Genomic DNA, 144,179 nt, shown 5'->3' with positions numbered 1-144,179 from the left:
AAAGAAGTGAATTAAAAAGTTCCTTCTGTGGGCTTTGGATCGGGCCCCAGGCAGGCTAAAAGTACCCCGGGAAGAGTGTCAGAGGGGTCGCCATGTTAGTTTGTCTCTTTAAAAACGATGAGTGGTCTTGTGGCACTTTAGGGCACGTCTACACGACGGGTTTTTGGCTCTTGTCACGTGTCTGTACCGCACCTAGCACAGCAGGGCCTTGGGATTCAGAAAAGTCTTCTAGTCACGCCGGGAATAGAACGCTGAATAATCGCCTTCATTCCGAGACCTAGTATAGCCTGTCAGGCAGACAGAGAGACTTAGGGGTACAGAGCTGAAAAGGCCCCTGCAGAGTTCCTGGCTCTTTCCTCGACTCCTGCATGACCTTAGGCAATCCCTTAGGGTGCGTCTAGACGGCGGAGCTGTTTCGGGATATGTCCGGTATCCTCAAGTAGCTATCCCGCGTCCTTTAAGCAAGCCTGTTATGTCAAAATATAACGGGCACGCTAACCTCGTTCCACGAGGAGTAAGGGACGTTTTGCAATAGCGGTTCATTTTTAAATGTGGCGCTGGGTAGACCGCGCCAAATTTCGAAAGAAGGTGTTTCGAAATAAGCTACGCAATTTGCGTGGCTCAGGTTGTGTCGCTTATTTTGAGCTCAGGGGTGCAGTGTTGAACAGGGGCAGCCTGTGACTACAGGCCGACTTGGCCGTCGTCTAGGGTGTCGCCTTCAACGGGGTGCCCGAGGATCCTGATGATGACGTCACTCCGTTGACGGCTGTGCAGGTGGGGGCGCCGATCGCGTGTTCCGCCTGGGGTGCCAGCTGCCGCAGCCCGCCTCGGACTACTCCTGGTGTCGACGCACCCGCAGGCCTGCTTTGGAGCCTCAACGTCTCTGTGGGTTTGGGTCTCAGTCTCCCATCTGTAAAATGGGGGTAATAATAATACCTCTCTCCTCCTGTCTTGTAGATTTTGATGGTAAGATCCCTGGAGCAGGGACTGTCTCTTATGCCAGGTCTACACTATAGACTTCTGCCAGCTCCGAAGAGATGTGATTGCCGACTGACACAGCTGTACTGACCAAAACCCCTCAGGCAGACCTGCATATGCAGCCAAATAGCCTTTTAACTTGTATCGCTTGTTTCGCTCCAGGGGATGGGACCAGCCATATCCACAGAGTAGGAGAGCAAAGCCTTCCAAGTGTAGACGTACCCAAACTAGGAGTTAAAGCACGCCTGCCGTGTGAACATAGTTACACCAGCATCAACGTGTGTCTCCTGGAAAGAGCTTTACCGAAGCAAACTCTATCCCGAGCATCCCCTTATCCTGGTACAATTCCGTCCACACTCCAGAGCTTTGCACTGATTTCAGGAGATCAGTTTTGATCCTGATTTAAGTGGCTCAGTGCAAACACTGGGTGTAAACACACCGGAGAGTGCTTGTCCAGATTCCAGTACAATGGGGCCTCTGGAGCTATTATAACACAAAGGCTAACAGTAGCCTCGGCACAGACAGCACAGCGTGGCCATGGGGAGTAGACAGGGCTGATTTTCGTCCTCCCTGTACACCGCAGATGAATTCCGGACACGCTGCGTGGAAGGGGCGTCCACCCTCCTTTCCAGAGCCAGGGTTTTTCAATATCGAAAAACGGCTGCGATTTTGCCTTGCTCATTCAGCGACCCAGCGGCTGGCGGGAGGGTTAGGGCCACTCGGCGCGGCTCAGCATGTGGCTGGGCCAGCACGAGTCCAACAGCACCGCCCGGTGCCTGGCCGCGCAGTACAGGTGAGGGACCGCCAGGCCCTGCTCCCTGGGGGCTGAGGCCTGCTCCGGGACTCACCCCACAGAGCAGAGAGGGGTGGAGCCGGGCTGGGAGGGGGGATGGGCTGTGTTGGAGGGGCAGGGGCATGAGGGTCTGGGAGGTCAGGACAGGGTGTGAGGGGCGGGGGGCTCAGGGCAGTTACCAGGGGTGGGAGGCTCAGGGTGGATTACTGGGGCAGGGGGCCAAGGATTACCAGGGGCGGGGGGCCCAAAGCAGGTTACCAGGAGTGGGGGGCCTAAGATGGGCTACCAGAGGCAGGGGGCCCAGGGTGGGTTAGCAGGGATGGGGGTGCTCAGGGCAGTTACCAGGGGCAGGGAGCCCTGGGCGGGTTACCGGGGTGGGGGGCCCAGGGTGGGTAACTAGGGATGGAGGGGGGGCCCAGGGCAGGTTACCAGGGGTGGGGGGCCCAGGGTAAGCTAGCAGGGGCAGGGGGCCCAGGGCGGGTTGCCAGGGGCAGGGGCCCGGGGCGAGTTACCAGGGGCAGGGGGCCCAGGGCTGGTTGCCAGGGGCAGGGGGCCCGGGGCGGGTTGCCAGGGGCAGGGGGCCCAGGGCTGGTTACCAGGGGCAGGGGGCCCGGGGCGAGTTACCAGGGGCAGGGGGCCCGGGGCGAGTTACCAGGGGCAGGGGGCCCAGGGCAGGTTACCAGGGGTGGGGGGCCCAGGGCAGGTTAGCAGGGGCAGGGGGCCCAGGGCTGGTTGCCAGGGGCAGGGGGCCTGGGGCGGGTTGCCAGGGGCAGGGGCCCGGGGCGTGTTGCCAGGGGCAGGGGGCCCAGGGCTGGTTACCAGGGGCAGGGGGCCCAGGGCGAGTTACCAGGGGCAGGGGGCCCAGGGCTGGTTGCCAGGGGCAGGGGGCCCGGGGCGGGTTGCCAGGGGCAGGGGCCCGGGGCGTGTTGCCAGGGGCAGGGGGCCCGGGGTGGGTTGCCAGGGGCAGGGGCCCGGGGCGGGTTACCAGGGGCAGGGGGCCCAGGGCGAGTTACCAGGGGCAGGGGGCCTGGGGCGAGTTACCAGGGGCAGGGGGCCCAGGGCGAGTTACCAGGGGCAGGGGGCCCGGGGCGAGTTACCAGGGGCAGGGGGCCCGGGGCGAGTTGCCAGGGGCAGGGGGCCCGGCGTGTGTTAACAGAGGCAGGGGGCCCAGGACGGTTACTATCAGGAGCGTCCTCCTTTTTGAAAGTTCAAATATGGTAACCCCGGAAGAAGCCCCTGGGTTAATTATCGCTCAGGTGATCCCTGGCAAATGGCAAATTTCCCCCATGCCCTTGCGCCCGGGGGTGCTTTCTGCCTGGTCCCCTCCAGCAGGAGAAGGAGCCGGCCTTGCCTTTCCACTGTGTGTGGCTCTGCCAAGCTGGGCCCAAAGCCCAAAGCCCAAAGCCTTACGAACTCGCCTCCCGGGTGCAGGGGACAATTAACATGAGTGTGTGCAGCAGCCTGGGACTCCCCTGCTTCCTGACAGGAGCTGAATACGCATCGTTGCAAGGGGCCAGCTCCCCTCACAGGCCCTGTTTGCCCACCTGCATCCCACGCAGGCTCCCCAAGCCGGAGAAGGAAGAGAAGGCAGCTGCGCCCTTCTGGTCTCCACAGGGCCTCTCTGCATCACAAGGCCTGCCTCATTTCCTCAGGGAGGAAGGCTGTGTTTGTCAGGGACCCCAGGGAGCTGATGAGGTGCTAATGTCGGGCCTCTCCGCGGCTTTTCTGCCTCAGCTGTAAAATGCCAGGGGTTGTGAAGCTAGAATTAGGCTGGGTAAACACCGGGTGGATGCAAACCCCGCCGGGGTCAGGTGCTCCTGTCAGAACAGGCCGGGGGCCCATGGGGTGTCAGTCCCGAATTTGTTCTCCTGTCACACCGCCGGCTTGTAAACCGCACAAATTAGTGCTCCGCCGGCCGAGCTCGCCGCTGGCTGTGAGAAGGCAGCTGACAGGATGCATGGGGATTTCCGGGGGGAGAATGGGGGAAGTATCAAAATGCATGGCTAGGCAAACAGCAGGGCTGCTGGGGAATCTTTTGTGGGTTGGGGGACCCACAGAAAAATCAGTCAAGCGAGAAGCAAACAAAAAAACCAACCAATCCCGAAAACCAAACCTCACTGTCATGACCCCTGCCTGAGAAAGACACTCTCCACACTCCCCTCACACACCAGAGCCAAAGGGGGCCCAGGCCAGTAGATTTTGTGTGTTCCAGCCCCACAGTGATGCTGGGGGCCCTGGGCCTCAGGAACCGGATCCAGGAAAGCCAGGGGCCACACCCAGCCCCCGGGCCTGAGGTTCCCCACCCCTGGGTTATAGTGTGGGGCAGAAAGTGGGCTCATTACAAAGGCAATCAAGAAAGCCTCAGAGGGGTCGCCCTGTTAGTCTGTAACTTTGAAAACGAGTGTCCCGGAGGTACTTTAGACCGTGTCTACACTCGGAAACGATTTCGAAATAACAAAATTCGACTTCATAACTCCCGCTGTTGCAAAATCGAACGAGCGTGTCCCCGCCACGGGGAAACCTCAAGATGAGTTGCAGGCAGGCTCCGTGAAGGCAGATGCGCTCCCCCGACGTAGAGTCCTAGGAAGCGCTGGGGAGTCATTAGTCTGAATGACTCTGGGGAGTCGTTATTCCAAAAGAGCGCCACCGGCGCGTTCACACGATCATTATTTCGAAATAACTATTTCAAAACGAGCGTTATTCCCCGGGGAAAGCAGGAGTAGAGATTTTGAAATAAGTGGCCCGTTTTTTCAAAATAACGGGCTCGGTCATGTGGATGCTCTGCTTATAAATTCGACCTAAAGGGGGCGTTATTTTGAAATAATGCCCTAGTGTAGACATAACATAAGAATGGCCAGACTGGGTCAGACCAATGGTCTATCCTGTCTGCCCACAGTGGCCAATGCCAGATGCCTCAGAGGGAGGGAACAGAACGGGATCATTACGTGATCCGTCTCCCGTCACCCACTCGTGGCCCCTGACAAACAGAGGCTGGGGATACCATTCCTATCCATCCTGGCTAGTAGCCATTGATAGACCTAACCTCCACGAATCTCTCTAGCTCAAAGGGGTAAGAGACTAACAAGCCGATATCCAGAGTATCATGAGCCTTTGTGGGCAAAACCCACTTCTTCAAGGCGGAATAGTTAAGAGAAACTGAGGCCAGGGAGTGAAGACGTAGTAAATTCACAGTGCGGTGCAAAAGCTTCCTCCTAAGAGACTCTTTTGGGATGTACGTGGGCTGGCGAAGGCAAACCAAATGGCAGAGAACCCTGCGGATCTGAGCCGGCCCTTTCTTCAGCAGGAATGGGTAAGGAAGAAAAATGATGTCCCGCCGCGGCGCAATAAAGGAGCTGTTATGGTGCGGTGGTGTGGCGTTACGGGGGGTGATTAGTGAGCTGAGGGGTGGTGCATGAATTAGTGGGCACAGCCCCTGTTGGTGTGAACCACCTTCAAGGGCATTTAGAGACTATGAGCCAGGGACGGCCCATGAGTATAGGCCAACTTGGCCATCGCCTAGGGTGCTGCCTTCAACAGGGTGCCCGGGGCGCCCAATTATGACATCACGCCATTGAGGGCCGTGCAGGCAGGGGTGCCGATCGCGCATTCCACCTGGGGTGCCAGCTGGGGTCACTTGGGAGGCACAGAATAAATCCCGATACCAACAGGGCCTCTCTCCACTAGAACATGATTTTGAAATAACTAAATGCGAAAGAAGAACTCCCGAGATCACAACCCTGGAACAGTGTTATTCCCCGAGGAAAGCGGGAGAAGACATTTCAAAATAACCATCCCATTTTGAAATCACGGGCTTGGTCGTGAGTTTCAAATAAGGGGGGGTTATTTTGAAATAACTCCCTAGTGTAGCGCAGGGCTCAGTGAGGCCAACGCAAGGGCCTTCATGTGCAGGGGCTGTTGGCTCAGCTAGCCTCGCTTGGGGTCTCTGTGCTGAACTCAGTGGACACCCGCTGAGATCGGGACCTGGTCCAAAGCCGGTGGGAGTCAACGGCAGCCCAGGGAGCACCACGGAGGCGGTTTCTGGGTTGCAGCGTCCCTGGGGAACTCAGACTGGAACAAAACCAGGGGTGGCCCGTGCTCCCATCTGCTGACGCGGGGCCCTTACGATGCCGGGGGCTCAGGGGCAGAACCTCGGAGGATCTCGCTTTCCGGGCTTGAACGAGGCAGCTTCTTGGGGGCTACAGCGCCCGTCTGGTTCAGATTCCTGGGGCAGATTTCTGTTTGCTGGGGGGTCACAGCTGATTGGTGGTGGCCTTGGCGTAAGGAGCCGGTGGCATGTGCAGAGAGGTCAGCACGGAGCCTAAACTACTCACGCCTCCCTCTACATGAGAGGCACCTGGGTGAGATGGTATTTTTGCTGTGCCGGGCCAGGCCCATTGAAGGCTCCGATTGAGGGCAGCTGGGATGGGGCCGTCTCTCCATAAAGAGAGAACTTCTGTTGCCATGGCAGTGGGCCTGGCATTTCTCCCGAGCCCTTTAAAAGGAGGAAAAATGCCCCCTATTATCTGCCTGACTGTTTGGATGCTGTCACAGCCGATTCCTCCCTCTGCCCCTCACTCTCTGCATACAGGACGGAAATGCTCCGGAGCATCCCGGTCCCAGATGTCTCTGGAAATCAAAGTGGCACACACCGGGGCCCTCTCACGTGGCGGGAACTGTGCCCGGCTTTGTTAATTCACTCGCTGAGGGGAGCCTCGTTTAACTGTCCGCTCCCTTGAAAAGGAGCACACGGCCGCCGAGGGTGCGGGGCTGTTTGGGAAGCACATCCGTCGGGCGCGCCAAAAACCAAGCAGCTCGACTTCTCGTGAGGGTCGGCGCCGGATCTTGCACGCTCCCCGCTCCCATTTACACAAAGGGAGAAAAGGGCTGCAGGATGGGCACCTGGACCGTCACTGGGACGCACTCGCCCTATGGCTGAGAAGTGATCGTTGTGGTTTATTCCACAGCTCTTTACATAAGAGCAGCCATGCGGGGGCAGACCAAAGGGTGTCCATGCATGGCCTGTCTCCTATCTTCTGACAGTGCTGAATGCCAGGTGCTTTAGAGAGAATTAACAGACAGGTGATTGAAGTGATTAAAAGCCCCAGGTATGGATGGACTGGGTCCCTTTTGCACTAGGCAGTGGCGGATATACGGCAGGGCGAGCGGGACAGCTGCCCCGTGCCCCACGCTTCAATAAGCCCAGCACACGCGCCCCGTGCACACTACTTCTGGTCGGCTGCTGCCGAGGCGCATGTGCGAAATTGTGCCGCCCCGGACCTCGCGGCACTGCTGTGGGCCCCGCAAAATTATCATCCGCCCCTGGCACTAGGGGCTGGGCAGACACAGAATGAAAAAAGCATTCCTTCCCCAAAGAGTTTACTGGCTGACTAAAAATGTTGCCAGTGCGGGTTTCTTTCTTTCTTTCTTTCTTTCTTTCTTTCTTTCTTTCTTTCTTTCTTTCTTTCTTTCTTTCTAGACTACAGAGGTTTTTTTTTTGAAAAATGGCCTTTTGTCTGAAAAAACTTCAACTACATCCACACTGCAATTGTGTTCTTTGGAAAGAAAATCGAAAGAACGATTTTCCGATATTGGTAAACCTCATTCTATGAAGAACACCTTTTCTGAAAGAGCTCTTTTGGAAAAAGGCATGTGTGGACGCAGAAGAGGGAGTTTTTTCAAAAGAAGAGGCCATCAGGAAAAAGCACAGGTGCCCTGGTGGCCATTTCACCCATAGTAATCGCAGCTTACATGCGAGAGAGTGTCCAATGAGTGTGAATGCTCTCTTTCAAAAAAGCAGATCCCTTTTTCAATGTGCTTTTGAAGTGTGGACGCTCTCTTTTGGAAGACATTTTTTTCTGAAGATCTCTTCTGAAAAAGCTTCTTTTGAAAGAAGCCTGCAGTCTAGACATTCTTTCTTTCTTTCTTTCTTTCTTTCTTTCTTTCTTTCTTTCTTTCTTTCTTTCTTTCTTTCTTTCTTTCTTTCTTTCTTTCTTTCCAATTTCTAGTCAATTTCTTTCTTTTCTTATTGATTCTTATGCCAGTTTCACCACCATAGTGCATTAAGTGACATGACCAACTTTTGTTACATATGTTTTCTCATCCTCTCCTAGGGGTTTTGCTTTTATTCTCTCTCTGTCTTTGTCTCTTTCTCTCTCTCCCTCTTCACATGTTGCTCTGTGTATTTGCCAGAGAAAAGACACTCAAATCAGTGTCCGTTGCAGTTGAGACAGAAAGTGCAGAGTTTTGGCTTATAGTTCCTAGGAAACTTCAGGGGGTAGCCAAGTTAGTCTGTTACAGAAAAATAACAACAAATAGTCTGGTAGCACTTGTAGACTAACAAAACATATAGATGGGATCATGAGCTTTCGTGGGCACAGCCCACTTCTTCAGATGACCGGAATAGTGCTACCAGACCATTTGTTGTTTTCGTTCCTAGGAAAGTCTATTCCACAGTCACGGACAGGTCCCACGGATATCATCGACTCCTGCCTAGCCTACGCGAGTTGCTTGGTCTTTGTCATGGTCCCTTCAACTTCTGTGGAGCCAAGAGGTTCCCCACCTTAGGTTCCCCACCTGTGATGCAGCCTTCAAGGCCCTTTTCTGTGTGTGAGCGGTTAACGTCTGAGCCTGGGAGGACAGGGGAAGAATGAGAAAGCCTGGACCACCTTAAACTGTTTGCCTTGTTTATGGGAGACCCAAGCGAGATGCTTTTGTCTCTTTTCATTCCCAAAGCAACCCTGCCAGTGCAAAGACTTTTTTATTTGAAGAAATGCTTAGGCCTTCGGGAGGGGCTGTTTGCCCATGTGAATGGGAGCCAGCGGACGTGATGTCCAGGCCTTTGCTTTCAAATCGCTCCTCACTTGTTATCCCAACCCTTGGAACACAGCCCCTTTCAGATTCATGTGCAGGTAAACAGGCCGGGACAGGCCGTAGACCTCTAAGCAGCTGGCGTTGTCACAGCTGTGTTTCTGACGGGTGCCTCCAAACGCCCTGCCTGCTGAGGAATGTTTGCGGTCACCACCGGCTGTGGGCAGCAAATATTGTCCAGCGCGTCCCAAGTCAAAGGTCTCCTGGTATCGGCCGCACAGCTCACGGGCAGCCCGGGCTCTGTAGCCTTCTGGTGCCGATATGTGGGAGACGCCGATGCTGAAGAAGTGAGGAGGCAAGAGGGTTTTAACCCGCTCTGGCTCCTTTTGGTTCCACGTGGGCCAAGTGGCCGTGTTCAATGCGCCGTCCCATCGCAGGAGGGCAGCGCGTGCTCGTGTGTCTTGGTTTCCATGAGGGATGCTAAATCTCGGTTAATTGAATAGTCGACGAAGCTCGTGAATTCTTATTGGTTACTCGACTATTCTATAGTCCCTGGGGGCGGGGCCGGCAGCCAGTCCAATACGGTCCCACTTCTGAGGAACCTCTGGCCACTCCGCACTTCTGCCTCTGTATCAGAGGCAGCAGCGCAGGGTGCCAGGCGGGAGCTGGTCCACGAGGGGAGCCAGTTTAAAATCCAGCTCCCCTCACGGACCAGCTGCCTGTCACCTTGCTGCTGCCTCTGATAAAGAGGCAGTAGGGTGGAGTGGTAAAAGCCCTGTCCAGGGTCGGGGCTTAGCTCCTGGATCGGGCGTGAGCCTGAACTGAGCCAGGTTGCTTGCCAGCCTGATTCCTAATACGCTTTAAATGCAGAACCAGAGCAGGGGTAGGTCTTGGACCTGGCGCAAGCCAGGACAGAGCCGGGCTGCTGGCCAGCCTGCTAAAAAAATTTACTGGCAGGGGAGTGGGAGGGAAATGCGTGTAGTCTATCTCATTAGCCTATCAGCTTTTGCTTATCGGTTAATCGGTTACCCGACTAGTCTATTACATCCCTAGTTTCCATCCCGATCTGGCTCCACCATGCAGGAAGTGCCTGGACTAGCAAGATATTAGCGACCGCATAATACTCAGTCACTATTTATTGTGGGACTGAGGCTGCAGCCGGACACGTGCCTTCCAGTTGGCTCAGGCCACTCAAATTTGCTCTCAGGGGAGCCACAGTTCAGGACCCAGCGGGGTTGGGCGCAAACTGGCAAAATGGTAGTGACTTGGCGTGACCAGCTATCTCTGCACTGACTTACGCTGGGTTAATTCCGACGCCAAGGTTTTGTGATTGGAGGGTTGCAGCCTTCCACGAAAGCATCCTTAAAGAGGCCAATGTGAGTTACAGCTTCTACTTCAAACTCAGATGACAGTAATAACAACAATAATAATCATACATATAATTTACAGCCCGCCCATCCCTGCCCAGGAAAGGTGTCTAGGAGGTGTCTTGGGCACCTCTTTTGGGTGGGGGGCTGCCGACCCACAGAAAAATCATTTGGGGGCTGCACACAAGTGAGAAAAAATACTCCTCACTTATGTGGCCCCTGGCTGAGGAGAAAGACCCTCCCCACATTCCCCTCACACACCAGAGCCTGGGGGGGGGCAGGCTAGTAGATTTTCTGTGTTACTGGCCTGCAGTGGGGTAGTGTGTGTGTGGGGGAGGCTGGAGTACCAGCGTGGGCTTCCCAGTGCTGGTGGGGAAAGCCTTGAGCTCCGGGGGCTGGACCCAGGCAAGCCAGGGGCCGCATTCGTCCCCTGGCCCTCAGATTCCCCACCCCTGGAGTAGAGGAAGGGAATCTATATTTACTCCTCCGTAATTTGCTGTTCACCACAGGGCCCAATCCTCATCTGGTGTAAAGAATCTGTCTGAGAATCAGGCCCATTTAATCTCGTTCTCGGTTCAGAGGAAGGGTTAAATTCATCCCTCCCTTTGCCGCCACTGGTTGCAATGGAATCCCACGAAGCCGGCCCAAAAGGCATAACTCCAGAAAACGGGTTCTGATTCTCAAGGCGCTACCAGCTTCTGTTGACTTCACTGAGGATCGAGAAGGCAGAGTAGCTGGCACCTGGCAGGACTGGGAACGGCAATGGACCTCGCAAGAGCATCACAGAAACAACGGTTGTGAGTAGAGCTGGTTACAATGTTTCCATCGGCTCATTTGGTCACTGGAACGTGCCATGCTGTCGGCATCCAAACTGTCTGTGAGTCTGTGTCGCTCTCAGGGACGTTTTGTGTTGTAAAATATCAAGGGGAAGCCTCTTTTGGAAATGGCATTTAATCAGAATATATTCTAATCGAAACCTTTAAAAGTCAACGCTGGAGCAAAACATTTCGATTTGAACACAATGGAACATTTTGACTGACCTGATTTTTTTTTTCAATTTCTTTTTGAGGGAAGTTTCAAAATTTCAATTTGTCGTCCCACTTCAGGACAAAACACATTTTTTAAATCTAAGTCTTTTTCCTGGGATAAAAATCCTGTTTTCTGACCAGTTCTGCTTATGAACTTATTTAACATATATCACACATTAACAGCAGCACTCATATTTGTGCAGAGATGCACTTATTGGAGGATAGTGATTCTAAGCAGCAGATATCTAGGCTACGTCTTCACTATGGGAAGATCGGTAGCTTCCAGATTGATCTTCTAGAGTTTGATTTAGCGGGTCTAATAAAGACCTGCTAAATCGAACTCAGAGGGTGTCCCCACCGGCAGCTGGTAATCCTGCTCTTGCGAGGAGTAAGGGAATCTGACTTGAATTAAGGTACATTGACTCCAGCTATGTAATTAAAGTTGCTGCAGTTGCATATCTAAATTTGACCTTCCCCTTTAGTATAGACCTGGCTTTAGGGATTTATATCTGCTCTAAGAATCATTTTGGGAAGTTCTCTGGTTTGGGTTGTACTACAAGATCTCGTCTGGTCTTGAAATCCATGCCTCATCCAATGCCCATTTGACCTCAATGGAATTATGTAAAGACATCCTTTGGTCTTGCTCAGCACTGAAATACAGCTTTCTTGTGGTCACACCACTTCCAGTTTCTTCTCCTTTCCTCCTGGCTTCTCATTTTCTGTCTAGTAATTTCATTGTGCATATCACAGCATTTTTCAAATGACTCATTCACTATGTTTCTCTGAATCAAATGTGTTTCATCAGAAATATTTTCAGTCAATTCTTTATGATTTCCCCCCCCCCATCACTAATATTTTTACTGAGAAAATTCCTTTTCAAATGGGACAAACACTTTTGGGGAAAAAACTGTGTTGTTGAAATCTTCCCCTTTTTGGCAATCTGATTTGGGACTAAACATTTCGGCTACGTCTAGACTGGCCAGTTTTTCCGGAAAATCAGCCGCTTTTCCAGAAAAACTTGCCAGCGGTCTACACTGGCCGCTTGACTTTCTGCAAAAGCACTGACGATCTCATGTAAGATTGTCAGTGTTCTTTCGGAAATACTATGCTGCTCCCGTTTGAGTAAAAGTCCTTTTGCGCAAAACTTTTGCACAAAAGGGCCAGTGTAGACAGCCCAGATTTCTTTTCCACAAAAAAGCCCCGATCACGAAAATGGCGATCGGGGCTTTTTTGCGGAAAAGCGCGTCTAGAGTGGCACAGACGCTTTTCCGCAAAAAGTGCTTTTGCGCAAAAGCGTCCATGCCAATCTAGACGCTCTGTTCCGAAAATGCTTTTAACGGAAAACTTTTCCATTAAAAGCATTTCCGGAAAATCATGCCAGTCGAGATGTAGCCTTCATGTTTGGCTTGGAAGAGAGGGTATTCCTCCCAAAATCAAAATGTTCAATTCATTTGAAATGTACTGAGAGAAATCCCACTGGGAAACTTCCTACAGTAATGTGTTGTGGTAAAAATGGGTCCTGAAATCTTCCAAGTTTCACCTACATCCACCGATGCGGCGTGCTGTCCCTGGTGAGTGCCTGCTGGGATGCACAGTAGCTGCCACACTAATACCAACCCTGGTACCTTCCCTTGCAACAAACCCCGTTGCCAGCTTTGTCCACATATTCATTCTGCTGATACCATTATTGGACCTAACCAAGTGAGTTATAAGATCAAGAACACATATTCCTGCGCATCCAGAAATATAATCTATGCTATCATGTGCCAAAAGTGTCCGTCTGCTATGTACATTGGACAAACATCTCAGACACTTCGCCAAAGGATTAATGCCCACAAAACAGATATCAGACAAGATCACAAAGAGAAAACAGTTTCTTGCCACTTTAACCAGAAAGGACACTCTCTAAATGACTTAGCCACCTGCATTCTGCTACAAAGACCTTTTACATCTGCACTTGAAAGGGAATCCTCTGAACTGTCATTCATGTTAAAATTCGACACTTGCCAACAAGGACTTAACAAGAATTTGAACTTTCTCACCCATTACCAAGACAGTTTCCCCAATTATCACCTGTAATACCATTAACTCACAAACATCCCACTCTCCCTACCTTTAATATCAGCAATTCACAGACACTTAACTTCCTTCCTCCGCCCCCCGCCCCCCCGCATCCCCCTTCTGTTCTGCAATGTGATTTGTCCTTTTCATATTTGTTCATTTTTTTTAATTGTATCCTTTGGTATATATGGTTGTGACTACTTTCTTCCACTATTTGATCTGAGGATGTGGGTCTGGCCCACGAAAGCTCATCATCTAATAAACCATCTTGTTAGTCTTTAAAGTGCTACATTGTCCTGCATTTTGCTGAGTCTGCAGCATCCATGTCTAATAAAACTGGCTTGTTTAACTCAGGCGGCAGATCATGCTCCTCGTTATTTTCACGGAGTCATCCTACTACTGGCTTGATACTACCTGACTTGTGGCTGTGCCCTCTGCTAGCATCTGGGAAGGAGCATGGGATCTGGCAAATGGGAACCGGAAAGTGTTCACGAGAAAATCGTTGACTCAGGACATGGTTCACAACAAATGTTCTCCTTGGCCTCTGAGGATAGGACAAGAAGCAATGGGCTTAAACTGCAGCAAGGGTGGTTTAGGTTGGACATCAGAAAAAACTTCAGGGTGGTTAAACACTGGAATAAATTGCCCAGGGAGGTTGTGGAATCTCCATCGCTGGAGATATTTAAGAGCAATTTAGACAGACACCTGTCAGGGATGGCCTATGATGCTTGTTCCTGCCGGGAGGGCAGGGGACTGGATTCGATGACCTCTCGAGGTCCCTTCCAGTTCTAGTGTTGTAGGATTCTATGGACCAGTGTTAGAATTGCTGCTTCAGTGAACGGTAAAGAATATTCCCCTGGCTCCTGCTACGCCCCAGGGGAAGAGGAAGGTTTGTCAGAACTGGAGTGAGAGTAGGACCTCAGAGTTACAAACAAACCGGGGATGGAGGTGGTTCGAAACTCTGAAATGTTCCTAACTCTGAACAAATTGTTACGGTTGCTCTTTCAAAAGTTTGCACCTGAAAATTGACTTCATACAGTTTTGACACTTTACTGTGCAGAAGAAAAATGCTTCTTTCCTTTTTTTTAGTAGTTTACATTTAACACAATATTGGTGCGCATTTGCTTTTTCTGTTTGTTTTTTGGTTTTGTTTCTGCTACTGCCTGATTGTGGACTTCAGGGGTGGGCAAAAGAGCCTTCATGGGCCGAATCCGGCCCGCCAAGCGAGTTGCTCCAGTCTGCAGCCCCTGCTGCTCCCCCATCCCCAGGCCAATCAGGGCTTGGGGCGGGGGGAAGTGTGTGAAGTCTCCTCCTGCCCCCACCCTGCAAGGAGTGCATGGTGCTTAGAAGTGCCACATGCTCCTGGCAGGGTGGGAGGAGACTTCAAGCACTCCCCCGCCCCCAAACCCTGATTGGCCTGAGGGCGGGGGCGGGGGAAGCGTGGGAAGTCTCCTCCCACCTTGTGAGGGGTACACCGCTTCGAAAATCAGGCGTTTCAAAATTCAGGATCATGCTAAAAGAGTACAGCTCGTGTTCTGTATGGCTATGGGAGATCTGGCAGGCAGCAGGAACGCCACATCTCTTACAGAGATTAGATCCCCTTGCGCTCTTTGTTGGATATTTAAATTACAAAATATTTGCATACTCCGGATTCTTGCTTTCTCAGCCTTATGAATATTGTCATGAAGGAAGAAGCCCCATTAAATGTTGACTCTAATTAGGAGAGATTTGTCCATGAAGTTCTTCGAATAGTTAAGTAATACAAGCTAATTGTAGTAATTCTGGATATGTCTACACTAGCCCCCTAGTTCGAACTAGGGTGGCTAATGTAGGCATTCGAACTTGCAAATGAAGCCCGGGATTTAAATATCCCAGGCTTCATTTGCATGTTCCCGGGCGGGCGCCATTTTTAAATCCCCTTAGTTCGAACTGAGTGCCCACGGCTACACGTGGCAGTCAGAAGTTAATCCTAAGGGGATTTAAAAATGGCGCCCGCCTGGGAACATGCAAATGAAGCCCGGGATAGTTAAATCCTGGGCTTCATTTGCAAGTTCGAATGCCTACATTAGCCACCCTAGTTCGAACTAGGGGGCTAGTATAGACATACCCTCTCTTACGATGCCATTGTCCGGGGCCTTTCTTAGCATCCAGGCAATTCCACAGGCTTGGGAAAAACTTTACCCACCACAGAGTGGTGCTTGTTGAAAAAGTTTCCAGTTTGAATCGTTGAGAGCTGTAAGGGCCTGGTAAAGTTATGTTCTGATGTACCTCTTGGAAATAGTTCTGTATTTCTGAACAGATCTTTGAAAAACAGCCCTGAAATATGGTGTCGTCTATCAGAAACGAACATCACAATTGCGATGAAGGCACTGGGCTGTGAATTGGGAGACCTGCTTTACTTCCCTCTATGCCACAAACTTCCCACCTGGCCTTGGTCAAGTCATTTAGTCTCTCAGTTCCCTATCTATACTGTGGGGATGGTAATACCTTCTTTCTCTGTCTTGTCTATTGAGACTAGAAGTGCTCTGGGGGCGGGGATTATCTTTTACTATGTGTATGTTCAGTGCCTTGCACAATGGGACTCCCTCAGGATGGGCCTTTTTAGTATGATTGTAATTTGACTAACACGTCCTAAAAATAACAACAATATTAAGTGGTCGTGGAAGGTTGATGCATAATCCAAAATAGCTCCATTTCAGCTTTCGGGGTGAAACTCTGCCCTGATTTGCATGCTACGCATCACCACTGTAGCCAAATCTTCGTGTCGTAGCAACATAATCTACAGAGATGTACAAACCATTCTACCTTTCCCAGGAAACCAGCACCACTGGGTTTTTGCCAGCTAAAACCACCCACTTTTCCGTACCTAAAAATGCCAGGTATCTCTCAGCTCTGCTAGGCTAGGCATGGGGATGTTCTATCTTTGGGAACTGGGATTCGGACCCCTAATATACCCACAGTTCAACTAGTACAGCTCGGACTATAAACCAGGCCGGGCTACAATTCTGGCCCTATGCTGGGAACGAGGCTGGAGCGACAAAAAGAGGTGCTGAAAGTATCTGGCTGGGACAGAAATCTTCCAGGGCAGGCACTGAAGAAGACACTCACAGGCTGTCCCCTGAGCACCTTGTGCGCCGTGGAAAAAGCCAGGGGATTTCAAACTTGTTTTCTCAAGATGAAGAAAATAATTGATGCCCACAACCCCACATCATGTGACTGGAGTGTGGGCTGTGGGAAGGGGGGGGCTGAGGAGGAGAGCTATGGGATGTAGGAAGGGGCTCCAGCTTTAGGAAGGTCAGAGATGGGGCAGGAGGGGGTTACCTCCAGCAGGTGCTGGGCAGCAGTGCAGCAGGGGAGGCTAAGGCACCTTCCTGCCTCTCCTGGCCCTGCAGACCAGGCTGCACCCCAGAAGCAGCCGGCAGCAGGTTCCCAGCCAATGGGATTGCGGAGCTAGTGCTCGGGGCAGGGGGCGGAGCCCTGTGCGCTCTCCCCACCCCCACCTCCACCCCCACCTAGGAGCCGGGCCTGTTGCCGGCCGCTTCTGGGGCGCAGCACCATCTGCGGTGCCAGGACAGGCAGGGAGCTGCCTTAGCCCCGCCACTGCCCACCTGACCCTCTGCAGCACCGAGCCCCAGCGCCCGAAATTCCACCATCCAGCACTGGGTCGCTTCCCGTCCTTTGAAAACCCCTGGAACAGGGCAGGGCTGGGGATATTTATTTATGTATTTAAATATTTTTACCCCGCCTCTCTCTTTAAAATATTCGAGGCGGCTTACAAAAAGATGTTTACACACAATACAAACATATATAAAATATTTAAAATACGAGACCCCAGAGGGACGTAAAACCTACAAAAAACACATAGGCTGTGTCTAGACTGGCAAGTTTTTCCGCAAAATCATCTGATTTTGTGGAAAAGCTTGCCAGCTGTTTATACTGGCCGCTTGAATTTCCGCAAGAACACGGACGATCTCATGTAAGATTGTCAGTGTTCTTGCAGAAATACTGTGCTGCTCCCGTTCAGGCAAAAGCCCTCTTGCACAAATCATTTGCGCAAGAGGGCCAGTGTAAACAGCACAGTGCTGTTTTCCGCAATAAAGGCCCGATCGCGAAAATGGCGATCGGGGCTTTTTTGCGGAAAACTGCATCTAGATTGGCCACGAACGCTTTTCCGCAAAAAATGCTTTAGCGGAAAAGCGTCCTGCCAATCTAGACGCGATTTTTCCGAAAATGCTTTTAACAGAAAACTTTTCCATTAAAAGCATTTCCGGAAAATCATGGCAGTGTAGACGTAGCCATATAGAGAAGAGGAACACACACATACAGACTCCAACATTAATAAAAGCACGAGTAAAAAGGGTGGCTTTAGCCTGACGCCGAAACAACGCTAGCATTGGCCCCATGCAAATATCCCGAGGAAGAGAATTCCACAGCCTGGGAGCAAAAGCTGAGAATGCCCTGTTCCGCATAGATGTTAGTCTTATCTCCACAAGTCGGGGAACACAAAGCAAAGCTTCTTCAGCTGACCTCAAATGTGGATATGTGGAATATGTTCCTGTCGATCTATCATGGAGCTTAAATTCAGCTGGAGCTGTCCGGAATGGAGCTTTCAACCCTTTCTGAAGTCTCCGTACCATACTGGTGGTAATGGTACAAGTAAGGAATGCTGGGAAATACTCTATGAGAATTTAAGTCCTGTGGATACATGTCTATAGAAAGCCAGTGAAACAGTGTGCTGTTATATAAGAGGATGGCTTCTATTGTTAATCAGATTTATAACACTCCAGCTTGATTGCCTACTCATATCCCCAGATAAAGGCGATCCGTCCATAATTGTAACACATTATCAGATGAATGTCTCAATAGACCCTGACAATAATACACAGAAGAATACAATGCTGCCTCTTTCATCTGCTTAATGATGTTTCCTTTGTCCTAACAAGATCTCATTCCCTGCTTCCTTTCATTATTAAATACCATGCTACTTAGTGGCAAAAAATTTATTTCCATTGCTATGAAGAGATAGTAAATTCCTCAGTACAGAGAATATGTATTTTGAAATGATTCAATGCTAGTGCAACTGGGAGAGTTCGTTCTCTTGGGCTGATTATAATAATTAATGGCAGAAGGATGGTAGCTACTTTTTTATGTTGTGAAGAAAAAGGCAATGATTCGACCCCTCTAAAATAAACCTAAATGAATCAGATGTATTAGGCATAGCAATTGGACAAGTCCTATCACCATTTTATTTAGGAATGGGCATAACCTCTTGGATACGGTAAGAGATAACCCCAACACTACATCCACTATTAAAGCAAATTTTGTTGTAGAGTTTGGACAAAGTTATCTTAACTGAAAATATGATGTTTATAACAATATTCATTTCCACTCATGCCTTAGGTTATACAACAAAGACCACGACCCAGCAATGAATCACAATGAATAAACAAACAAAAACCCCATACTTTCCTGGGAAGATGGTGTGTAGAGGGTTAACTCTGTTTGGAGATCCCTGGTGCAATCCAAGATGTGTATCTCTCTCTCTCTCTCGCGCACACACACACACAGATGTAAGTGTATGATGCTAACAAGTTTTCTGCATCAAGTGTTACCAGCTAAGAGAAAACATGTTTTTTTTAAGAACGCTTTTTTAAAAAATATATTATTTCTATACCAGGCCTTCTTGTTACAGTAAGAATGGGCTCTCTAATAATGTCTTATAAAACAAATAAAAACTTCATTTTAAAATTAAATATAAATTAAATATTAGTTGAACATTCAAGAGGAGAAATCCTTTGTAACTGCGGACATATTTCTCAGCAACCAACCAAATTCATTTAAATAAACTAATGCCAGGTTGTGTTACAATATTTCTCTTTCATTGCTGTAAATTGTGTGTAATGATGTTTCTTCCAATGCAATAGATACAATACTTTTTTTAAAAAAACTGATATTAATTGAAACAGGTTTCTTTAAGCTGACCATATTAATGCGGCTCTTGTGGAATAAATTATAAGGAGGTGAAAGCCGTACAAAGAAATATGCTTCTCAAAGAAGCCAAAACACCCTTTGCTGCCCGAAGGAGCATCTGAAAAATTCAGAAGAGATTTGGTTTTCAGTTCCCAGGACTGATTTACCAATTGTCCTTTAAAGGACAATTTTTCTCCTCTTCAGGTGTGAAAAAAATCAGACGTCATAGAAGCTAGATTCTCCCAAACTTACACTGCGTAGTATCTTACTGTGTGAGTAGCTGTCCCAAAAGTCAGTAGGACTAATCAAGGAGTAAGGTTCTATTCCTTGAGAGTGTTGAAGAAATTAGCCCTATAAAACCAACCACATATGCTCAGCCACATTCAAACAGCCTCCATGTTTGTGTTCCCACTCTTATGCATTCACTCCACTGTGCTCCCAAAAGTGGCAAGGCACCTGTTTTGTGCGTGCATAGCCTGCATGTACAAACTCACATTGAAATACTGTTTCTATAGCAGCTCTTCTGTTGGACTCATCCTGGGTAGAATTTGAGTGGTTAATGACTGATAAAAACAGCAAGGAGTCTTGTGTCACCTTAAAGACTCACAGATTTATTTGAGCATCAGCTTTTGTGGGCAAAGACCCACTTGGACAGATGCATTTGCCCACGAAAGCTTTTGGCCAAACAAATCAGTGAGTCTTTAAGGTGACACAGGACTTCTTGTTTTTGTAGCTACAAACTAACATGATTCCCCCTCTGAGACCGAGCCATTGTCTACACTATACGTTATTTCAAAATAACCCCCCTTATTTTGAAATAATAAGTCGAGTGTCCACATGACCAAGCCTGTGATTTTGAAATAATGGGCTGGTTATTTCAAAATCGGTCCTCCTGCTCTCCTCGGGGAATAATGCTCATTTTGAAATAGTTATTTGGGGAGGTATTTCGAAATAATTTTTCTACTATACACATGCCCTTTCTGCCTGGTGTGTGTACACGGACAACCCTTTGTGTGTGCAAAGTGGGAAGGAGACCAGGTATATTTGCAAAACCAGTCGGATGTGCAATCGTGAGCACGAGGTAACAGAAACCGGGGCTGAAAGTGTGACCCCAAATGTGTCTCTGCAGGGACGTGAGCAGTTCCTACATCTTTCCCACCTCCACACACTCAGTATCTCACCTTTGGCGTAGACCAGTGGTCCCCAGCGTGGTGCCCGGGGGCGCCATGGCACCCGCCGGGCCATTCCTGTGGGCCCGCCGAGAGATCGGGACTGGCCCCGCCCCTGGGTGCATGGCACATGGGTGACCCCACCCCTGGGTGCGTGACGCATGGGCAGCGCCAGCCCCATGGCACGTGGCATATGGGCGGCCCTGTTCCTGGGTGCACAGCACATGGGCGGTACCAGCCCCAGGCGTGCGGTTCATGGGCGGTGCCAGCCCTGGGCGGGCGGCATGTGGGTGGCCCCACCCCCGGGCGCCCAGCAGCCCCAAAAAGTTGGGGAACACGGGAGTAAACAATATCTAATTGGCCCGTGTCTAGGGATCTCCTAGACCTGGAGAGAAATCCAGTCACATAACAGTGACGTTCTGTGACTTGAAATGTTACCCATCAGTAAAGAGTCACCTCCCCTGGAAGCCACCCAGTAGTAAAGAGACATCCATTCTCTCTTTTGTTTAACAGGAAACAAAGTCCACCTTTCATTCTACCTTTGGCTGCTTGTGATTAGGCTCTGGAAAATGCCGGGGCATGACATGAGACATTGTAGGTGTAGGCCCCAATCCTGCAAAGACTTAAACCAAGGTGGGGAACCTTTTTTGGGGATGGGGCTATTGACCCATGGAAAAATCAGTCTGGGGCCAGCATACAACAGAGAAGCTAACTAACTAACTATCCATCTATCTATCTAGCTAACAAACAACTCTCAGTAACCTGGACCCTGACTGAGAAGGAGAAATTTATTCCCCATATTCCCCACGCACACCAATTCCTGGGGGGGCCCAAGCTGGTAGATTTTGTGTGCTCCAGCCCCCTGGAGCGCCAATGCAGGTTGGGGGAGCCCTGAGGCTCCCGGCTGGATCCAGGCAAGCTGGGGGGCCACTTCTGACCCCCGGGCCTTAGATTCCCCACCCCGACTTAAGATATTGCAGGATCAGGGCGTCAGTTACCTCCCGTGCTGTGCGTGGGTTTCGCCGGCCTGCCTTGCGGTGCTAGGAGTGCACGCCCTGCGCTCCGCATGATGGAGAAATGAAAGGGAATTTCAGGCCAGCTCCTCAGAAGGGATGTAGACGCCGTGGGACTCTTTCAGGAGTGAGGCCTCAGTGTGTTCTGCTTATGAAGCACACGGGATCTTTTTCAGGGGAAAAGGCAAGACGCCGCGTTTATTGAGAGCACAGTGGAGAAAACCAGCTAGCATCTGCTTCCTAAAGAGCGTCCCTTCTCAGACAAGTCAGTTCCCATTGGAGTCTGCAGGGCTGCAGCGTCCGCCTGCCATCATGTATCCTTACAAGGTCACCTCCGGTTTCCAGTTAATCCTTGATGGTTCTTGTTAAGCTTCTCAGCTTTGGTTTGTGAAAGAAATCTGATGAGGTTCAGCAAGGACAAGTGTAGAGTCCTGCAGTTGGGACGGAAGAATCCCAAGCACTGGTACAGGCTGGGGACCGATTGGCTAAGCAGAAGTTCAGCAGAAAAGGCCCTGGGGATTCCAGTGGATGAGAAGCTGGAGATGAGTCAACAGGGCGCCCTTGTAGCCAAGAAGGCGAACGGCATATTAGGATGCATTAGTTGGAGCATTGCCAGCAGATCCAGAGAAGTGATTATTCCCCTTTATTCAGCTCTGGTGAGGCCACACCTGGGCTGTGTCTACACTGGCACCCCTTTCTGGAAAAGGGATGCTAATGAGACCAGTCGGAATTGCAAATGCCGCGGGGGATTTAAATATCCCCCGTGGCATTTGCATGAACACGGCTGCCGCTTTTTTCTGGCTCAGGGTTTTGCCGGAGAAAAGCGCCAGTCTAGACGGGATCTTGCGGAAAATAAGCCCTTTTCCGGAATATCCCTTATTCCTACTTGAAAGTAGGGGGAGGTCTAGGGTGGATATTAGGAAAAACTATTTCCCTAGGCGGGTGGGGAAGCGCTGGGATGGGTTCCCTAGGGAGGGGGTGGAATCTCCATCCCTAGAGGTTTTTAAGTCCCGGCTTGACAAAGCCCTGGCTGGGTTGATTGAGTTGGGTTGGTCCTGCTGTGGGCAGGGGGCTGGACTTGATGTCTCCTGAGGTCTCTGCCAGCCCTGGGGTTCTAGGATTCTATGACTGTCTCCCCTTAGGGCGTGGCTGCCTGGCTCCAGAGCTGGGCCATTCTGCTCAGTTCTTCAGCCAGCCTCAGGCACCAGGGATGTTCCCGCCTCATCTCCAAGTGTCTCAAGTCGTCAGGAGCCTTTGAACCTCCCGGAGGCCTTTCTCACCCGCTCTTCACTCATGCCAGGCAATGGACAGCACACACCAGACAGAGGAGGGCAGCGTTAGGCCAAGACCCAGCTGAGTTTGCAAAGCACGAGAAACAGGCGAGAGACACCTACAGAACTTACGAGCAAATCATCGTACATCAAGCATGGTGCATCATACGTACGTTTTTATAACCAATACTAAAATAGACATTTTGGCTACAAGTTTCAAACCATTCTTGGAGAGGAAGGTGGTGTTATCCCTTTCCTACATGAGAAATCCTTGCGGCCAGAGGTCAGTTTGCCCCGTCAGTGCCTCAGAGCCACACAGCTGTAGCTAATCCTAGAATCACAGATGACTAGAACTGGAAGGGACCTCAAGAGGTCATCGAGTCATTGAGAAATGAACAGACAGCAGGTTGCAAACAAACAAAAGGAAATTTTTCTTTGCCCAGCTCACAGGCAACCTGTGGAACTCCTTGCCAGAGGATGTGGTGACGATCAGGACTTTAACAGGGTTCAAAAAAGAACTAGATCCATTGATGGAGGTTAGGTCCATCAATAGCTTTTAGCCAGGATGAAGAGGGATGGTGTCTCTAGCCTCTATTTGTCAGAGGCTGGAAATGGGTGACAGGATAGGGATCACCTGATGATTCCCAGTTCTGTTTATTTCTCCTGGGGCATCTGGCCACTATCAGAAGACAGGACACTGCGCTCGATGGACCTGTAGTCTGACCCAATGTCACCGTTCTGATGTTCTTATGTTATGATATGTAGAGTTCCCTGCTACAGCACAAGATAAATGCCAATTCCTTGTGCAAAAGTTCTCAACTGAATATTGGCCTCACATCAGACCCTTATGTTTCCATTCTTTCCTCCACATGATCGGAGGCACTAGTCCGGGGCATTTCATGCACCGATTGTCCAAAGGAAATCATTTCCTCCTACCCTTTGGCATTTGAGGTGTCTCCGAAGCGAGAAGCACAACCCTTGTTTCAAATGTGTATTCATAACCAAAAAAATAGGATCAATCAGTCCCTGGATACCATTTATAGCATGGGCATGATGGGTTCATGTATTTCCCAAATGCCCCTCCCCCTCCACCCCACGGCCTGCATTCATGAGAAGCGGTGGATGCAAATCTCTGCATCACTGTATGCAGAAAGTGGAAAGAAAACAAAGATTAACACCTCCGTTGCTCCCTGTGGGTGCTGGAAGGGCAAGCTTCCTCCAGGAGAAAAGGGGCCTTGGTTTGAAATGTCCTGGTTACAGTAGTTTCCCTTCCGTAGTGCCTTCCCTTGGATTGGGAGAATGCGGTGTTTTAACAGGCTTTTAGGGGCCAGGTGCACAGACATCTGGAGGCTAGTGAGTTCTCACTCTTCTCCAGCGTGGAGAGAACTACCAGGGTGGAGTTTCAGCGGGTAGCCGAGTTAGTCTATTACAGAAAAAAACAGCAAATGATCTGGTAGCAATTTATAGACAAACAAAACATGTAGATGGGATCATGAGCTTCCGTGGGCACAGCCCACTTCTTTAGATGACTGAAACTTCTGAAACAGAACAGTTACTACTAAGTATCCATGTAGTAACAGGCAAGGGAATGACACCAGCTGATTGTCTGTCGACCAGCTGGGACTGAAAGATCCATCACACACTCTAAAAAGCATCGCAGCAGCGGGTCTAAAAGGTTCAGACTCTCCTGTCTTACTCCTGCTCTCCCAGATCCATTTTTAAAGGACCTTTGCAAATGCCCTGTGACATTCTCTGGTGGAAATGCAATTTACGCCTACTTTAAGGTGCAAATTACACTTTGACACTGGCACATTCCCGTCAAAAGCCTGGGTGTAAATGAGCAACAGAACTTGAGGATCTCAGGAGTGGTTCTGGTCATGGGACCAGACCTATGGAGAGTATATGCCATTCCAGGGACATCTGTAGTGCACCCGCCAGCCCTGCAAAATGTGAACACAGAGGGCATCTGGTTAACCGTAGAAATCCAACGGCATGACTGCAGGGGCAGACCTGGGGTCTTCTTCTGTAGTCGGGAAAGGCCCTCGAATTAGAATATTTGGGGCAGAAATCTCAGCATTAGTAAAAGAGAAAAGAGAAATCCCACAGGATCCTTTTGGAACCTCTCAGGTCTGGGGGAAGATCCTTGTTTCCATCTCTGTGACTAACGGACTTCCCGGAGAGGCGGTCGCTAGGTTGGATGAGAGAAAGACTTAGCTGCATCTGCAGTGGGAAGGGGCTGACATTTTTCACAGCTCTAAGTGGTGTAGTTAGAGCTGATCTCACTTTTAGGTGCAGGCCAGACCTAGGATAAATGTAGGCTCTGAGCCAGCAAAGCTTTATCGATGTGCTTAATTGTATGCGCTGTGAGGAACCCTGCCGAGATCAATAGCAAGTCTAACCGCGTGTTAAGCGCTGTGTAGGTGTAGGCTGGACAATCTGATTGGTGCTAGAAAATCCTCTTTAAGGACTTGCTCCTACTACTGTTGAACTCAGGGGAATTATTTTGCCCTTGACATCTGCTAGACGGTTAGAACACGATCACGTAATCATTCCTTGTGGCACTGTTGCCATTTGATTTCATACCTGGGGAAAAAAGTCACCTCCCATCAGAACCATGCCAAAAAAGATCTAACTTGTAAGTACTGATTTAACTTAATGTCAAGCACTAAACTAGAAATAGCTGATCTTTGGGTCATTCACCCTCAATTATTTATATGCAACATCCTCTTAATTGATTTTACTTAATCAGCTCCTTATATTTTCCCTTTCAAGCAATGCATTTTTCTGTTGTATTGCATATGGTTAAACTGAGCGGGAGAGGAGCGTGGAAGGAAACACTGAAGTACAAGCCACATGCACTGTTCTAATGTGATGCAGTGGATGACCAACAACAAAAAATAGTTGATCCATCCCTAAAATAGATCTTGCCCCAGTTTTGATAGGTGAGTGAAGAGCCCATCACCCACATCTTCCCTGGCCTCAGTTGCCCATCTGTAAAATGGACACAATATTCCTTCCTTTCTTCTCTCTGTTGCTGCAGTGTGCTCAGAATGTCCCTTCCTCCTCGAACCTCCCTACACCAAAGCCTGCAAGTGTGTCCTCAGAAGGTGGTTTCCCCCTGGAGGAATCCACTGTAGCCAGATCAGGTGGCTTTTAGGGACACTGGCAGCCATTTCAAGGGGCCCCAAAAAGAATTACACAGACTAAAGGGCTAGAATGAACCATTATGATAATTTAGTGTGACCTCTGACATCACACAGGGCCACAGAATTCTACCCAGTGATTTAATCAAACCAATAACTGCGCTCAGAAGATACGTGAAACCTCACAGGAACAAGCACATTTAGAATAGACAATTGTATTGTGTGTGTATGGAGTAGGGGTGGGTGTGGGGGGAGGGGAGGGGGAATGTTTAAATTGTCCAATTAACCTCTTTGCAATTATTCATTAATGATAGTTGGTTGTCTTGTGGGACTATGGCTGCTGTTTAATAGGAAGGATTCTTTAAAAGTGTAGTCATACTGAGAAGAAAAACAACCGCTTGATGTACCCTTCATCTGAGGCTCTAAAATCACATTTGGTTACAGTAGAAGGATCAGGCAGTATGCCACTGTGCAAAAGCTAAGCAGCAGGCTGCTTTGGACTCTAAAATGAAGGCTAACACATAGAGGCACTGGTTTTAGGGGCTAATCCACAACCCAGTGAAATCAATGGGAATCTTTCCATTTACTTCGATGGGCTTTGGATCAGGCCCCTCATCCTATTGAATATGGAGCGCCATTGAACCAACGACAGGGGGCGCTCTACCACTATATTTTAATCTGTAAGACCCTGAAAAGGTGCCAGAAAAACTGTCTGTTTCCATCAAGCAAGACACAGGAGAAGCGCCAGTTTATCTATTTTTTTAAAAGAGTGCTAATCAGATCTTGGCTTTCCACACTTATTCCCAAGGGACCCTGTAGCTTGGCTTCTGTATTGTCATCATTTAGTTGAAACAATAAATACGGACTCTTAAAAAGCCAGAAGAAAAGCCGCTAATTCTGCAGAATAAAAAAAGAGATTCATATTTTTATTAACAAAATATTCAGTTTCTCACAAAATCACGTTGGCTGATTTTTTTTGTTGGCGTCCTTTAACATTTCTGTTTAATCGACTGTTGGCTTCTTTAGACATGTCTGTACCCGTTATAAAATTATTCATTTTATGAGTGTCTGCGTGTAAATGAAAAACCTCTGGGGCGGTCTATATCAGCATTATATTATAATTATTATAAAACCTTCGTTCTTAGAGTTGGGAAGTGTTTGTCTTCTTTGAAAGAAAAGTTAGTGGGACATATTACGCCATTTATTGATAGTGATATCTTTTTAGGGAGAAGTTTTGTAAGACAGACAGATAGATGTGTATGGGGACGAGGGGGAGAGAGAGGTGTATGCCGATAAATAGCCAGATAGCTAGATAGCGGAGGTATATGGGGATAGATAGATAGATAGATAGATAGATAGATAGATAGATAGATAGAGGGGATGTATGGGGATAGATAGATAGAGGGGATGTATGGGGATAGATAGATAGATAGATAGATAGATAGATAGATAGATAGATAGATAGATAGAGGGGATGTATGGGGATAGATAGATAGATAGATAGATAGATAGATAGATAGATAGATAGATAGATAGATAGATAGATAGAGGGGATGTATGGGGATAGATAGATAGATAGATAGATAGATAGATAGATAGATAGATAGATAGGATGTATGGGGATAGATAGATAGATAGATAGATAGGATGTATGGGGATAGATAGATAGATAGATAGATAGATAGGGTGTCGATTTCAGTGGACAGTTGTACATGAAAATAATGGATGATGCCAGGACACCGTCCCCTGTTTTTTTTACGACAGAATTTTGTCAGACAAAACTAGAATCACTTGTTCTCTTTACAACCTTAACTTCAAAATTCGGAAGGAGTCCAGGTGTCTGCGGGGTATTGGCAACGAAATAGGATCACTCCCCTTCGCAGAATCGCTGTTTTCTATTCCTCGAGAAAGACCGTTTAATCTCTCATGAGCCGAAGCTGTTAAAGACACTTGACTTCGTTTAATGTCTCAAACAGCGGCTGAAGTATCCTCAGAAAATAAAGACAAGTTCCAGCCTTTGGTCGAACAACTGTGGCAAGAAGAGCAAGTAGTGTTCTCTCTGTCTGTCTGCCTGTCTCTCTCTCCATACACCATATCTATCTATCTATCTATCTATCTATCTATCTATCTATCTATCTATCTATCTATCTATCTATCTATCTATCTATCTATCTATCTATCTATCTATCTATCCCCATACACCTCCTCTGTCTGTCTGTCTGATTTCTTTCTTTCTTTCTTTCTTTCTTTCTTTCTTTCTTTCTTTCTTTCTTTCTTTCTTTCTTTCTTTCTTTCTTTCTTTCTTTCTTTCCCCATACACACTATCTCTCTCTCTCTCTCTCTCTCTCTCTCTCTCTCTCTCCATACACATCCATCCATCCATCCATCCATCTAAGAAAACAGGGACACGGGAAAAGAATCCCCCACTAGTTACAAAATGGACTCTCAATTAGCAGGCCCCGCGAGGAAGCTTGGCCGAGTGTGTCCCAGACCCATGACCCCGCGTCCCCTTCCCAGCGGGCTGCGTGGCGAGCTGGCCGGGGACGGGGCTAGTTCCCACGGCCAAGCGTTGGGATGCGGGGTCGTTCCCGCTGGGAAGGCGCTGTGGGTGAATTGGGACCTGGCCGGTAGTTCCTGGGGGCAGCCGCTGGCGCAGGAGACGCTGCTCCGGGCTGCGGGAGACAATCGCAGGTCCCGGGGCCCGGCTGTTGGCTCCCGCACCTTGCCCCTGTTTGTTTTAGTTACCTCGGCGGTGGCTGGGTAACCGCGGGCCAGGCTGCCCTGCCGCCGCCGAATGGGCGCTCCCCAGCCATTTCACCCCTTCCCAAGCCCCAGGCGGCGCGGGGGGAATGCGGCGTGATACCCCCGCCGCTGCTGCGGCTCGGTTCGGGAGCGGAGTGACGCCGGGTCGCGCGCGCCCGGAGCCGCGTCGGGAGGGCCGAAGGTGTGTAAACAGCCCGGATTCGAATTAGCGCCAGGCTCGGGCTGGGTGGCCGGCTAGCGAGCCCGGCAGGCCGAGCGAGCCCCGAGGGCCGTGCAGCCAGGCTCGCAAACCAGGAAGAGTCCAGAGCTGGGGAGGGAGCGAGGGAAGGGGAACTGCTGCGGTCCTCACTGCAGAGCACCCCACATGCCCTCCCCGCCCCCGGACAGAGGCCAAAACAGGGGCCCATCAAGGCCGGTCCAGCCGCAGCGCGCTCGCCCTGGGGCCCGATCCGGCCGCCCCCGCCGCGGGCAGGTGCCCTGTCGCTTAGGTGTGAGCTGATTATTCAAATCGGCTGCCTGGGAAGAAGGGATTGGAGGCCGGCCGGGGGGCCCCCCGGTGCTATATCTCCCAGGCCCCCACGTCACAGCAGCTGCATTCGTCCTGCGCCTCCTCCTTTCCCCAGCGCCTCCGGGCGAGTCTGGGCTGAAAAAAACCCCCCACCACTCACCCAAGCAGCGGCTGCAGGAGGAAAAAAAAAAAAAAAAAAAAAAAAAGCATCCACCCCAAGCTAGCAGCCTGCTCCCCTCCCCTCCCCTCGCAGGCAGGCAGCGCGGGAGTGAGTCTGGAGGGGAGGGAGGGAGGGCTGGGGGGGGTTGGTTTTTTTTTGGGTTGTTCTCTCTCCTGTCGTCGGTGGTGGCTGTTAAATTTTAAACGGCCATGCACTCCGCTTCCAGTATGCTGGGCGCCGTGAAAATGGAAGGACACGAACCCGCGGACTGGAGCAACTACTACGCCGAGCCCGAGGTAGGACGCCCGGCTGGCTCCTGGGGGGGAGGTGGGGGTGTGTGCCTGTCCCCCCCCCTCCCGAGCAGGGCGCGGGGCGGCTGCCGCGCCGGGTGAGCCGTGAGATAATATTAACTTTGTGCTCAAATATTGACTCGCGCCGCTTCCAAATCCTCTGCCCGGCCCGCGCTCTCCTCACAAAGTTGTGTTTGGCAGGGGAACCGCCGGGGGGGACCGGGGCGGGAGGGGGGCCAAGGCAGACCGGGGAGAAGTTTGTGGCTGGAGACGGGGTTTGGGGACGGAAGGGGGCAACGCGCAGGGGGCGATCCTGCGAGCCGAGCCAGCCGGCGGGTCCTGATCCTCGGATCCAGGGGGGTCGGGCGGCCAGCGGCTTGGGAGCGATTCCAGCCCGGCCAGCCCCCCCCCCCCCCCATCCCACTGCCCCAGCGCGGGGCGACCGCTCCCTCTCCCGGCGCTGCTTTTGCGGGGAGCCGCCGGCTGCGGTTCCGCCAGAGCGCAGCGCGCCCCGGGGCTTGGGGAGCGGGGGCAGGGGGGGGCGCGCTTGGGGGGCGCCCCAGCCCCCTCGCTCGGGCGGCCCGCACTGCCTGGCAGCGGCGTTAACCTCCCCCCTTCCCGCTCCTCTCCCCTCGCAGGGCTACTCCTCCGTGAGCGGCATGAACGCGGGCCTGGGCATGAACACCTACATGGGCATGTCGGCCATGAGCGGCGGCGGCGCGGCCAGCCTGGGCGGGCCCGGCTCCATGAACGTCTCCTACGGCGCCGGCATGAGCCCCTCTCTGGCCGGCATGTCCCCCGGGCCGGGGCCCATGGGCGGCGGCATGGGGGCCCACCTCAGCCCCAGCCTGAGCCCCATGGGCGCCCAGGGGGGCTCGCTGGCCCCCTACGGCAACATGACGCCCATGAGCCCCATGTACGGGCAGGGCAACCTGGCCGGCCGCGCGCGGGACCCCAAGAGCTACCGGCGCAGCTACACGCACGCCAAGCCGCCCTACTCCTACATCTCGCTCATCACCATGGCCATCCAGCAGTCGCCCAACAAGATGCTGACGCTGAGCGAGATCTACCAGTGGATCATGGACCTGTTCCCCTTCTACCGCCAGAACCAGCAGCGCTGGCAGAACAGCATCCGCCACTCGCTCTCCTTCAACGACTGCTTCCTCAAGGTGCCCCGCTCGCCCGACAAGCCGGGCAAGGGCTCCTTCTGGACCCTGCACCCCGACTCCGGCAACATGTTCGAGAACGGCTGCTACCTGCGCCGCCAGAAGCGCTTCAAGTGCGAGCGCAGCAAGGAGGCGGGCGGCGGGGGAGGAGCGGGGGCCGGGGGCGGCGGAGGAGGCGGCGGGGGCAAGAAGCAGCCGCCGCCGGCCCCCCAGGCGGCCCCCCAAGCCGGGGAAGGAGGCTCCGACAGCGCCGCCGAGTCCCCCCACCCCGGCGCCTCGCCCTGCCGCGAGCACAAGCGGGCCCTGGCCGAGCTCAAAGCGGGGACCCCCCCGCAGCAGGCCCCCTCGCCGGCCCAGCACCTGCTGGCCCCCCACCACCTGGCCCACCCGGCCCACCTCAAGCCCGAGCACCACTACGCCTTCAACCACCCCTTCTCCATCAACAACCTGATGTCCGAGCCGCCGCCGCCCCCCCACCCGCACCCCCACCCCCCCAAAATGGACCTCAAGGCCTACGAACAGGTGATGCACTATTCCGGCTACGGCTCCCCCATGCCCGGCAGCCTGGCCATGGGGCCCGTCACGAACAAAGGTGGCTTGGACCCCTCTGCGCTGGCCGGAGACGCCGCCTACTACCAAGGGGTGTACGCTCGGCCCATCATGAACTCGTCCTGAAAGGGCTCCCCGGCCCCACCCGCCTAGGGGACGGAGGTCGGCCCTCGCCGGCGTTCGTGGCTCCAGCTATTGTGTCTATTTTGTGTCCGGGACCGACCTCCGAGGACACGTTCCCAGCCCGGTCCAAAGGCCAACGGATCGGGCCCCGGATTGGCCCCGGAAGCCCCCGTTTCAATCGGAGACTTGGGGTGCTTTCTTGGGGGGGGAGGGGCGTTATTTGATGTCCTGGGCAGCGGAGGGTGGGGTCCTCTTTTTCGTTGCAGGGAGTTATAAATATATCTATTTTTTTTCCTGTGCGTGCGTGTGTGAAAGTGACGGAAAACTTAATTCGGTGTGAAACCAGGCTAGTTCGGAAAGGGAGGACCAAAAGTCTTGTCATGTTGTGTAAAAAGTGGGAGGGAAAAAAAACACCAAAAAAAGGTTAAAAAAAAAAGAGAGAAAAAAATCACAAAAAGAAAAAAAAAAGTCAGGCTAGATTGTTGTAATTGATACAAACGTTTGATGTTACCGGGCGAGTAAACTACTTGGATCTGATTAATTTATCGTTTCTGTATGCTTTATTTATGGCTTATAAATGTGTATTCTGGTCCCAAAGAGCCAGATTTTCACAAAAACTATATTAAAGTGTTATTGGCGTTTTTTCCCCCTGAATCTTTTTTTCCCGGATTTTCCCATTTGTTTCTGCCCCGCTGGAGGGGGGAAAAAAACGCTGACAAGGAAAACGAAAAACGAATGGATTCCCTTTTTATTTCAGATACTAATATATTTATTTTTTTTAAAATCTCTACCTAGGCTTGTATCTTTGTGTGTATTTATTCTTTCTGAATAGCATACATTCATATATGGAAAGAATGTAAAACTTTGTTTTATAAGATACAATATATTTGTATATATTATGAGATATATCTTTATTAATATATATTTAATAGATTATATAGCTTATATATAATACGTACTATATCTTATAAGATATATACACATATGAAAAATATAAACTGTCTAGGCACATCTATAAAAAGATACACTACATATCGATTAAAAGAATCGTATAAGCTACATACAGAAGACACACACATGAAAAGTAGATGACCGCTTAGATTTTGTTCACGGTTGTATGAAAAAGTTTGAAACAGTTACACGGATGCGCTCCGGGTTTCAGCGGCTCGGGATCTAAAGCAAAGGGAGCGCTTGAGAATTCACCACGTTTGGATATTTCACGTTTTAAGCCAAGCCGCGAACCAAACCAGACCAAGGACCAACCCGCCTTTATAGACCCGGGATTTTCATGTAATGACTGCCCTTGGACACAACCCCCTCCTCTCTCCCTCTTCTCTCCCCCCCCCCCCAGTTCAGACCGGGGAGTCCACCTGAAATCCAGGCGCTGTAAAACTCACTGGCGCCAGGTGACTCGCTGTCCTTGGAGTCATGAACTTTGGAGTTTGCACACAGCTTGAAAGGGGTCAGCGGGCGCAGGGCGGCGGGAGCTGTCGCGCACTATGGCTCCGAGACCAGGGGGGCGGCTGGGTGAAGGCGGAGAAGCCCAAGCTTTGGGGAAGAGGGGAGGTTTAGGGGACTGGGGCCTCGCCAAAGGCCATCGGCTCCTGCCCCTTGGAGCGCCCGCTGCCCGAAGTGCGAAGTGACCCCGAATGGAGCGGGCCTGCCCACACGCGAGTCTGCGCGACATATTTTCACGCCAATATGCACGCGGGGCGCCGGGATTTCGCTGGGAATTTTACCAGAGAACTTCAGGATCGGGCCCGTGTTTATTGGGGTCAAGTCCCAAGAACCTAAAATCGCAGTCGGGGAATGCGCGGCTGGCACCTTCCGCGCGTAAATCCGGAGCGGTGACCCAAAGCGAGGGGTGCCCTGGAGCCCAAACATTAGAAGCTGTTTCCAGCCTATTACACAAGTATTCACATGGCTTCCTTAGCCCTGTGTGGTGAATAAAGTCTCAGAGGGATAGCCGTGTTAGTCTGGAACGAAACACAAATTAAAACAACCAAGCGCCTTAGAGACAGACCAAAAATGCTAAATTCCTGAGCTTTCTTGGGCACACCCCACTTCTTCAGAGGAGTGAGCAAAGCAGAAAGAAACCCGTTCCTATTTCTGTATGCGAAGGAAAACAATTTCATAGCTACACCCCCCCCCCAAAAAATTAATAGTCGCTCTCTGTGTTTTCAACTCTTTAATCCCCGTAGAAACGAACTGAGCGATAGTGAAAATAGTGAAATTTGTGTGTGAGACTATTCCCGCTAACAAGACACACGTTTAATAGTGAAAATACAGTGGATTTCATGTAAAGCATATTCTGGCGGAGGGGAATTGTTGCCACATTGTTTACCCACCCACGAGTCCACATTTCTTCGCATAAAGTAGAAGAAAAAAACACGTTCAAACAGGGTAAATTTGCGTTTCTCATTGCCACAAACACCCATATAGGTAGGGAAGATTGCCCAAATAATATAACAGGGTCTAAAGAAAAAGAATCGACGTTGCCTTGAAAGAAACCCAGCCTAATTGTGGATTAGTTACATAACAAGAGACAGCTTCGTGGAGCTCTTTGATTAGCATATAATTAGTTTTTGGGGGTTGGGAGCACTGTAATGCCCCGTATCTAGACACGTACCGCTGCCACGGGTCCCTGTAAAAATGACACTGTGTAGGGAATAAATCATCTATAATACACAGCGGTGGTCACTGTATTTTTCCCAGGGTAGCGTCACTGCATGAAAGCAAATGAGCTACAAGCCAGTATGGATTTTGCAAAGCAAGAGAGAGGGGCTGAGGGGTTTGGGTTTTTTTTAAACTTCTCGCCCTGAAAACAATTCTCTGTCTGCTCAAAACAACAGCCCGTGGCTGCAAAATTAAAAAAACCCCAAAGCCCCCCAAAAGCCAAAACCCTTTTCCCGGCGCTAAATTCATTCAGTTCCCCGGCCACTTGTTGTTTTTCCCACGCGTTGAAGGCGTCATAGATTTGCTTTCCAAAATAACAGTCAAATCCTTCTTAAAACTCCGCATTGTGCAGGGACAGAGCAGGAGGGTGGGGGTGGGAAGGAGGAGAAGGAAGAAAAAAAAAACCCTTCCAAAAACAAAACCCAACTCGGATCCAGCCCGAAATCTGTCCGTCTCTCCCCTGCGAGGACACACACGTTGTGAACCAAAGCATAAAATGTGTTTCATTAACGTACAAAAGGCTCCCGCTGGGCAGGCGAATAGGAGCGGAGAATGGGGCTGATTTGGGAACAATGAGGACGCTTCTAACCTGTTATGTTCTGTATCACATGCCCATTGTTAAAGGGTCGTTTTAAACGACTTAGCGTCTCTCACTTCGTTGATCCCGACAGATAAGATAGAGTTCTGGGCGCATACACAAAAAGGATGTCATTTGGATGCCTGCTACCGAGGCAGATCCTTTTATGCCTTCTTCGCTGCGCGCCTGCACACACAGAGGGTAGAAAACCCCCCCCAACCCACCCCAAACCCACCAACAAACACTCCCCCCCTCTATTTATTTCCCCACCAAGTTCTTGCTTCTCCCGCTAGTTTAAGGAACCGTGATCGGTGAATAAACAAAGTCCCTAAACAACCCCCCCTCCCCAAATCTAGATCCAAATTCCAGGAGGGTAAACTTTTCCACGCCACGTCACACCACAGCAAATTTACACAGATATTACACGCGTCTCTTTCCGGTGGGTCCCCCCTGTTGAGCCCTTGCGCGTAGCTGAATTTTATAAAGCTGATCGATATCTTGGTAAAATATTCATTTTTAAACTCGCGGGCCGCGAAATCTTTGCTTTGTGCTAAAGTCAACACGAGCACCGGTGGAGCTTTCAAATAAAGGCAGCGGGGCCGCCTGGACTCGCAGTCGGCCGGGGCGGCGCGCGGAGGGGTTGGCTTCGCCCTATGGAGACGCGGCGCCGCAGGTAGGCGATTTTCAGAACTTTTTGTTTCAAAATTCCAACCCGCAGCTTCCCCCTTTGTGACCCGCCCGCCCCCCTCAAATTAAACCAAGCGAGGTAAAAAAAAAAAGAGGAAGCTCTGGGGGTGAAGGGGATCAATTAGGGATTGGACCATCTTTGATTAAAACTGAAGGATTGGTTTTATTCCGTCGTATTTAAATTAAAAGGAAAACTTTCTTACTGTGGGGGAAGTAGAGAGGGGAAACCGCTCGTCCCCCCCTCTTTCCCTTCCAGTAGGAAGGCGTGGAAACCCGACCCTCCCACCCAAAAGGCGTCTCTTTCCAGCTCCGTGTATGGACTGTTCCTTGGAAACGGATTTCTCCGGGACTAACCCGTAGAAAGTCCACTCGCTTTCCCAGGGCGAACCCTTTCCGGGAAAACCTACCACGCACGAGCCGGATTGTGCGTTGAGTTTTTTGTAGAGTACCTGAAACTGGTTTCATTTCGCTTCCCCCCCCTCCGCCCAGCGCCGATCGAACACGCTTTTTTGGGACGGTGCACCGCACCGGATCTTTTCCCGCACCTCCACGCGGTTCTGGGGTCTCCTGCGTGGGCGCCTTAAAGAGGAAAATGAGGAATCCCCGATCCCTGGTAGTTTGAGCAAAACCCCGGGCCAGGCGCAGCCCAGACACGCCGTGTGCACGTAGCGAAATAGAGGAGCCCTTTGCGGGGCGTAGTGGGGGGCGGGGAGGAGGTTAAGTCATGGGTGCGGGACACACCTGCAGAAATTGACGAGAGTGTCCCAGAGAGGAAGCGGGGAAGGAGCAGCTACCTGTGAACCGCACCGAGAAACTATTGAAATCGATTTTAACTGGCTTGGGCGGACGGGGGGGTTGCTTCATAGCCCAGCGCTGGCCCCATTCAATAGTATTAGCCAGAGCGACTCTTCCGAGCGGCGTGGGGGCTCTCGCTAGAAGCTGGAGCTGGCAGCGTGATGCGATCCGGCGTCGATCCGTCCTCTTCCAAGTGTAAACGGGAAGGAGGATTATGAAGAAGGGGGGGGGGGGGCAGCGGGACTCGGGGATCTCTTTAGCGGCTTCTGCGGACGCGGCACGGGGTGGGCAAACGGGGTTTCGTTGCGGGGCAAATGGCAAAGAGGCCGGCGGAGGAGGGGGCTTTGGATCCCCCCCCACACACACCTGAGGGGGTAATTCATAAGAAGGAGGCGAACGGGGCAGCCTCCTCCGATTTCCCCCGGCTCTGACGCGACAGGTGATCGCTCCAGAGCCGGATGACACTGGGGCCGGACACGCCGAGAGGCTAATGGGTTTTAAATAATTAATAGCCTCCCGCTTTCTGCCAGGGACGCTGCTCCTCGGATTCGTCAATTACTGGTCATTAAAGGGGCGTCTGTCCGCGTCCCTCGCTTGGGATCCTTTCATGGGGGGAGGGGCAGGAAATGTGGAGGGGGGGGGGAAGGACCAGTAAGGGAATGAACCTCCAGCCAAGGTCACGCCAGGACTAGGGCCTGGCCTCTGGGAGCTGGCCGGTGACACGTTGGGCAGCCCGGGGCTGGATTGGCCTTGGGAAAGCGAGCCAGCCGGTCCTCGGGATCTCGGCTGCCAAAGGGCCCAATGGAGCGCCGGAGCCTTCGTGTGTCCAGGCGGCTCCTGCCCAGTTCGGCCCCTGGATTATGTTTTAAATAGGAAACAAATAAAACCGCGTGGGAGAGGGGCGCAGAGACCAGAGGGGGGGCGCAGAGACTAGAGGGGGGCGCACAGATCAGAGCTGGGGCGCAGAGACGAGAGGGGGGCGCAGAGACTAGAGTGGGGCGCAGAGAACACAGCTGGGGCGCATAGATCAGAGCTGGGGCGCAGATACCAGAGCTGGGGCGCAGAGACGAGGGGGGGGACGCACAGACCAGAGTGGGGCGCACAGACTAGAGTGGGGCGCAGAGAACACAGCTGGGGGCAGATACCCGATCTGGAGCGCAGAGAACACAGCTGGGGCGCAGATACCCGATCTGGAGCGCAGAGAGAAAGAGGGGGGCGCAGAGAACAGAGCTGGGGCGCAGATACCAGAGTGGGGCGCAGAGACTAGAGTGGGGCGCAGAGAACACAGCTGGGGCGCATAGATCAGAGCTGGGGCGCAGATACCAGAGCTGGGGCGCAGAGACGAGGGGGGGCGCACAGACCAGAGTGGGGCGCACAGACTAGAGTGGGGCGCAGAGAACAGAGTTGGGGCGCAGATACCCGATCTGGAGCGCAGAGAGAAAGAGGGGGGCGCAGAGAACAGAGCTGGGGCACAGAGAGTGGAAGGGCTGGGGAGCGCTCAGGACCGAGGCGGCCATCCGATGGCCCGGGCAGAGGGCCAAGCAGCCTGCGCTGGGGGAGGCGCTGCAGGGAAGAGGTTCTTAGAGAGCCCCGCGACCTCAAAACACCAGCTCCCCTGTCCTGGGGGGAGCGAGCGGGCTCCCAATGAAGACAAGCTCCCCCGAGTGCCGCAGAGCGCTGCCTTTCCGAAGCGGGGCGCCTCGTTCGCAGCCCCCCTTTCACCTTTCTGCTGGCCCAAAAAGATCGGACTGCCTCCCCCCCCCTCCGGCCCTGGACTGCCCCCCCCTCCCCCGGCCCTGGACTGCCCCTTTCCATGGGCAAAAATGGGGTGGCCAATGCGCGGGGTGGTGGGATCCATGGAGGGGAGAGAAGGCACTTTGCCCCCGCCCCGCGCCCTGCCCGGCCCCCCCTCCCCGGATCAGACCAGAAGAATAAGAGGAGCCGGGTTTCAAATGTCACCGCGCAGGCCTCGGATGCTTTTAGCTGGAGGCAGGAGGACATCACAGGCGGCCGGGGCCCAGAGCCATGGCAACCCGCCTGCAGCCCCCCACCGCTAGGCACCCAGCGCATCCTTTAACTTGGGAATTCGGCTTCCCTGCATGGCTTGCCAGGCACCCCAGGCCTGCGTGTTCCCAGGGCTTTTCCACACGCCCCTCCCCGGGCTGCACACACCAGATAGATCTGACTGTTAGACCCCAGCTCCCCTTCATTCCCATGCGCCTTTACATCCAGGAGCCTCAGGGTCATGGTGTTTTTTTGGGGGAGGGGGGAGGAGTACAGATTCCCTCTAGCCAAAGGTAATTGTTTTGGTGAAGTCTAAAAGCCTGTCCAGCTAATCAAGCCAAAAGGGCCTAGCCGCATTCAAACTAGCCTTAGATGCAGCCAGTTTCTCTGATCCTTCCAGTTACACCGAAGACAGAAATCCAGGGGTTGCCCAGGAAGACATGAAAAGTCACTTTAAAGTTTAATCGTGAAGGTCTCTAGCGATCACAGTTGGCACTAAGGTAGAAATCACCCCGGAGTATTAAAGTCGCCAAAATCGGAACTCGGGGGTATTTAAACTTGTCTATTTTGGGAAAAAAACCAGTTAAGTCTCACCCCACAGTTAAAAGCAAAGGCCCTCACTGTGCAAAGAGCGCCCTGGATTTAACTGGTCTATTTGAGAAACGAAAAGCCAGTTTGATAGCGAGGTTCGCTATTCAGAGTTAAGATCTGAGGCCAAAAATCATCTAATTGTGTTCAGCGCTTTTTTTTTCTTATTTCCCCGTCAAAAAAAAAAAAAGGGGGGGGGGGAAGCCACCTCTTTAATTGTCTGAGCCTGGTAATGACATGCAGAGATGGGCTCAAAAGACACCAGACATCAAAGCACAAAGAAGATGACATATCCAGCAGTTTGATAAGAAAGTCACACTCCTAACTTTTAAAGAGAACCGCGCGGGTCTCTGCTAGAGACACCTTTTGTGCCACTTTTTTCCAAAGTGTATTGCCCTCCAAACTGCCAGCGGAACACCCCGCCAGGCCTTTTATAATTGCATGCAGAAATTGCATTTATTGATAATCTTAAAAACCCTTTGGGGGATGAGATGAGACTAATTATTGTTGGACTAACAAGGGGTGGAACACCCAAGTAGCAGCTCAGCCGGTCTCCTGGGAGACTGATGGAGACCTATTTTACAAGCTGTGATTCTGCTTTAACTATTGCAGGCTAAAGGCAGCGCACATTATCCTCTTTCTTCTCGAAATAGTCCTAATCCCGTAGCGCTTCTCCTCCTCAGTATATTGATCCATAAATGGCAAAAAAAAAACAGGTATTGTAGAGAGAGGAACCAGATCCCTCCAAGTCTGCTACCTATGCAATGTACAACCTTCACATCAGTAAATATTAAACAGCATGCCATTTAGTGATTTATAATCTGCTCTCCTGTTATTTACTTGACAGATTCCTCCCCAATGTAGCTAAAACAGTGTCCGGAAAAGGAACTGTCTTTCTTTCTTTCTAGTCAATTTTTTCTTTCTTTTTCTTTAGTCATTGTTTCTTTTCTTTCTAGTCAATTTTTTCTTTCTTTTTCCTTAGTGATCTTTCTTTCTTTCTTTCTTTCTTTCTTTCTTTCTTTCTTTCTTTCTTTCTTTCTTTCTTTCTTTCTTTCTTTCTTTCTTTCTTTCTTTCTTTCTTTCTTTCTTTCTTTCTTTCTTTCTTTCTTTTTCTTGTCAATTTTCCCTCATTCTTTCTAGTCAATTTATTAATTTTTTCTTTAGTAAATCTTTCTTTCTTTCTAGTCAATTTTTCCTCTTTCTTTCTAGTCAATTTTTATTTTTTTTTCTTTAATAAATCTCTTCTTCCTTTCTTCTATTTGGGGCATTTTTTTTGAAGAGCGCCTTCGCATTTTGCTTTCCTGGCTCTGTGATCAATGCTACCGAACTGTTTTCCATGATAGATACCATTTGGAAATCGATTCAGCCGGAGAAAAGGGGGAACTCAATTGCATTCTAATCGGGTGGATGAGCCTTATGAGTCCCAAGTCATTTTGCAATTTTTTTGGGGGGGAGGGAAGGGACGGATGCGGATTTGAGGAAGCAGAGAAATGAAAACCGCCGCGATGGGTTGTTTTTTGGGCTGGGAACAACGAGAAGAGAAAAATTCGCTAGAAAGTCGGTACTAGCGCAAGCTAGGTCAGGAAAGAAGCTTCCAAGTGATATGGCAGCGCAGGAATAGATGCGAGGGGTTCTCATTTGAAATGCGGATTTGTAAATTTTCCAATACGAATCAATCCACGGCGGTGGAGGCAAAGGGTTGTTTTGGTTTTTTAAATTGCAGTAAGTTTTAAATAGAGGGACTTGAACCTAACACCCTGGATCATAACCCCACGGCACGTGAGTGAAACCCGCGCCTCGATTCCTCCAACAGGAGAGTGTCTCCGGTCGCGCTTTTGCGGAGCGAAGCAGCCCCACGCCCGTTATCCCGCAAAGCGTTTACACGCGCCGCAGGCTAGAGAGGTCTTAGGTGCGCACGCCTCGCACCGGGCCACGCCGTTTTCAAGAGGGGGGGGGGGGGAATATTCCTTGATCTCTGAAGGCGGCTTCTGGCGCAGGAGAAAAGAAACGGGACTGAACTCGCGGCTCCTGGTCGCGTTTACATGGCTGCTTTGGGGAGTGTAAGAGTCGGGAGGGCGGACGCAGGGGGTGTTTGGTTGTGTTTAACGCAAAAGTCTTCCGCTTTGGAGCAAGAATTGGATCCTGGAGAGACCCCCCCCTTTCCCTGGTTTGTTCCCTGTTACACCGCATTGAGGTGACTCCTTTCTGGGTCCAAAACCTACATCTGGCCCCTGGCCTGCCCCCCCTCGCTCCTCCATCGACTCCTTTCCCGGAGCGCTTTGAGATCGGGGGCGGAGAAGCGCCTGTCTCAAAGGTCCGGGGACGCGACCAGGCCCGGAATAATTCTGGGGCGGCTAATTCGGGTGCCAGGCTAGAATGGCGCGTTCACACGAAGCGCCTGCTTTGTTGCGGCCTCGACTGCGGTATATTTCAGCACGTTTCCCCTCCCCCGCCCCGCCAGCAAGGGCGCAAACCTAGGGGCTTCCTTTGCCTCCCCCTGTTCCTGAATCGACGGTGGAAGGGTAACCCACACTCACCCGTGCAGGCCACAAGCTACCGCTGCTGGGGCTAACCAGGCAGATACCCCATCGCGAGGGGCCCAAGTTTGCTTGGACAACGCACACTTTGCGTCGGGCTTGGAAGTTGCGGGTGGGGAGGGGCTGGTCCGACATTGCTTTGCAAAGTTGTGAGTGTGACACTGATCCAGGCCAGTCGCGTAGCCAATTCAAAGTTTGCCACGTTTGGCGCTCGCCTTAAATATTTCTCCCCCTCGCTCCTAAACCCGCCCGGGTTTTCCAGCTCTCTCCTCTCCGTTCTGCATTGAGTTGCGGGGCTTTTCTTTTTTTTTTGGGGGGGGGGGGGGGCGTGTGAAAATCCTGTACACTGCGAGCTGAAAACCTTGACTACAGAGTTTCCCCCTCCCCCGCCAGAGATCTGAGATCGGACACATTCGGATCTGCTCGCGCAAGGGAGGGTGGACCGGCCCGTGGGAGTCAATATCATGCCAGGGCGGCAGAGGAGGGGGGGGGACCCATTGGACCCTCGATCGCTCTAGCCCAGGAAAGGGTCCTTAAAACAAGGGAGAGCTGCTTGATACCTCGCCGCTGCGTTTCCCAACTTTTCCTCCGGGGCTCCCCTAAGCGCGCTGCAGCAGGTATAGAACGACCCCCTTTCAGGCTAGCTGCAGAGGGGGAGCCGCGTTAGTCAATTTCAGGCGTCCGGTGGCACCTCCCAGAGTTCACACAGGTACTGGGGCAGGAGCTTTCGTGGGCTGGAGCCCACTGGGTCAGATGCCTCTTCTGGCTAGGAAAGCCATCAGCCAAAACTTCCAGCCCCTCCCCCCCCCCCACCAGAAACACCTGTTTCTCCCCCTCCCCCGCCGCCCAACGGGAGCGCAAACTTTTGAAGTTGCAACTCGGCCTGCAGGCGAACCGCGACCGGCTGGATTCGGGGCGCCCGGCGAAACCCCACACACTGCCAAGGGACGAGGGCTGGCCGCAATGATCGGCAGGAAGCGACCCGAGGCAGTGACTCCTCTCTGTGCCAGCTTCCCCTGCGGCTGCTGTCAAAGGGCCCGGGCTTTTGTTTTCCGTTTACACACCACTGCAGGCGAATCGAAGCGCCCCGCCTCCCGCCGCAGGTCGGTCCCCAGGCCCTTTGCGATCGCCTGCGTCCGCACGGCCTGGAAGGAGTTTCCCTCAGGTGCCCAGCCTGCCGCGATGAGCCTCGTGTAGAGAGGGCGGCGCTGGCGCCGGACCCCAAGGGCCATCGATTGTCTGCCCAGCCTCTGCTACTCCGGATACTCTTGCCTGGGGAGATGCGCTGAAATCGGTGCAGGGGGAGATGCCCGGGGCTACGGGGAAACCCCGGAAGGAACGAAACCAGCGGGGACACCACGGTACCATCCGTTTTTGCAAGAGACAGAAACATCCTGAAGCTAGACGGGGACTTTCCTCTGAACCCCCGCAAGATCGCTGGTCGCATGAGCGCCCCAAATAGAATCAAACCCAGACTGCATGGGTGCAAATAGAATCCAAAGGAGAACACTGGCTACCCCCTTCATTTTAAATACAAGGGAATCTATCCCCATACACCCCATCTATATCTATCTATCCCCATACACCCCATCTATATCTATCCCCACACACTCTATCTATATCTACCTATCTATCCCCATACACCCCATCTATATCAATCCCCATACACCCCATCTATATCTATCCCCACACACTCTATCTATATCTATCTATCTATCTATCCCCATACACCCCATCTATATCTATCCCCACACACTCTATCTATATCTACCTATCTATCCCCATACACCCCATCTATATCTACACCCCATCTATATCTATCCCCATACACCCTATCTATATCTATCTATCCTCATACACCCCATCTATATCTATCCCCACACACTCTATCTATATCTACCTATCTATCCCCATACACCCTATCTATATCTATCTATCCCCATACACCCCCATCTATCTATCTATCTATCTATCTTCACACACCCTATCTATCTATCTATCTTCACACACTCTATCTATCTATCTATCTATCTATCTATCTATCTATCTATCCCCATACACCCTATCTACCTATCCCCATACACCTACACCCTATTATCTATCTATCTATCTATCTATCTATCTATCTATCTATCTATCTATCTATCACGCATTGCTAACATACCAGAAGGTAGTTCCTAATTGCACTTTTCTCTTAGCAAGAACAACCCTCATCCCCATTATTTCCCCTAGTCTCGATAACAGCAGCGAGGCGCAGTAACGACCGATGAAGAACGCTCGCTAGGATCAGGTCGTGTGTCTGCCCCGGGCGTTATGTGGCAGACCGAGCACCGCGCAAAGGCGCCGCGGGGTTCAGGGCTGGGTTTTGGACGAACTCTCCTTCCGGCCGGAACGGAGGGTTCAAAGACCGCTGCGGTGTGTCTCTCCCCATCCCCCGACAGATTCCTACGTGGATTGGGTAGGTTTGTTGGGGAGTTTTATAGGGAAAGTTGGGGCCCGATCCTGCTTCCAAGGAATGGCTCTGGGCAAACTCTCAGGGAGGAGGGGGGAAGCAGGAGACTAATACCGGTCCGGTCGCTTCTGGGGTTAAAGCTGAACCCAGGCAGGTCAGCCGCGGCTTGGGTGCGGGGAGTCTGCTGTCACTAGGCGCGCACCCGGCCCCACCGCAGAGCTCTCCCCACACCGGGAGGGGCGCTGATGAACGGGAACAGCGGGATTGAACCCACCGGGTCATTGCGGGGGCGACCGCTGGCTGGAGAGCTGGCCCTGCGCGCCCATCGCCGCCCGCCGGTGAGCGCATGGGAGGTTGGGCGCGCAGTGGGCAGGGGCCGGAGGCTCCCTCGGGTGTGTCCGTCTAGTGACTTGCAGCGCCAGCGCATGGAGCGACTTATCCAGCCCAGCCCCACCCGGGAAAGGGGGGGATCAAAGCAGAAAGAAACGCGGGGGCTGCGCGTTGTGTGGCCGCAGAGACGCACGTGGGCCCGGTGTGCGCGCACGGACCCGCACCCCCACGTGGCTTGGCGCAGACGCCCCCCGAAACGCTGCGGGACAAGCCCTTGGCGGCTAAATTGTTCCAACTTTCCCGGGGGCCTGGCAGGCTGCGTGTTCACGACCGCCGGGCGCGGGGCGGCGCTGGATTTCCAGGGGCAGCCAAGCGTGAAATTGAATGTTTCCAAAGTTGGTGTTTTTATGTGGGAGCGAATGCAAATCGCGTTAAAACAGCGGGCGCGTGGCTCTGATTTGCAAGCCCGGGCTGAGCTGGGAATCTGCGCCTCGGCCTATTGAAAATCGCTCGCTATTTTCACCCCCCCCAACTCCTTTCCAGCCTGCCCATGTGCCCGCCGGGTCCAAAACGCAGGTCCCCTTCTGCGCCTGATCCCCGATCCCGAGAGGCGCTTTCCCCACGTAGAAGGAACCGCCCCTCCTACACGTGTTCCTCTAATCCGGCTCGGGGAAGCCCCCGGCCCGTCTACGTGCTTCGGAACCAGCTGCCAGATGGACTCAGCTGCCGCCCACACCAGTTTGTTCTGGCGGATCCTCCACAATCAGTTCGCCCCCCTCTGATTGCCTGGTGAAGGAGGACAGCAGCGGATTCCCCTCCCTCCCCTCGCCGGATTTGCACTGCAAGACCCGTAGGGCAGGCAGAGGTGAACCAACCCGAAAACAATCCCAGGCAACGCCCTTGAGATAAGCCAGCAAAGCGATAGGTGCCACCCAGCTGGCGTTGGTTGGATTGAGACTGACCCACGTCACCTGCTCTACACTTAATAGATCTTTCCCCTGCCTTGCTTGCTTGTGGAGCTGGGGTAGCCACACCTCCCTGAATGATCTCCCCCCTCCCTCTCCAGCAGCAGAGAGGCCCCTGTCCTGCCAGAAAAATCAACCCAACCTACCCTCCTCACCGCCCCTTTCCCTACCCCCGCGCCTGGCTTTTCGGGTTCCTTCTGCGCATTGTAGTTCAGGCTCCGCGCCTGTTGGAGAGGTTCTATTCTCCTCCCAATTGCACCGGGCCAGTGCTCTGACGATCCTGGCAGGGGGGTTCCCCAGGATCGGGCCCGCGGGGAAGGATTGGGCCCTTGAAGGATCCGAGGCAGTCTGGGGAAGACAAGAGAGACCCAAGACAAGTGAGGGGACTTTTCAAACGCCACCCGGTTTTAGAAGGCAGCCCAATGTAACCGCAAAGCGCCCGATCCGAATTTAGGAAGGTGACTGTCCCCCCAGCATCCGAAGGCATGTGAAGCGAAGGTAAATCTACTGTTTACACACAAGGAGATGGGTTAATGTGGATGGAGTCTGAATGCACCTCCTCCCCTGCCCTCCCAGCCTCGCCAGGAAACCGGCACTAACAAAATAGGAGCATTTCTCAGAACTGGATAAAACGGGGTTCTTTGCTGCTCTGGATAAAAAACGTTGTACATATTTCTCTGACCCCTCTTTCCAGTTAACATAGCCTTGTAGGGAGCTAATGTGTCCCTGCGCCTACCGAGTTTGGGACACACTAGCTCCCTATAAGGCTATGTTAATTGCAACCTGAAACAAACAAACAACCCCCCTCACAAAAAAAAAACCAACCAACCCACCAACACACCTTCTTTCCTCTCATGGCCTGAATTTCAGCTGCTAAAAAGCTGCCAGCAAAACAAGGGGGAAACAAAACCCATAATACAATAATAATAAAAAACAGTAAAAAAACCCTGAACACCCCCAAACAAGCAACCCCCTCTCTAGATGGGGGACATTCATGTTTAGAATCCACCCCAGAAAGGCAGGGGCTAGGCGTTGGAAGTCCCCCCCCCCCGCATTTCTGGGGATCAAACTCCCTTCTGCTTCTCCACCTGAGCAAATCTGCCTAACTGCAGAGGGGCAATAGGGATTGGCAAAGGAACAGGCAGGGAAAAGAGCAGGGCGTATTTTTCATCCCATTCACAGGTTCTCTCTGACTTTTTTATCCCCTGGAGGGTCACCATTTCCTCAAGCCTGTTAGCCTGTAACAATGAGGGAGAATCTGGTTTAATTTAATTTAAGTGTCTGGCCTGCCTAAATAGAGCAACATTGTCAGCTTTGGGGTCCGCCCATATAGAGCGGAACGGCTTGGGGTTTGGCCATTTGCACCAGAGAGACCCCCCAAAAGAGAGGCTGCTCTAGGAATTCCTTGCTAGTCTCCCTCAGGAACCTAAAGCTGTTCCCCATTTAAACCACAGACACTTAAGGGCACATCTAGACTATGGTATCCCGGAAAAGCTCTGCCTTGTCCAAGGAATGCGTCTGCTTTTCCGCAAAACATTTCGGAAAAGCAGAAGTCTTCTTTCAGCCTCCCTGTAAACCTCGTTTTACGAGGAAGAAGGGATGTTCCAAATGAGGCTTTCCTCCCCAACACTTGGCCCAGTGTAGACAGGCCAATTGTCAGAAAAGCCTCTTTCAGAAGAAAAGCGGAAATTCAATTTGCGTATCTTTTTCTGATAGAACGGTGTAGTCTAGACTCCGCTTAAGGGTGTGTCTACACAGCACCCTAAACTCGAAATAAGATATGCAATTTGCACTATGCATCTTATTTCCAATCTATTTCAAAATAGCTTCTTTTGAAATTTGGCACATCTACACAGCACCAAATTTTGAAATGACATGCTATTTCGAACCATCCCTTAATCCTTGTGCAACGAGGTTTACTGGGATGCTGCAATATTTAGAAAAATATTTGGAAGTAACAGGTGGCTTATGTAGACATGGGGCAGCTATTTCGGGATACCTCTGGTATCCCAAAATAGGCATGCCATGTAGACGTACCCTAATTGAGTCACAGAGATAGTTTATTCAGGGCCAGCCTGCGTGGGACTAAGCAACCTGCCAATATTAGAGGGAAAAGGAAAAGAGAGACAGGACAAAGTATAGATGAGTCCAGACATAACAAATCTCAACACAAGTGTGTCCAGACGACACAACCTGGTTTGAATGGTAGAGCATTGAATTTGCCCTGCAACCTGGCCGGTGGGATTCACTTAAACAAAGGAAAGAATAAAGGTGCCTTAGAAATGCAGCATTGCTGAATTATTCTGCCATCAAGGATCGGATCCGGATTCCACTCCAGTCACCAGCAAATCTCCCACGTCTACACAGCCGGGCTTAACTCGAAACAAGCTACGCAAATTGAGCTCTCTCCATTGTGTAGCTTATTTCAAAATAGCTTATTTTGAAATTGGGAGTAATTTTGAAATAGAGCTCTCTTTCCCCAACTTCCCTTACTCCTCGTACAATGAGGGTTACAGGAGTCGGAGTAAGGAGTCCTTCAAGCTTGACAGTATTTCGACATTATTTCGAAATAACTGCCAGCTGTGTAGACCCGGACTAAGTTATTTCGAAATAATATTGCTGTGTAGACATTAATTTCCCAAAGTAGAAAGGATCGGGCCCTCAAGCAACCAGCAAAATAGCTTGCTAAGTTTTTTTCTTTTCTGCCCTACTGGATTTTATCACTGTTTGTCCTATTCGGTGTGTGTGTGCGTGGTGGCGGGGTATCATTTGATAGAAACACTACTTCCATGTTTGCTGTTTGAATCAACGTTAGTGTTTCCAGGAAGCTCTGTATTGACATATCTTCCCCCCCACCCCCGCCTGCCATTCCCAGCCCTTAAATTAGTTGAAAATAGACGCTTATCAGTCTAAAAAAGTAATAAGTGGTCAGCCACAAAGATAGGGCTGTGTTTATTGCTCCATCATCCAGTGGCTCAGCCCAGGAGAAGAGCAGCAGCTTGTGTTGGTAAAAATTCCGCCTGCTTTCCCTCATTGAAACGAAGGGCTACCTAGCACCAGTAACGAGTTTTATTCTTTTCCTTTGCGTGATTTCAAAATGAACAGTAGGAACTTGAATGGAGGGACTGTGTTTAATGCACATACGTCTCCTTTTAATACCTGGGCGCTATGCTGGACTGCAGACATTCATCTCATAAATGCTTTTTTTTTTTTTAAACGACAGTCAACCCAGACGGTTCATGTAATTGACAACTGACCTGACACACAGGGTGTTTTGTGTGCTTCACTGCTCTCTCTGTGGTTCACACAGCAATCTTTGGAGGGTCTCTCTGAGAAGTGAAAAGCATTTCAACACTTTGAGGTTCTGGCTCTCTGTGCATTTGAAATACATTTAACACATTCAACTACACACAACTGCTGTCCTTCGCAAGGCAGAATGGGTTACTGTCGCATGCATTTGCACAGCATTTTAAGCCAGACGTGCTCCTGCCAACTGCTAGAAAGGACAGCACTGGTAGATTTCACAGAAATAAGCACACAATGATTTTCTGTAATAAAAGCAGGCGCTAAGAGTCCAGACGATTTACTACATACAAACGGGAATCGTCACATATAATTATAATGCATGCAGGGGTAGTTGTGGACAGGACGCTACATTTACACCTCTATGGGATTGTCAAATGGCTTTACTGAAGTGTGCATTAATTACGTTTACACCCCCTCAGCCTGGTTGCAAAGGCAGATTTACATTGCCGGAGCGGTGGAAGAGGCACTTAGCATAAATGAGAATTGGGCCCAAGATGTGTAACAGAACAATTCCCCGTGCTCTACCTAGATACTTCTTAAAAAGGCCTTCCTTTTTGGAGGTTTTACAGTGTAAAGATTGTCATGCAAAAATGCTCTCTCGCACTTTGGCTGGAAGGAAAAAAAAAAGTTGAGTAAATATCTACTTCCTAGAGGGAATTAGAATCAATGTGATGTTTTGGCTAAGATTCCGATTTTCGGCTGAGGACATAAATATGTAACAAGGATAGAATAAACCCACTACAAATTTTTTTTTTGCATTTAGAGGAATGCTCATTAATTGGCACATATTAATAATCATATCTCTTATTGTAATACTCCCAGATGGAAGTCCATGCTAGATATAAGCGTTGCAGAAAATATGTAACTAATGGATGATATGGATGCTGTAAATATTTTATTCAATTCCGAGAGACCATCTCAGTTTGCCTCTTGGGCTGTGTCCAGACTCAGGGTTTTTTTTTTCAAAAAAAGTAGCCTTTTTTCAAAAAAACTTCACCTGCGTCTAGACTGCAGCCACGTTCTTTCGAAATTAAATCGAAAGAACGCGGCTTTTCTTTCAACGGCGGTAAACCTCATTTCACGAGGAAGAACGCCTTTTTTCGAAAGTGCTCTTTCGAAAAAAGGCATTCTTGAATGCCAACAGGGTTTTTTAGAAAGAGAGCATCCAGACTCACTCGCTGCTTTCTTTCGAAAAAGCGGCTTGCTTTTTCGAAAGTACTGCTTGCAGTCTAGACGCTCTTTTTCGAAAGAGGCTTTTTCGAAAGATACTTTCGAAAAAGCCTCTTTCGAAAGAGGCTTGCAGTCTAGACATAGCCTTGGTGTTTGCATGTGTAAGGTGACTCGAAGTTACGTTCGTATGCCTTTGAATGACACAAATTTGGCTACGTCTCCACTGCCCAGCCTTGCGCAAGAACGTATGCAAATGAGGCGCAGTGATATTTATTGCTGCGCCTCATTTACATATGTTCCTTGTGCAAGGCTGGGCAGTGGAGACGTAGCCATAGACTACTGAAAACTATTTATACCAGCAAGTTCAAATGGGAATGAAAATTCTGATCGGGGACATCTTCTGTGGGTATACGCTGGCGTAGTCCCACCCAAGTAAGTGGCGGATTTAGAATTAGTGGGGCCCTGTGGTCAGCTTCATTTTTGCCCGCCCCCCGGCACCCAGCCAAGAAAAAGAACCTGTCCCTCCCACTTTTCATTCTTTTTCCTTCCTCCTCCTCCTCTATTATAAATAATAAGAAGTAAATGAAAATAAAGGGAGGGCCCTGGATTGTTTTTGTAGTTACCTTTTTTTCCCACAGACCACTTGAAAATTGCGGAGGGTCTCGGTGGACTTCTGGATCTTTCCAAATATTGTTTGTCCCAGGAACTATTATTGTCAAGTGTTTTGGATAAGAGCGCTGTATTGCAAAAAACCCCTCCACATTAGACCCTTTCCTCAGTCCACCCACATGGAGTTCTCAGGGCCCAGTTTGCGAACTTCTGGTCGAGATTGAAACTCGTGTTTGCGTTAAGCCAACGTGAAACACGTGTCAGAGTAAAATGTGTAGATGACGCATGAATGGAAAAATAAACGTGAACTTATTCGATCTGAAAAAAAATTCAGCTAGTTTTCTTTCTACGTGTTTTCTATACAAAATCATCGATTAAGTCACCGTAAGTAATGTTTTGTAAAGAGGCAGTTCGGTCGTCAATATTGCTCAACTTGTCAAGTGTTCTTCCCTGCTCTCCCGCTCCCTCCACTGCCCTTTCTGCGAAGGGACTGGCCTCCCCCAAGCGGCCACCCCCCCGTCCATGGGGGAAGGAGGTTTCTGGACCCAGTGTTGGACTGCCCAACCCTTGGGGGCCCTGTGTTTTTTTGGGGAGCGGGCTGTGCCAGGGCACAGTATGTTTCATTGTAAATCCAGCCCTGTACAAGCCCCAGCCAAAATCAGGCCCCCATTGTGCTAGGTGTTTATACATATAATCAGTGCTTGACAAATCACTGAATCTACTCGCGGGTAGATTTCAGCCGGTCGCCCCGTTCACCGGCGGCATGCGCATGTGCAGTGCGGGTCTTGCACATGTGCAGTGCGGGGCTGGCAAGTAGGTTTCACCGCTATTTGTCAAGCCTTACATATAACAGACGGACCCCTCCCTCCGGAGATCAGAGTCAAGCCGCACAAAGGGTGGGCAGGGAAACTGAGGAAAAGGGACTTGCTGCGGGTAACACAGCACGCTGAGTAGCAGTGAACCCTGGTTTAGTGACCTACCCACCGGGTCTCAAGGCATCTCTCTGATGTCAGGGACTCTACGCTGATTTGCGCCCCCTGAGGATCTGCCTAGTGCTTTTAATGAAGGAACCCCCCCCCAGCCCTCCCTTGCCACATATGAGGGGACTTCCACCTGTGGCTACATACTGCCCCCCCTGTGGTCATGTATGACAGATTGAACACACATGGTACCTGCAGCCATTCACTGTCACTGATGGGGGAAAACAGATGTCGGGTGAGGAGGACTGTTTGGAGAAAATGAGAGACCCATGTGCATCTTCACATGGGCATAGCAGGGGGTGCAGGTCCCAATTCACCCAAGGATGGAAGCATTCGCCCAGGCAAGTCGCCCTGCGAGGCTTCAGTACCTCGATGAAATGGAACCGAATGGCCCCAAGGCTGTGTTCCTTCCCGCTGGGTTCAGCTTCCGCAGGCCAAATTACCCCCTCCCCTCCACAAACCGGTGTGACCCTGTAGGAGGCTGGTACCCACATCCCATAAGAGCTAGGGGGTCACCAAATGAAATGAATAGGTAGCAGGTTCAAAACAAACAGAATGCACAGTCGACCTGTGGAACTCCTCGCCAGATGATGTTGCAAAGACCAGGACTTTAATAGGGTTAAAAAAAGAGCTAGATACATTCATGGAGGTTCAGTCCATCAATACTTATTAGCCAGGACGGGTAGGAATGGTGTCCCTAGTCTGTTTATCAGAAGCTGAGAATGGGCAACAAGGGTGGGAATGGGATCATGGGATGATTCCCTGTTCTGTTCACTCCCTGTGGGGCGTCTGGTACTGGTTCCTGTTGCAGACAGGCTACTGGGCTAGATGGACTTTTGGGCTGACTCAGGGTGGCTGTTCTGATGTCCTCATGTTTTTATAATGCATCAGTGAGTAGCTCCTTAACACTTTTATTGTCTTGACCCTGCTCCCAAGGGAATTGATGGCAAAACTCACGCTGCCCTCTCTGGCACGGGATATTCTCCTCCTGGGTTTGGATTTTTTTTTCTGGAAAAATCATGTGCGAATTTTTTTAAAGGGATTATTTCAAGGAGTTCTTCTTCCACCCAAAACTCCCAAGTTGCTGCGAGTGCCAGCCGGTGCCGCTCCTAAGAAGCCTGGCTGATCATTTACAGTTGCCCTCGTCCGGCTGTCTCCTTACAGGAGCGAGGCGCCAGTCCCGTCACCCTGGGACACGAATACTGGGTTAGCGGCACGCTGGGCGCGAACCTGCCCTGCCAAGCCTGCATGCTCTCGCTGTCCACGGGCCCCTCCCGGCCGCGCATGGGCCGTTCCAGTCCCGTGGCACTGAGGACACAGGAATGAGCTGTAAGCATGCAGCAGCAGGTTCCACAGGGAGTCTGTGATAGGCTAGTGCTGGGTGGATTCACCCCCCCATCTAGCTGCAAGCTAAATGTTCCTGGAGACAAGCCCTTTGTCAAGATGCGATTCAGTCCATCTTTCAAAGGGGAGGTTGTAGCATTTTCCTACCGTGTGTGTGTGTGTGTGTGTGTGTGTCTTCGCTAAAGACTGTGAGGCGCTCACCTCCTGCAACAATGGGGAAGACAATGCTTGCAGGTCGCTCATCAGAAATAGGAATCTATATTTCTCATAGGCTGCGTCTAGACTGGCAAGTTTTTCCGCAAAAGCAGGTGCTTTTGCGGAAAAACTTGCCAGCTGTCTACACTGGCCACTTGAATTTCCACAAGAACACTGACTTCCTACTGTCTGAAATCAGTGCTTCTTGCAGAAATACTATGCTGCTCCCGTTCGGGCAAAAGCCCTTTTGTGCAAAAGGGCCAGGGTAGACAGCTCAGATTTGTTTTGCACAAAAAAGCCCCAATCGCGAAAATGGCAATCGGGGCTTTTTTGTAGAAAAGCGCGTCTAGATTGGCACGGACGCTTTTCCACAAAAAGTGCGTTTGCGGAAAAGCATCCGTGCCAATCTAGACGCTCTTTTCCACAAATGCTTTTAACGGAAATTTTTTCCATTAAAAGCATTTGCAGAAAATCATGCCAGGCTAGACGTAGCCATAAGGTTCCTAAATATAGTGCTGACGTTTCCTGTTGTCAACTCCTGTTTGAAAAGGAGGAAAAAAATACAGACCCCCTTCCCAAGTTCTCTCTAATTTTTTTCATCCATGCGCAGAATAAATTTTGTTCTGTGCACCCAAGCATGTGCAGATGTGCACCACCACTGCCGGCTGTGGGCGCTCTGCTAAGCAGTGGAGCAGCACCTAACTCTCTCCTGGGTGGCCGCCCATGCACTCATGTTACGGGGAACAGTGACCCCGAATCTTGCCATAAAAGGGAGGGTGGCTATTCCCCAGGCTGGGCTCCCAGGAGCTAGTGACTGAAGGTACAAGTGTGGAGCTGTGAAACTGGCCTAGATTTTCCCATGTCAATCCAAACACATGGCCAAACACCGGGCCCCCCTAATCCTCTGGGCTGCAATGCTTGGAGGAGGGAGCAAGGGGGTGAAGTGGGGGCGGGGCTTGGAGAAGGGGCGGGGCCTGCAGCAGGAGAGTCATGGCTGCGGTAAGTCAGGTCAGTGCAACATCAGTGTAGACGCCTGGCTTGTGGCGATGGTTCCTGGCTTCCAGGAGCCATCCCCCAATGCCCCACACAGGACAATCGATACAGTCTCTTCCGGGGAGAGACACGCACAAGCGCGCACACAAATACAATGAACTACCAGTGGTGGGGGGAAGGCTAACCCCCCCACCACCCCATTCTGCCCAGTGCTCTGCCTCTTCCCCCCTCCGGAGCCCAGAGCCGCTTGGTGACTGGCTCCTTCCACAGGCTAACCCCCTATCTCCAGAGCAGCAAGAGGAGGGTTGGGGGGCAGGCAGCGTCAGCCCCCCCAGCCATGGAATGCCGGGACGGTGGGCAACATGTGGTCCCAACTCCCCCCCAGCCTCACAGCTCCAGGAAGGTCCGCGGTCTCAGCCTCCCCAGCACAGTAGGTCTGTCGCACAAGCGGTGGGAAGTCGAGGCAGGGGAATCTGGGCAGCGCAGAATGTGGGAGGGGACACCCCTGGGTGTCTGGAGGGGCACAGCCTCCCCCAGCCCGGGTGACCTGCCGCCCCTGGTTTGAAACGGATTTCATTAAACCGGTGCAAACTGCTGTGTGAACACTCAGGGCATGTCTACACTAGGACATGATTTCAAAATAACTAAATTCGACTTCATAACTCCCAAAATAGCTATTTCGAAATAAGCTTCTTCCGCGAGGAAAGCAGGAGAACAGATTTCGAAATAACCAGCCTGTTCTTTCGAAATAGCAGGCTTGGTAGTGTGGATGCTCCGCTTATTATTTCAAAATAACTCCCTGGTGTAGACCTGGCCTCAGTTCAGCTTCAAAACTGGCTTAGTTTGGCATAGCTGCGATTTTCTCAAGTGCCCTCCGTGTCTTTTTGGTGCCCAAATTGGCTCTGATTTTTCGGAAGTGCTGAATGCTTCTGGATCTCCATCTCGAGTGGTGGATGCGAAGCACTTCCTAAAAGCAGGGTTCTTGGTAGCTAAAGAGACGCCAAGCAATCGAGACACTCAAAAGCCAGTGGCCACTTCTGAAAATAATGGCCTCGAAGACTTACCCGAGAGAGACAGGAAATGGGAGGAGAGTCTGGGAACAGACCTGTACCTCCTGTCACCCAGCCCTGGGCGTGAAAGTCTTTCCTTCCCAGCCTTTCCTTCCCAGCAGTGTGTTCTTTTACCAGCTGCTTGGCTTCCCAACTGTGCAAGGTCCCAGCCTTGAACCTCATCGAGAGCCCTTTGAAATCAAGGGAGACTCCCTTGGGCTTTGGGTGAGGTCGGGTGCCATCCCATCCCTCCGGATCCTGGCACAGAGGGCAGGAAGGGGCACAGAGGCTGCATGGCATCATATCCCAGTGCTCCCGGGAGGAATAAGCACAGCAGAAAAGATAGCAGTTCAGCTAGCAACAGTAGCCGCGCACACCTCTGTACCGCCGACAGGCAGAACCGAACCTGGGACCTCGGGAGCTTTGCGCAGGGACCTACCGCTTGAGCGAAAAGCCAGCTGGCTGGCAGCTCAGGATGTGGGGCAAATTCACGCTCTCTCTCTTAGGGTACGTCTAAACTACATCCCTTTTCTTGAAAAAGGGATGTAAATGAGGCGTATCGAAATTGCAAATGAAGCCGGGATTTAAATGTCCCACGCTTCATTTGCATAATGGCGACCACGGCTTTTTTTCAAAACGGGGCTAGCTGCTGTTTAGAAGGGGATCGATTGAAAATAAAACCCCTTTTCGAAAGATCCCGTACTCCTCAATGAAGCGCGGTAAATTTAAATCTGGCCTCATTTGAAATTTCGATACGACTAATTTACATCCCTCTTTTGCGAAAAGGGATGTAGTTTAGACGTACCCTTAGTTAGTGGACTCAGGGCCACTACATGGAAAATCGGGCTATGTCGACACTGCAGAGCTATTTCGGGATACCGGAAAGATGCCGACATAGCTATTCCGCGTTTAGGGAAACAATCCGTTATTTCAAAATCGCGTGCGGCTTCTTCCAACGTCCCGGTAGCCCTCGTGCCACGAGGGTTGCGGGGCATTTCGGAATAGCGAGGTAGGTGGAAATTTGACATAAGTTATTTCGACATGACCTCAACATAAGCAACGTGATTTGCGTAGCGGGAGTTGGGCAGCGCATGTCGAGGTAAGCGTGCGGCGGAGAGGCACCCAAGGTCTGTGGGTTACACCTGCAACCCTCCTTCCCTTCCTTGAGAGGGGGTAGAAGGAAATTAGAGGCCCGAACCAAAGGCCCGCAAACACGGCAGGACGGCTCCTGCTGACCCCCCGGGGTCCTGGATTCGGTCCTGTGGCGTTTCCGAGGGAGAAATGCTGATGCGTTGGGGCTTCCCCTTCATGAGTTCGGGCCTGAGGTTCATCCATGGAGCTCAGGGCAGGACGTCGATGGGCTTAGAGGGCCAGAGGCGTAGCGAGGATGTTATGTGCCCAGGGGCAAAGGCAAAATTTGCGCCCCTCTCCCCGCCAGGGCCCCGAATCTGGCGCACGGCTGAGCCCAACCCTGGGAGGAGGGGGTGGAGCTTGTACCTAGGGTTGCCAGGTGTCTGGTTTTGAACCGGACAGTCCAATATTTGAGCTTTCTGTTTGGGAAACAAATTGAGAAACTAGTAATGAGAAAATAGAACTGTCCGGTATTCTCGAAATAAGATGGAATGTCGATTGGGATATAATGTCAAGTATTTTTGTTGAAACCATCTGGCAACCCTACTTGTACCGCGTCTTCCCCTGCCCCCTCCATCAAGACCGCCCTAAGAATTAGAGATGGAAAATCCCGGGTAATTTGTTAACCAGTTAAACTATAAGTTTAACCAGTTAAGTGCCTGCCCTTCCACAGGTGGGGAGGAGGGCATGGAGCTCCCCCTGCCCATGGTGTGGTGGGCCTGGCTGGAGCAGCTCCTCCCCTCTGCCCCACAGCTGCTCCAGCTGGGCCAGGTGCCAGTTATACGGTTAGACTTTAACCTAGGGGGTCACCAAATGATGGTAATAGGTAGCTGAATTTAAAACAAACAAAAGGAAGATTTTCCTCACACAGTGTACAGTCAACCTGTGGAACTCCCTGCCGCAGGATGTTGTGAAGACCAGGACTTTTATCAGGGCTCAAAAAAGAACTAGATCAATTCATGGAGGTTAGGCCCCTCAATAGCCAGGATGGGCAGAAATGGTGTCCCTGGCCTTTGTTTGTCAGAGGCTGGGAATGGGCGACAGGGGAGGCATCACTTGATGATTCCCTGTTCTGTTCACTCCCTCTGGGGCACTGGGCATTGGCCACTGTCGGCAGACAGGACACTGGGCTAGATGGACCTTTGGTCTGACCCAGTGCCCTGTTCTGCAGTTATGTTAACCTCCCTACTTAGAGTTTGGCGGTAGCCGAAAAGGGGGTGCAGACTGTAAGAGGAGGTGGCCACAGCGGCTTTTCCCTGGGAGTTACTCATTAACCACTGCTCATTTGACAGGATCAATATTTCAAGCAAAGGAGTAAACACTTAAGATCCACCACGGCCTCGCTCCCTTCCCTTTCCAAAATGATTGATTTTATAAAATGCATCTGCCTGAAGAGGAAGAGGAGCCAGGAGCCCCAGTGGCTTTTATCTGCAGGATATGCAAAGCACATTTATTCCGCCTTTTATCTCGCCAATTGTATGTTGATCCCATACATATAGATTGATTTTGTCCAGGTAGATAATGAAAAGTCAAGTGGAAAATTTACACAATGGCACTTAGGATCTTGGCTTTCCATTGGTATATAAATTGCTTTATTATTTCATTCCCTTAAAGAGGGACTTCCAGCAGCAGGGAAGTCTTTAAAATAGATCGTATTTAAACACAGATCCATTTCCCTTTCGTGGGAAACACAGATCCATTTCCCTTTCCCCCGCGGTAATTTCCTGGCCACTTTTGTTAATTAGCAAATATATTTGTGTTTAAACAAGGGCTTTCTCCTTCTTACCCCTGCTCCTTCGACTTGTACCCCTCGTCATGCTCTTTTGTGGGTTTTCCAACCTGCCCTTCGCGCCCGAAGCAGCAAAACGCCCACATGTTTGTATCTGAGCCTGGCGAGACTTTGCGGGCTTTTATGAATTCTCCCTGTGCAGCCTCTGCTTAGCCCGCGCTACCCCAGCGTCAGGCCGGCTGCTTCGCGTGTGAATAGAGGGCCCCGCGTCGGAAAAGAACAGCTTGGAACAAAACCGGAGGGAAGATTATTAATAAACATCGTCTGGACATTTGGAGGCGCACGGAGGCTGCTCCAGCTTAAAGCAATTAATTCACGCGGCCGACAAACTCTCCAGCGCGTTGACAGCTTGGAGCTGAAATAAAAATGCGAGTTCTCCAGGGAAAAGCGGAGCATGGTTGGCTTTTTGCTGGACTGTTTGCTTATAGGCCCAGCGAGCAATCTTCCTTGCAGAATGAAATGCAAGGACACAAACAATGTACCAGGGAGAGAATAGGGAATGGGAATGAACAGTTTGAACTATTTGCTCAGCAGAAGGGCAGTTACAATGGTCGGCCAATGGCTTTCCCATGCATCAACTGGGATGTCTTAGGCGCCTTTGTTGTTCATCTTCTTCCTCTCGCCAGATAAGAACACAGCTGCAGCGCTGCAGGGAAGTCAGGCCTTGGTCCTATTCAGGGGTGTCTCTGTGTTTTCCCCTGCAAAAGACCTTCCCTCGGTTAGGCCGTTCAGTCTGGACTCGGACCTGAGTTTGCGCACAGCCTCGCCAATGCAGTCAGTTCTACGTGTCCAGCGTGGCTTTCGGGGCTGGGTGGGTGCCGATCACATCTCAGATGAAATCGGATTTGCCCGGTCCCACCCTGGGAATGGGGGTCTCTCCCTCGGGCATTATTAGATTCGAAACCGATGACTGAGCTTGCTCGGGATTTGGGGATGCTCTATTTGTGAGCTTTGGCATACCAAATGCAGTGGCATTGCACGAGGCAGGCAGTCAATCACTCAGTTCGCGGCACGTGGGAAGAAAAAGTCCAACAGCCAGCTCTGAAGATATCCCAAACGTACACACAATCACACACAAACACGCATGTGCAGAAAAACACACACACATCAATGCATCTACAGACATGCAGCTATATACATCCACAGGCATGCTTGTACGCTGACGTACACACCTACACCGATGCGTACACATGCAGCCATAGATACCCACAGGCATGCTTGTACGCTGACGTACACACCTAAACCGATGCGTACACATGCAGCCATAGATACCCACAGGCATGCTTGTATGCTGACGTACACACATACACCGATGCATACACATGCAGCCATATATACCCACAGGCATGCTTGTACGCTGACGTACACACATACACCGATGCATACACATGCAGCCATATATACCCACAGACATGCTTGTACACTGATGCACACACATACATGTATGCATATACATGCAGCTATATACACCCACAGGCATGCTTGCATACTGATGTACAGACTTACATCCATGCATATACATGCAGCCATATACACCCACAGGCATTCTTGTACACTGATGCACACACATACATGTATGCATATACATGCAGCTATATACACCCACAGGCATGCTTGCATACTGATGTACAGACTTACATCCATGCATATACATGCAGCCATATACACCCACAGGCATGCTTGTATGCTGATGTACACGCATACATGCATGCATATACATGCAGCCATATACACCCACAGGCATGCTTGTATGCTAATACACACACATACATGCATGCATGTAGGATGGACCAAGGTGCATGCATGTGTGCACACATGCTAAAGAAAAGTCACAAAAAATGGAAGGCTTTCCGTGCATAGCTCTTTAATTAAGCCTGTTCTAGGTCTGTCCTGGTCTCTGGCAGTGCACATACTTCTCTGCGTGGCACAAAGGGATCCTTTGAAGGCCCTACTGTAATATAAATAACACCTACTACATGTTAGTCTCCTTTATGACATTGAAATATAAACGCTGTTGGTATGAAGATCGTCCTTTTCCAGCTGACCCCAGTGGGGTCAGAATGCGATTTGCTCTCATGATCTCTTTGCAGCGAAGCCTAATGGTGCAATTAAAAATAAATCAGTGGGGCAAGGCCAGCCCAAGCTAGCTACCCTACCCGCTGACCGTGCTGCGACTGTCTTTGTCCTGCCCCCGCCGGCTAGCCGGCTGACTGCTGCTGGAAGAGGGTTGCTTTAGCTGAAAGGTTTTATGGGGTGAAAAAGGCAAAATGCCGAACCGCAAAGCAAAGGACGCGTTTGCTCAGCTGACATGAAACCTCCGTCGGGAAGGAGCGCACCGGCAGGAAAGACCAAGTTTAAACGCGGCTTCCTCTCTCGCCCCATCTAGAAAACCTCGGGGTGTTTTTTTCCCTTCTTCTCCCTACTGGGTGGTCAAGAAGAAAGGCTGAAAAGCAAAATGACTCCTTTTGTCTCTGGGTTGTCTTAAGAACTGACCTCACGTGTCTGCAGAGAAGACAAGCACCTGTTATCTCTAGCGAGCCACTGCGTCTGGGAGTACAGAAACCTCCCCTCCCCGGGCGAGCCATCTTCATGTTGCGTAGGAGAAAGGAGTACGCTCCCCGCCCCCCGGTCCATATTTTCATGAAGCACAGTTCAGCGGCAGTGCGAGTGCTAGGTCCTGCATTTGGAAGAGCGTGGGGATTCGGGGGTCCCTGCCTTCATCATCATGGGGAAGTATTTCCATCAGACATACCGACTGGTCTCTCTGCGGGAGACAGTGTTGCCTAGTGGTGCAGCTCCTTGCCAGGGTGGGCGGTGACTCGCTTTCTGTGCCTGGTTCTGCCAGTGAAACGGGGTGATTTGCTGCAGTTTTCTGTGCCTCTGGGTCCCCCCTTTTGCCTTGTTTAGAGTATAAACATTTTGGGAGAAGGCAGGTGCTGTCTTTTATTATGCCTAAAGGCAGCGCCTAGCTCCGCAGGGGGACGGTTGGACCAATAATAATCATGAAGCTTGAGCTGTTGAGCTTCGATTTCAAAGCACTTTGCAAAGAAAGCAATAATCATAGCTCCATTTTACAGAAGGGGAAACTGAGGCAAGGAACTGTGGAAAATGACGGACTTGAACCAAGCCTGCCTCCGAGTCCCAGGCCTGTAGCTTCTAGGGCCACAGACTCTCCAGGGTGAAGTGTCCCATGAGAATAATTGCGTCCCTCTTTTTGGGGTCCCCGCCCTGGTAAAATGAGATTTCTGCTTCAACGGGCCAGCATGCCCCGGTGCCGTGTAACCGCTGAGAAATGAGAACTGTGGTGTGACATTTCCAAACAGAAATCAGCAGGGTTTGTAAACAAACCGTCCCCTTACCTTCTTGTAAAGTTTGCTCAGGGGAAGGAATATAATAAAACCCTTTGTAAGAAAATTCTACTCTCTCTCTCTGCCCCCCCCACCACACACATGCACCCATTGTAAGAAAATTCTACTCTCGCTCTGCCACACACACACACACACCACACACACACACATGCACCCATTGTAAGAAAATTCTACTCTCGCTCTGCCACACACACACACTACACACACACACACACCCATTGTAAGAAAATTCTACTCTCTCTCTGCCACACACACACACTACACACACACACACACACCGATTGTAAGAAAATTCTACTCTCTCTCTGCCACACACACTACACACACACACACACACACCCATTGTAAGAAAATTCTACTCTCTCTCTGCCACACACACACACACACTACACACACACACACAAACACACACACACCACACAGACACCCATTGTAAGAAAATTCTACTCTCTCTCTGCCACACACACACACACACACACACACACCCCACACACACACCCATTGTAAGAAAATTCTACTCTCTCTGATACCCCCCCACATTCCCACTGTAAGAAAATTCTACTTTTTCTGCCACACACACAACACACACACTGATTGTAAGAAAATTCTACTCTCGCCGACACCCTCTCCCCCCCTGCAAACACCCACAGTTGCTTCAGGGGCCTTGCACGACACTAAAGAAAACACCGTGTTAGACAACGCTTTGCATCAATGTCACAAAACAATATTTGGTTGAGTGGAAGGGACATTTTCCGGCAGAATGCTGCGCCCAGGAGCAGGTCTCGTTAGTGGCAACCCAGAGTAAAGGACTGAGGACCCCCTGAAAGAAATGCACCGTGACTCATGAAAAACTAGCTGCACGTCCCTCGCGACTGTAAATCCGCCAAGCTCCATTGACATGCGATTCGTTGTCGCTAAAGATCTGGTTCCGAGCTGGCAAAGTCTGGTGAGCATGAAATATCGATCTGCCTTACCCTCCTGTTCCCGGTCCGCCCTCCTTGCAGCTCAGACACGCTAATTAATGAGACAGTAAAGAGACGGAATGACACTTCCCACTAGTTACTTACAGAGCTCATTTCCAAAACACTTTGCAATAGACAAAGAGAGGAGCGCGGTTAATGCAAAGTAATTTGTGCTTTGTGCCCGGTGAATGAATTTAAGGGAGCAAATATAGTTATGCAGGATTTAAATGAAGGGAGACACTAATGTAAATAGAGCAATGCAACGGCGTGTTAAAGAAATCGGCACCGGCTGTGGTTTTAATCAGGCTTCCTTCACTCAGGTGGCATTTTAAATCCTCATAGTTTAAATTGGATAAAATCCTTAAGTGAGAGGAAGACGGAAAAGAATCGTTCTCTTTCTCGCGCTCTGCGCAGGGCCACTGTTGCCTTAGTGTCTGAGTGCTGTGCAATCTTTAGTGTGTGTTTATTTCACAATACCCTGCAAAGTAGGGCTGGGCTATTGTTCCTATTGTCCGGATGGGAAACTGAGGCACAGAGCGCCTTAGAGTATGTCTCCATTTTGGGTTGGTAGCGGGGGAGAGGGGGTGTTTTCCCCTCAACATCCCCCCTCACCGTGCTAGCGCCCATCAAACTAGCATGCTAAAAATAGATCATCAGGGATCCTTTTCAAACTGAACAGAGCCGAGCTATTAGGAAGTTCCAAATTGGATGGATTCATTTGGACCATTTGTTTCCCCGTTTTTTTTAACGTGTCAGAAGGAGGTTCTGGAGCTCTGCCCACCCTCTTGCTGCCCAGTTCTCCCCTGCCGAACAAACACTGCCACCTGAAACCGCCCCTTCCTGCTCTTTATCTTGCCTTGGGAAAATCGGATTTCACCCCCAATGAAAATATCCACCGAAAAAGCTTTTTTGATGACCACGTTTTCATTTTTTTGGATGGGACATCTTGAAATGAAACCCCCTTCCCCCATGTTTCATTTAGTTTCAGGCTGGAATTTTTCCTTTCATTTTGTTTTGCAAAAACGAACCCCATTTTAAATCTGTTTATGTTTTCTCTTTTCTCCCCGCATTGTTTTAAGCCATGGACTGCAACTGAAGGAAGGATATTGTAAGGATTCTGGGGGATTTACCTCCCATTTTTGCTTTTTTCTCCTATGTTCCCCCTTTTCTCCACTGCAATAGAAAACGCTTCAAAACGCCCTCAAATTTGAAAATGTTACAGAATGGCAAACGGAAAAACGAACCACAGAAACGTTGCGATTCTGGTGCATTCCAAAAGAGGGAGAAGCGCGGAAAAGCTAGTGAACAGAACAGAGAAAACAAGGAAAAAGGGAGCTAACCCACTCCATGGCACAAATGGGCAGAGTTGATTTCAGAAATTATTCTGAGAAAATGAAAAATGGTTCCATTTCTAATACAAAATTAGGCATAATAATCATAGTGACACTTGGATCTTATCTCGCGAGTGTGATCAGTATATCATGAAGCACTTTGAAAAGAAGGTCAGAGTGATTATCTGCATTTTACAGAGAGGGAAACTGAGGCATGGTCAGGTGAAGTGACTTGCTCAGGGTCATCCGGTTGGCTAGTGGCAGAGCCAAGAATTAGAACCTAGGCCTCCTGAGTCCCAGCCCAGTGTACACCTTCATTAATTAGGCCAGAAACAAGTAGGTCACTAGCACCGTGTTGTTGGAACTGTGCGGGTCCCGGGATATTAGAAGGACAAGAAGAGTGAGATGACATCTTTTGTTGGACCAGCCTCTGAAGGTCAAAGGGAGACGCTTTCAAGCTACACAGAGCTCTTCCTCGGGACCCTGGTCACTAACGGGCAATCCTCATTAACATAGGTGCAGCCTTCTCATTTTGCTGGGGGCGGGACTCAACATCCTGCAATCACGCCAGGCTCCACCCCCCACTCCCTCCCAACGCCCAGCCCCCACCCTGCCCTCTCCCCTTGAGCGTGCCCTGTCCTCACTCCTCCCCTGCCTACTGAAGCCCGAAAGTCGCAGGTGAAGAGGTTCGGGGCGTTCCGGAAGGGCTGGGAGCGAGGGGTTGGGGGAGTTGGTTAGTGGGGCCACTGGCTGCGAGAGGTGCAGAGGGAGGGGGACGAGTAGGGTCCCTCACACACTCCGACACTCCCCCTGGGTGCTTCGTGGAGGAACCCAGAATTCCCTCCCCCCGTGGAGCCTGCAGAGCAGTCTAAGGGACGGGGCCACCTTTGCACCCCAATTGCATGCTGGGAAGTTGGGGAGGAGACCGAGTCTCCCAAAACGCAGCCCCTTTCTGAGCTCCCGTTAGGGATGTGTGGCTTGCGTCGCCCTTCCCTGCCCCGTCTCTCATCAGCACACTCTGGCCCGTTGGCCACGGTCTCCCATGGCTACGTGGTTGAAAAAGAAGTCGGATGCCGCCTCAGGACCCATCCTCAAGTGGTTGGAAACCTCAAATGATTCGCGTTCCATGGGGGTGGAGAGACAGGTCCCTCCAGTCCTCCCAGACAGTCGGCCGACAGTCTGTGAGGAGATCCGATCACCTGTCCCGGCCACACACTGGAGTCCTGTCAAGAGTTTCTGATCGCTTGCGTCCAGTGAAAGCGGGATGGACGCGAGATCCTGGAAGGTGTAAACCATGGCGTTCGGTTGATGTCCACGGACCCTGTCCCTTACAGGCGTACATCTACCGAACATCACGCCCTCCCATAATGCACTGGGGGGCCTCTCTGCAGGCTGGACAGTGTGAGGACTAAGTTGTAGATCTCAGGCCCCTGTTCAGCTCCGCCCGAGTGCCGTGCATGTCGACAACGCGACACAAGTGGCTAATAATCGCCAACACCAACAGAGAGGGGTCCTTCAGTGCATAGTCAGTGAATAGCAACAATGGGCTCTGAACGGTGGTCCCCCCACCATCGGGGCAGACCAGGACACAACCCAGATTAGTGGGGGCAGGCCTGTGTCACCCCTGCCCTGCAGGTTTGGCTACCTTATAATGCCTTCCTTTGGTAGCTCCTCACAATCGGCCTCCTCACATGCAGATTACACCTTGAGTGTCTTTGTGTACTCACAGTCTACCAGCCACACCCTGGCTCTCACCCACCGGGGTTATACCCCAAATTTTGCCCCCTCCCGCTCAGTCCCTTGATCCTCTTCTGGCCATGTGTGTCCTGTACCGCCCCGCTCTCTTCTGAGCAATCGGCTATGTCTACACTGCAGGCTTCTTTCGGAAGAACCGTTTTTGGGAAGAGCTCTTCCGAAAAAACGTCTTCCAAAAGATCCCTTAGCCCTCATAAAGTGAAGCTTACAGGATCTTTCATAAAAGGGTTTATTTTTCGAAAGATCCGCGTCTAGACTGCCGTTTTTTCCCAAAAGAGCTCCGTTTCGAAAAAAAAAGCGGCAGCCGTTTTTATGCTAATGAAGTGCAAGATATTTAAATCCCCGCTTCATTAGCAATTTCAACGTGCCCAATCTACACCGCTCTGTCGACAGAGAGGTGTCGTTTAGACGTACCCATAGAAAGAGGATTACCACGCCGGAAAAAACCCTCTGTTCTTTCTATTTCCTTTTGGAAGAACACAATTGCAGTGTGGACATTCCTCAGGTTTTGTCGGAAAAACGGCTGTTTTTCCGACAAAATGCTGTAGTGTAGACTTACCCCTAGAGACATATTAAGTCCTATATTCCTTAAAGGGACCAATACTCCAGATTATTACCCTTCAATAGCAAACAGTCCAGTTTAAATGCTGGATTAGATAAAGAAGTAAACCACATTAACTACAAAGAGGTAGATTTTAAGTGAATATATGTAATGAGGCCTAAAAGGCAGGAAAAACAGAGCTGAAATGCCTACTTGCACCTAACGTAACAAACGATATTTGATGTTAGCAACATTTCTCACACATGTTTCCAGCAAGGTTACTGAACAAGCTCCTCAGATAAGGATCCCTGCGTCAAAGTCCAACCTCTATTTCCTTTTTCTTCTCAGGTGCGGAGAATGTGATGGGCAGGAAGCGAGAGAAGAAGGCATCTTGTAACGTTTGCTTTGTTCCATTCCAGTACCCCTCTGGAAATACATTTCCTGCTGACACCCAGGAGACAGAGTCTATGTGGAAGGATGTTGCCTGCTGGTTTTTTCCACCTGTTTGAACATTCTTTGTATTCCCTTCCTGCTCCATGCATTTGTTTACTGCTTAAATGCAAATTAAGGCTAGCACACTTTCCTGCCTTCTTTTGTTTAGGTCACACCTGCCTGCTGCTGGGGTAGGTAGTAGAGTTTGGAACATGTATTAATAACCCCCTTCAGGGGACTCTAATAACTCCACATACAATCTTGCCACACATATTTTATCCGGACACTAATGATCAGCAAATTATGAGTTTTCAAATGATAGCTTGTACAAAGATTATTACAATAGTATGTAGGGTGGAAATTCAGGGATATTCCATCACCCCCATCAAAACCCAGCCTTTTTTCAAACTACAGAAAGTTGACATTTTTCATTTTATTATTTAAATATTCTATACTATTTTATATTAAAAACGATAAAAATGTTTTCATTGGCTGAAATTCAACACACATTTTTTTTGGAGGGGAAATCAAAAGTGAACCAAACAAAATCCTCAACCCACCCAAATGAGAACAGCTTTTAAATTTCAAACATGGTCCACTAAACCCCATCTTTATTTTTGACTGCTCGACTGCTCCCATGTTTATCGTCACAGCCACCTTTGGTTTACCGTCTTCTCAGGCCTGATCCAAAGCCAATTTAAGTCAGCGGCTATTGGCTCAAGGTGCCTGAGCAGAACACTCCTGTCATTTACAACAAATGCACCTTTGACTTTACTTCATTGGGAGAAATGCCAAGTTCAAAGCGAACCTCCTGTCGTTGTTTCCCAGAACGATCTGATTACAATTCATGGGTCTGATCCGGGGCCCACATTAAATGCCCAAAGCTTTCATTGACTTGGATGGTGCATCGTTGCGTTATGTGCCCACCATTTGAAAACAGTGAAAATCCTCAGAGTGTCTGAGTGTATTAGAATCTTTAATATATTTACCCTCAACAACACCCCTGTGAGGTAGAGCATTGCTACGATCCCCATTTTATCGAGGGGAAACTGAGGCACGGCGACTTGCCCAAAGATACATGGGAAATGTGCGCTAGGATGGGGAATTAAGCCTTGGTCTCTCAAATCTTAGGCCGGAGCCTGAATCATCGTACCATCCTTCCCCTCCCCCAGTCCACCTCTCCTAACTCATTATTACCAATCTCATTATGTTTGCTAATATTCCTATATTCTGAGCCGCTCGTGTGAATATTGCTGTGTCCCAGCCTGGCTGATGTTTGGATGGGGATGAACAAGGAATGCAGTGTTGGTCTTTTGGGGGTACACCCGCTCTGCAACATAGGGTAATTTCAATCAATAGGCCACATTCTGCTTTGATTTAATCTCCAGACAGTCCCAATTACAGGTAACCAACAAGGGCCCCTGACCTGTGTTGATTTCAGGGCAGAGGGCTGGCTGGCAAGATCAAAGTCTGCTTTAACCCTTTCCTGAAAGAGAGTCAGAAGTGGCTATCCTGGAATTAACCCTCATTTTTATTGCCCTAGGTAGGACTAGGCTGGGCAAAATGCAGCCCGGGGGCCGGATTCGGCCCGCCTAAGACTTTGATCTGGCCCATTGACTGCATCAGGCTCCTTTCTTTTTATAGCCTGCTGCCCATGCCACCGAATTTCCTGGTGGTGACTCCGCTAGCAGGAGCCTGTCTCCCGGTCGCGGCGCTACCCAGAGCCTTGAGACCTTTAAATAGCCGCAGCAACGGAGCCAGGAGCCGGGAGCCGGGAGCCGGGAGCCAAGAGCCAAGAGCCCTTTGCTGTGTTTTTAATTCAAAGCCTCAGGTCCCAGACAACTCTGGGGGGAGGCTAGTCTCCAGCCCCGCCCCTTCCACTCCAAGCCCCGCCCCTCCAGAGGGTGGAGCCAGTCCAAGACCACGTTCCGAAATCCATTACGTGGCTCCATCCTGCGAAAATTATTGCCCACCCCTGTTCTAGGAGCAAACTTCCTTTGCCGTTAATTGCCGCTGTACGCTGAACAGCTAACCTTTGCCTCGCAGGCCGAGGAAAGCCATGGCCATGTTGTTCCAATTGTTTCTGCAGTTAAAGGGCTCATTAATAAAGACAGCTGCCAATGCTGCTTGTAAAATGATTTGTACTAAACTCCGATTTAACTCCTGCCAACGTTTCCTCGCCGCTTTGGAACAATCTGTTTCTAGCCTAACTCATGAACTTCGGGCTTTCTTGGAGGTGGGCAGCTGCCCCCCCAAAAAAAACTCCCTAAGTAACTTCAGAGCTGGGTGATCCTGAATCCGAACTTAGGTGCTTGGGACAACAATAGCTTGTTGTTGGGCTGCTTAAGGAGAGCTCCCTAGCCTGGCGAGAGGCACGCCGCTTTTTGTTACGGGTAACGTGAACGTTTAATCTGAGTTTTAAAGTGAAAGGGAGTTTTAAAGTTGATCTTTGAAAGGGCCCAACGGCCAAATGACTGGGCTGTGTGTTCATCTGAAAACCGATAGACCCAGGGACACAGCCATACCAACTTTGCGCTGCTGCCAGAGTGCTACAAAATAAGCCTGGTCTCTGCAGTTTTTTTTAAACTACTCTAACTATTTTGATTAGGCGTGTGCTGTGTTTGTACCAATATAGTTATACTAGTAGGCTGTGTCTAGACTGGCAAGTTTTCCGCAAAAGCAGCGGAAAAACTTGCCAGCTGTCTACACTGGCCGCTTGAATTTCTGCAAGAACACTGACGATCTCATGTAAGATTGTCAGTGTTCTTGCGCAAATACTATGCTGCTCCCATTCGGGCAAAAGCCCTCTTGCGCAAATGCTTTTGCGCAAGGGGGCCAGTGTAGACAACGCGGTATTGTTTTGTGCAAAAAAGCCCCGATGGCAAAAATGGCGATTGGGGCTTTCTTGCGCAAAACTGCATCTAGATTGGCACGGATGCTTTTCCGCAAAAAGTGCTTTTGCGGAAAAGCGTCCGTGCCAATCAAGATGCTCTTTTCTGCAAATGCTTTTAATGGAAAAACTTTTCCGTTAAAAGCATTTGCGGAAAATCATGCCAGTCTAGACGTAGCCGTACAGTCTCTACTGTGGGGATGTAGTTACCACTGTATAAATTTGGTGGATACCAGCAGTTTATTCCTCTTCCTCACATGGGAATGAGGTGTACTCAGCACATGTCTTTTCCACAGGCAGAATGGACGGAGAGATTTGATCCAGCAGTCGATTTATCATGTCTTGTACAGATGCGATAAATCAACCACCGAGTGTTCTCCCATTAACTCTGCTTCTTTACCAAAATGAGAAGAGTAAGCGGAGTCAATGGGAGGGTGTCTGCTGACAACTTAACCATGGTGCAGACCTAAGTACGTTGACTTCAGGTATGTTATTCACATGGCTGAAATTGCATAATGTAGGGCGCCGGGCTGAGATAGTGTAGATCAGTGTTTCTCAACCTTTAATAAAGTATCCCTTTAAAAAAATTATAAGTACCCTCAGTACCTACAGTTTTCAGACACACAAACATTTCTTCCACCATTGCAACACATTTGTTTAAACAAATTAATCGTAGCTGGGCAGGTGATGAAATTTTGTAGGTGTAAAAAGTACAAAAATAATAAAGCGCTGTAAAACTTGAAACAAAAATTCAGTTTTCTCCAAATTTCAGTTCTGTTGACATACCCCCCAGACTTCTCTCGAGTGGCCTAACATAAGCACTTTTACACCAGTATATCTGTGTCTACATTAGGGCTAGATGGGTATGTACAACACTGAACAACACTGGAACAGGTACAGTGGGACAATTTTTGTGTGTAGTCGTACCTCAGCAGGACCCCCTCTTTGAATCAACCAGTTCACAGCCAGCCTGTTTTATTATTAAAAGCGTGAAATTAAAAATAAACAGTGCTTTTTTGTGATGGTACTGCCTGGTACGCAGTACTGGCACCTCCAGTCAGAGCTTACCTGGAAAGAACACAGCGTACCGGAACTTCTGTACGCAAATATCCGACAGTTGGCTGGGTTGCATGTCTTAAAGGGCAATGCAGGCCCCACCCTGGCTTTTTTTTTCTTCAACTTTTAAAAAAAAAGCACTGAAAATAAACTACTCCCTGTATCAAGCAGTTCTGATTCTAAGCGGGCCTCTTTGCTTTCTACAGATGTTCCTGAGACTGGAAGGGTTCGCTGCCCCATGGAGTGGCACTTAGACCACTTACAGCTAGAGAGACGAACAAGGGAACTCTACTGGCTGAGCTGAGAGTCAGCTGGCTTTTTAGCTCAAGCTGTAGAGGCTCCTCCAGTAAGCTCCAGAGGTCCCAGGTTCAAATCCGACCTGTGGCCGTTACAGGTCTGCCCAGTGGCAGTTACAGAAGCACATTCCCAGCCAGGGCATTTTGGCTTTCCTGTGATTAAGAAGCCCAACTGGACAAGGGAAGGGGAAAAAAAAGCCCCCCAGAAAAAGAAAGGGCTGGCTCATTGCTATGGTAGTGGGATATGGTGCTTTTCACATTGCTGCGTCGTTTCCTAACAGACATTGCTGTTCAGGCTGGTTGCATTCTGAGCCCAGCTGCCTGTGAATTGGGACTGGGTGAAGCTATTAAAGGAGCAACTCGGGGGCTGTGTTTACATTGGTGTGATCTTGCGCAAAGGCATCCGCTTTTGCGCAAAAACTTGCTGCCTGTCTACACTGGCCACGAGTTCTTGTGCAAGAACACTGACGTTCTAATGTATGAAATCAGGTAGCAGGTTTAAAACTAATAAAAGAAAGTTCTTCATATACCGCAACCCTAGCTTCTTGTCCTATGCACAGAGACCATATACGAACATACATAAGAACGGCCATACTGGGTCAGACCAAAGGTCCATCTAGCCCAGTATCCTGTCTGCCGACAGTGGCCAGCACCAGGTGCCCCAGAGAGGGTGGACCAAAGACAATGATCAAGCGATTTGTCTCCTGCCATCCCTCTCCAGCCTCTGACAAACAGAGGCCAGGGACACCATTTTATCCCCTGGCTAATAGCCTTTTATGGACCTAACCTCCAGGAAATTATCTAGATTCTCTTTAACCTCTGTTATAGTCCTCGCCTTCACAGACTCCTCTGGCAAGGAGTTCCACAGGTTGACTACGCGCTGTGTGAAGAAGAACTTTCTTTTATTAGTTTTAAACCTGCTACCCATTAATTTCATTTGGTGTCCTCTAGTTCTTCTATTTAGGGAACTAATAAATAACTTTTCTTTATCTGCCCTCTCCACACCACTCATGATTTTATAGACCTCTATCATATCCCCCCTCAGTCTCCTCTTTTCTAAACTGAAAAGTCCCCGTCGCTTTAACCTCTCTTCATATGGGACCCATTCCAAACCCCTAATCATTTTAGTTGCCCTTTTCTGAACCCTTTCCAAGGCCAAAATATCTTTTTTGAGGTGAGGAGACCACATCTGTACACAGTATTCAAGATGTGGGCATACCATAGTTTTATACAGTTTTATACATAGTTATATACAGTTTCTCTCCTGGAATGATTCAGCATCATTAAGATGCAGTAGATACAGGATGGAGAATAAAACCAAAACACGACCATGCTGTATTATAAATCCACGGTGCAGCCACTTCTGGGATACGATGTAGAGTACTCGTCGCCGCATTTCAAATTGCAGAATTAGGGGATGTGCAGAGAAGGTGACAAACATGCTTAGGAGCAGGGCAAAGCTCTCATATGAAGAGAGATTGAAAAGGTTGGGCTTGTTTACTCTAGAAAGGAGATGGATAAGAGGGGGCATGATGGAAGTATAGAAAATGACAAATGACCTAGAGAAAGGAGATTGGTCGCTTTTGTTCTCCCAGTCTCATAACATAAGAATAAGGAGCCATTCAACCACACTGAAAGTTGGCAAATTCATAACTGATACAAGGAAACACTCCCCCCCCACACACACACAATGTATGGGATTAAACTCTGGAACTCATTGCCACAGGATGTCATTGACTTTAAGAACATACTTTTTATTAAAAAGGCATTGAACATTTGTGTAGAACAATATTTCAGAACAAAAAAGTTTAGAAGGGATGTGAAACATCATCACCTCCACATTTTGGGGTGGCGGGACTAATACGGCTCCAATAAGTGGGTGGCCTCAAAGTTAAGATGATCCAGCCCATTCAGACGGTTTTCCTTTGTCCGGTGTCTCCAGATCTTGCTGGAAGAGTTTCAGATTTTGGAGAAGGCAGGTTACCCCACGTTGCTAGCTAAAGCTGACGCCCTCCTGAAACCTTTGCATTTTGGCTTCGAAGTTTATAAGGGTAAACTCAGGCATCCTGTTATAAAAGGATAAGACAAAGAAATTCTCTCTTTCCAAGGAAAACTGCTGCTTGATTGAAGTCCGTACACACGGTGACTTACCCAAGAGAATTTATTACCACATTTGCTTCCGTAAGCAAGAATGGCAAATTAGTATTTGAAGTCATAATATTTGTCAGAAATTCATACTGAATTCTTGGCGACTAATGTGCCGGCTGTCCACGTTTCCTTAATAAATCCGCTTGAGTTCAATGATAATTAACATGCAATTAAAATAAAGTGTTGCCACTAATCGCTCTTGGAAACAAAAGGGGGTGGGGGAGAAAACGATTCAAATCATTTCAGCCAGCGGGCGCCTGATCCAAAGTCCTGTGAAGTCAGTGGTGTCGAGGACGGTTTTCTTACTGACCTCAGTGGACTTTGGAGCGGGTCTGGTATCCGCAGACTGAATTCGGCCACTAGATGGTCTTTGACGGCGTGTGTTTTCCTTCTGCTTGAGACTTTCGGGAATGTGTTTCCGTGCAGGAGTGGAGCGCCTTCAAAACACAGAAACCACCTTAATCTCAGCAAGACCAACAAAGATAAGCCAGAGCTTTAAGTTGGCTGAAATTAGCAAATGGGTCTGCCATACAATGCCCTTGTTACTCTTAGCTGTGACCGCTGAATGGCACTAGTAAAATATGCTGGCAATGTTTAACAATCCATCCGTCTTCTACCTGTTCCCGCTCAACAGAAGCCTTTGTGTGAACCACGGGCCTCTGCTATCTGCTTATCAGGAAGATTAATCTCCTTGGCATCACCATATTAATTTTAAAACAGCCTTTATCATTTTCAGTCTTCTTCTGGAACGGCTTAGTGCTGGGGGGAAGGATTTTTTTGTTTTGTTTTGTTTTGTTTTTGACCTAGGGAAGCCGGATTTTGTGTTTGTCCAACTGCTATCGACATGCCTGCATGTGAGTCATTCGTATTAGAAGACTAAAACCGGGAAAAACAAATACGTGAAAACTATAGCACCTGGAGAAAGCATCTGAACAGTCGTGCGAAATTGACATGGGTGCTCTTCCTCGTCCGAGTGTGACTGTTCTAGGAGCAGCCGGAGGCCCAGATGAAGGTGTTGGGAACCACATATAGAGAGATGGTCCCTGTGTGCAGAGGGAAAAGGACATGCACAGGCGCTACTGCTTGGACATGGGGAACTGAGGCACAGAGAGAGGGTCAATGGGCGTGAGGCCTCCAGTTTTATGTCAGGCACCTGTGAGGCGCTGGGGGTAGCTAATGTACCTGAGATCAGTGGTTTTACAAACTTTTTTTTCTCGTGACCCAGCTGAAGAAAATTGTTGATGCTGCCGCCCAACATAACTTGGCTGGAGTGTGGGCTGCGGGGTGGGGCTGAGGAGGAGAGCTGTGGGATGTAGGAGGGGCTCCAGTTTTGGGGGGGAGGGTCAGGGCTGGGACAGGAGGGGCTTCCCGCAAGCGGCTCCCAGGAAGTGGTGCAGCGCGGGGGCTAAGACAACTTCCTGCCTCTCCTGACAGACCAGGCTGTTTCCCGGAAGCAGCTAGCAGCAGGCTCCCAGCCAATGGGAGTGCAGAGCTAGTGCTCAAACGGGGGCAGGGGGCGGAGCCTTGTGCACTCTCCTCCCCCACATAGGAGCTGGGTCTGTTGCCGGCTGCTTCTGGGGTGCAGCACCGTCTGCGGTGCCAGGACAGGCAGGGAGCTGCATTAGCCCCCCCACTGCTCACCTGATCCCCCTGCAGCAACGCACCCCAGTGCCTGACATCCACCGCCCAGTCCTGGGTCGCAGCCCGTCCTTTGAAACCCCCTGGCCGAGATCACACAGGAAGCTGCTACACAGCCCCATACTGCAGCCAGCCCTCTGGAGTCCCTGGCGAGTGACTTAGCCACCCGACCCTCCTCGACGGCTATGTGCATGCAGCCGTGAGCTGGCGAAAGCCATCGTGATTACGAACCAAGTCATGCGGGAACCACCCTTCCGCTGCTGAGTCCTGGCTCTGCCGAGGGTGGGATTGAGGACCTAGAACTCCCCCCCCTAGGACTCCCTAAGAGAAGGGGACACCCCTGCGGATGTAGCCTTCCTGTCTTCTCCTGGAGTCGCACCTCCGTGATCCTTCCCCAAGAGCTAGAGCCCCGCTCCGGAGCCCCTGGAAACCTGGTGAGGTTTGGATGTGGATCTGCACTTTGCAGCAGTAACAGCTCCCCACAATCCCTGGGAACCTCTGCCCCAGATGCTGTATAGTCGTGGGCAGCGCCATGCTGGGTTCATCCCCAAGCCATTTAATGATCGCATAACGCAGGCCGTACTAGCCCACATGATTGGCTGCTTATTGGGCAGGAGGGGACATGGACTCACTCAGGCGATGTCAGCCCGGGGACTGGTTGGTGACCAAAGCGCAGGCGAAAGTCGGCAAAAGTGAAAACCGATCCAACTGGTTTTTCTGCGTCCCGTTGGAGACATTTCCTGGCCACATGGCTCACTCCTCTGTCGACAGGGTGGGAAGGCAGAGCGGATCCCTGCACTTCTTGGGATGCTCTTCGAGTTCGCCCCCAGCCTCCTCAGCTGCTGGGAGCAGCATCATGAGTAGCTCCGGGAACTCTCCATGCTGAGGAATGTCCAGACAGCACGGCCGTCTCACCAGCTCTTCCCCGGCAGTAAGTCTGCCTGCCGCTGTGTCCCTAGCAGGGAGCACTCCAATGATTTGCTCTTTTTGTCTGTTCCCCAAAGGGAGCAGCCCATTCAGCTGTCAAACACTTCCTGGAGCTTTGAAAGAGGAGGGGCTCATGCCTGCAGGGCAGCAGAGATCACAATACTCAGGGTCAGACTCATTCCTGCCTGACTCTGGCCTCCTCTGGGACTAGACGCATCCCTTTGGGGCAGGGATTTCAAAAACAGTTGCCACTGAATCTCTGCCGTTGTGTAACTATGGTTTAAGGCAGGGCAGGGGAAGCTAAGGCCCAGGGGCTGGGGAAGCTAAGGTCCAGGGGCCGGATGCAGCCCCTCCAAGCTTGTCTGGATCTGGCCCCCAAGGCTTGGGGCTCCCCCTCAGCATTGGGGAGCCCATGTTGGGGCTCCATCACCCCCCCACATTGTTCTTTCATGGAACTAGAGCACACAAAATCTACTAGCCTGAGCCTGGCTACACTCTGGTGTGTGAGGAGGATGTGGGGAGTGTCTTTCTCCTCCTCAGTCAATGAGGGGTTTGATTTTTTTGCTTGTCACTTGTGTGTGGCTCCCCGGATGATTTTTCTGTGGGTCAGCAGCCCCCAACCCAAAAAAGGTTCCCCTCCCCTGAATGTTTATCTCCTGAAGTCGTTCTTCTATCGGTGAGTCACTTTGCCTCAGGAGAGGAGACGGATTCTTTTGTTTGCCCATCTCCACTGTGAGTAGTGAGCATATCTGGGGGAACGTTAGGGCAGGGTTTCCCAAGCTTTTTCAGCTGAGGAACCCCTACCTGGCCCTGAAAATACGGTGATTTTTAATTCAATGGGTACGCAAATAAATCAACAACGTTTTGGAATTCAAATTTTATTTCTTATCAATTCTGTCCTCCTCCCCCCCAAGAAAACAATCAGAAAATTAGTAACAAAATAACAGGGCCATGCAACTCTCATTCATATTTTCTCACGGAGCCCCGGACTCATTGCGTGGGGGCTTCCCGGAGCACACTTTGGGGAATTCCTGGCTTAGTGGAAAGGAGTATTTGGATGAATGCCACTTTTCCTGTCTGTGATGGATGCAAAGGACTTTGATTTTTGCAAATTTGGGATCATTTTCTCCACCTAAATGGGACTTAGATGCCTTTGAAAATGTTACCCTTGATCTGTATTCAGAGTGGTTGGCTTAGCGTTTTATGCAAATTTAGCTCCTCTGATAGCCTGTGCTCCATGTCTTCTTTTTGTCAACGTGCCGGTGGTTATTCCGGATGTGTGACTAGTTGCCACACGCTTGTGTTTTTGTGCTTGTTCTTTGACTAAAACATTTCCCAACAGGAGACTGGAAATCAAAGGCATTTCAAGACAGGCACATGTGCTGTTCTAGCCCAGCCTTTGTGACTCTTTTTCACAAGTATTTCTAAGCCTTCCCTTTCAGAAACCATTTTTGTCCCTCTAAAAATCGTTTGTACAAACATTAACGGAAAACAAATATGAAACAGCCGCACCATTAATGCAGGATCACATTATTTTTCTCAAATGGATGTGCACGGACATTTTTCTCAAATGGATGTGCACTTTCTTGAGCATTGATTATTTTTTTTGCCTTTGCCTGTGATTATATTTGTGTGCTAAGTAGAGCTGATGGGGAGAAAAAGGGAAATTTCTCCACACATTTATGCTGAATTTTTGACTGCTGATGGGAAAAACATGAGAAAATTTCCCGGGAGGTCTCTGCGACGTTGTCTTTCATAAATTTCAAAATTCTGAGATCTGAAATATCATTGAAATTTTGAAATAGTGCTACCAGCTCTGGGAATAAGTTCTCTCTCAGATCTCAACATCTATACCAGTTTTTCTCAACCAATGGTTCGAGTATCCTTAGGGGTACACGAGAGAAATCTGGGGGGTACATCAATACAACTGAAACTTGGAGAAAACTGAATTTTTGTTTTAAGTTTTACAGCGCTTTATTATTTTTGTCCTTTTTACACCTAAAAAATGTCATCACCTGCCCGGCTACGATTCAGTTGTTTAAAGAAATGCGTTGCAAGGGTAGGAAAAAATATGTTGTGTGTCTGAAAACTGTAGGTACTGGGGGTACTTATAATTTTTTTTAAAAGGGGGTACTTTATAAAAAAAGATTGAGAAACACTGAGCTATATAACTGCCTCTCCTTGATTCTCACAGCTCAGGTCTACTGCACAGAGGAGGAGAGACCACTGGATAGTTTACAACCTCTGAATGTTGTATATCTCACCGGGCTCAATTTTTATTCTCAGTGCCATTGCCAATAGTTTTTTGCAGCTTCTTTCCTGTATTGACTGTGCTAGAATGTCCAACTTAGTTTCGCTGTGATCTGACTTTTACCTGCATTTGCCCTTTGTTGTTCTGTACTTGCTGAGAACAAAACACATTAAAATATATTTGAAGACGGGAGTGAAGAGGTAAATTATTAATCAACATTACCATAAAAGAGAGCTGGGGAGGACTCAAACTTTGGCTGGATATGGGTTTCTCAATATGCCCTTGTATTTTAGTAGCCTTAAAGGCTACATCTAGACTGCAAGCCTCTTTCGAAAGAGGCTTTTTTGAAAGATACTTTTGAAAAAGCCTCTTTTGAAAAAGAGCATCTAGACTACAACCAGTACTTTAGAAAAAGCAAGCTGCTTTTTTGAAAGCGAGCACTCAGGCAATCTGGATGCTCTCTTTCAAAAAAAACAGTGTGCATTACATAGCACCTTTTTTCGGAAGAGCACTTTTGAATAAAGGCATTCTTCCTCGTAAAACGAGGTTTTCTGCAGTTGAAAAAAACTGCCGCGTTCTTTCGATTTACTTTCAAAAGAGCACGGCAGCAGTCCAGAAGCAGGGGAAGTTTTTTTTCGAAAAAAGGCCACTTTTTTTCGAAAAAACCCTGTAGACTAGACACACCCAAGGAGTTGCAGTAACTCCAGCACAATGGCTTGAAAGTTTGTGGAGTTTTCAGGAAGGTCTTATGTTGGCCTGAGACTTTGTTTGCTCCACTGGGGAAAAGAAGAAAACCAGTCTAAGGTTTGTTTCATTATCATGCTGACTGGCTGAACTTATTTTGCACCAACAGATTAAATCAATCGCAGAGCAAGGCATTCAGCGCCTGGCCAGTTGCATAAGTAAAAGGTCTATTGATTGTGTGCTGTAATTGCTGGATGTGCCATATACCATGCAACCACGGGTGGCGGGTATGCTAGGCAGGGGAAGGCATTTCCTTTCCAAACTGCCAGCCTGGCCCCGCCCACATCCCGTCCCCAGAATGCCTACTGTAGGTATACTGGGGGTGGAATATGGCTGCCCTCGCATGCCCACCCTCCTCGTGCAGGGGGAGGAGAGGTGTTGTGTGCTGCCAGCCTCCCTGAGGTAGAGGGGCGGAGAGGCAGCGTGGCTCCCATAGGGGGTGGGGCTTCAGCAGAAGGGGCAGGGCTGGGGGCGGGGCTAGGAGCTTGTCTCCCTTAGCCCTATCTTCACCCACCGCCCAAGTACACAACTGTCCGGGGATGCAGTCTGGTATCATACTGTCCCCGTGCGGTTTTCTTTGGGCCCGCTGGCCGCTTCATGCACAGCCCTGACAGAGAGAAGATGTGTAGGTGCATGGCACCAGGAGTCGCCCAGGAGAAATTACGACTTGGAGACTCTCTTCTGAGCCTCCGTGCTGCCTCCATTCACCGCAGGGGATCAGTAATGCGCCCCACATGTACATCAAACAGCAGATGATGACACCAGTGAGGATGGAATGGGGAGCCACACCTCCATTGCCTCCCGTCTTTGTCCTGCGTGAGGCTGCAGAGTAACCATGCACCGGCGGCAGCTTTCTCTGATGCACCCGGACCTAAGGTCCTGGTAAGCCACATGGAGGGTAAGGGGAAGTGCTGGCTAAATTTTACTACCCAAATTTGCAGCTGACTGACAATCCAGGAATATACTGATGTTGAGCATCCACATGGGCCTCCATATTTCTCAGTGCAGCATGGCTGCTTCATAAGTAATGGTACCATTCTGCATCCTGCCAGAACTCACTCCCCCTGGAAATCCAGGGGGAAGTTTCCAAGTATGGAGAAAGCGAATAAGGAAAAGTGATTTACTTGGTCCCACAACATAAGAAGGAGGGGTCCCCAAAAGAAATGAATAGGTAGCAGGTTTGAAACAAACAAAAGGAAGTTTTTCTTCACTCAGTGCACAGTCAACCTGTGGAACTCCTTGCCAGAGGATGTTGTGAAGACCAGGGTTCAAAAAAGAGCTAAATAAATTCATGGAGGTTAGGTCCATCAATGGCTGTTAACCAGAATGGGTAGGAATGGTGTCCCCAGCCTCTGTTTGTCTGGAAATGGGTGACAGGAGAGGGATCATGTGATGATTACCTGTTGTGTTCACTCCCTCTGGGGCATCTGGTATCGGCCACTGTGGCAGACAGGATACTGGGCTAGATGGACCTTTGGTTTGATCCAGTATGGCTGTTCTTATATTCTTATTTTCAAAAATCCCTGTACTTTGACTGGGCCCAATTCTGATTCCTTTATGCTAAAGAGTATGTTATTTCATGAGAGCATGTGCAGCCAATTGATGACTAAGATGCTACTCACACTAAGACAGCAGTGTCTGCCCCTCTGTACATAGGCATGTAGGTCTTTTTAGATTTAGTCCAAAAGAAATTATTTGCCTGGCTTTGGAGAATAATATTTAACCACATGCACAGTCCTGCCATATGACCATTACACAAAATATCTTCTCGACGGCCTAAAAAAGTAACCATATTGTTCCAGGCTGGAGTTTTCTGTCTGGTACCCAGCTTGCCTTGAAATTTGTTCCTAACTCCTGTATCTCCCCCTTTGAAAATGTCAAGGTTAATAATTAGGGGGCAAGTTTCCTTCTTCCTGAAGTATGCTGTCGTCAGACATACTACCACATGCATTTTGCATTGCATTCAGGGAGAGGTAGATCGCTCTTCTGTTTGCACTGCGTTTAGCTATTATCAATATTTATATAGTAATTCAGAGGCTAATAAATGGATCAAATTCAGCTCTAAAATGCACCAAATTGCCTAATTTTTTAGTGCTTAACATCAGAAACAGAAATGGCTCCTGCAGTGAGCGTTGGAGGCACTGGTGTCTTCCTTCCATCTCCCCAAGTCATAGGTGACAGGAAGCCCCCAATGCATTACCAATGGACAGAGGTGTCCCTCTGATGTCTGTGGCTCAGAGGACCTAGATTATTTTCCCAGTAAACCTTCCTTCTAGGCTGGCTCCACCTCTGTGACGGGACAACTGCGCAGGGAGGGAAGGGAGCCTGCGCAGAGCCCTGGCCAATCAGAGAGGAGCTTTAAGGAGCCAACCAGAGGGCAACTTGCTGGGGCAGCCCTGTATATAAGGAACTGCCCAGCAGAGAGAGGGAGTTAGGCCCTGACCAGAGAAGGTGCAGGACCTGGTTCCCATAGAAACACCTTCGGGAGAGCAGCACTGGGAGGCTTAGGGGCGCTAGAGAGGGAGGCTTCAGCCTGATACCTGCCAGGCTACTGGCTTTGCTACAAGGGCCAGGAGGAGGGAAGGTGGAAGTGGAAGGAGGCACGCTGCTGACAACCATCCTAGTTCCATGGAGCGACCAGCAGGAGGCGCCGCAGCAGTGAGTCACACCCCATGACAGGAGCACCGTCAAGGTAATTCCAGTGATGGAGAGGAGATATTTCAGCAGGTTAGTTTCTAGTTCATAACCTGGCTCCCTGCTTCTAGGCTGAAGGGCAAACGATCTCCCCTAAAAATCCACCCACCGTCTGGTGAATGTATCAAGGACGGAGTTAAGAAGGAGGCCAGAAGAGACCATCAGGCCATATCATTTGGGTTCCCATGTAAGCGTTTCACCCCTGACTGAACTGAGGACCTTGTGCTGGGATAAAGCATCTCTTCCCTACGGCCTGGATCGTCGTTGCGGCGATCAATCCACCGGAGCTCGATTTAGCAGGTCTAATGAAGGTACCTAATATTCAGCCTGTCTGAGTCAGATCTGTGGCTTGACCTGCCTCCGCACTGCCAAAGGGCAAGCGTGGAGACATGCCACAGCAGGACTTAGATGATGCCTCCTTAGGGAGGGGAGTGGGGATGAGAGAGGGGGTTGCCAATTTAGGCTGGACATCTTCCTGGAGGTTTCATCACGTGACAGAATCTCTAATGAAAGATTCCCGTCTAACTCCCGCAGACTCCAGGGCTATCCTGGAGGGCTGGCAACCCAATTCAGAGCCTGAGCAAGTCTAAAGAGATGCAGGCTCCTAAATCACTTAGGTGCTTTGGAAATGTTTACCTCAAAAAGCCTTAGATGTGATCAACTGACTTAAAATCCAAGGAGTCCTCTGATTGCTAGGTTTGAAAGGACATGTGAATGACTTCTCCCTTTGATCTAAAGGAATGTGGTACACCAAGCAAAGGGCCTAGCTGTGAATTCCTCATATACCACCGCTTTGTGCAAGGAATGTGTACTCAGCCCCCTGCATGCCATTAACAAATCTACAATAATGAGCTTGGCCGCCTGAAATCCTTTGAGCACAGTCATAGTGTCCTCAGTGCCAAGAAAGCACTCTCGTCTTTGAAGGGATAAACAGGAGGAACAAAACAAGGGACTAAGGCCAAGTCTTCACTTCTTGGAAGATCCATACTGCAGAGATCGATCTTCTGGAGTTTGATTTAGTGGGTCTAGGAAAGACCCACTAAATCAAACGCGGACAGGGCCCCCATTGATGCTGGAACTCCTCCTCCTCGTGAGAGAAGTCGACAAGAGCGTTTCTCTCATCGACCTCCCACTATGAGGACAGCGCTGAAGCTCGGTTTACGGTACACTGATTCCAGCTACATTTTTCACATAGTTGGAATTGCGTACCTTACGCTACCCTTCGGCTGTAATGTGGACCTGGCCATAGTTAGGCACTCTTTCTCAGACTAAGGCAACCCTGGGAGAAGTATCACTGAAATCAATTGACCTTGGTATGCTAGCAATCACACTGAGATTAGTAGCTGAGCAGTAAAGTATTTCCTAGCAGCAAGAGTAATGGTAGCTGGACTGCGCCCAAGAAGCTTGTGGACTGTTTAATCCCTCCTTAGTTTTGCACTGACTTTATTTTCTCTTTGGCTGCAGACACACAAAGGAAGAAATCACATGAACCTATGAACACGATTTAAATGATGGCATAGAGAGGACGCTTATTAAGTTTGCAGATGTTACCAAGCTAGGAGGGGTTGCAAGTGCTTTGGAGGACAGGGTCAGAATTCAAAATGATCTGGACAAACTAGAGAAATGGTGGGAGGTAAACAGGATGAAGTTTAATAAGGACAAATGCAAAGTGCTCCACTTAGGAAGGAACAATCAGAGTCACACATACAGAATGGGAAGCGAATGTCTAGGAAGGAGTCCAGCAGAAAGGGATCTAGGGGGCACAGTGGATGACAAGTTAAACGCGAGTCAACAGCAGGACACTGTTGCAAAAAAAGCAAACGTGATTCTGGGCTGCATTAACAGGAGTGCTGTGAGCAAGACAGGAGAAGTCGTTCTTCCGCTCTACTCTGTGCTGATTAGGCCTCAGTTGGAGAATTGTGTCCAGTTCTGGGCACCCCAGTTCAAGAAAGATGTGGTGAAAATGGAGAGGGTCCAGAGAAGAACAAACAAAAATGATGAAAGGTCTAGAGGCTATGAGGGAAGACGGAAAGAATTGGGCCTGTTTAGTTTAGAAAAGAGAAGACCAAGAGGGGACATGATAATAGTTTTCAGATATCTAAAAGGCTGTCACAGAGAAGGGGAGGGGAATTTGTTCTCCTTGGCCTCTGAGGATAGAACAAGAAGCAATGGGCTTAAATTGTAGCAAGAAAGGTTTAGGTTGGACATTAGGAAAAACTTCCTAACTGTCAGGTGCTTAAACACTGGACTAAATTGCCCAGGGAGGTTGTGGAATCTCCATCATTGGAAATATTCAAGAGCACGTTGGTCTATCAGGGATGGTCTAGATCAGCAGTTCCCAAACTTTTCCAGATGGGGACCCATTTTGACAATTCAAGAAGACTTGGTGACCCAAGGCAATTCAAAAACAGGGGGAGGAGAGGAGGCAGAGCCACCTGGGGAGACACTTCGCGACCCTTTTGAATTGTAACGGTGACCCATATTTGGGTCCTGACCCATAGGTTGGGAAACCCTGATCTAGACAGTGCTTGGTCCTGCCATGAGGCCAGGGGACTGGACTCGATGACCTCTCGAGGTCCCTTCCAGTTCTAGTGTTCTATGATTCTATGAAATATGTGAAGGGATGTTATAAAGAAGGTGATCAATTGTTCTCCATATCCACTGAAGGTAGGAGAAAAATTAATGGGCTTCTATTTGTGGCAATGGGTGGATTTAGGTTAGCTTTAGGAAACAGCTTTCTAACTATAAAGGTAGTTAAGTTCTGAGACGGATTTCTAAGGGAGGTTGTGGATCCTCCATCACTGGAACTTTTAGGGGCAAGTTGAACAAACACCCGCCAACAATAATCTGGATGTATTTGATCTTGGACCAGTGCAGTAGCCTCAACGTGGTGATTTCTCCAGGTCTCTTCAGCCTGGTCTACACTACAGCAAAAGGTCGGCTTAAGATATGCAACTCTAGCTATGTTAATTACGCATCTGGAGTCGACGCATCTGAAATCGTGTTTCCATGCCATCCACACAGCAGAAGGTTGACAGGAGCTAATGCTCCCGTTGGCTTCCCTTACTCCTCATGAGGAGCAGGATTACCGGCGCTGATGGGGGCGCCCTCTGAATTTGATTTATTGGGTCTATACTAGACCTGCTAAATCGAACCCTGGAAGATAGACCATGTCAGTGTCGATTTTCTGCATAGAGCAGACATTGCCTTCCAGTCCTGCATTTCTATGATCCAAAACATAGGATCATAGAAATGTAGGACTGGAAGACACCTTGAGAAACACTCAAATACACTTGTGTCAAATCTGAATTGAAAATAGCTGCAGAAGAAAATGTCACAGTTTGTACACGCTCTGTCTTCAATAAGCATTATTGCTACCTACCTATTCATTGTCATTTATAACTAACATTTATTTGTATTACTGGAGCATACGGGCCCTAATCATGAACCCCACTGTGCTAGGGGCTGTACAAACACAGAACAAAATGACAGTCCCTGCTTTAGATGAACCACTAATACTATTTTAATTGCATTTGCTGTCAAAAGAGCACATTGCTTTATTGCTCATTTTTTGCCACTGGCTTAGGGGTCTGGCCGTGCCTTAAGCATTTTGCTTGTTTATATTACAACAAGTTTTGTCATCTGCAGAGACAGGAGGATGACAAATACAGCAGGCGGAAAACTTTAAAACGTGTGTATTTCCATGGAATTTTTAGTCAACATTTCAAATTCAAATGAAAAAATTGTGAAAAAAGCAATCACCCCATTTTTGCACATTTCTCGCTGGGCCACGTTCAGGGCCGGTCCTAACCAATTGGCAGTCCTGAGCAATTGCGTGGTTCGCCCGTAGGGTTGCCAAATGGTATAAAAAAATACTGGACAAAAATTTGTTGAGGAAAAAAAGAAAAAAAAGGGGGCGTCTGGGGGGAAGATTCGGGAAGTCAGGCCGAAAATGGCGGCCCCAGGCAACCACACAGCAAGCCCGCCTCTCAGACCAGCTCTGAGCACACTTTTTGGACCAAATCCAGTCTTGGGAAAGATGACACGATGCTATAATGGCGTTTTGATTGAGTCAGTCTGAAATGAATGACCATGCCACTCTGGGCTTTGTGCTTTTAGTGGACATTAGGCATATAAGCCCATGTAGGCCTCTCTTATAAAGATGTCTGAGAAGAAAACCTGTCCATGATCTCATTTGGAAACCTCCTTTAGTCTCACATACACGAGCCTGACAACCCAGCCTACAGTTTTCTGCAATATTCATGGAAATAAAAACCCCAAGTCCCCTTTACATCGCTCTCGCAGTATAAAGAAGTCTTCTGTTGGACATTGAGTCTAAAGGGGGACAGTGTGAATGAGAATATGGTCTTGAATTCATTTCAGTCGTGTCTTTTCACTGTCTTTGTCCCTTTGTGTCCACTGTGTCTAGTCTAGTCAAGGAGCTTATTGACAGGAATATGGGTGGAAACAACAGAAATTAAGCACCTAGCTCAGGAATTTTTAACTTTGTAAATGGGAAGTTTTTGTAATGGGAAACCTGAGACGAAGTGTTACAGTCTACTTGTTCACACAGCGCACCATCAATCTGTGGAACTCCTTGCCAGAGGATGTTGTGAAGGTTGGGACTTTAAAAGAGTTCAGAAAAGAGCTAGATAAATGAATGGAAGATAGGTCCATCAATGGCTATTAGCGAAGATAGGCAGGAATGGTTGATCTAACCTCTGTTTCTCAGAAACTGGGAATGGGTGACGGGGAGGGATCACTTGGTGCTTCCCTGTGCTGTTCCTTCCCTCCGGGGAAACTGGCATTGGCCAGAGTTGGAAGACAGGACACTGGGCTAGATGGACCTTTGGTCTGACCCAGTCTGGCCATTCTTATGTAGTCATCCAATCAGGGAGGAAGAATAATATCATATGACCTGTGAGGCCAATCAAACGGAACCGACGCTGCTCAAATTAAAAAAACCAGCACCAGGTACGCTAAACCAATGCTAGCAAACAGTCTGCCAGCCAAGCTGTGTTTAGTGAAGGTGAGACCGACCCATGTAAGCATAGCCCAGAGAGTAAGGAGAGGTGTAGATGAGGTTCCAAGGAAGTTCAGGGCAGCATTGTGCTTGGCGCTGTACAAACACAAACTAAGGCCCAGCCCCCGGCACTACAAAGAGCTTGTGGTCTACACAGACATAGTCAAGAGGGGGGAATGCAACACGGATCTCCTGAGTCCCAGCTCAGTGCTTCACTGTTCCTCTCCTCCCCGTGAATTGGCTGCCGAGGGCAATCATTATGGAACAGCCTCCGGGATCTCCTGGGTGCAGGGGCTGGAATTCTGCCTAGCACGTCGGCAGGCTAGGAAAAGACGTGACGCTCCTCGTGTCTCTCCGCCCCATTGGGCACACACATGTAGGTGCCAGAAAGGACCTGGCCGGCCAATTCTGAACTGGGCCTGTGCTCCAGAAAATTGTAAGCTCCAACCAGGAACAGAAAAAGAGGCAACATTCATCTGAATACGTTTCTTGCTAGGGATCTTTTGCACACACCCCTCAGAGTGGTAACGGACTGTCGCTCACAGGAACCCCAAAGGATACTCAGCTATTTATTTGTGTATCTCCCTGATCTTGGGTCCCTGGGCAAAAATAGCGACTGGCAATATTGATTTGCCGTTATTTGGAATTAGGCAGCATCATGCTCCCTTTTGTCCCGGAGTACAAAAGAAAACGCTCGTTTAGGACACATTGGATCATCGCCACTATGGGTCTAACACAGTGTAACAATATTAGCGTCAATGGCGCTACTCCCCCTTTGGCCCCATCCAGGATCTGGTCTCTCGAGGCCCTGTTTAGAAAAGGAAATGCACGCTCAATTGAAAAGGGAGAGAGAAAAAAAAGTGGAAGGCAGGTGAAATGAAATCGCCAGCCTCCAGATACAGCCCACACAGGCAATGAAACAGCGAGCTCTGAGCGTTCATTAGTACCTGGGTCTGACTGCAACTGACCTGATGGCAAATATGAAATATCAAAGCCCTTGTCAGCACTCCTGAATGGGACAAAGAAAAGGCGCATTAATGATTAACTCCGCTAAAAGCTCCGGCTTTTGTATTCCCATGGTGCTTGGACTATCTCGCACCATGTGACATGCTTGGGCCATTTTCTAGCAGATTGGGGAAAGCTAGTGAGCAAACACAGGTGCTTTCGAGTCAGCCGTGCTGTCAGGGACAACCACAAACACCCCCAGCTATGCCTGGCTAAATTGGCTCCTCTGTTTGCCTCCATTTTTGCTTCCTGGAGATCTGACTTTCTAAGCCCAGTGTCTTTTGCTTGCGCCGTCCACTGTTCACACGCCGCGGTGAAAAGAAAAGAGACACCCCAGACAGTCCCATCTGTGAACCGGCAACCACGTTGGGCCATCGCGTGCAAAGACCCGAGTCGACTAATTAAAACCGCTCAGGTCGTTAACTCCAAGAACAAAACTCCAATTTTCCTCAAGTGGAATTATTTCGGCGAGCCGACCCAAACAGAGATCCGGCCGCCATAGCACTGTAAACATGTGCAAGATGGAAGCTGGTGACAACCGCTCCTTTGATCTTGGTAGCATTTCACGATAGACCCCACAGAAGAAATAATCTCGGCAGGGCTCAATAACTCTTCCAACCCTCACAAATACAGTCAGAGGCTTTTTTGTCTTTTCTTCCTGTCTGTCCATTTGCTGTCGCCGACTGTAAGTTACACCTCGCTGTCCTGGCGTACACTCTGACCTCCCCTGCACTGTCGTTCAGAGTCAAGGTCCCTCTAGTGGTATTTTTTGTTTTAATTTATTCCTTCCAGCGCACAAATCAGACAGACTTTCTTTTCCTATTCAAATATTTATAGATGTGTATTATTGTGCTGTGCTTAAACGCATTGCCAGCGCACTGGGGCAATAAAGAACAGACTATCAGTGTGAGAAGATAAAGGTGCTTTGAGTAAACATCAGAAAAGGAAATAAAGTTATAAAAAGTGGGCCGGGGACAGTGTACATGTCTACAATCCCTGTATCAGCCCAATGTCTAATGTCTAATCAGTGTATCAGCCCGCGGATATTCAAGCAATTAACGACAGCACGAAAGAAACTGCACCCAGGTTTGCTACTGAATTTAAATGACGCCTACTCTTCAAGCCCTGAAGGCAGGAATAAACCATCATGCCATTCCCACCCCAGGGCTTGCAGCCATTCCGTTTTGTACAGTGGCCTCGACGTTGTTGCTTGATTCGACCAGTTCACTCGAGGAGGGGCTAAAATAATTCAGTCAGACCTGTTGAGTCTTCTGATGTTGCAGAGACGTAGCAAGTTGGCTCAGCTCTGGCACTTAATAATTCTGCTCTACATGTCTTGCCTGTATTTAGACCAGAATTCTCTCTGGGGCCAGGTCTACGCTAAAGGTCGAATTACAATACGCAAACCCAGCTACGTTAATTACGTAGCTAGAGTCGACGCACTTTAATTCGAGTTTCCCTGCCGTCCCCACATCAGGAGGCCAATGGGAGCAAACACTCCCGTCGGCTTCCCTTACTTCTTGCAGGAGCAGGAATACTGGCTGCCTATGGGAGCGCCCTCTGAGTTCGATTCAGCGGGTCTTTACTAGACCCGCTAAATCAAACTCCGGAAGATCGATTGCGGCAATGTCAATCTTCCCCTGAGTGAAGACATGGCCTGTGACTTTCTCAGGAAGTCAGCTGGACAACGGGGAGCTGTGAGAGGGGAGGTTTCACCATCTAGCAATGGGACAGCAGCAGTCTAGTGGCTGGGGTAGGCCTCCCCAGCTCTACCATCCCCTCTCCTTGAGGAGAAAGAATGGAGGATCCTCCTAGCAGGGGATTCTCTGGCACCCCCCCTCAGCAGACTCGTCCCATCCACCATGCAAAAGGTGTTGAATGTTTGCATCCCTGCCCTCTCCTGAATCCATTTCTTCTTGAGGCCTCCTCCAGAAACTATTAAGTGCAGGGACACATTCCCTTTGACATCTGTGGGCTTTGGCTCAAGGCCACACGCCATGGAAGCTGAGGGCCATCCATGCCAACGTAAGTGGAGGCCGGACTTCCTCGTTGTCAAGTCAACCCCTCAGGTATGCTGGGTATTTTCTGACTTGCAGAGAACCTGGCTGATGCTCAGGAGGCTAACTGGGTGTGGTGGACAGGAGATGGAACGGGCCTCCCACCAGAGTGACCTGCAGATCAGTGACCTGACCCGGGATGGCTCATCTCATGCCCCTGAGAGCGGGTTTTTTGGGCCAGCCCCATGGCGAAGAAGCAGGTCAATGATAGTCACTTCAGCGTCTCCAATTCACAGTGACTCTGGCCCTGATCCTGGGAGGTGCGGAGCCCCCGTCACTCACACTGATGTCAATGGGTCAAATCCTGAAGTCCTTCCTTAGTCCTAACTTGGGGGGCCTCCCTCATGCAAAAGCCCCAGTGATGTCAATAGGTTTTGAGATGAAGAACCACTGATCATGCTCCTGGGATCCATAGACCCCTCGTCCCTGCTTGGAAAGATGCTCCTTCACCTCCAAAACGTTACTTGACCTCATGGGGATGCTCTGTGGGGACGATGACCAGCACAGCGTGTGAGTCAAGCAAGGCAACGACCACCACAGTCCAGAATCAGAGGAAAATTGTGTTGTTGGCCACGTGGGGCGGGCATACCAGGCAAGGGAAGGCATTGGCTTCCCAAACTGCCAGTCAGCCCACACCTAGACTCCGCCCCCAGAATGCCTACTGTAGGCATACTGGGGGCGGAGTTTTGATGACCCAAGAGCCCACCTTCGCTGTGCCCCGGGTAGGGCCATGTGCCACCCCAAGCCCCGTGGTGCGGGGTGAGGAGGTGGCTTAGCTTCTCTGGGGGCGGGGCAAAAGGGGTGGGGCTGGGGGCGGAGCTAGGTCCCGCCCCCACAGAAGCTAGAGCCCTCTGGAGATTTCCACATGTAAGTCCTACAACTAAAGGCCCTTTCAAAATCAGAGTCATTCAGTCATGTGCATCAGTGAGAACTTGGGAGTAGACCTAATTGACATTTTGCCGTGGAGAAATAGCTCCTCAATCAACACGATTTTTTTTCCCGTCCAGGAAGTTTCCACTTTGGTAGAAGTCTTCCGTTTTTGCAAGGAACGTTTTGATCCAAGAGATGTGAGGATTGGCATTCTGCTGAAGCCACCTGCAGACACGGGGACTGTCTGAGAGCAGTGGTGTATTATTTATGTGCGACGTCGACTATAGAGGTGTACGGAAGCCTCGAGGGTGCTAGGTGCTGCACAGGCCCGTGAGGGATGGTGTGTAGACTGGCGAGCTGACAAACTAAGGGGAGGGTTTTCAAAGACTTTTTCTCATGGCCCAGTTGAAAAAAATTGTTGATGCTGCGACCCAACATCATTTGACTGGAGTGTGGCTCCAGGGTAGGGTTGAGGAGGAGAGTTTTAGGGTGTAGGAGAGGGCTCTGGCTTGGGAGGGGGGGTCAGGGCTGGGCCAGGAAGGGCTTCCTTTGAGTTTACACTTACTCTAGTTACAGCCTCACCATAAGCTGATGGAACGTTCCCTTGAAGGTGCAAAAGACGAGAGGTGGGAGCAGAAACACAGGCAGAAAGAGGTGAAGGGTCTTGCCCAAGGCTCCGCTACATGTCGGTAGCAGAGGTCAGAACCTAACAGACGTCTTTATGCCATGACGGTTGTCTGGGCTCTCCTGTCACTTTGTCTCTAGTAAACTATTTACATAGAAATGCTCCAGGAGCCCGACACGCCAATTGTTTGCAGGTACAAAATAGGAAGACAATAGGAATCATCCACAAGGAGTCCACAAAGACTGAAAAGAACAAAGGCTCAAAACCTGCCGCCTTGCTCACTTCTGGGGGAAAATTAAAATCTGTGTGTTCAGCGAGATTATGCTTGAATCGGTCCCAATTTATTTTGCCAAATTGGGCTGCAGCCAATTCTCTCCCATGCGATGATGGATAAATATCATTAAACAGGAAGAGATGAAGGCGACCGATGCCCTTGTATTAGCAGGCTCTAACATCGTGCGTGAGAATGAAAGAACAATGCAGGGATTTGGAAGTACAGCATCCCTAGGAGACAGATTAAGTAGGAAGGAATACGAGAGAACCATCTGCAGAAAGTGACAGTCTAGAAAGAACAAGATACTGCCCTGGTGATATTTACCAAGAGGGTTCGAAATTGCGGTACGTAAGAATATGGCAAAACTTTGCGCCTACAGCTGCATAAGCTAGTAGCATCCTGTTCACAGCAGGGCCTGTGTTTCTTGGATTTTTTTTTCTTGATAGCAGTTTTCAAGTATCTAAAAGGGTGTTACAAGGAGGAGGGAGAAAAATCATTCTCCTTGGCCTCCGATGATAGGACAAGAAGCAATGGGCTTAAATTGCAGCAAGGGAGGTTTAGGTGGGACATTAGGAAAAAGTTCCTACTTGTCAGGTTGGTTAAACACTGGAATAAATTGTCTAGGGAGGTTGTAGAATCTCCATCGCTGGAGATGTTTAAGAGCAGGTTGGATAGACACCTGTCAGGGATGATCAGATGGTGCTTGGTCCTGCTGTGAGGGCAGGGGACTGGACTTGATGACTTCTCGAGGTCCCTTCCAGTTCTAGTGCTCTATGATTCTATGTCCCAGGACTTACAGTGTTTTATAGTATGGACCATGGACAGGCACTTGTGGTCCCTATGCATTTATATTGTGGTACTCAAAGCCTTTGGGGGCTGATCCAAAGCCCCCTGAAATCCATGAGAGTCCTTTTATCGACATCCCTGGGCTGTGATGGATTGGATCCTTGGGGAGGGGAAATCAGGAACAATCACGTCAGTGACAAACCACCTAATGATTGGAACAGGATTGGGCCCTAAGGGTACGTCCAGACTGCTTCCCTCTGTCGGCAGTGGGATGCAGATGAGGCAGGTCGACATTGCAAATGAGGCAGGGATTTAAATAGCTCGTGCCTAATTTGCATAAAAATGGCCACCGTGTTTTGCCGACTCAGCACTTTGTCTGCAAAAAGCGGCCGTCTAGAGGGGGATCTGTCGAGAAAGAAAGCCTTTTGCGACAGATCCCTTATGCCTCCTGCAAGGCTTTCTTTCTCGACAGATCCCCCTCTAGACTGCCGCTTTTTGCCGACAAAGTGCTGAGTCGGCAAAACGCGGCGGCCATTTTTATGCAAATTAGGCACGGGATATTTAAATCCCTGCCTCATTTGCAATGTCAACCTGCCTAATCTGCATCCCTCTGCTGACAAAAAGATGCAGTCTAGACATACCCTGAGAGTGGAAATATTCCTTTTGATCTCCTTAGCACTACCCACAGAGGTGGCCTTCGGCGTGGATTCTGCTCCTCTGCTCTGCTCCGTTCTGCACCAACCCGGTCAGACCACTGCATCTCGCTTCTCTCCATGACCTAGACCAGAGGTGTCGGAGAAAGATGAAAGATACACCTAGAGAGGACAGGTCTGGAGGAAGCTGCTCATTGAGCAGTGAAGATTCCCTTTGACGTTGATGGGAGATGTGTCACTACGTCTACACAGCCGGCAGTTATTTTGAAACAGTGTCAAAATACTGTTAAGCTGGAGGACGTCTTGCTCCGATTCCTGCAACCCTCACTGGACGAGGAGTAAGGGACGTCGGAGGAAGCGGGCTCTATTTCGAAATCCATGCTGTGTCAATGCTCCTATTTTCGAAATAAGCTATGCAATTGACGTAGCTCAATTTAGCTGATTTCGAGTTACGCCCGGCAGCGTAGATGCACCCTAACTGTGCATAACGGTTTGTAAAATAGCTCCAGAGGCTGCCGTCCAGGGCAGTTGTATCGAGTCTAGCGAACATTGGATAAGGACCTTAACACGACCACACCCTAAGGCTGCTTTGGAACAATCAAAGTGCTAATCAAAGCCATAATTTCTTGTTCAGGATTCACCCTCGATCCACGTTCATGTGTGAATACACTGAATGCAATATGATTATTTGAAACCATTCCAGTCACATCACACCAAATAGCAATTCTAAAAGCCAAGCCTCCCAGATGAGTCTCAGCTGAAAATGAAACTGCAAATGTTCACAGAGCATGAAAAGTAATACAGGTTGAACCTCTCTAGTCTGGCAACCTGGGGACCTGACCGGTGCCGAACCAAAGAATTTGCCGGACCATGGGAGGTCAATATTGTCTAGCATTATTACCATCACGTCCACTGCTTACTGGCCTCTTAGAAGACATTTAAGGTAAATTAGAGCTAAACAGCAGCACAGAACATTGAGAGCCAGGACTGGGGGCTGTAAACAAACTTTATGGGACTGTGGGAAATTTGGCCACACCCACAATAAATGGCCATCCAGTGAACTAAAATCACGCCGAACTATGGATGTTGCCGGAGCAGAGAGTGCCGGCCTAGAGAGGTTCAACCTGTACACGATTCCGACAAGACAGAATTGAACGTGGCAAGGGAATGTTCAAGTTTTCATGTCTATCCCTCCAACCTCCACCCCATCGCTGCTGCATGGGGAAATGGACGTGAGAAATTTCAATCAAGTCGAGGGTTCTTTGTAAAACGTTGTTTGGAAAACTGCAGAACTTCGAGAAAAACAAAGGGCACGTTCCCATTCCACCACAGTGGAACTCCCTAAGGCAGGGTTTCCAAACTCTTTTTCTCATGACCCTCTTGAAAAAATCGATGATGCCCATGACTCAACGTAACATGACTAGAGGGTGGACCGAGGAGGAAAGCTGTGGGGTGTAGCAGGGGCTCTGGTTTTGTGGGGTGTCAAGGCTGGGGCAAGAGGGGTTTACCTTGAGCGACTCCTGGTCAGCGGTGCAGCCGGGGGAGAGGGGGCTCAGGCAGCTTCCTGCCTCTCCTGGCATCACAAACCATGTTGCACCCCGGAAGAAGCCGGCAGCAGGTTCCCAGCCAACGGGAGTGCGGAGCTAGTGGCTGGGGCAGGGGGCGGAGCCCTGTGCGCTCTCCCCGCCCCCACCTAGGAGCTGGGCCTGCTGCCGGCCGCTTCTGGGGCGCAGCGCTGTCTGCGGTGCCAGAATGGGCAGGGAGCTGCCTTAGCCCCCCTCACTGCTCATCTGGCCCCCTGCAGCACCAAGCCCCAGCGCTCAACATTCCAGTCCTGGGTCGCGCCCAGTCCTTTGGAAACCACCAATCTATGGCACAGTCTGCCACATGCTGGAAAGAGGAATCCCTGGCCGAGAGGGACTCGCAGGTGAGGTTCAGTGGCCGTGTGTGGGAAATCGGTAGGACATCGTTCCATTTCTCCCGCAGGAGCAAAGGACCCCCGAATAACGGCACAAAACAGGTGCAACATACAAACCTGTGCTCCAACTATTCCCACGGGCCACGGTCCGGAGTACAGCCTCCTGAAGGATTCCCAAAATCCTTCCCGTTTCGTAAAGTCCTTGCAGACCTCACCCCATTGTCAGACATCAACTCTTCAAGGGAGCAACTACTCAGAACGCCCTTGTGACCTACCGGATTCCTTAGCAGCACCAGCCAACAAGCTGAAAGGCTTGGGCGTGTTTCTAAATACGCGGAGGTATTTTCTCCCCTTTGCAGAAGGGTTGAAAAGGGAAACAACACTGTTGCAGTCAATGCAACGCGTAATAAAGATTTATTGCCGGTAGAAAGCAAATAAAGGCGGGGCAAGCACTTCTTTATTACCCACAGCACGACGGCGTATGTGACCAGTGGCTGGAATCTGTTCAGATTCCTGTGAAATAAAAACTTAATTGAGACGGCGTTTTTTCTGCATGATGATAGCACGGGGTGCTGGCAAAAACTTGCCAATTGCCACGTTTACCTACTTCCGGTGTTTCTGGAACATCTGCTGCTTTTTAAAGGCTTAGGCCAGGTCTGCATTACAAATTGGGCACTGGTTTAACTAAAGTAATTAACATCCGTCTAATTAAAAGGATGCAAACCCCGAATGTAGATGCGCTTAAAGGGGCTTAACCTTCACTGAAATTGATTTTGCTTGTTTAAAACCATTTACCACTCAAACAATTTTAAGCCCATTTTGTATCCAGTACCTGAATTTCATAGAATCATAGAACCCTAGAATCCAAAACTGGAAGGGACCTCGAGAGATCATCGAGTCCAGTCCCCTGCCCTCACGGCAGGACCAAGCACCATCTAGATCATCCCTGACAGGTGTCTGTCTAACCTGCTGTTAAATATCTCCAGGGATAGAGATTCCACAACCCCCCTGGGCAATTTATTACAGTGTTTGACCACCCTGACAGGCAGAAAGTTTTTCCTAATGTCCAACCTAAACCTCCCTTGCTGCAGTTTAAGCCCCTTGCTTCTTGTCCTATCCTCAGAGGCCAAGGAGAACAATTTTTCTCCCTCCTCCTTATAACACCCTTTTAGATACTTGAAAAATTTAGTAAGGACTGGAGTTAAACTAAACCATTTCGACAGGGACGCCGACTTTGTAATATTTAAAAAACAGACACTCTAAGAGGAGTGCCGAAATCTCCCTCCTCCCCCGTCTCTTCCCCGCATCTTGGCTTTGTCCCCCCTTTGCACCTCTTTTCTCTTGGGTGGAAAGGACTTGCCTGCAGAGTGGGGCAGGGACCTGTACACAAGGGGGGGAGATTTGCCCCCCCCAAACCCTGACCTGGCTTTAAGTTGTGATGAGCAGAAGCTGCCTCCCAAATGTGATGGTCCAAGCTCTTACCGTTTAGGAGGTGTTCTTGACCAGACGGATGGACAGACAGTCAGGCTTGCTCACAGACTTGCAAATAGACAGTAGATAACATAGTCCTATATATTTTTATAGAGAGGAAATAGTTCACTTCTGTCTAATTTGGTGTCCCTAAAAGCTTGGCGCCCGAGACGGCCACCTCGTTCGCCTATGTGGTCTGGCTGGCCCTGTTGGTCTCTGATTAAGGCTCTGTCTTCATTGAGGAGCATAAACTGACTGGGTGATTCATCCCACCCTCTAAGCCCCTGGACTAATCTAGCAGCCACACTGCAAAGCTGCACCTGACTTACTGGGTCCTCACTGGCATTGAACCAGGACTCCTGGGGGTACATTCCAGGTTCACCATACCACTAAAATGAGCTGCTCTATATGATTCCTTGCTAGAACTGGGGGGGACTTTTCTGTGCTTCTGGGCACATGGGGTGGGGAATTAGAGGCAGGCACTGGAGGATTACAGGCTGAACCTCTCGGCTACGTCTAGACTGGCAAGTTTTTCCACAAAAGCAGCTGCTTTTGCGGAAAAACTTGCCAGCTGTCTACACTGGCCGCTTGAATTTCCGCAAGAACACTGATGATCTCATGTAAGATTGTCAGTGTTCTTGCGGAAATACTATGCTGCTCCCGTTCGGGCAAAAGCCCTCTTGTGCAAATGCTTTTGCGCAAGAGGGCCAGTGTAGACAACGTGGTATTGTTTTGCGCAAAAAAGCCCCGATTGTGAAAATGGCGATCGGGGCTTTCTTTCACAAAACTGCATCTAGATTGGCACGGATGCTTTTCCGCAAAAGTGCTTTTGCGGAAAAGCGTCCGTGCCAATCTAGACGCTCTTTCCGTTAAAAGCATTTGCGGAAAATCATGCCAGTCTAGATGTAGCCCTCTTGTTTGGCACCCTCAGGACCTGACCAGTCCTGAATCAGAAAATTTCCCAGACCACAAGAGGTCCATATTGTCTAGTGCTATTACCAAAACTTCGAATGCCTAAGACAACATATAGGGGTAAATTAGAGCTAAGTAACAGAACTGAACTCTGGGAGCCAGGACTGATGGCTGTAAACAAACTTTATGGGACTGCAGGAAACTTGGCCGCACCCATGAAAAGTGGACGTCTGGCTCACTAACATCATGCCGGACCACGGATGTTGTTGGACCAGAGCATTCTGGACTAGAGAGGTTCAAGCTGTAATAACATTTGGCTGACCTACCTCTAATAGCAGTGGCAGTGACAGTGGAAAAAATGGAGTGATAGTAGAAGCCACGCTCTAAACCACAACCCCAGCTAGGCTGGAGTGAAAGCCCCACTAAATGCCATTGGGAGGTTTCGTGTGTGGCTGGAATCGGAGCAAGCCAGGGGTACAAACCAGGGCGACTGTTGCAGGGAAGACGTTGGAAACAGTTAACGGTTGAAATGATTCGAGTGTCCGTTTCCGTCTGCACTTCCTGCTTGGCACTGAGACCTGAAAGAGAACTATCAAGTAAGACCAGTTCTTGCTTGGCTGAAACCAGGCTGGTCTAAGGGCCATGTCCCGAGAATTCCAGCTGGGTTCAGATAAGGAGCAGAATCTCGGGTTGCAGTCACAATCCATCCTCCAAACCTTTTTGTGGCTTGGGATAGCATTGAAAACCTGGGCGCTGGTGTGATATCTCGAGCCTCTTGCAAGTAAATATCCTTTAAGCATACTCCCTTTGTCACTCCCTGATAGTGCATTGTCTTCCTTCCAGCACGGATCTGTCTCCAGCGTAAGGGGATTTAGATGATCTAAAGCATTTGGTTTAGTCATTTAGATTAAAGTCATTAACACCTTCTGACTCAAATTCACATTTCTTATCCAGGAAAAGGTCTCTGGGTGGGTGCTAAAAAAATTCTCCATGACCTCCCCCGTAAAGAAAAGAATAACTAACAATTTTGGAGGCCGTATTGAGACGCCTTGTCAGGCGCTTAATTTTCTAACGGCGGCTACTCTGCCTCGTCTGGATATTAGACCCGTTAAAGGCGTCTTGAGTTGGACATGCAAAATCTCTCGTCACTTTGGAATGTTTAGGCCAGGAACAACATTTTTAGGACCCCCCTTGAAAACGAAAACCAAGAAATGCTGCACAAAAGCTGAAAACAAAGGAAGCACATTTCTTCAAGCAAGACGACGTTTCTCAGTCCTTACTCTGGGGGAATGGGAGGACTCAATAAAAACAGAGGCATGTCCTCAGGGATCTGGCCTTTAAAGTATAAAACATTCCATTTATGAAAGGAGATGGGGGGGGGAGGGCTATTTTTATTGTTTTGAGGAAGATGGTCTTTTCTGAAAACATTGGATTGAGTCACAGGAGACTGTAGAATTTTCCGCCAGAGAGTTTTGACGTGACTTTGGTATCACAGAGCCGACAACGTTGGTAGGTTCTATCAGGGCAAGTGTAATTTTAAACTTCATTGTCACCTCATTCTAATGCTTGTTCCGTTAGGCTTGGAGAGCCCTTTCAATGTTATTCGGGTCTAATACTGAAATTCAGTGAAACCCTACAACTGCTTGACTACAGTAAGAGCTGTAGGAACTCAGTCTCGCTTAGGGTCAAATGAGGGAAAACCCTCCTCTCAAAGACAGGTTGAACCTCTTGAGTCCGGCATGCTTTGGCTACGTCTAGACTACAAGCTTTTGTCGACAGAAGTTTTGTCGACAGATACTGTCGACAAAGCTTCTGTCAACAAAGAGTGTCTAGACTACAGCCAGTTCTGTCGACAAAGCAAGCCGCTTTGTCAACAAGACAGAGTAGACGCAAAAGGACAGTGTAGATGCAATAACGCCTTCTGTCGACAGAACTCTGTTGACAAAAGGTGTTATTCCTTGTGGAATGAGGTTTACAGCCGTCGACAAAACTGCTGAGTTCTGTCGATGTTATGTCGACAGAACTCAGCGGCAGTGTAGACGCAGGTATAGTTTTGTCGACAAAAGTCCACTTTTCTCGACAAAACTCTGTAGTCTAGACACACCCTCTGGTTTGGTAACATCTGTGATCCGGCATGATTTTAGTGAGCTGGATGTCCACTTTTCATGGAGATGGCCTAGTTTCCTGCAGTCCCCTAAAGGTTGTTTATACCACTGGTCCTGACTCTCAGTGTTCTGTGTTCTGTAAGCCATGGAAGTGTTGGTGATGCTGCTAGCCAATATGGACCTTCTGTGGTCTGGCAAATTCTCTGGTTCAGCTCCAGTCAGGTCCCGAGGGTGCCAGACTAGAGAGGTTCAACCTGAACTTTATAAATGATATGTTGTGACAACGTTTCCTCTACCGCTGTGGTTCTCAACTCGTGGTCCATGGACCATTGGTGTTCCATGGTGACTTTTTCAGTGGTCCATAAGAACACTGTCCAAAGTCACACGGTGTGAGCAGGCGCTGCTGTTAGGCTGTTTTACGCCGTGTCTACAAGCACACGGCGCGTCATCCATAGTGTCACCTAGGACGCAACTGCGTTGTGTTGCCAGTAACTTCTATTTGAGGCTCTGAGTGTCAGTTAGCTGCCGCTGTTGTGCTGAGGGGTTGCTGTGCCGTTCGTCCTGTGCTACCTGTGCTGGAGGTGGTCCATGAAAATTTTTTGATTGGCCTGGTGGTCCGTGGACTGAAACGAGTTGAGAACCACTGCTTCTACCGCAATACAAACCAGTTTCTGCAAGTCCGCAGGAAGAGCCGTGTATCTTCCTTTCTATGTCAATTTGCATTAAAAAAAAGTCACTACAAATTGCTTCTCTGAAGTAAGTGAAAAGCATATGGTCATGGAGCCTACCAGGGGTTATTAACTTTACACTTTCCATCTGGAGTCTATAAAAGCATCTATTCTAAGAGATAATAAAAATCCAAGGTCACGGTAAAGCACAGAGCTGGCTATCAGTAAGGCTTACTGTATATTAACTGGGGCGCGGGGCTCATAAAAGCGTTGTTCATTCTAAGAGGCACACAGGCATACCCGTGGAATTCTCTTTAACACAACTGCACAGGACAAAACATGTTTTCATTTTACAACAAGCCACCCACCCTCTTAACCAGAAGAAGGAGGCGGAAGATACCAGAACGGGGAAAACTCAGCCCAAATAAATGTAGCTTGGAATCAATGAGATGTTTCCTCAAAGCAAGTTGCTGGCGAGAAACCAAAGAGGAAACAGATGAAAAGCGTAAAGCACCCGGGTAGATACCTGGGAGTATGTCTAGACTGCATCCCTCTGTTGGCAGAAGGATGCAGATTAGGCAGGTCAACATTGCAAACGAGGCAGCGATTTAAATATCCCACGCCTAGTTTGCATAAAAATGGCCGCCACGTTTTGCCGACTCGGCATTTTGTCAGCAAAAAGTGGCAGTTTAGAGAGGGATCTGTCGAGAAAGAAAGCCTATTTCGACAGATCCCTTATGCCTCCTGCAAAGTTCAGTAGCCCTGGTCTACCTAATACTTAGTCCTGCCAGGAATGCAGAGGACTGGTGGACTCGGCTTCTCAAGGTCTTTTCCAGTCCCACAATTCCATGCTTCTATGATTCTGAAGTTGAAAATATCAAAGATATTTTTCATTGAAAGTTTGGATTCTGGGAGGGGGAGGGGGAATGAAACTACACTTCCGTCCAAACTTGCATGAAAATGTTTTGAGTTTTGAACAAACTTGTGACTTGGCAATTGAGAATAGTTTATGGCCCCACCGGAAAGTACTGTAAATTCTCTAAGGCAGAAATCCATCCACGAGAGGGGAAGCTGCAGTGTTAGCCAACTAATTCTTTCCTCATGCCCCAACACAAAAATCAGTGCTCACAGGTCTTCACTCCCCTGGCATTTTTTTTTCCAGGAGAAGAAGTGATGGCGGTGGAGGGGGTGGAAAACAGCACTCTTGCAAGACAAGGCACTGAGAAACGAAGGAAGAGGTGAAAAAGAAGGCTCACACCCTCAAACACATGGGCAGAACTGGATTCTATGCACAGCATAAGGCTGTGTCTACACGGGGAAAGGTTGGCGACAAAAGTGCTGTCAACATGCAAAAGTCACCAAAGGTATAAACTGGCCAAACCTGTTTTTCTGCCTCCGATTGACGTCATTTCCTGGCCACGTGGCTAAGCAGGGCAGTACAGGAGCATTCCAGTGATTTGTCTTTGTTCCCCAAAGGGAGCAGCTCACTCAGCTGTCAGACACTTCCTGGAGCTTTGAAAGGGGAGGGGCTTATGCCTGCAGGGCAGCAGAGATCACAAACCACTGAGCACAGCCAGCAGGGCAGGCTCTCTGGGATACTGGAAGCCAGTTCTCTTGACAAACCAAAACAGCAGAGTCCACACTGGCTCTTTGTGAACAATAAAGGGAGGGGAAAAGGCAAAAGTCTCTCGCAGGGGTGGAAGTCGCATTGCAGTGTAAACACTCTCACTGTTTTGTGTGTGACTCCAGTACAGACAATGCACAGGAGTTGTGGCTTGATTCCTTTTAAGAGCCTGTAGGCCTGGCTGACAGGCTGATGGCTGGTTCTACCCAGCCCACATCCTTTATGTAGATTTCATAGATGAGAATGCCAGAAGGGACCGTGACCTTCATCATGCTTCATACCGGGCCGTAGCATTTCCCAAAGGGATTCCTGTATCTAGCCCCAAAACGTAGCATGATATCAAAGCCTATATGAAAAATATCCAGTTCAAAGACCTTAAATGGTAGAAAATCCACCACATCCTTTAGCAGTCTGATCCAATCACAGAACATAGTTTAATTGCTCTCAATGTTAAATGCTTTCATCTTCTTTCCAGTCTGAATTTTGGACTCCTTAGGTCCTGTTATGCTTTTGTCCAGTAGATTAAAAAGCCCTTCTCTCTGGGCAGGTACTTTCAGCGTGAGAGCAAGTCACCTCTTAACCTCGTCTTCGATAAGGTAGACAGATGGAGCTTTGTGAGAGCCACTATTAAAAACAAAACCAAAAAACCCTGTTCTGTTTACTAAGGCTTTGTGCAGGGACGCTGGGTTGGATGAATGTCACCCTGATGGAGAAATACTCCGGACGGTGCCTTCCTTCTGTGCATGTTGAAAACACACCCCTTTCTGATTAGACACTCAGCAAACAATTTAAAAGAGATGAAATGTCCTTGCCGTGTACTGATGATTGATTTTTTGATATTGGTGGAACAGTTTTGGAGGTCTTCCGTACCCTCTAATATTGCACATAAACTGATTTTTTCAACACTGTTTTGTTTGATTTCAGCCTTTGCCTTCTTTGGCTTCCTTTTCGTACAGGTTTTGTTTGTTTTTCTCACTGCCTTCTCCTCTTTGTGCTCTGTTCTCACCCAGATTTTTATTGGATTTTTCTTTTCTTTCTGCCCCTTCTCCACTCCTTCCTTCACAATCTCTCCTCAGCAGGAAACAAACCTGGTTACTTGAGAGCTCGTGTTGAACTTTTGAACCCCCTGATGTTGGAGTGAATTTGAGATCAGGTTAAGTAAGTGCACCTATCCCTACCATCTAGCTCCAGAATTTTGTATAACTATAGAGCACTTCAGACACCACCCTCCACTGAAACATAGCCGACTTCAGATGGAATGTGTCAGCTTTGTAGCAGGAAACGGGCTCACAGCAGTTATGGGTGAACAACGAGGAAGAGTACTTCAGGGGAATGTGAACAGGAAGGATATAACTGCCTACTTTGAAAGGTGGCAAGAATAAAACGAACCTCAAGAAAAACGTTAGAGGATCTTAATGACCAAAAGTGGTCAGAACCTCAGTTTTACATGAAATCACCCCTTCTGTAGCAGTGTCCCCATGACGCTATGACAGAACATTGTCTCAAAGGATAGAATTTCCTCTACTAATCCCCAAAGCTATTTATTAATTACACTACAGCAGTACCTGGATATCCCAACTTGGCCTATGTCTCCTCTTCAACCTGGATCCACATGCAGATCGATCCACCGGAGGTTGATTTAGCGAGTCTAGATAAGACCCACCAAATTGACTGCAGATCACGCTACAGTTGGCCCCTTTACTCTATGCTGGATGAGAAGAGTTTCTCCCTTCAATTCCCCATGGGGTAGAGCCTGCAGTAATGTGACCTATGTATTCATGTAGCTGGAGTTGCATAGCATAGGAGTTGTTGCTATTTACCGCACTAGTGTAGATGGACCCTCAGATCCAGGCCCTGTGGCAGTAGATGTTGCACATACACAACATAAGAGACAGTCTGTGCCTTGAAGAGATGATGTTGATCATCATCATCTTTTGTGTTGCTGTCTACAAGCCCCAGACACAGATCAAGCTCCTCACAAACAGAACAAAAATATGATCCCTTGCTCTAAGGACTTTACCTTCTTATGGTGATTCTATTGCTCCTAGAAGTCAACCGATTTGGGTCCCATTGTGCATGGCGCAGTGCTCCCATATAGAAAATGAAAGTTCCTGTTCTGATCTAAAAGACAAGACATGGCAGGTGTATCAAAAGTGGGTCGGGATGGGAGCTGGGAAGAACAAGGCAACAAACATAATAGGTTGCGTGTGGCACTTTGCTTGTGCTAAACCATCAAAGTGGATGAACGGAGGAGTATCACACCTGTTAGAAAGTTGAGGACATAGGTGATGGAAGGAGGGGGCTCTTGCTCCCCCTGGCTTAAAGTGGTTTCTATTCTATACAGAGCTGACAGTTTGGTTCAAGGGGCCCCCGTTATAAAAATTGTTCCAGCCTGTGCGAGGAACAAAGCAACTTGGGAATGTGTCTAGAATTTCACACAGAAAGCCCGAATCTAAGAACGGCCACACTGGGTCAGACTAAAGGTCCATCTAGCCCAGTGTCTTGTCTGCCAACAGTGGCCAAGGCCAGGTGTCCCAGAAGGAATGAACAGAAAAGGGAATCATCACGTAATCTCTCCCCTATCACCTATTCTCAGCTTCTGACAAACAGAGGCAAGGGACCCCATTCCTGCCCATCCTGGCTAATTGCCATTGATGGATCTAACCTCCATGAATTTATTTAGTTCTTTTTCAAACCCTGTTAAAGTTCTGGTCTTCACAACATCCTCTGGCAAGGAGTTCCGCAGGTTGACTGTGTGCTGAGTAAAGAAAAACTTCCTTTTGTTTGTTTTAAACCTGCTCCCCATTCATTTTCATTTGGGGACCCCTCATTCTTATGTTATGGGAAGAAGTAAATACCTTTTCCTTATTCACTTTCTCCGTACTTGTCATGACATTATAGACAGGATGATCCATCTTCACCGGATTTGATCCTGCCCCTTCCTTCATTGACCGGTTTCCTGCTTGGACATGCTCACTTCATGCCATCATCCAGGAAGTTCACATGGATCTTCCCGGCCTTTGCAAAACCCCTTCGAATCAGATACCCTCCCTGGTCCTCTCCTCATGGAAAGACCTCAGGAAGGACAGAGGTCTTTCTAGTCTGATGTTCTTATATTTAGTCTTCCCCCACATCCACACACTGAAGCAGCATTAAGGTGTGTAAGGCTGAGCCAGCCTACTGGTTTCACCAGCTTCCTGGGTTTGGCTGGTAATGCAGCTCCCTTATTTTCACGCGGCGCCCTGCTGAGATGCTCAGTCTCGGCCTTGCACCGAGGATTTGCCCCTGGGGCTAAGGAGGCCCCCAAACCTCCTTCACAGACTAGCAGCAGCAAGTCATTTCTAGAGAGCCACGCCAGGGCCCGATTCTGCCAGGGGATGGTTGCCCGCAACGCCATGGCTGTCAGTCAGAGCGACGTGAGTGACCCTGAAGGAAGAACTGAGACCCGAGCCAGTCACCCCTACACTAGCTGGCTGTTGGGTCACTGTCTGGGCCTACGTCATTCCAATAGCTAGACCGCCCCTCGCCAGGGCGAGTGCCAGCCCTTCCAGTCACAGGGGATGTGTGTCATGTTCCCCCCTCCTGCCCAAATCACCCCCCCATCCAAGCAAAAGTTTTTACCTCAGAAAGAAGAGAAAACTGCCCGGGATTCCGTGAACGGGGGCGGGGAGGGGGGTCAGCCCCTTTCCCTCAAAACTATCGCTCCGAGTAGCACGTGGGCCCCTACATACCTCTGGGCGTGTGGGCCTCAGAGCCTATAGGCCGGGCACCGGTCTAACTCCTTAAGAGAGACACGCTAAGGAGCAGGCCACACGTGCTCAGAGTCCCAGCGAAAGTCAGTTCAGAGCAGCCACCCGAACGCCCAGCTCACATCCAGTGTGTGCGTACGCGCTTTGCTGAATGGGGACGGACGTTCGAACGCAGGGGTCTCCAACCGTTGGAAGGGTGCCATCGCTTTCGAATGTAAGTGCAATCCAAGATCTACCCCAACGGTAAATGCTCTTGCCCCCGCCCCTTCTCCGAGGCCCTGCCGCTGCTCACTCCATCCTCCCTCTCTTGCCCAGCCTCCCTCACTTTCATCAGGCTGGGGCAGAGGGTTGGGGTGCAGGCTGTGGTCTTGGATTAAGGGATGTGGAGGGTGAGGGGCTCTGAGCTGCTCAGGCATGTGGGAAGGGGTTCTAGTGCGGGGGTGCTCCTAGAAGGCGTTTAGATGCAGGGGTGCTCAGGGCTAGGGCAGGAGCTTGGGGTGCAGGAGGGGTTCACGACTGGGGGAGGAGTTCGGGATGTGAGCACGGCTGGTGGCTCCCGGTTGGTGGTGCAGTGGGGCTAAGGCAGGTTCACCCTTGCCCTGGCCCTGCCCCACTTTTTAAAGCAGCCAGCAAACTTGCTCTATCCCTAGTCCTGTTGTGCCCACTCTCTACTCTGTGGAGAAAGGATACAGAGGGGGAGGGGGCACCTTGACATCAGCACCCTCCTCTCCCTCCCCTGCCCTTCCCTACCCTGCACAGAAAGCAGGGGGCTCCCCAATGGAAGGGGCAGCTCCAAGGCGAAGGGCAGGAGATGAGCATCCGTGGGGGGAGGGACAGTTGAAATGATGGCACTCGCTAGCCTCTTGCTCAAACCAGTCAAGATCACCTGTCAGAGCCTCCAAGATCTCCCAGTCGATCCTGATCTCCTGGTTGGCGACCACTTGTCTAAAGCTTTCAACGGAAGGGTGGGGTGGTTTTGAATCACCATTTTCCGACAGTAGGATTTGTAACTACATCCTCCCTTCCCCCCATCTTTCCATCACCTTTCTCTACTACACATTGACTCTGGGGGACCGAACTCAGCTAGCTCCACCCTTGCCCCTTGGATTCCACCAGCCAGGTGGGATTTCACTACCGGGATCCCCTCCCATGGCGTCCCTCTTTCCCCAGCCCTTCTCTTCTCTTCCCTGCCCCCAGGCACTTTTTTCAACGTCATTTTGGGACGTTGGGTAACATTTTCTGAAGCACTTTCCTTATTCAGGGGCTTGTGTCTTGATTTCAAGCAGTATAGGCATTCAGGACCAGATTGGTGGGGAGTTTTGGAAGGTATTTAGGTGCCTACAGGTGGAGAATGGTGCCTCGTGGCATTTCAAAATGCCTTCTCCATATGGAGCCTTTTGGAAACCCAAGGAGATGCTTCTCTTCATAGAATCATAGAATCCTAGCATTGGAAGAGACTCAGAAGGTCATCAAGTCCAACCTCCCAACCCCAACTAAATCATCCAAGCCTTTGTCAAGCCAGGACATAAAAACCTCTAGGGAGCTTTGAAAACCTGGCTGTTGGGACCCTCAATCCCAAGGAAATTTAGTTCAATTTAGGCTGCTAAATCACTTAGGCATTTTGCAAATGTTACCCCAATCGGAGTTACAACTTTGCAAAGAGACCGTTTACTTAAATGCTGTGTCTAGACTGGCCAGTTTTTCCAGAAAATCAGACGCTTTTCCGGAAAAACTTGCCAGCTGTCTACACTGGCTGCTTGAATTTCTGCAAAAGCACTGACTTCCTACTGTCTGAAATCAGTGCTTCTTGTGGAAATACTATTCTGCTCCCATTCAGGCAAAAGTCTCTTTTGTGCAAAGCGTTTGCGCAAAAGGGCCAGTGTAGACAGCTCAGATTTGTTTTCCGCAAAAAAGCCCCGATTGCGAAAATGGCAATCGGGGCTTTTTTGCGCAAAAGCGCGTCTAGATTGGCCATGGATGATTTTGTGCAAAAGTGCTTTTGCGGAAAAGCATCAGTGCCAATCTAGACGCACTTTTCCGCAAATGCTTTTAACGGAAAACTTTTCAGCCAAAAATGGTTGAAAAATACTCCAGTGCATTTATTTCATGTACATGAACTGGGAGCGTATTGTTTAAAGTTGGGTCTGAGGCATGTTTTAATAGCTGAAAGCGACCGATCAGATTCTTTCTTTAAAACTATTAAGGATTTATGCAGCTCTGTACAAAGATCGTCTCTTCCCCCACAGTGCCGAACAGGCAATAAAATTACACAGAATCAGTATCTTTCCCAGCTGCATAGAAATCCAATTTTAAAATGCATAAGGTGATGGGGTGCAAACTGTGGTGATGTCCAGCGTCTCTGATATCAGACAGCTTCCTAGATCTGCTTTTTGTTCTGCGGGGGTGAGCGCTGCTGAGCGATTTGCTCTGAAAACACTTGGCAGCTTTAACGCCTCAATCTAAAAACATGTGTTTGACGTCCGTATAGGATCGGCATACATACTTTCCCCTGTTTAGAAATCTTTTTAGAAAAAAAAAAATCCAACACCATCAGGCATGAAACGGTCTCTGTGAATAAGAATCGCAAATGGATTGGTCTGCTTTTGATTTCCAAACACACGGATGTCAGCGTCCGTATTGCTTCCCCAACTCCATTGAAATATCTCTCCAGATCATAACATTCCGACTCGCTGATCTTATTACGGATCCCAGCCCTCCTGTAACCAACCTATTCAGGGAGGCCCATGAAAAGGGGAAAAGAAACGCAATCCATTCAGCAACCGTTGCTTCTTCTGACACCCTCCGTCTCCTCCTCTTGTTCATAAAGAACTTTTTGTTGGTTCTCTGCAACCAGGGAGGGAGAATGCAGCCGGCTGGTCCATGCTGTCTGCAAAGCATGAACAGTATGGGGATCGTTTGACCTTGGACGTGTTTATTGCAGTGGGGGGAAGTTAGCAATAAATAAAGGCAAGTGGACAGAAGAAGACTGGGACCCTCGGGGACTCTTGTGTCTGTAGGGTCAGAATGAAAGGAGGCTTGATTTGCTGCTATGTTTTAACGCAGTCACTGGAATAATTTATCAGGGCCAGGAGAAGTCTAATCGGAGTGCCTGCAATATAATGGAGACATGCTGTGATAGCTTGCCGGAGCATCACATAAAGCAATTTAGCAGGTGCTTAACTTTAAGCAGGTAAGGAGCTGTACGGATTTCCATGGGATTATTCACACGCTTAAAATTAAACACGTGCTGGATCACACAGCAGCTTGCAGAATTGAGCCCTTTGGCGGAGATTTATCAAGGATCTTAAGTGCAGAAAATGAAGTCAAGGTGATTGCTGTTCAGCTTCATCCACGAGGAGTCTGCTGGCACCTCAGGCTACGTCTCCATGGCAGCGCTATTTCGGGAGACCGGAGATATCCCGAAATAGCTCTTCCGTATCTTTTGAGCGTGCCCGTTATTTCAAAATATTACGGGCTTGCTATTCTGATGTCCCATAATCCTCATTCCACGAGGAGCGCAGGGCGTTTCAGAGTAGTGCTCTATTTCAAAATCAGTGCTGTGTAGACCGCGCCAAGTTCCGAAAGACGCGATTTCGAAATTAACTCGAAATACGCCGCGCAATTTGCATCGCTCAAGCCAACGGATTTATTCAGGCCTACGGTTTTGTGGGACCACTTCATCAGATGCACCGAGTAGAAATCATGCATCCGATGACGTGATTTTCACCCATGAAAGCTTATGGCCAAATAAATCTGTTGGCAGGGACGGCCCGAGGCGGGCTGCCGGGAGCTGGCGCCCCAGGCGGAATGCGTGATCGGTGCCCCCACCTCCACAGCCCTCAGTGGTGTGACGTCATCATTGGGCACCCTGTTTAATGCGGCGCCCTAGGCGAAGGCCGAGTCTTATACACACAGGCCGTCGCTGTCTGTTGGTCTTTAAGGTGTCACTGGACTCCTTGTTATTTTTGCAGATACAGACTATCACGACTACTCCTCTGAGACATCTTGGCTTTGAGTTATTCAAGTGCTTATTTACATTGCTGAATGGGTGCTCCAGGGCTGGATCACCTGACATTAATGGGAAACCCCCCATTGACTTGGGTCCCCATTCACTGGGTCTCATGTTTGTGTTACGTGCTTTCCCATGGAATTATCCTTCATTTCCACCAGGGTATAGGACAGGAGGATTGGGCCCATTCAGTTTTTAAAAGTCAGCTGCTCTGCTTGCATCTAAGTGGCCTTCCCCACCATGGATCGCTGTTCCCTTGCGAAGCCATTGAAAGGCTTTGAATAATGCACCAGGAAACAGCAAACCCATAAATTCAGTGCTCCAAAGATTAAAGACTAGACTCACACACACCCCCTCCCAAAACCAAAAAAACACCGCAACCAAAAAACCCTTTTGTGTATCACAGCACAGGTATTTGTTTAGCTTAACCAAACACTGCACAGTATATGAAAGACACAAACTCATAAAGGCCCTTGCTTTTGTAAAACTAGCCTGCAACTACTCACAATTTTTACCTTCTTTTTTGTCCATGGATGCTTTTATCTATCCCTGGTTTATAGGAGTTGCCCAGGTGGGATCAGGGTTTGTTTGGTTTTCTTTTTCAGTCAATTAAAGCCTCGCTTAGCCTGTGGCAGGTGCACATGCCTCGGGCCAGGACAGAGATGGCGCGCGTCCAAATTCACTCTCAGTCAGTTGCCTTCACTAATTGCTCTACTGATTTGCCGGCTTTCACTGTAGATCAGTGGTTTTCAAAGCACCGGGCACGGAATGTCAGGTCCTGGGTCACCTGGTTGTAGGGTAAGCAGGTGACCAGCAGGGGTGTGAGGGCGGGCGTCCTGGCTGGTCTGGCCAATGGGAGCTAGGGGGCGGTGCCTGCAGGTGTCTCCGCCTACAGCCTATCTTGCTGCTGGCTGCTTCTGGAGCTCAGGATGGTCCACAGTGCCAGGACAGGCATGACAGCTCCCTTAGCACCTCCTCCGTGCTCCTCACCAGGAGGTAAGCCCACATCTCAGTCCCCTGCCCTGATCTCTCCTCCACTCAGAGCTGCCGCCGGCACGCCAAACCTCTCCTCCCCAGCTCCACCTTGGAGCCTGCACGCTACACGAAACACGTAATTATGTGGGGTTGCGGGCATCAACAATTTTCAACTGGGGCCCGAGGAAAAAAAAGTTTGGAAACGGCCGCCGCAGAGGAGCAGGGCACCCTTGGAGCGCTGGCCAATCCATTCCACGCAGAAACAACGGGGAAAGTGCAGCCCGTGGAAATAAAAAGAGGACGGACGCGAGAGGGGCGGAAATGTGTTGGCGATGCTAGGGAGCGATGCAAGGAGCTTTCCAAGGCGCTTTAAAGCTGAGCTCCTAGGAACACGTGGCTCTGGTCCAAGACGAGCGTTCCACAATACGATCTGTCTTAGCTACTTACGTTGCCCCATCACCATAGAACCTGGGAACCTCTCCCTCTTCAACCAATCCGCTCGGCCCAGAGAGGGCCGCGTTGATGACCTCATCGCAAAGACGAGGAATGGAACTGCGAAGGTTCCGATTCGTAAAGGCATTTAAGCTTCGCTGCTCTCAGCAGCGCCACGCCTAACTGATTTAGGAGCCTGGGCTTCAGGTTCAAAAGGGGTTTAGGCACTCCTTCCCTAGGAGTGACTTTCCTATGTAACCCCGCATCTCTCCAGCCATGACGTGAAGGTCCAGTTTCTCCGTGCTGGAAATGGCATGTGCTTGCACCATTAGGAAACCCACCTGGTATCCTGCCAGCTCAGCTGCCTGCCTCGGTTGCACACCTGGCAAGCGGCCAGGGAACCGGGGCGGGCTAGCCTCCCATCTGGTGAAGCTTCCATGCCTCCCAGGAAACCCCAAAATGTTCTCACTACGGGGACATGTTGGTGTTTCCTAAATGAAATAGTGTGGGATTTCACGTCTCTGACAATGTTTGAGGGTTTGGCCTTTTGTCCTGGTGTAGGACAATCCCCCCCCCCCCCCAAAAAAAACCCTCAAATATTTTGGTGAAAGTGAAATTAAATTTCCCAGCCATCTGTGTTTATAAATCCATGACAAATCTGGCCCATTGTTTTTAGACGCTGATTTCGGTAAATACAGGATCAGACCTCTGGCAACTGGCCCCGATTCCACAAAGCACATAGCCATAAGCATGTGCGGATGTCCATCGGCTTAACTTAAGTCAAAGTTAAGCACGTGCTTAAGTGCTTTGCTGAGTCAGAGCTTAAGCAAGCTGGCTGGTCAGGCAGAGGGATAGAAAAACAGGAGGGGTATTTTGAAAACCTCTCTCGAATGCTCCTTATATAGTTCTTCCATAATACAAGGCATCGAAAGAAGGGAGAATAATGACAGGTCTTTTGGTATTAGTTTGACATGACTTGTAGACAGGGGCAGATGACAATTTTGCGGGGCTCAGGGCAGCACAATTTTGCGGGGCCCCCCCTTTGACACGGCGCATGCGTGGGGCTTCTTGAAGCGCGGGGCCCGGGGCGGCCGCCCCGCTCGCCCTGCCCTATATCTGCCCCTGCTTGTTGAACACACTGGTGGCTTTACCCTTTAGGAGCACTGCGGCCTTGTGTAGCGTTTTATTCACTGAGGGTATGTCTACATTTGCACCCTGTTTCGAGAGAGAGATGCAAATGAAGAGATTCGAAATTGCAAATGAAGCCCGGGATTTACATATCCCGGGCTTCATTGTGTATTCGCGTTATGGCGCTATTTCAAAATAGCACTATTTCGAAATAACAGACGCGCTTATTTCGAGAGAAAACCCTTCTCTCGAAATTGCCCTGATTCCTCATACAGCGAGGTTTACCAGTTATTTCGAGAGAAGGGTTTTCTCTGGAAATAACTGCGTCTTAACAGCATCTGTTATTTCGAAATAGCGCCATAACGCAAATATGCAAATTAAGAGGGGGATATTTAAATCCCAGCTTCATTTGCAATTTCGAATTTTTTCATTTGCACCCCTCTCTCGAAACAGGGTGCAGGTGTAGACAGACCCTCACTTCTTGCACCGCTCAGGAAGTGGTTTTAATTTGAGCATGTTAAATTTGAAATGTTAAAAATTGGAGCTGTGTTTTAATCCAGAGAAAGAGACTAGGAAGGATAAAGGAAAACCATTAAGGCTGTCTCTGCCTTAATTTCCTATACAATCTTCAAAACAAGCATTATCTGTCCCACATTAATATCTCGAGCCCCCCGCTGAGGTCAGAACCCTCAAGGTGGGAGGTGCAGCACATACATATAAGAGACTTGCACAAAATGAACAGTATTATTCCCATTTTACAGATGGGGAACTGAGGCCGGGGGAAATTCAATGACTTACAAACAGGTCACACAAGATAAACAGACCTTTACATTTAAATTAAATTAACCCCCTTTCTGTTCCAGTCTTTTCCCCTCTGCTAGAAAAGCGGCTTGTGTCAAACGGCTTGTATCCAAAGCCCAAGATTTGGTGGTGATGGGGGACTTCAACTATCCAGACATATGTTGGGAAACTAACACAGCGAGGCACAGGCTATCCAATAAGTTTCTGGACTGCATTGGAGACAACTTTCTGTTTCAGAAGGTTGAAAAAGCTACCAGAGGAGAAGCTGTTCTGGATTTGGTTTTAACAAATAGGGAGGAACTAGTTGAGAACTTGAAAGTGGAAGACAGTATAGGGGACAGTGATCACGAAATAATAGAGTTCATGATCTTAAGGAAAGGTAGAAGGGAGACCACCACAATTGAGGTTATGGATTTCAGGAAGGCAGATTTTGATAAGCTCAGAGAACTTGTAGGTAAGGTCCCATGGGAAGCAAGACTGAAGGGAAAAACAACTGAGGAGAGTTGGAAGTATTTCAAAGGGACGTTGTTAAGGGCCCAAAAGCAAACAATTCCGCTGTGTAGGAAAGATAGAAAATATGGCAAAAGACCAGCTTGGCTTAACAAGGAGATCTTGCATGATCTCAAAATAAAAAAGGAGTCATATAAAAAATGGAAACTAGGACAACTAACAAAGGATGAATATAGGCAAGCAACACGGGAATGCAGGGGCAAGATTAGAAAGGCAAAGGCACAAAATGAGATCAAACTAGCTACAGGCATAAAGGGAAACAAGAAGACCTTTTATAAATACATTAAAAGCAAGAGGAAGACCAAGGACAGGGTAGGCCCACTGCTTAGCGAGGAGGGAGAAGCAGTAACAGGGAACTTGGAAATGGCGGAGATGCTCAATGACTTCTTTGTTTCGGTCTTCACCGAGAAGTCTGGAGGTGTGCCTAACGTAGTGAATACAAGCAGAGAGAGGGTAAGTTTAGAAGATAGGATACACAAAGAACAAGTTAAAAATCACTTAGGAAAGTTAGATGTCAGCAAGTCACCAGGTCCTGATGAAATGCATCCCAGGATACTCAAGGAGCTGATAGAGGAGGTATCTGAGCCTTTAGCTATGATCTTTGAAAAATCATGGCAGACAGGGGAGATTCCAGAAGACTGGAAAAGGGCAAATATTGTGCCCATCTATAAAAAGGGGAATAAGAACAACCCAGGAAATTATAGACCGGTCAGTTTAACGTCTGTCCCAGGGAAGATAATGGAGCAGGTAATTAAGGAAATCGTATGCAAACACTTGGAAAGTAATAAAGTGATAGGGAATAGCCAGCATGGGTTTGTGAAGAACAAGTCATGCCAAACTAACCTGATAGCTTTCTTTGAAAAGATAACGAGCCTTGTGGATAAGGGAGAAGCGGTGGATGTCATATACCTAGACTTTAGTAAGGCATTTGATACGGTCTCGCATGATATTCTTATTGATAAACTAGGCAAATATAACTTAGATAGGGCCACGATAAGGTGGGTGCATAATTGGCTGGATAACCGTAGTCAGAGAGTTGTTGTTAACGGTTCTAAATCCTGCTGGAAAGGGATAACAAGTGGAGTTCCTCAAGGGTCTGTTTTGGGACCCGTACTATTCAATATCTTCATCAATGATGTAGATATTGGGATAGAGAGTACTCTTATTAAGTTTGCAGATGATACCAAACTGGGTGGGGTTGCAACTTCTTTGGAGGATAGGGACATAATTCAAAATGACCTTAGCAAGTTAGAGAAATGGTCAGAGGTAAACAGGATGAGGTTTAATAAGGAGAAATGCAGAGTGCTCCACTTAGGAAGGAACAATCAGTTCCATACATACAAGATGGGAAGCGACTGTCTAGGAAGGAGCATGGCGGAAAGGGATCTAGGGGTCATAGTGGACCACAAGTTGAATATGAGTCAACAGTGTGATGCTGTTGCAAAAAAAGCAAATATGATTCTAGGTTGTATCAACAGGTGTGTTGTAAGCAAAACTCGTGAAGTCATTCTGCCGCTCTATTCTGCACTAGTTAGGCCTCAGCTGGAGTACTGTGTCCAGTTCTGGGCGCCACATTTCAAGAAAGATGTGGAGAAATTGGAAAGGGTACAGAGAAGAGCGACAAGAATGATTAAAGGTTTAGAGAACATGACCTATGAAGCCAGGCTTCATGAACTGGGCTTGTTTAGTTTGGAAAAAAGAAGATTAAGGGGGGACATGATAGCGGTTTTCAAATATCTAAAAGGGTGTCACAAGGAGGAAGGCGAAAATTTGTTCCTCTTGGTTTCTGAGGACAGGACAAGGAGTAATGGGCTTAAAGTGCAGCAGGGGAGGTTTAGATTGGACATTAGGAAAAAATTCCTAACTGTCAGGGTGGTCAAATATTGGAATAAATTGCCAAGGGAGGTGGTGGAATCTCCCTCTCTGGAGATATTTAAGAACAGGTTAGATAGACATCTGTCAGGGATGGTGTAGACGGAGCTTGATCCTGCCTTGAGGGCGGGGGGCTGGACTCGATGACCTCTCGAGGTCCCTTCCAGTCCTATTATTCTATGATTCTATGATTCTATGAAACCTCACTTCTGCAAACGTTATTCTTTGGTGTGGCCAAGACAATCAATATTTCCGATTTCTTGAAATGTACCTTTCTGGCTCATGACATGCCGCCTCCTTGCTAATAGATGCTGTTATTTGTGGCGGTACCATTCGCCGTGAGTCTGACAGTTAGCAATTAGAGATCCTGCCAGGAGTAGATGCCTCGTTATGTAAAATAAAATGTTAAACTGGGCGATAATGGAGGAAATTAATAATGCCCAGAAGATGTTAAAGGTAAATATAATTGTAATGTAAACACAATGGCTTTAAATATTGGCTTTTATGTGACAGCTGCTTTCTAAGCACCTGCTTTTGACTCTTATTCACAGCAGTAATTTACAGCCGGCGGCTTTTGCTTGGGCACACACGAGGAAAAAACTGCTGAATTCTCATTGTCTTCGTTCTTCTCCTTCTTTGCTCACGAGGTTGTGTTGACCATCATTTTTTCTTGACCGGTGAGACATGTTAACATCGTTGGGCTCCTGATAGTGTGTCACGGAGTGCAACGAGGGGAAAAAAATACATCAAAATGGTAAAATCTGCCTGCTTGCCTTAGGAACAGCTGGTATTTACGTATTTGGGTAGCCATATTTCCATACCCAAGCCTTCCGGTGCGATCCATGATCACAAATAGGGAAGATGGATCTGAGGGTTGTGGGCAGGGCCACATTATGACTTTCGTGGGCCCTAGGCACTTTTACCTTCGTGGGCCCTTTCCTCCATAAAAAAATATTAAAAATTATTTTTGATATAACTTTAAATACTTCAACATTTTTTTTTCTGTTTTAGGCCAAATGTAATAGATTTTCGTGGGCCCTAAAAGTTTCATTTTTTTCTGATGTGAGAAAAAAATGAAAACATTTTCTTCGACCCTAAAAGTTCATTTTTTTTCTTCTGATTTTAAAAGAAATTAAAACATTTTTGTGGGCCCCTAAAAGTATCGTGGGCCCTAGGCACTGTGCTTAATGGATGTCGGCCCTGGTTGTGGGCTGTGTTCCGTTTAGATCTAATTGTGTGGTGTGTGTGTGTGTGTGGTGTGTGTGTGTGTCCATCCATCCGTCCAGTGGAGCAAAGGAAGAGGGCAGCAGAAATTCCAGTTGCAAATACAGCCTAATACATCATGATAGGATCGGACCCAAAGCCAAAGCTCGGGAAGGGTGAGCCCCATTTCCCTGCTAGTCTCTAGTCATTAGAGCATGTGTTTAACTGGAGGCATGGGGTTATGTCTCCTTCTTTCTATCTTCTGTGGGCCCCATTACTATAATGTCTCAGGAACTTTTCAGTCTTTACTGTATTTATTTATTTTCCTATTGCCCCTGTGAGGAGGAGAATGCTACTATCCACGTGTCACTGTTGGGGACCCAAGAGGCTAAGGGACATGACTCAGGCCACACTGGAAATCAGTTGCAGAGCAAGGCGTTACGCTTTGGTCTGCCATGTTGTAATCTAGTGCTGTAACCTTTGCACCGGTCTTCTCCATGCTTTAAGGGCACTGATTGAGGTCCAAAAACAGCACCCCCTTGTGAGACTCATTGGAGGCTGGGTTCTGATTCTGACGTATTACAGACGACTGTTGTGGCAGGAAGGCAGTTTTAAAAACTTCGGGAAAACAGAGCCCTCCGGGGCCCACGGCGGGACTGGTGTAGCTGTGGTCTTCACTCAAGCTGGGCTGTTTTCTGCCAGCGGAGGGTCTGGACAGCCCCTTGGCTTTATATTCCAGCAACCTCAAACTAGCTTCACAAAGCAAAACATCACAGTTGGCAGCCACACAGCCCTGGACTTTCACAAACTTCACCCGCCCTAATTTTGACTAAAGAAAGTGTTTAACCACCCCGACAGGTAGGAAGTTTTTCCTAATGTCCAGCCTAATCCTCCCTTGCTGCAGTTTAAGCCCATTGCTTCTTGTCCTATCCTCACAGGCCAAGGAGAACAATTTCTCTCCCTCCTCCTTGTAACACCTTTTTAGGTCAGCGTCTGCTTTTGGCTACCTGCTGGTCTTTGCGCATCACATTCTTAGGCACCTTTCTCTTCCCAGTTCACTGGCTTTGAGCCTGATCCAAAGCTTGTGGAAGTCAAAGGAAAGTCTTCCAACAGGCCTCGGATCAGGCCCTTTGTGAATCCAGGGCAAAGGTAAAAGAACAGCATGTAGGAGTGGTTGAATTGTTTTGCGCTTGGACATCCCGTTAGCGTGATGGTGTCTATTTCCGGTCATTACCCGGTGAACTGTATGGCAGATGCTAGCAATAGCTGCTGGACTCTGCATTTGTACTTTGCTGGGATTTGTCAGCTCATAGGCATTATTCCTGCCTGTTGGCACGAGACTCAACTCTGTGGAACACTTAGGCCTCATCCAGACTACAGAGTCTACCCTTAAACTTGGCGCTGGCTGACGTAACCGCCACATAATGTTGACTTAAAGACCCCACCCCCACCAGTGACGTAGAGTCATGGTCGACGTAGCTAGGCCGATGCAGTGACACTACATTGCTTATGTCAACTGGCATTCAGAGGCCTTCCCACAAGGCCCCACACTGACCGTACAATCGATACAAGCGTTCCTGGTGAGGAAGCACTCTGCCGACATGAGGGGCGAACAGTAGACACACATAAGCAATGTCATGACAGCGGCGGTGGTTTACGCCTTAGCGCTACATGCTACTTTGCAGGTGAATGAAAGGACAAGTTTGTGCCCTGAGGCACTAATGTATGAGGTGTTAGAACCTGCAACCCTTGTTCTACTTCATCTTTAACCGCCACACAGTTCCGTGGCCTGCAACGGGGGGATGAACGTCCGGAAGGCCTGCAGATGAGTAGACTTAACAAGATTGATCAAAACGATCCCCTGAAAACTTTTTCAATGTGTCCAGTGCCTGTCTTCCTCGAGGCAAATGCTTGAGAAAAACTTGAGAACATAAACTCTCCCGGCTCAAAAAGCAGGTACAACTATCAAGACCTCAGCGTATGATTTTGCAGTAAAAAATGCCATGAAAACAGATTGCTGTCCCTTCCAGAAACATTTTATTTTCATCAGCTTGTGACCAAATTCCATAACTTTGGAGACCAAAATGTGATATTTTTTGCTTCAATTTTCAGATTTTTCCGTTTCTTTGAAGAAAAGTTGATATTTTCTGCTGAAAATTTCAACTAACTTGAATTGGGTTTCCTTCCCCCCTCCCCCATTGTCATTTACAGTTTCTGCAAGGCAAAAATCCATTTCCCGCCCAGCTGTTGAGATAACACAGCAGTGGTGTGAAGCCAACAAGGAGCGGGGAGAGGCATATGGGTAAACAAGAAAGTCGGGCAATAACAAACGTTCACAGTTCAAAAGAGAGACATCGTGTAGTCGGTACCACTATCACTCCAATAATTTCCAGAGGGCCTGATCCAAAGCCTACTGAAATCAATGGCACTTTCCCTATCCACTTGAATCAGGCCCTGGATATATTGGGGAGGATCCCTTTCTGGGCTCACTTGTTTTGGGGACCAGGAAGAGGGGAAATCCTGAAAAATCTCTCTGAGCAGCCATCTCCCATCTGGCTCAGTGTATGCCTATGCAATCTGGCAGCTACTGCCTAGCTATCACGTACCACGTCCAACACCTGTATCCGGATAGGCAAGGTGTACGTGCGGGTGTTTGCTTATGGCCCTGCTAATCTATCCGCACAATGTTCCATGCGCCAGATGCTGCCCTAGGCCAGGGATGGAAAGCAGAGACTGAAAGTCCATAGTACAGTCATTAAACAACTCGTTTTCCCCTCCTCATCCTGTTACCACCTCCCCATGGATTTTCTATTTTCCCTTTCTGTCCCCCTCTTTACACCATCTTTCATTTCTCCTCTACCAGGCAACACTCGTCCTGGGCTCTCCAGAGTCATTTCCTTTCTCTCTTTACTCAGACACTCACTCCCGTGAAATATAATGTGCTAGGCTAGTGATTCCCAGCCTGAGACTTGCCAGCCGCGTGTGGCTTTTTGATGCATCCTCTGCAGCTCTCTGCAGACCTGCGTGATATTAAAACACAGTGGGATTTAATTATTAACTAGTCAGGATGCATTGACTACGATCGCTCGTGTCCTTGCTTGCAAAGAGCTGTTGAATATATAGTCCTCCAGTAAACAGAACAATGAATTCACAGGACTGAGGCTTTTTTGGGTAATTCTGACCACTAATTTGGCTCCTGAATTACTGAGGTCTGGGTGTGCTGTGCTAGACAGTCGGGTGTGCTGGACAACGAAAAATGCACAATTCTCGTTTTGTAAGCCCAGGGGCATTGGCTTTCACAGAATGGTTGTGTGGTTTTTAGTATATTTTCTTCAAGCTCCAGCTCGTGGAGTATGCGGTTACACACCCCTTAGCTTTTACTGCTTAAAAAGCGTGTTTCTCGTCTTCTTGGGTGTAGGGAAAAACTCGACCTTCTGATCTCTACTGGCTCAGAAAGCAAAGCAGATGTCAAATGACCAAACCCCAGATGTATAGATACCTCGTGATTTGGGGGCCTCGACTGATGATTTCTGAATGCTTGGGATGGCAGCCTCCCCTAATTCTAAAACAAACGTAGCACCGTCGAAATGTGTTCGATAGTGAACAAGTATCGGGCATCTCCTGAATTCTTATCCTATCCATGCTACCGACTTGCCGTGCAGACTTGGGGCAAAACACTTTCTCTGCATTGTATTGCACATTTTAATGGGAAAAGCACCTAAAGTCAGGCCTAGAAAAATCATTTAACAATACCTCCAAACCCGAGTTTCTTACATAATCACAGGACTCCTGGAGCTGGGATCATAAGACACATCAACATTTGCCAGACACCAGATAAAATTGCAGGAGTTGACAATACAGTTATACATTTTGTGCTTGATTCTTGTTTACACTAAGGACATTTTACATAGCTCATGCATTATACACAGGTCTTACAGTTACTGTCACTTTAAGAGGAAACAACGAGGAATTGGATGCATCTGATGACATGGGTTTCACCCACAAAAGCTTATTCCCAAATAAATCTGTTAGTCTTTAAGCTGTCACAGGATTCCTTGTTGTTTTTGTAGATACAGACTAACATGACTACTCTCCTGAGGCCAGGTCTACACCAAAGGAGAATGTTCAATCAAGATACGCTACTCCAGCTATTTAATTATGTAGCTGGAGTTGACATACCTTTGTTTTGATTTTCCCCTCTGTCCCTACAACAGGAGGCTGGGTTCTATTCCTCTCCACAGAAGCAGGAGTACCAACATCCAGTGGGGGCACCTTCTGAATTTGATTTAGTGAGTCTTAACTAGACCTGCTAAATCGAACTCTGGAAGATCGATCACGGCAGCATCGATCTTCTGTTTAGTGAAGACATGGCCTGAGACGTCTCACTTTAAGGCCCTTTTCTATTGTCGGAGTGGCTTGAGCATAACTGAGAATTTGTCCTGATTCTTAGAGGAAGACTCCTACAGAGTTCTGGCAGCATACAGGGGCCTTAAAATGAGCATATACGTAATATATACCCATGTGCACTGCCAAAGCCCAGTAAATGAGACTCAGGCCTATTATGTTATAGTTCTTACTATCAACTCCAGAAAATAATTATCCGGCTCTGTAGCTGTATTTCAGTATTTCAGTGTTAGGCTGTTTCTTAAATACGTGGATGGGAATAATTGTTTCAAAGACCAAAATATTGATTACAAAGGCCAAGCAGGCTGAATATACTCTCTGGGGCTTGAATCACATTCTCACTCACAATAGGAGACTAGCCGGGAGCCCTGTTTAACTGTTTACTACTTCAAGACATTTTAAAAGGTAATGAATGTACAAACATCACAGGAAAAGAGCACTCTGATAACATGGCTTAGACTCATGATAGAAAATTCAAACAATATTAGACTCAAAAAGTCAACATTAGACACACTTCTACTAAGGACCTACAAACAAACAGAGTTCCTCTGTACACACATTAACAAACACAACTCCAGCGATGATGGCTGCTTTCACCTTTTCAGTGCCTCACTTCTATATACCAGCATTGTCATGGTTAGTGTTTATTTCCAGACACGAGCGAGCCATTTGGCGAGTGTTTTCACTTTCCATGCATTGGAGACGGGTGATTCTTGTGTGTCTTACAGCCCCTTGGGAAATGCAAGGGTTGGAGTGAACACAGATTTATACCATCAGACTCACAGTGGAGTTTGGGGATTTTTTGTGCACCTGGCTGAGCTCTGAAATCTTGCAATGACCCTGCTACGGAGCAAAAATGCATTTCACAAAGTCAGAGTCGCTTTGGCTGTAGGAACACTCAGAGAAAGTCCACAAACCCCATGCTAGCGAGTCTCAAGATGTGTCTAGACTACAGGGTTTTGTCGACAAAACTGGACTTTTGTCGACAAAACTGGACTTTTGTCGACAAAACTATACCTGTGTGTACACTGCCGCTGAGTTCTGTCGACATAACGTCGACAGAACTCAGAAGTTTTGTTCACATAACGTCGACAGAACTCAGAAGTTTTGTCGACGGCGGTAAACCTCATCCTACGAGGAATAACGCCTTTTGTCAACAGACTTGTCGACAGACGGCATTATTGCATCTACACTGTCCTTTGCATCTACACTGTCACGTTGACAAAGCAGCTTGCTTTGTCGACAGAACTGTCTGTAGTCTAGATGCTCTTTGTTGACAGAAGCTTTGTCAACAGTATCAGTCGACAAAACTTCTGTTGACTAAAGCCTGTCGTCTAGACGTACCCTCAGAGTCCAACTCTGCGGATAGGGCTTGCCCTATGGAAAAAACCCCACTATGTCAACATTTTGGAACGTGGTGAGTTTTAACGCCCCCGCGAGGGGGTCTCCCCTGCCGTTTTCAGCCCCGTCGTGCAAACTGGAGGCCATCCCAGCTCGGAGACTTTGCTGCACTGTTTGCTTTGGCAACGTTTGGTGCAAGGTAAGCTGGGCTGTAAATGTACCATACTAGCCTACTTTGCACGTGGTTTCCATGCGGGCCCTTCTGCTGGGCCCTAAAAGTTTCCTCTTGTGCTTTGATTTGTTTCACAGCAGAACAGATCCAAGTGCACGAGGGTGTGGTTAGTGCACGGCAGCCAGGTCCCTATGGAATACAGCAGCATTCAGTAGGGTTCCTACACAGTTACATTGGGATGGGAGGGAAGGGGTTCAGGCCCTATTAAAGTCGCTCCATGTTTGCAAATCTGAGTGTTTGGGAAAGATCAGGAGGTATGTAAAAAACCCTAACACACCGGATAATTCACCAGGATCCAAAACGCCATTATCCTGTTCCCTGGCTGGCGGACGGCTAGATCCGCGAGACGCACCACACGTCCCAGGCCACGTCCACACACGGGTACTTCCGGCACATCCTGTCGGCGCAATAAAACCAGCTCAACGTGCGGCGCTGGGTGGAAGGCGCTCCCCCGGTCCACCCAGCGCTGCGCCCACGAACGCTTCTGCCCTGGGGCCAGGGTGTTTTTTCACACCCCTGGAGCAGCAGAATGTTTGCAGCCCGAATGGGGTAGTAGAGACAGGGCCTATGTGACTTGTGTTTCCGCTGACTTCTGCAGGCAGGGGAGGAGCTTGAGTCCCCGCTGGGGCGGGGCCGACACACTTGACGGGTCTCTGGGCAAGGTGGGAGGGCAGCTCCGTGCTCCGTGAAGGGGCGGGGCTTCAGATGGAAGGGGCGGGGCTTGGACTACCCCGTAGGGTTCTGGAATCAATTTAAAGGCCATGGGGCTCCGGCCGCTGCTGCTCCTAGTAGCCACTGGGAGCCCTGGGCCCTTTTGAATCACCAGGCTCTGGGGCAGCTTTCCTTTTTGCCCCACCTCCTGTCGGCAGGGCCCTGCCGAAAAGAGGCTGAGCTGAGGGAATGGCCTCCAAGAGCTGCTGAGTACAAGCGAAACTGCTTTGGCTCCTCCCCCTGCCTGTATGGCTGAATCAGGGCTTTAGGATTGGCCTGTGGCCATCAGTGTTCCCTTGGGCACCCAATCACAGACCATGCTGGCGAAGCCTCCTCGTGAAGTGAAACCGGCTCCCTAAATGAGATTAGCCATGTCCTCTACCCAGTCTGTCACAAAGGGGCCCCTCAACATAAGAACGAGGGGTCCACAAATGAAATGAATAGGCAGCAGGTTTAAAACAAGCCAAAGGAAGTTTTTCTTCACGCAGTGCACAGTCAACCTGTGGAACTCCTTGCCAGAGGATATTGTGAAGATCAAGACTTTAACAGGGCTCAAAAGAGAACTAGATACATTCATGGAGGTTAGGTCCATCAGTGGCTATTAGTCGGGTTGGGTAGGAATGGGGTCCCTGGCCCCTGTTTGTCAGGGGCTGGGAATGGATGACAGGAGAGGGATCACATGATGATTCCCTGTTGTGTTCACTGCCTCTGGGGCACTGGGCATTGGCCACTGTTGGCAGACAGGATGCTGGGCTGGATGGACCTTTGGTCTGACCCAGTGTGGCCCTTCTGATGTTCTTGCAAGCTGTGCTGCAGCTACCACTTGGGAACGTGGAGGAGAGATCTCTGCGAACAGGAAACACCTTAGCAGCTAATCCGGAGCCAGATGGCCTGCATAGATAGACTACTGCAGGCCTACAGAAGGTAGCCCAAAACTTTGCTCTCCTGGCACCAACTCATGTGTGTCAGCATAGGCAACATAACTGTTAATGATGATTCCTACTGGTTTAGTCACACACTTCCTCTATAGCTAGTGTCCCCTAGCAGTCATCTCCTCTAAACACTCACTAGGCACCCCAGTTTCTCTTCCACATGGTCTCTGAGTGTACGCATGCCGAGAAGCAGAGCTGTGCTTAATGAAAGAAGATGGATGATGAGGATGTTTGCAATAGCCCATGGAGATCTCAGGTGGAGTTGGGATTCAGTTTTGGAAGGCATGGAAGAAACATCAAAGCAAAGATGCTATTTCTTTGTATGGAGATAGATAGATAGATAGATAGATAGATAGATAGATAGATAGATAGATAGATGGGGTGTACGAGGATAGGTAGATATATAGATGTATGGGGACAGATAGACAGACAGACAGAGAGATAGATGTGTATGTGGATAGATAGATAGATAGAGGGGGTGTACAGGGATAGGTAGATAGATAGATGTGTATGGGGACAGATAGACAGACAGATAGATAGATGTGTATGTGGATAGCTAGCTAGATAGATAGATGTGAATGGGGACAGATAGACAGACAGACAGACAGATAGATAGATAGATAGATAGATAGATAGATAGATAGAGGGGGTGTACGGGGATAGGTAGATATATAGATGTGTATGCGGACAGATAGACAGACAGATAGATGTGTATGTGGATAGATAGATAGATAGATAGATAGATAGATAGATAGATAGATAGATAGATAGATAGATAGATAGATAGATAGATAGATAGATAGATAGATAGAGGGGGTGTACAGGGATAGGTAGATAGATAGATGTGTATGGGGACAGATAGACAGACAGATAGATGTGTATGTGGATAGCTAGATAGCTAGCTAGATAGATAGATGTGAATGGGGATGGATGGATAGATAGATAGAGACAGAGAGAGTATTATATTTTGATTAATTACATTTTTTAGTTCTGTGAATGAAATCATGATTCCTATTAACAATTGTAATGTGTCTCCAGGGCCAGAGTTTTAAAGGCTCAGCAACCACAACAGAGGTTAGATTTCCAAGAGAGCGTGGCTCCTATTTAGGCACCTAAATTACAGGTCATTTTTTTTAAAAGCATTCCGCGTCCAGCAGCTCCTACTATTTAGGTGTCCAAGTGGGAGATTTGGGAGCTGAATTTCTTTGAAAATCTGGTCCTACTGTATTGAATGGTGAGATCAGCATTTCGGGATGATGCGACCCATGAAACAAGGATTTCCGGCATGTTGCATAATTTACAGTAAGGGACCGTAATGTCTTTGACCACGTTTCTACTCCCACTGTTGTAGTGCACAGAGAAAATATTTTAGCACCGTGCTTCCGAGCGGACAAAACTATTCCGCACGTACCAGATTTTACCCCGAAGATCTTTCGCGCGGAAGGGAAAGTCTGCTAATAAAGCACATCCTAATTGTTATTGGCGCTGTGCCTCCTAGCAAGATAGTCAATAGCACAAAAGAGTCAAATTCTGGACAGATGCTGCTCTTCATAGTCTCTGATAATGCAATGCTCTTCCACAGGATCAAGGTATTAAGGTTTAGGTTATTTGTATTGATTTTATGTGCTGCCATGCTGTGTCAGTCATGCTCATATTTGTGGTTCACAAATTCCTCCTTTAAATGTCACAGCCATTTCATCTCCTTGTGCCATCAATACTGCAAACCGCGGGGTCTGTTTATTAACCCCAACTGCCTGTCGTGTTGGGTGCCGCTTTCTACATGTGCAGTCACAGAACAATCGCTGTACATCATTTTTAGTCCAAATTCTTATTTAAAACAACAACAAAAAATAGCACAAGGACCAAAAGCATTGTTTTAAATGTGTTTTTCTTTCATGCTCACCGAATCGTACATTGTTCCAGGCAATTCTTAGGCCCCCTAGTGGCTAATAGGTTATTATAAATGTCTGAAATTCATCAGGAAATGTTGAAATATGATAAGTGTAACTTTAACTCCATGTACAATTATATGTATTGTATTTCTATTAAGAGCTGGACTTTTTGCCTGAACATTTTCATGGCTGATCAGACTGCTTTGTCAGTCGCAGGAAAAACTACACAGATAACTTCATCGTGAGTGTGAAGGATTTTAGCTGATCCACGACAATCTGGAGTAATTCTTACCGTTATACAGATAACTAAGTGAGCTGTCAGTTTTATGCAAATACACCTCCTCCCCTGTGCTAAATAAATGGGGGAACCACTAGAATGTCTACAAACATATCAGGATAACGACTGTATTTATTAGTCATCGTCCTATTTCATCGGTGATCCTTTCACAAACACACAGCCGAAATAAAAATAGCAAACATGTTTTCCCTTATTTCTCTGCAAACGCTTACTTAAGCTTTTATTATGTTTGGCCATGGGACATTCGGCAAACTTACTGATGATATCAGAGAATGATTTTACAAACAGTAAAAGTTACACTATTGACACCTCCAAATTCTGGAGTATTTACATTGTGTGAGGTGCACACTTGCTCCGTAAGATTAACAAACATTACTAGAAAGGCTATGGCCAAATCCACCGCGGCTGTTTATAAAACCTTTACAACTCATCAGCTTCCACTAACATACTGGCACTGTTCAATTACCATCACTTTTAGAGAGCCTTAGCAAAACATCCAGTGCCCATGTAAATAGACAAATCTGAAAACTAGCTGGTCTATTGGCTTACATACTGTAGGTAATGTTTTCTTTTGCTCAAATTTGTTCTGGAAACTAATCACACTCTGATAAAGCCATCTGCAAATATGAGGAAGATTGACATCCGCATGTCAAAGTTTACACAGCCTGACCAAGTGTACATATAGTACAGATGATGTTAGGGCCCTGCTGTTCGGAGTTTCTTCAGGCCATGTTGGAATGGAACACGCGGCGTAAGGATGCAGACTTCTCAGCGTTTGCCCTGCCTGTCGGCCCAGGCGGTGTGAGAAATATCCCTGCCATCAACGATGCTTTGTATTCTGGAAGGGGGCGCATTTTGGGCCACCAGGAAACTTCCTCCCAAACCAGACTCCGCACAGCGCAGTGATCGGAGCGCACGGCGTCGCGCCAAGATCGGAGACGGGAATGATGCGAACGCCGGGGGGAAGCGCACACCTTTCCACGGCAACAACCACGGGCTTGCCATCGCCTCGTGGGACTGGAACCCCGTCCGGCTGTTGGTGGAATGGTGAGGAGTAGAGATGATGCGTTACTCTGGATGGTGCAAGGGGTGGGGAATCTAAGGCCCGGGGGACCGGATGTGGCCCCTGGCTTGCCTGGATCCGGCCTCCCCAGGTTTGGGGCTCCCCCCAGCATGGGGGAGCCCGCGCTGGTGCTCCTGCCCCACCTCCCCGCTGTGGGGCTGGAGCACACAAAAGCTACTAGCCTGTCTCCCCCCGGCTCCAAATCCAGGCAAGGGATTGTGTGTGAGGGGACTGTCGGAGGGACTTTCTCCTGTTCTGTCAGGGGCCATGTCGGGAAGGTTTTCTCGTTTGTTTGGGGTTTTTTTTGGGGTTCTCACTTGTGTGCGGCCCCCGACTCATTTTTCTGGGGGTCCCCGGCCCAAAAAAAGGTTCCCGCCCCCCCGATTTGAAGCTTCTAGGAGGGCATGTGGCCGCCTCATGAGCTGCCTTTGGGCTGAGGCGCGGCAGCAGAGTCAGGAGCAGCAGGGCAGCAGCGAGCAAGCACCTTGGGGAGCAGGGCTGGCTTGGGGGGGGGATCACTGGCCGGTGCGGGGCTCTTGTGGGGGAGGGGCAAGAGCATGTCTGGGCGCAGCCTGGAGCTGTGCGGCATGGCCTGCCAGGAGCACGTCCAGCCAAGCGCAGCTCGGGGAGCAGGGCAGGAAGGGCTGCCAGGCAGCCAGGCCGCACCCTGGCTCCCAGCCAGAGGCCTCCCGGAGCCAGGCAGCTCCCTCCAGCTTCCAATCCGCTGGCTCCTGGCAAGACATGATGGTTTCCAAACTGCGAGGCACTTCTGTGCTCAATGGAAGGCAGAAAGCTGCGGGTGGGGAGGCACGTGTCCTCTGCCTACCCTTGCCCCCTGTGTTGGCTCTGCGTGGCTAGGAGGCTTTGCCTGGGATTTGGAAAAAAAACAAGGCTCAAGTCACTGCTCCGCCACAGCCTGTGTGTTTGACCTTGGGCAAATCATTTAGTCCAGGAGTGGGGAACCTCAGGCCCAGGAGCTGGATGCAGCCCCAGCTCACCTCCCAGCTCACTCCTGCACTCTTCCTCTCACCCAGACCCAACACCCCACGCCTGCTTCCCAGCAGCTCCCTTCCCCCCACACACTGAACCCCTCATTTTGGCCCCGCCGCAGAGCCTAGGGGGGCCCACAAAATCCACTAACCTGGGCCCCGGTAGGTCTGGTGTGTGAGGGGAATGTGAGGCGTGTCTTCCTCCTCCGTTGAGGGCCACATCAGGGAGGTTGTGTGTATGGTGGGGAGGGGTTATTTGGTTTTTTGCTTCTTACTTGTGCGCAGTTCCTGACTGATTTTTCTGTGGGTCCGCAGCCCCCAGCCCAAAAAAGGTTGCCCGCCCCTGATTTAGTCTCTTGATGCCTCAGTTTCCCACCTGTAGCAAAGAAGCACTTGCTCTTCTGTATGTCAGAGAGGTGTTGTGAGGAGAAACAGATGAAAGATTTGTGATACCGCCTTAATGAGAGTTATGTAAGGGTATGTCTAGACTACATGGCTCCGTTTACGGAGCCATGTAGATTTGTTTGTTCAGCAAAGGGAAATGAAGCCGCGATTTAAATAATCACGGCTTCATTTAAATTTACATGGCTGCTGCGCTGAGCCGACAAACAGCTGATCAGCTGTTTGTCGGCTCAGCGCGCTAGTCTGGATGCTCCCCTGTCGACACGAAAGCCCTTTATTGACCTCCCCGGTAAACCTCATCCTACGAGGCATAACGGGGAGGTCGATAAAGGGCTTTCAGGTCGGCGCGGGAGCGTCCAGACTAGTGCACTGAGCCGACAAACAGCTGATCATTATTTAAATCGTGGCTTCATTTCCCTCTGCCGATCAGGCTAATCTACATGGCTCCCTAAGTTCCTAAAATGCAGAGATGTCACAAATGAGCTAGATTTCTGGCTGAGGTAAACTGGAATGAATCTCTCGACTTCAATGCAGCTTACACCCCCCGAGGATCAGTGTTTCCTCTAATTTTTTCCATCTGTATGTAGAATACATTGTATGCGCACGGAGGCATAGGCAGATGGGCACAGACAGAAAAAAACACCACGTTCCAGATGTTGGTCCCGTTATTTGCACCCGCCCAGATGCGGAGACAGCTCTGGCAGTCCTGTCGCTCAGGCTGGAGGCGTTCGGCCGTACGGGAGGGGGAAAGGTGGGAGTTTGGGGGCAGGCGGGGCTTTTCACGGGCCTGGCTGCTTGAGGCTGCGCTGAGGTTTGGGGCCTGGAGGTCCTCGGAGCTGAATTGGGCGAGCGAAGGTCGGTCCCACTTCTACCCCGCCCACCCCAGCAGATATTTTATTGTGTGTCACAGATGGGGATAGGTCACCATGCTCGTGGCAGCAGGGCCAGGGGAGAAAAAGGAGCAACTCTCCCGGGGCCTGGAGCCTCTGGCCGATCGCTGCCGGAGCTCTCCATGGGGCGTTCCAGGTGGTGCTGAAGGCTGCCTGTCCCCAGCCCCTCCCCTTCTGTCGGAGGCCCCGCCCCTTCCAGGGGCACAGTGCAGCCCCACCCCCCCATTGTCCAGGGCCCCACGTGGGGCTGAGCATGTAGGGGTGCTGAGGCACTGACTGGTGTATGCCAGAGGGTGTTTGCTCTTCTCTGCCCCTCTCCTCTGCAGTGTGAGCAGCAGGCAGGGCCTTCGGGGGCGGGGGAGAGAGGCCGAGCAGGGGCAGGGCCTTGGGGCAGATCGTTGGGTGGGGCCTGGGGGGGGAGGCCAATCGGGGTGGGAACTCAGGGCAGATTGTTGGGTGGGACTTTGGGGGAAGAAGCCAATCAGAGGCGGGGCCTCGGGGCAGGTCGTTGGGTGGGGCCTTGGGGAAAGAGGCCAATCAGGGGCGGAGTTTTGGGGGAAGAGGCCAATCAGAGGCGGGGCCTCAGGGCAGGTCGTTGGGTGGGGCCTTGGGGAAAGAGGCCAATCAGGGGCGGAGTTTTGGGGGAAGAGGCCAATCAGGGGTAGGGCCTCGGGGCAGATCATTGGGTGGGGTTTTGGGGGGAGAGGCCAATCAGGGGCGGGGCCTTGGGGCAGATCATTGGGTGGGGTTTTGGGGGGAGAGGCCAATCAGAGGCGGGGCCTCGGGGCAGGTCGTTGGGTGGGGGTTTTGGAGGAAGAGGCCACTCAGGGGCGGGGCCTCGGGGCTGATCGTTGGGTGGGGCTTTGGGGGAAGAGACCAATCAGGGGCGGAGTTTTGGGGGAAGAGGCCAATCAGAGGCGGGGCCTCGGGGCAAGTCGTTGGGTGGGGGTTGGGGAGGGAGAGGCCAATCAGGGGCGGGGCCTCGGGGCAGATCATTGGTTGGGGCTTTGGGGGAAGAGGCCAATCAGGGCGGGGCCTCGGGGCAGATCTTGGGCTGAGGCTTTGGGGAGAGAGGCCAATCAGGGGCGGGGCCTCAGGGCAGATCTTGGGGTGGGGCTTTGGGGGGAGAGGCCAATCAGGGCGGGGCCTCGGGGCAGAGCGACACCATGGTCCAGGCCCCAGGGCCCACAAAAGATTACTCTGCGCTGAGGGAGCTGAGCCGTGGCGCACCCCTGGAGCCAATGCCTGTGGCTGAAAGCATGAACCGTCATCCATCGTTCTGTGCTCAGTTCCACACGCGTCTCTCTGATTATTGCCGTCTCCTCAGGGCAGGGACTGTCTCGGAGGCTTGTACAGAACGCAGCCCAGCGGAACGCCCCTCTTGGTCGGTGCCTCTAAAGTCTACTCTAAATAAATACACTCTATCAATAGGTATAAAACAAATACACTCATCATACGCCAGAAATCAAAGAAGGCAGGGCCTTAAATGAGCAATGTCACCTTTTGGGCTAGCTAAACATTGGCACCCACGCCTTCTGAGGTGTTTTTTAAAGGCCAGAAGCGAACGCTTGAAAAAGATTCAAGGTGACAACTAGCAAACTACTGTGACACGGCACATTTTTTCCCATTGAAGAATGACCGGCAGAGTTGGGCCAAAGTACGAAGGATTTTCGTTTGGCTTTCCTTATATAAACAAGGCTTTTGTTGACTTATAAACAGGGCTTGTGCTTGGGGCTTTGGACTGGATTCCAGGGGCTGGCATCTATCCGTCGACAATCCAAATACCGAAAGAGAAAATAAATCACTAACGGTTCACTTGGTCGTATTTGGAAAGAAAGGATTTACGCCACATTTAATGAACTTCCTGTCCTTTTTTAATCCAATCAAATATCATCTCACCCCACGTCGGCATTGGATAGGCGCCTTGATGGCCTTGCGACGGGTGCCAACTTGGAAGGGGTGCAAAGTGTGGTATGCTCCACCTCTTGGAAGTAAATGAAAACTTTGAAGCTGGACCCCCAGCGAGAGCTGTAAACTCATGAAACGCTGCAGAACTATGCTCAGTAAAAAAAAAAAAAATCCCATGCCAAGCTGATAGCTGGAATGATGCCCATTCACTCGACTTACGTTCGCCTGAGCGTTGCAAGGTTCTGATGCGGGGTCATTCGGTGCTCGCCCTGCCTTATAACATTCTCAGATTTCTCAAATATCCCTCCTTTTGGTCTCAGAGGTGCCTTTCTCCCTTACTATCGATGCCTGCTCCTGCTTGTAGTGCTGAAAATTATTTACATCAGAAATAAAGAATCCTGAAAATGAAGATACGTCTACACTAGGGTTGCTAGGTGCCTGGTATTGACCAGGAGAGCCCGGTATTTTCGCCTCCCGTCAGGTAAAAAAATTCAGAAAATACCAGACACCTAAAATGTATTTTCTGTTTTTTTCAATGCCAGGAGGCAAAAATACCAGACACCTGGTAACCCTACGACACACTCAGCAACTGGGCCCAAACCCCAGCCTCCCTCCGCCCCCGGACTCCCTGCTTACCTGGTTCCACAGGGAAGCTGTGTTCTGGCTCGACCAAGAAAACAACATGGCCGCCAGCAAAAAACGTAAAGGGGAAGCAAGGGGAAGCAATGCCTTCCCTGGGTCTTAGTGCTCAACCTCTCCTCTTCCTATCCCTATTCTGACTCTGGACACAATTAAAGGGGCCATGCTGTTTTAATGCTGTTTTATTTTATTTATTTCTTTATTTTTTGCTTAATAACTCTTGGGGTCCTTTTTTTTTTGTGCTCAACAACTTTGGTCTCCCCGCCCCCTCTTTCCCCCCCCCCCCAACAGACTTTTTTCCCTGGTGTTTTTTTTCCCGGTATTATTGTTGAAACCATCTGGCAACCCTAGTCTACACCATGGAGCTAACCCACTCTACAAGTGTTGGCACAGCCTGGACGCAGATGCAGAAGGGAGTTAGCTCTTGGTATGGGAACGCCACCTACCTTGGGAAGAGCTGCATCTACACTGGTGAATGTGTCAGCATAGCGATATTGCCAGGGGTTGTTTTACAACCCTTCACCAACAGAGCTATGCGGCTATAACTTCGTAGAGTCGTAGAATACTAGAACTATAAGGGGCGTGGTGAGATCATCAAGTCCAGTCCCCTGCCCTCACGGCAGCACCAAGCACCATCTAGATCATCCCTGGTAGATGTCTATCCAACCTGCTCTTAAATTTCTCCAGTGATGGAGATTCCACAACCTCCCTAGGCAACTTATTCTAGTGTTTAACCACCCTGACAGGTAGGAAGTTTTTCCTGACATCCAATCTAAGCCTGTCTTGCAGCTATTTAAAGCCCATTGCTTCTAGTTCTAGCCTCAGAGGCCAAGGAGAACAATTTTTCTCTCTCCTCCTTGTAACACCCTTTTAGGTCCTTGAAGGTAACTTTCAAAGGTAAGACAAACCTATTACCGTGAGATCTATGAACATAAAATAGATAGTGTGGAGACGTGTGATTTTTGGCCCTAGAGGGCGTCAGTGAAATCCAAAATGGCAGCTCCCCTGATCCTTTGAAATGCTCTGGATGGAGAACTATTTTGTATCTTTGTCACACGCTCCCCTTGGTCACGAACGTCGCCCCTTGTAGTTTGAGAGGTCTGGCCTCTCCTCTGCCCCCTGCCCTTCTGAAGTAGTCGTCAACTTTTATGGCATCACCACCCACTTCCCAACACTCAGTTCTCCTGGCCAGCCAGCGATCCTGGTTCTCCCAACTACAGTAGAGTCTCGAATGATGTATCCCATGCGAATGAAGTCTGAAAATAAGGAATTAGGGGGGTTGTAACTGGGATCGTCTTCCTTCCTGATTGCTTTTGGTGTCCAGGCTTCATGGCTTCTGTCCTGCTTGACACTTATTTAACACTAGAAGATTTGCCCGGCCTTGCTCAGGTCCTTGATTAAGTTTTGTCTTCCTTCATTTCACTCATTGCTCTGGAGTAGGGCTCGGGAGGAGGGGTACAGGCTGCCCTGGGCAGAGAGGACAGCCCCAGCCCTCCTTCATCACAGCAGCGTGGGGCCAAGTGAGAAGCACCTTTCCATGGCCGCTGCATCAGGCACAGCTGTGGGAGGGGTGCACGTCCCCGGCTGGGGGACAGACAGGCAGACGGACAGACAAACTCTCTCAATAGCAGATGGCTGTTCTTTTTTCATCCCTGATGCCCCAATGGGATTATAGCTGTTCCTGGTCCCCATCTCTGGCCCCTTGCTCCCCTTGTGGTCATTTTATGGAGTAACTGGCCTTGCTTTCTATCCCATGCCTCCTGCTGTCTCCACATGATCATTATATAGCAGAGCACTCCCTTTCCGTTTTAGGAGACCCAATCCTATTCCAGGCACATCCCATTTTCCTGGCACAAGCTAATCCTGGCCTTGCTTTAAGTTACGATAGGAGGGAGCTGCCTTCCAAATTTGATGGTTCCAGCTCTTATGGGTTAGGAGGAGTGCTTGGACACACAGGCAGACGGATGGACTGACAAACTCTCTCCAATACATAGTAGTTTAGCTCCCTTCTTCTGTATGAGTAATAACCCCGGGCATCTGACGAAGTGGGTCTTTGCCCAGGAAACCTTATGCTTGTTAGTCTATAAGGTGCCACAGGACTTCTAGTTGTTTTTTGCAGATTCAGACTAACACGGCTACCCCTCGGATACTTGTAACCCTGTGCTCCACAGACAAAGGGTCATTCTGTGGTCGAAGGACTAACCTGGCATGCAGGAGATCTGGCGTTCAAATCCCGACACTCACGTACTTCCTGGGTGACCTCTGGCAAGTCACTTAATCTCTCTGTGCCTCAGTTCCCCATCTCTAAAATGAAGATGATGGTTCTCTGTTTGTCTGCCAGATTTATTTGAATTGTAAACTCTTTAGGGCAGGAAGTATTCCTAGCACACTGGCCCCTCGTCCCTGTTTGAGGCCACTAGATGCTACTGTAATACTGGAGAGAGATGATGGAAGAAGCATCCGGTTGAGTACAAAGTGGACTGGAGACCTAGTCTGCATGCCTGCACCCTTTTACCTTATCACCACTGGAGATGTTAAATATCGGTTAATTGAATAGTCGATTAACTCCATGAACTCTCATTGGTTACTCGACTATTCTATAGTTCCCCGAGGGTGGGGCCAGCAGCCAGTGCACTCCAGCCTCTCTTCTCAGGAGACCCCTGCTGCTCTGTGCTGCTGCCTCTGTATCAGAGGCAGCAGCGTGGGGTGCCAGGTGTGAGCTGGTCTGTGAGGGGAGCCGGTTTAAAAACGAGCTCCCCTTGCGGATCGGCTGCCTGTCACCTCATGCTGCTGCCTCTGATACAGGGGTGGCAGCAGCCCCTGTCTGGGGAGGGGGGGGAGGGAAGGGAAGGAGAGAGAATTTGAGTTCCCGGACCTGGCGCGAGCCGGAACTGAGCCAAGCTGCCTGCCCGCCTAGCTCCTAATACACTGAATGAAACTAATGAGCCACCAAATGAAACTAATGGGCAGCAGGTTTAAAACAAATAAAAGGAAGTTCTTCTTCATGCAGCACATTGTTAATCTGTGGAACTCCTTGCCTGAGGAGGTTGTGAAGGCTAGGACTATAACAGGGTTTAAAAGAGAACTAGATACATTCATGGAGGTTAAGTCCATCAATGGCTATTAGCCAGTATGGGTAAGGAATGGTGTCCCTAGCATCTGTTTGACAGAGGGTGGAGATGGATGGCAGGAGAGAGATCGCTTGATCATTACCTGTTCGATTCACTCCCTCTGGGACATCTGGCATTGGCCACTGTTGGTAGACAGGATACTGGGCTGGATGGACCTTTGGTCTGACCCGGCATGGCCATTCTTATGTTCTTAAACACAGAGCCTCAGTAGCGCTAAGTCCCGGACCCAGCAGAGACAGGACTGAGCCAGCCTGCTAACAAATGTACTGACAGGAGGGGAGGGAATGTGTGTAGTATAGAACAGTGTTTCTCAAACAGTGGTACAAGTACCCTTAGGGGTACTGGAGAGAAGTCTGGGGGGGTACGTCAACCCAATTTAGAGAAAACGGAATTGTTGTGTTAAGTTTTACAGCTTTTTATTCTTTTTGTACTTTTGACACTCACACATTTCATCACCCGCCCAGCTACGATTAAGTTGTTTAAACAAATGTGTTGCCACGGTAGAAAAAAATGGTGTGTGTCGGAAAACTGTAGGGCCTGGGGGTACTTATACATTTTGTTTTGAAAAAGGGGCCCTTTATTAAAAAAAAAAAAAGGTTGAGAAACCCGGGTCTGTAGCTTTTGCTTATCGGTTAATTGACGGTGCTATTCCATCCCTAATCACCACGCCAGGGGGCTCTGACATGAGAAGTCTGTGACCCCAGGAAAGCCTGAGGTAAGAGTGGGACCTAGGATGTTGAGGTAGGTTTTTACCCCCATTTTTCCACAGCTGCATGGCCTAATGCAGCTGGAGAACGAAACCAACCAGCCTGAGGAAACAGAGGACCTGCGGAGATGGCAATGAGATAAAACCTGCCTCAGCAGGGAACGGATTTTAAAAGCGATATTTCTCCATGCCCGGAAAATTGACAGAGGAGGAGAACACTTACCCGCTTTTCCCATGCGCATCCCTCTCAATTGCCACAATCACACAAGGTTAATCTCTATGGATTTGGAGACTTGCTTGCTATTTCTCCACCCGGCTGGGCCTCTCAATAAAACACAGAGCCAGCGAGTCGCATAGCAATCCCCTACTTTACCTCATCTGCGCCGGGGAAGGCAATGGTGTATTTAAGTCTGGGGTCGGGGAGCTAATGCTCACTGAAGTCTATGGAAAGGCGACTATTGGCTTCCGTGGACTTTGGATCAAGCCTCAAAGGAATAGAAACACGAATGGGAACAGTCCACAGGGTCTGAGGGGGAGTTTACACCAGTGATCATTATTGGTACCACCTCTGCACAACAGCCTTCACGAGACATAAGGACAGAACGGTGCCCTTTTGAAAACCTCACCCTGTGACTTTTGTTTCAGACACGAGTGCCCTTTGGAAGGGTCCATGTGGTTTTATTATTCATCTTGGGTATGTCTACACAGCAAAGTTATTTTGAAATAACAGCCGTTATTTCAAAATAGCTTTCCTAACGTCTACACAAGCCCACTGCTATTTCGAAATGAATTCGAAATAGCGGAGGGCTTATTTTGAAATTGGTAAACCTCATTCCACGAGGAAGTGCGCCAATTTCGAAATTGCTATTTCAAAATAAGCGCTGTGTAGACGCTTACTTCGAAATAGGGGGCCTCCAGCCCTGCTGGCCGCCCTGGCCACAAGATAACTTCTGACTTGATGCCCTATCGGAACCAGTTCTGGCTGGCCTTCAATGCGATTCAGCGTCCAATCAGTGTGGATAAGATATTTCGAAATAACGCTGTAGTGTAGACATGCCCTGTCAGAGTTGGTCAGAGGCTGGCGTTTCCATTCCATGCAAAATGTAGATGGGCGTTTCCATCCCCCTTGAGAAAGACAAATGGAAATTTTGCATTTTCTCATGTGGGCCCCAGGCTTATAGGGAGTAGCCTGAAACCACCAATTCCATTAACCAATCAGATGTCAGTCGATAATGACACCGAGCCACGACCAAGCTTGGCCAAATTCCAACAAGTGGTTCAAGACTCAATTTACCAAACCAAAGCTCTTCCCCCTTCAGTCACCCCTACCCTACCCTTTCCATACCTACTGATTTCATTATTCTACCGCTCTGTTGCAATACTGCTGTATCCTACTTCTTGGTTATCAATTAACACTCTTATTACCTCTTGATTACATTGTGTCCAGTTCTGGGCACCACATTTCAAGTCAGTTGTAGAGAAATTGGAGGGGATCGGTAGAAGAGCAACACAAATGATGCAAGGTCTAGAAAACATGAGCTATGAGGGAAGACGGATAGAAGTGAGTTTATTTAGTTTGGAAAAGAGAAGACCGAGAGGGGACATGAGAGGAGTGTTCAAGTATCTAAAACGGTGTTACAAAGAGGGAGATAAATTGTTCTCCTTGGCCTCTGATGATAGGACAAGAAGCAATGGGCTTAAACTGCAGGAAGGGAGGTTTAGGTGGGACATTAGGAAAAACTTCCTACCTGTCAGGGTGGCTAAACACTGGAATAAATTGCCCAGGGAGGTTGTGGAATCTCCATCACTGGAGATATTCAAGAGCATGTTAGATAGACACCTGTCAGGGATGATCTAGACAGTGCTTGGTCCTGCCATGAGGACAGGGAACAGGACTTGACGACCTCACGAGGTCTCTTCCAGTTCTAGTGTTCTGCGATTCTAATTTACATTAGAGTGAGGGAGAGAGAGCCAAGACCATCGCCGAACTGAATGCTTTGCAAGGGGAACACAAAGCAATGGTGTTGAGACACCGACTCATCCCTTATTATTGCAGGGCTTTTGTTACATACTGCAGAAAATATGGACTTGATTCTCATTTACACTTAGAATCATAGAGGTCTAGAACTGGAAGGGACCTCAAGAGGTCATCAAGTCCAGTCCCCTTGTCTCCCGGCAGGACCAAGCACCGTCTAGATCCATGGTTCTTAACCTTACTGTGGTTCTCAAAATGTTCTCGCACCCCTTATTAAAAATCGTTGAAGTAGGTCACTTCTTTAAACCTAAGATCTATCATACAAATCTGGCATGTCTCACACCCCCAGAAAGGGCATCTCACACCCCCAGAGGATGCTGCACCCCAGATTAAGACCCACTGCTCTAGACCATCCCTGACAGGTATCTATCCAACCTTCTCTTAAATATTTCCAGTGATAGAGACTCCACAACCTCCCTGGGCAATTTATTCCTGTGTTTCACTACCCTGACAAGTAGGAAGTTTTTCCTAATCTCCAACCTCAACCTCCCTTGCTGCAATTTAAGCGGTTTTCCCCAAGTGTATTAAAGTAGCTATTCATTACCAGGCAGTATAAAGGCGCATTTGCATCCATGAAAACCAGTCTCCAGAATTGCCTTGACTTATTTTTTAAATTGACACCCCAGTTTAATAGAAACTCACAAGGCGGATTCACGCCCACTAATGGGAGATGTTTAGGGATACTTGTTTGAAAGCGTATCCGCATCAATCATTGTCTGCTGCTACTTGAAAAACAACCCCGATAGAGTAGTCACTAGCAAAGCTTTCTCACTGCCTCCCCAGCATGCTGCAATTCAATTAGTCATGGTCAGAGGTGGCATTATTATTCATACATTACCGATTGTTCCGAAAGTAAACAACACTAGGATGGGGTCTGTGATCCTCTCTGTGCCTTTAGCCGGGATACAAAGGAAAATACTATGGAGACCCTAGGGGTGGGACAGTTTGCCTGAATTCGGATCTTGTTTGCAAGCTTCACTGTCAGATCTTGCTGGTTTTCAAAGTCCTCACAGATCCGTGTCAGTTTCTGCCTACACAAAAGCTCAGAGGTATTTTATTCGGACTGGTTTCAGGATGGATATTTCAGAACAGTTCTCTTTTTGTTGTTGTTCAAAACCCACATGCTAATATTGGCCATACTGAAGCTTAAACTATGCAAATAAAAATCCTGTCGCCTTAGAATATAATATTGATTGGCAACTTAGCAATCAGCAGTAAAGAACCCTATGAATGCACCACAGCCGTATCATTTGCATGCTGCAGAAACGGTAACCCAAAACGGTAATGGTCGACGAGGCCAGCTGTTTGTCTCTGTGGGGAAAGCCAATGTACACACAACACGCAGCACTGACCAATGTGTTTGAGGCCAGCTTCTGTCCTCAGATGTCCCTGTGGTTCTGGGGCCAGTGAAATTAACGAGAGCTCTGCCAGGATAAAATCTGGCCCTTTGTGGGAATTGGCATCGTTCAAATTCCAGCAGGCAAATTTTGCCATAATTTATTGTCCGTGGAACCAATTCAAAGTCCCCCCCAAACCCAAACCAACTCATAAACTCCTCTCCCTTTACACGGGGGGGGGGGGAGACGAATTTTTCAGCTCAAAACTGGAGTCTCAGCTTTCACTCTGAAGCAACTTGAAGCAACCCACATCTGGAGTGACTGTGTAAAAGAAATTCCCTGACAAGATTGCTAATTGGTTTACACCTTACTGTCCCCCCTCCGGCCCCCTCCTCTTGCCTCCTGCTAGGCTTAGCACCTCTGCCAATGGTGTAAATTGCAATCAAAGAGAAGGAATGTCAAAACAGCAGGATTTGCACAGTGATTGAATTGGGTTGGCTGCACTTTAATAAGCCAATGCAAAAAATGTGCGTGGACGGTGGCATGAAGAATGTGTGGCCATTTCACATCTTCCAGCCTGTCAGGCATAGCTGTAAGATCAGAAGGCCCAACGCACTTTGGCCACAATAGCATCTAAACCAGAAGTGACTCAGGCAACCAGGGGATTTCCACGTTGGCCGACACAATGAATCACTCGCAACACAGTATGTGAGACTCGATGTTTGGGGGGGGGGTGTGTGGATTCCTGGGCTCCCTGAACAATTTTAACAATATCACTGCTGCAAGCAAATTCATACTGACCCGCAAGAGGGAGGCTATTCTATTCAAGTGGTGCATTAAAACCTGGGGATTACAGTGGCTGAGAAGCTGGATAAAAGCCAACAGGGTGCCCTTATAGCCAAGAAGGTGCATTAGGAGGAGCACTGCCAGCAGATCTAGAGAAGTGATTATTCCCCTTTATTCAGCTCTGGTGAGGCCACACCTGAGCTGTGTCTAGACTGGCCAGTTTTTCCGGAAAATCAGCCGCTTTTCCAGAAAAACTTGCCAGCTGTCTACACTGGCCACTTGAATTTCCGCAAAAGCACGGACTTCCTACTGTAAGAAATCAGTGCTTTTTGCAGAAATACTATGCTGCTCCCGTTCGGGTAAAAGTCCTTTTGCGCAAAGCTTTTGCGCAATAGGGCCAGTGTAGACAGCTCGGATTTGTTTTCCGTAAAAAAGCCCCGATCGCGAAAATGGCAATCGGGACTTTTTTGTGCAAAAGCGCGTCTAGAAAAAAAAGTGCTTTTGCGGAAAAGCACCCGGGCCAATCTAGATGCTCTTTTCCGAAAATGCTTTTAACGGAAAACTTTTAAAAGCATTTCCGGAAAATCATGCCAGTCTAGATGTAGCCCTGGAGAATTGTGTCCAGTTCTGGGCCCCCCACTACAGAAAGGATGTGGATGCATTGGAGAGGGTCCAGCAGAGGGCGACCAAAATGATGGGGAGGCTGGAGCCCATGACCTATGAGGAGAGGCTGAGGGATTTGGGCTTGTTCAGTCTGCAGAAGAGAAGAGTGAGGGGGGATTTGAGAGCAGCCTTCAACTTCCTGAAGGGAGGTTCCAAAGAGGATGGAGAGAGGCTGTTCTCAGAGGTGACAGAACTAGGAGCAATGGGCTCAAGCTGCAGTGGGCGAGGTCTAGGTTGGATATTAGGACAAACTATTTCCCTAGGAGGGTGGGAAGCGCTGGGATGGGTTCCCTAGGGAGGGGTGGAATCTCCATCCCTAGAGGTTTTGTAGTCCCGGCTTGAGAAAGCCCTGGCTGGGATGATTGACCTGGGATTGGTCCTGCTTTGGGCAGGGGGCTGGACTCGATAACTCTTGAGGTCTCTGCCCGCCCTGGGATTCTAGGATTCTGTGCTTCTAAGTAACTTGCCTGTGCATCTCCACCAGGTGGTTTGTTTTCCCGTACGCCAGAGCAGTGCGGGTCAGGGGACGATGGCCCTGGCACTTTTTACAACCCGTAAGAGTGTGTGATGAGGGACGGGTGCGGGGAATGAGTGGAGGGTGAGGATTACAGGGGAAAAGGTGGCCCCGGGACGGGGCATCTGGAGAAGGGATAGTATGGGAGCAGAGCTACCAGGAAGGGGCAGCATGGGAAGCAGGGTCATGGTTTGGGTGCAATGTTCCCTCTAATTTTTTCCATTCATGGGCAGAATAAATTTTGTTCAGTGCACCAAAGCATATGCAGATGTGCACCACCAGGAGAAACACAGGCTGCCAACTGCTAATCAGCTGGGTGGCACCTCAATGTCTCCTGGGTGGCCACCAAACCACTCAGCTTAGAGGGAACATTGTTTGGGGGCTGGCACCCCTGCCACGTTTAGGGAGCTGCTACCACTGATTTCCTGATTTGACCCGACTGTGGCATTAGAGGGCAGGGATATCAAAGGTGCTACCTTAGATGTCAGGGTGCACATTTAGGCATTGCCATTAGGGTTGCCAAGTATCCTGTACTGACCTGGACAGGCCAGTATTTTTGCCTACTGTCCGGTAAAAAAAATTCAGAAAATACCGGACACCTAAAACGTCCAGCATTTTCTGTTTTTTTCCCTGCCAGGAGGTGAAAATACCGGACACCTGGCAACCCTTCGACGCACTCAGCAACCGGGCCCAGCCCTCAGCACCCGAAACCTCCTGCCCCCACCCCCTGGACCTGCTGCTTAGCTGGTTCAACAGGGAAGCTGCATTCTGTCTTGATCAAGAAAACAAAATGGCCACCGGCAAAAAGCCTAAAGACCAAGGGGAAGCAATGCCTCCTCTGGGTCTTAGTGCTCAACCGCTCCCTTACTCAAATCCCTATTCTGATTCTGGACGCACTGAAAGGGGCCATGCTGTTTTATTTATTTATTTATTGTTTAATAACTCTCGGAGTCTTTTTTTTTTTGCTCAACAACTTTGGTCTCCCCCTCAACAGAATTTTTCCCCCGGGGTGTGTGTGTGTGTGTGTGTGTGTGTGTGTGTGTGTTTGGTAGTTTTGGTTAAACCATCTGCAACCCTAATTGCCATATTGGATGTAGTCCTACCAGCCTCCCACATAGAATCCTAGAATTGGAAGGGACCTTGAGAGGTCATCGAGTCCAGTCCCCTGCCCTCCCGGCAGGACCAAGCACTGCCTAGATCAGGGGTGGGCAATAATTTTTGTAGGGGCCCCATGTCACCAATGTTGGTAGTGGCCACAGGCCGGCTCCAGAAGGGGCGGGGCTTTGGGCAGGAAGGGGCAGTTCTAGGCATCGCGTGCGAGGGGAGATTTCGGACGCTTTCCTGTGGGGGGGCGGAGCATGGGAGGTCTCTCCCCCTCCTGCCCCTGCCCTGCCGGGGCACATGACACCTAGACATTTTGAACAGCTGGCAGTTCCCTCTGACACCGCGTGCTCCTGACGGGGAACGAGACTTTGTCCAATCTAAACCTCCCTTGCTGCAATTTAAGCCCACTGCTTCTTGTCCTATCATCAGAGGCCAAGGAGAACAATTTTTCTCCTTCCTCCTTGTAACACCCTTTTAGGTATGTGTTGTAGTTCTATTTTGGGGGGACATAGCTTTTATTTGTGGACATTCCTGGGAGCACGGGACTCATCTAAATGAGGCGGATCACGGTAAATACCTTCCAATCTGAACAACAGCGTTATTATCATAGCTCCGCAATGTCTGAAAGGGCATTTCGTGTGTCACCTACACCATGGTCCTTTCTCCCTGGCCAACAAATCACACACTGAACTAAAAGTAATGACGTGATAACGGTAACTATGTCTGTTTCTCTAAAAGGGGAGCTTTTTCGGGTCATTTGTATTCTGCTCCGGCCTCCGACTCTCCAAAAGGACCAACCCAAAGCAGCAATAGCCATGGAGTAGCCAAAAAAAGTCCTGAAATGATCTATGTCATGTTTCATGTCAGTAACTGGAATGATTTTGCATAGTGGTACTGTTCTGGCCCATTGACAGCATGATTTAATGTTGCAGTTGCTTGGTGTTGACATGACAACTGTAGAATATGTCGTAAATATCCTAGTAGTGGACGTGAATGGTATGTTTACATTGTATGTGTTGTATCGCAGGACATGTGGTTGCACTATTAGCCTTTTCAGCTGGCAACGCCCAGGGGTCTGGGCGTCTTTACAACTAACTTTACTTTTGTTTTGGTTTATCTGCATTTTTATTTTTCACACAATGAATGAATTGGCCAAAATGGCTTTCAACCTGTTTTATTCAAATTGCAGAATATTTCAGTGGCTGAATTGCTGGCGAAATAAAGCCAAACATTTCTTTAAGGGGGAAAAAGAAATCTGCAGTGGAAAACAGGCTTTTAAATGCGGCCAGTTGTTTATTAAATTATCTGTATGTTGGTGCATTACATTGGCCTGATCCAAAGCCTATGAAAGTCAATGAGAAGTTTTTCAATTTGGGTTTTGAATTAGTGATAGAGATGTAGCCGTGTTAGTCTGGGGTAGCTGAAGCAAAATGCAGGACAATGTAGCACTTTAAAGACTAACAAGATGGTTTATTAGATGATGAGCTTTCGTGGGCCAGACCCACTTCCTCAGATCAAATAGTGGAAGAAAGTAGTCACAACCATATATACCAAAGGATACAATTAAAAAAAAAAGAACAAATATGAAAAGGACAAATCACATTGCAGAACAGGAGGGGGATGTGGGGGGGGGGGGGGAGGAAGGAAGGTAAGTGTCTGTGAATTGATGATATTAGAGGTAGGGAGAGTGGGATGTTTGTGAGTTAATGGTATTAGAGGTGATAATTGGGGAAACTATTAGGTTTTTAGGAGAAACAGTGAGTCAAACCCTGCACTCCTGGAAATCCAGCCGAGGTCACTAAACTAGGGTCTATTCTCAGTGACACCAGTGCAAATAAAATAATGGAGATTGCCTATCTCCTAGAACAGACCTTGAAAGGTCATTGAGTCCAATCCCCTGCCTTCACAGCAGGACCAAGTACCATCCCTGACAAATTTTTGCCCCAAATTCCTCAATGACCTCTGCAAGGATTAAACTTACAAGCCTGGGTTTAACAGGCCAATGCTCAAACCACTGAGCTATCCCTTCCCCCAGTAACTGCACTGTAATTAATGGACTTCAGGGATGTTAAATCTGGAATTATAAGACCATCAGAACGGCCAGACGGGGTCAGACCAAAGGTCCCCTTAGCCAAGTGTCCTGTCTACCCACGGTGGCCAATGCCAGGTGCCCATAGAGGGAGGTGAACTTGTTTTTCTGATCAGGACGGATTAGGTGCATTTTCCAAAAGGCTACTGGTAAAAGGAGGCGTTTACACCACAGTACAGAAGCAGGAGTTTTGCACGGCTTTGAGGTTGGATCTCCTATTACAGATGTTCTTAGCCGCAGAACCACGGGTGGTTCTAGGTCTCCGGTATCAGACAGCGCTCCCTGGGATCCCAGACTGGCAGGATGTGCCTGGCCTTTGCTTCGGGATAACACGGGGCTGGGTTTGGACACGAAATGTGCACACCACGGTATTTTCAGGGGGAGTTTCATCTCTGTCCCGAGGACAAGGGCAAAGCTGCGGCACCACGTTAAGTGCTCTCCTCCCACCACACACACGCATGGGGGCTTCCATGGGACTTATGTGGGCCGAGGCCTCCATCTCAGCTCCCAAATTCTCCCACATTAAATAATGGACCTGAGCAATAGCCCAAATTGACGCCTCAGTATGCACGCAAACCGTGGTCTGCATTCCCATTTGACCTTCACTTCGGCTGTCTTTGAACCACGCTCATTACGGGCTGGGCACCAAAGGCCAAATGCTAGTCTTCTGAAAGGGATCTCTGATTTTAAAGTTCTGTTCCTACAGCTCTTGCACCAGCTGGCAAATATCAGAGTTCGGAGATACTGGGATCCTATTCCTTTCTGGGCATTCCTCTATGCAAGACATTATCAACTGGCCACTTAGGTCAAGTCAATTTTATTGCCCAGAGTAGCACAAAGGGGCCATAATTTGGTTCATGGTTGGGCTTCCCAGTTTGGACTGAAGTGGACAGCAGACAACGCCCAAGGAAATGGGGCCATCACTTGACAGAGGCAGCAGGGCCTAGTGGGTAGCGCACTGGACTGGAGATCAGGAATGCATCCTGATGCTCATTCCTACGTTAGCCACTGAATGTCTATGTAGCACCAGTCTCTTCACCTCCCTGGCCCCCATCACACTCTTAGCTTGCCTGGC

General features: G+C 49.2%; 1 protein-coding gene across 1 annotated transcript; it reads left to right on the top strand.

The window, feature by feature from the left end:
• Positions 1-28,004: 28,004 nt before the first annotated feature.
• On the top strand, positions 28,005-31,786 carry FOXA2 (forkhead box A2). The gene is made up of 3 exons (XM_075925800.2): positions 28,005-28,544; positions 29,258-29,327; positions 29,960-31,786. Exons 1-3 carry the CDS (start codon positions 28,450-28,452, stop codon positions 31,160-31,162), a joined length of 1,368 nt encoding a protein of 455 aa, XP_075781915.1. The 5' UTR covers positions 28,005-28,449; the 3' UTR covers positions 31,163-31,786.
• Positions 31,787-144,179: the final 112,393 nt, after the last annotated feature.

Source organism: Pelodiscus sinensis, chromosome 3 (genome assembly GCF_052426305.1).
Source record: "Pelodiscus sinensis isolate ZL-2025 chromosome 3, ASM5242630v1, whole genome shotgun sequence".
Taxonomy (NCBI): domain Eukaryota; kingdom Metazoa; phylum Chordata; order Testudines; family Trionychidae; genus Pelodiscus; species Pelodiscus sinensis.
This window is presented reverse-complemented; position numbering and strand designations above follow the sequence as displayed.

What these genes read in the sequence shown, in the direction of transcription:
- FOXA2 (XM_075925800.2), top strand. Translation starts at nt 28,450, where the DNA reads ATGCGGCGTGATACCCCCGCCGCTGCTGCGGCTCGGTTCGGGAGCGGA. An exon ending in CCGCGTCGGGAGGGCCGAAG is followed by an intron (nt 28,545 to 29,257) that starts GTGTGTAAACAG and finishes CTCCGCTTCCAG; the next exon opens with TATGCTGGGCGCCGTGAAAA. An exon ending in ACTACTACGCCGAGCCCGAG is followed by an intron (nt 29,328 to 29,959) that starts GTAGGACGCCCG and finishes CTCCCCTCGCAG; the next exon opens with GGCTACTCCTCCGTGAGCGG.